Genomic DNA, 121896 nt, shown 5'->3' on the forward strand with positions numbered 1-121896 from the left:
GGGAGGATGAACAGGAGAGCAACAGGATCCTTCCAAGGAGACACTTGTGCAGAGGCAAGAGCTGGAGCCCTACACTGCTGTGGTGGGTGCTCTCTGACTGAGTGAACAGCACTTTGGTTCAGGCATCACAGACAAGCAGGTCTGACTGAAATCAGCCCTGCTGTGCAAACCTTGAGAATCGTGGTAGGCCATTTTCTTCTGAGGAACCAAGGAATCTAGGCCACGTCTTTTCAGGAGCTAACAGTACCAGCCTGAGCTGGGAACACAAAACTAAGACTGCTATGGCTGTACTCCAGCACATACCCCAAAGGGGGGTAGACTACAAGTCAATCACTTTACACTATAGATTGAGGAAAGTGACATTTTATGTTAGACGTAAAAGTATATTGTATGCTAGTGACATATATCTAGCTATAGCTTAGTTATTAGAAGTATAGTAAGTAGTGGAATGTTTGATCACCATCTAATCACACTTTAAATGATCATTTAAATAATAATTTAAATCATTGTCCAATCATCATCAAACCACTGTGTAATTAACATTCAATTAGTGCTTAATCACCATTTGCTTACTATTTAATTATTGTTCAATTCATCAACTAATTATCATTTGATCACCATTTAATCACCAATAAACCCCTTTTAGTTAACCCCACAATGATGACTTCCCTTACTTCTCTTAATAATTCACCTGCAAGAGCTGTGAACAGCTGTGGGAGAGCTAAAGGCTATGCTTGACTTTGTAATAGGTTGGGACTCCTAAAGTGGGAAGGTTGGGAGCACATGTCTCCTGGCAGCAGGAGAATGGCTCTGCTTGTGCAGGTGTGAGCTGAGGGTGCTCAGGTATAACACGTGAGAACAGGAGAGCAGAAACAAGCTCTGTCAGGAGAGGCATCTGAGCCTGAAACATATGACCCCTCATGAAGACAGAGTGAGTGATGGTGGCTGGAGACTCTAGTTTTGCTGACCAGACTTACTGTCTCAGGAGGTTTGCTACTTGCCAGAGTCTTAGATCCGGGGTGCTTTTGTCCAGCCCTTGGACTGTCACCTGCTGTCATCCACGTGGGCACCAGTGACTCTGCCAAAGGAGCATCTCATGCATCACCAGGTCACTCTGGAATCTAGGATGAAGGGCATGGGAGTGCAGGTGGTGTTCCCTTGTATTCTTGCTGGTGAAGGAGTGAATGCATCCTGTGGGCTGACAGGTTCATTCAGACATAAAGAGAAATAAGGCTTTATTAAATGGTGTTTTATATACCAGGTTTCTGATACATGATTGGAGTATGGAAACAGAAACTGCAACATGGTTTTAACGATTTCAGACTTGTGTTTCATGGAAATTTTTTTTCAGTGTGCATAAGTCTTACCAAACCTTAACAGCAACCTGTTATTTCATATGTGGTGTTTCTGCATATTTTGCAGTTCAGAATGCACTGAGTTAGCTACTCCATTCATAAGAATTTCTTACCTAGGTCCAGAGACAAACATGATTAAATAAATTAAACTTACCATCCTTTATGATAAATAAAGTAAACCCTAGTTGGTTTTTGGTTTTGCTTTGTTTTTTTTCCAGAGAGAAGTGATTCCTTAACTCTGAGCAAATCCCTTATGTTCTCTGTCAGGAAATTATTTTTGTTAAAATGTAAGAGCTGGAATTAAGCTATCAAATGTTAAAAATCAGTGCATTTGGAGCACAAACGGCTTGCCTGTCTTGTCATCATATTTACTAGCTGACTAGACGTAAAGCTTCAGCCTCTTGACCTTGCTGTGTTGTTACATGGATTTTTTTCCTTTCAGCTCTGATTTGGTTTATTGTTTACAAGTCTCAAGCTTTGTTAGCAGAACCAGAGAAGCTCCTGAGATAGCAAGACGTATATATGCTAAAATATGGTATGAGTTCTGCAGTTATGTCTGCCTGTGATAAGCGTCTCTAACTTTTTGTTAAACACTTATCAGGGCTGACTATAAAGATTTTGTAAAAATAAAGCTGTATTAATCGATGTTATCTCTGTAGGTTTTTTCCTCACAGGAGATTGATGTATTTAAACTGAAGCACTTTCTTCTGATTTAAGTGTCTGTACCTATGTGTGGAATGAAATATTTTATATATAAAAATTAACGTATAATATATAATTTATTTTCTGGAGTTTGAGAGGATAGACATTTTAATTTCCCTCTTTTTTTAAAAATCTTGTGTAGTCTAATGTGTTCTTTATTAAAACCCTTATCTGAAAAGGTATAATCTCTTAATCTGGCTATATAAAGAACCAAATCAAATATTGAAAGACATGCCAGCTATCTTACTGCATAACTTGAAACTGAGCTAGAACTTTGTGTTGGCTTTCCATATCTGAGCTTTTGCTTCTCTTACTCAGGGGCAGTTGGTGCTTTTAACCAAAAAGACTGCACTTGATTTATTTCTAGTGTGATCAGAACAACTATTTTAAAGACTTTTTTTTCAGAAAGTAAGCTGTAGAGCTACTATGAGGCTAAAAGAAAACTAATTAAATGCTAGCTACTTACTAATCATTTTTTGTAGTGTAGGTATGAGAAGTCGCATTTCTCTTTTGCTTTCCATTGCAGGCCATCAAGCGCAAAAAGGTGATCTAATATTTTCCTTGTCTCTTCAGTTGTGAGATTTTTGCAAAGAAAATGGTATCCCATTTAAATAAACATCAGGATTTGCTTTTAGTTCAGACATCACCAACTTAAACTGTGGAGATGTGTAAAAGCTACAAATCTGAAACTTCTCTTGCCTAGGAAGCTGATACTTCATGAGCCATTTCTACCAGATTATCCCTCAATTTCCAAATACTGATGTGTTTGCTTAAACCAAACTAAACCCCCCCATAGCCCTTACTTCTTACTGGCTGCCAACAGTAGGACCCATTCAAATACCTGCCTGTGGTTTAAATTCTTCATCCTTAGAAGCCACAGTTCATTTTAAATTTTCCTTTCCCACATATACTTCATGTCATGCCTCTCTTTCAATGCAGGAAAAGAAATTCAGAAAATAGAAGTCAACAATGTAGAAGATCCAGCTAAGCTCGGAAAGGCTTTTGCTCACAACTGAGCTGTGAGATGGCATACCACTGGATTTCACACCTCACCTCACCAATATGTAAAGAAAACTTTATATAGAAACAGCAATTTAGCATTTGGGAAGATAATGGCTCTCATCCCTGTTCTGTGAGTAGAGGAAGGTGTTCGGAGCTCTCCAAGAAACCAGGAAACTGGAAGGCCAGGAGTCCATTTTTTCAAGAAGCTCCTACCTATTTTAGGCTGCCATGTTTCATCCCACTGCTTCAGTAGGGGTCGCGGTCAAAAGAAGGACTGCCAGTCTTGACTCTCTTCACTGTCAAACCTGCCTCACAGGACACATATGTGCCAAAGGCTGACAGACCTCTGTGGAGTCATCTATCCCACCCACCACTCAAAGAAGGGTCACCTACAGCAGGTGACTCAGGGCCGTGTCCAGCTGGGTTTTGAGTATCTCCAAGGATGGAGAGTCCAGAACCTATCTGGACAGGTTGTTACAGTGCTTGACCATGCTTACAGTAAAAAAACCTTTTTCTTAGATGAAAATGGAATTTTTGCTATTTCACTTTGTGCCCATTGCCTCTCATCTTTTCACTGGGCACTGAGAACACCGTGGCTCCATCTGCTTTCCACCCTCTAATCCCATGTTTATACACCCCTATTTATATACCCTTCATATACCCCTTATACCCTTATAATCCTCCCTGTGCCTGAATCTGACCTGATTATTTATTTTCAGGGTTTTTTTGCAGCTTGCTTACAAACAAATTGCTTCATGAAAGAGTTGAATAACTGGATTTCATTGCACTGAGTGTTGAGAAAGCACTGGTACAATTTACTCTATTATTTAAAGGATAAAAATATGATGTGATATTGACAGCACATAAAACTCATTTAATCCTGTACATAAATGGGGCGTAATGTACCAGAACTTGCATTTCTTAGTTGTATCAAAGGCTTTCTACCTGTCACAGTATGTTCAAATCTAAATGAATCATTGATTATAATCTCAATGATTAGATATAGGGAGTATAAGAAGGTTACAAAAGGTTCAGAACACCTAAGATGTAAAGCTTGCTCAATTTATACAACACACCTCTACCAAGCCAGGAAACTGTAAAAATGAGGATTTTTCCGTATTGCCTGCCCTAGACTTGTAACTACTTGACTTTAACGAGGTTATAGTATACAAAGTACTGCAAATTGTTCAGCTGGGTATAAAACTAAGTAAATGATCTTTTCGGAGGCATTAAATTTTGACCCTTTTCACTAATCTTGTCGAAACATAGAAAATGGAAGATTTTAGAATTTTGCCTGTTTTCATCTGTGTGGCACTTTATTTAAAAAAAGAAAGTGTATCTAAGAAGTGGTAGTTTGTTCCTGTTTGTTCCCTCTTTCAGTTATCCATCTGTAGAGCAACAATTCCTGCATGAACAAAAATCCTTCATATTTCCTGCAGCTTGGAGATCTCTGCAGATCTTTTGAAATAGACCATTGAGACATGATGGATATCTCACCATTTTATATATACCTATACATTTATATAAAAACATATATATATATAAAGACTGGAAGACCCACCAAGCAATATTCAACAAAGGCAATCCTTTGACCTCTGTCAATTATCACACAGATAGCCTGATCCAGAGAACCTAGCACACCTTTACCATAGTGAGCTGCCAGCCAAGAACATGCTGCTGCTTAAAACGAGTGATAATTCTGTCCCAGCAGAACTGTTGGAGACAAATAGTACTTGCCCAACTTCATATAAATATGTTAAGTTTCAGCTTCACATCACTAGGTCTGTGACCCTGACCAGCAACAGTCCTTTTGCATGCTTTGCTATGTATGATCCAGCCACCTCAAACTGTTTCATCTGGCTGGTTTTCTGGTTTGACACTTCGAAAACAGGTAGCTGCTTTTTTCTTTTTAGTTGCACATGTTCCTGCCATTGTGAGACTGCAGACAGTTATGCTAGTTGCATAACTTTATCCTCTTTGGCTCATGCAAATTGCTGTTTCTTCTTCAAAAGGACTTTAACTATCACTGCTTTATAAAGATCAGCATATGCCCTCCTTATAAATAACACTTGTGATAGCTTAAAAAAAAACCACAAAAACCAGGCAAACCCCCCAACCCCAAAAGCTGGAATCACTTCCAAAAGCTGGATTTGCTTCCAGCTATCTTATCATTCTTCTGTTTTTGGATGAGTATCCTGAGTGCAGGCATAAAGGCAGTAGAAAACTTGGAGTTAAGATGACCAGCTGTGAGTCAGGAACTGATATAAAATCCCTCTATTGAGCTATCACATTTATAAATGTGAGAGCAATAGCTCTGATAATAATTCTTTACCTCACTCTTTTCTACTGTCTGGGACCGCATCCCTGCTACACATGTGAAATGGAAAGGATGGCTTCAACTGCTGCCATGTTCCGTGGCTGCTGGTAGCAGAGGCAGTGGCAGACTCATTTGAAGGCAATCATCAGATGGTTTAGGTTGTTTTGACTGGTTGCTTAGAGATAAAGAAGGGAAGTTAAAGCACAACAAGTATAGGTCACACATACCTTTGTGTTACAGCATACAAATATGTATCTGAGGAGCCAGATATTAAAAAATAGCCAAAATCTCACATGTTCATTTACATCTTAACAATAAAAACTACCATGCCACAGGTAACTTCTAGGAAGGAAACCCTGTGACTAGCCTGCATTGGCAGATGATGCAGTAATGTTTATGAATTATTTGTTAATTGAATGCATTTTCACATTGCTATAAAAGGATGTATTGATTACTTCCTCAGGCTTTTGAAACCGAGACAAATTCTGATGCCCTTATAATGCTTTTCCCCAATCACAGGAAAAATTTGTCCACATGAGCTTCAGCTTTCCAACCCTCGGGCCTCTGTCTCTTGAGAGGGGAAGTACTACTGGATCCATATGAAAGAAAGGCAGTTCAAGAGGACAGTCTATGTAGAAAAGAAAGGCAGGACAGGCCAATGGAACAGGTGAGGCAAGATGCTTTGTAGACAAGTTCTTGAAGAAAAGCAAGACAAGAGGTCTTGAGAATACAACATGGGCTACGCACATAGGGAAGGGGCTTCTTCTCCTAAACAAGGAGGAATGTCCCCAAGAACAAATCTGGCAAACAGCACTGAACTCCATCTAAAAATCCACTGGCACTTCGAATTTAAATACAATTTTTGGCATGATATAGTCAAACTCTGTTTCAAAGCACTGAAATAGACTATGTGGGAGTTGAGGCAAGCAGACAACAGCATGACAGACTGCTTTTGTTAGTTTCAGTCTCCCTTTCTCCATGTTCAACAGGAATGTAAAAGTACCTGTAGTCTCTTTGAATTCAGGTGTCCTCTGCGAACGTCTGCACTCTCAGCTGGTGCACAGAGATAAAACTCAAGGAACTATATCAGCTTGTAGCAACTGACAACATAGCCAGATCTCTAAAAGAGAGAGTATTTGTGTGTATGTTGAGGTCCATTCATATTTGAAATGGCTAGGTGTTGCATTTTGAATCACAGGGTCATGGGATAATTCATGTTTGAAGGGACTCCATGATGTCACATACTCTAATTTTCCTGCTCAAATCTGGGTCACCCATGAGGTCAGACTGGGTTGGTCATGGCTTATCCAGTCATGTCTTGAAAACTTCCAAGGATGGAGATGGCATATGCTTTCCAGGTAACCTGCTCCTCTGCTTGGCTGCCTTTAGGGTGAAATGGTTTCTCCTTATATCTAGCCCAAATGCCTTGTTTGAAGTTCTGCCCTTTGTCTCTTGTCCTCCCAGCATGCACCACTGTAAAAAGCCTTGCTCCATTTTCTTGAAAACATCTGTGTCTGTGCTAAGGGGATGCTATGAGGATCCCCTGAAGCTGTCTCTTCTTCAAGATGAGTAAGTCCTGGTCCCCCAGCCTCTCCTCACAGGATAAGTGTTCCAGCCCCTGACCATCCTGGTGGCTCCACTGATCTTGCTCCAGTTTGTCAATGTGCTTCCTGTATTGGGGCCCACAAATGTATGCAATACTTTAATGAGTGCTGAGGAGACAGGGAAAATCCTTTCAGTCTACTAGCTGTTCTCCTGAACAGCCTAGGATGCTGTTTACCCTGGTGGTTGACAGAGTGCACAGCTGGCGCATATCACCTCATTGACAGCAAAGACACCGGGGACCTTTTCCATAGCACTGCCCCCCTGCCCACCTGTTCAGTTCTCCCACCTGTCCAGGTCCCTCTGGATGGCAGTGTAATGACTGTTCTCCCCAGTTTGGTGTCATGTGCAAACCTGACAACAGTGCTCTCCGTCACCTTCTCCATGTTGTTGATAAAGACGCTAAACATGACAGGTCCCAGGAGAGATCCCTGCAGTACTCCTCTTGTTACCAGCCTCCAGGCAGAGTTCAAGTATTACCCATTAATTGCTACCTGCTGAGCCCAACTATTCAAACAGTTTTTACCCATCTAATTGTCGACCCATGCTGGATCACAATATTCCAGCTTGCATATGAGAATATTGTGGGAGACCATGTCATAAACCTTGCTGAAGTCAAGGTTCCGCCGGCCTCCCTGCCTACACAGATCTACCCATTTTGTCAAGGAAGGCAATCAGGTTGGTCAGGCATCACTGAGCCATGGCAAGTCCATACTGGCTGTCCCTAATCATTGTCTTCTCCTCCATGTGCCCCAGAAATATATCCCAAGAGGCCTTGCTCTATTATCTTCACAAAGACCAAAGTGGCACTGTGTTTGTGGAAGATGAGACCTGTCATTATGTGCTTTGACTCATTCATTGTATTCAGCAGGCACACATCTTCAAGGGAAAGGGTTTCTAACTGCTTCCCTCTTTACCATTCTCCTATATATTTGGGAGTCCATAAAGCCCTATAGTATTTTAGGTATGTTTTCTAAATCATGTTTGTAGAAGCAATTAGAAATATTTCAAATCTTTTGTATCTTAACTGCTCGCTCTCCAACCATAACAAGACATACCATACTTTCTTTAGTCTCTAAGTTATTTTTACTGTTTCTGTTTGAACTGGTCAAATCCTTCTTGCTTCTGGTCATAAATACATTCATATTAACAATTTGGAGTAATGTAAGATTACTAGCAACTGGAAGATGCCAAGAAATTTTAGAAGGATTTCAGTGTTGGTCTACAAGACGATAGGATGGTTTATTAAACCTTTCCCCCAAAATACAAATAATTGTACTACAAAATACAAAAAGTCTGGGATGAAAATCTAAACTATGTTTTCCTTGCTTGTCATGGCTTAATGAAGGTACCTGGACATCATTTCAGGGAGCTCAGTGGAGATTCTCACTTAATACAAAGCTGAGATCTAGGACCCAATCAGACAAGTGGAGATATGGACAGCATGCATCTATATACACAAAATCCAAAGGCATAGCTTTCTTTCTCGTCCCAGCCTACTCCAGCCATGACACTTTGCCTAATGTAACAACAAAGAAACAAAGGCATTTCAGAAGCAGAGGAGGAGACTAGCAACACGGAAACATTCCAGTGTGTAAATATTTTCAAAACTAGCAATAAGAAGGTGAACATGAAGGACAAGAAAAAAAAAAGTGTTACTGTGGAGAGAGACTACTAGGTAGAATCTTTTCTAATAAAGGCAGAGATGTTGAGAGTAGAAAGCAAAATCTACAGCAAACCCTCTTCTCATAACATATCATGAGAAAACTTCTTGGACTGGGGCTTTGCACACTCCAAAATCAGATGAGGCTGGGGTAGCAAAACTATCCAGTTTCATGTCATAGTAACTGAGAGTAAACTGGAGGTCTTTTCAAGCTTCACAGTTTTAAGTTACAAACTGAACCCACTCCCTGTTTGTGATGAGCCCTTCTCACAAGCAGGTCTTTCTTCCCTGCCTCAATGTTTCTTCCTCTGGCTTTGCCACTGATGGCAAGGCACCGGCAGGGAGCGGGGCACTGACATACACCCGTCCCTCTAAGGCGTGTTACCCCCCGCGCAGCCGCGAAGAAGCCCATTTTTTGACACCATCCCACCTTCTTCCCCCATGCTCACGTGCACCTCTGTGCCCCACCCGTAGTTCATAGATTCATAGAATTGTTAAGGTAGGAAAAGACCTCTAGGATCATCAAGTCCAACCGCCAACCCAACACCACCAGGCCTCCTAAACCATGCCCTGAGGTGTCATGCCTATACTTTTTTTAGCACCTCCAGGACGGTGACTTCACCACCTCTCTGGGCAGCCTGTTCCAATGCTTGACAACCCTTTCAGTGAAGAAATTTTTCCTAATATCCAACCTAAACTCCCCTGGTGCAACTTGAAGCCATTTGCTCTCGTCCTATCACTAGTAACTTGGGAGAAGAGACCAACACCCACTTCGCTACAACCTCCTTTCAGGTAGCTCTAGCAATAGGGTCTCCCCTCGGCCTCCTCATTCCAGACTAAACAACTCCAGCTCCCTCAGCCGCTCCTCATAAGACTTGTTCCCAGACCCTTCACCAGCTCCACTGCTCTTCTCTGGACTCACTCCAGCACAATGTCCTTCTTGTCCTGAGGGGCCCAAAACTGAACACAGTATTCAAGGTGTGGCCTCACTAGTGCCAGTTACAGGGGCACAATCGCTGCCCTGCTCCTGCTGGCCACACTATTCTTGATACAAGCCAGGATGCTGTTGGCCTTCTTGGCCGCCTGCTGGCTTGCGTTCATCCAGCTGTCAACCAACACCCCCAGGTCCTTCTCTGCTGGGCAGCTCTCCAGCCACTCTTCCCCAAGCCTGTAGTGTTGCCTGGGGTTGTTGTGACCCAAGTGCAGGACCTGGCATTTGACCTTGTTGAACCTCTTACAGCTGACCTCGGCCCATCAATCCAGCCTGTCCAGGTCCCTCTGCAGAGCCTTCCTACCCTCGAGCAGATCAACGCTCCCGCCCAAGTTGGTGTCGTCTGCAAACTTGCTGAGGGCGCTCTCAGTCCCCTCATTCGCACCTGCCGGGAGCGGGGACCCCTCAGGGGAAGCCGAGCTCGCAGCAAGAACGCCGGGCCAGGGGCGGAACGGCGACGGCCCGCGGGAGGGCGGCCGGCCCTCGCGGCGGCGGCGGCGGGGTGGCTGTGCCGCCCCGCGGCGAGGGCTGCGCGGTGCCGCGGCGCGGCCGGCAGGGGGCAGCGCGGCGCCGCCTGCCGAGGCCCTGCCGGGGCACCGCCCCCGCCCGCCCCGAGCCGCCGCGGGCGGAAGCGAAGGCGAGCGGCGGCCGGTGCCGCGCCGCGAGGAGCGGGCATGGCGGAGGGGATGCGCTCGCTGCGCGGCGGCAGCCCGGCCTCCAGCCCAGTGCTGGGCGGGCGGGGCCGTGCCGCGCTGGTGGCGGCGGCGGCGGCGGCGGCGGCAGGGGGGAGTAGCGCGCCGGGCCACGGCTTTCGCAGGGTGACCCTCACCAAGCCCACCTTCTGCCACTACTGCACCGACTTCATCTGGGGGCTGGCCGGCTACCAGTGCGAGGGTAAGGGCGGCCGGGGGTAGCGGGGAGCCGGAGTGGGCGACGGGCCGGGCCCGGGGGGTGCGGAGAGCCGGGCAGGCCGCGGCGGGTGTCGACGGTGCCGGACCGGCTGGGAACGGCCGCCGCGTCCCGGGGGTGCGGGGGCATTACATCGTTTCTGACGGTGCCGCTACTACTGCTGCTAACAACAAATTCCAACAGCAAAAATAATATATTCTGTTAAAATATAGCAATGGTAGTAATAAAAATTCTAGTCAGAATAATAAACCCTAATAATAAAGCCTAACAACAGTACTACTAAAAATTCTAATAATAATTATAAATTCTTAAAAAAAAAAGTCTAAAACCATCAATAATGCTAAAAATTCTACTCTTGGTAATAATACGTGCCAATAATAAAAAGGTCTAACAACAACAACACTAAAAATTTTGCTATTCATAGCAAATTCTATAATAATACATTCTAACAATAGTAAGAACAATTCTAGCAATAACATTTCTAATAAGGAACGCTAAAACTGAAGGAAGGAACGCTAAAACTGAAGGAAGGAACGCTAAAACTAAGAATAATGATACATTTCTAACAATAATAATGAAAAATCGGAGGGGTGGCACGGCACAGTCCTGTGCGGCAGCGCGGGTGCTTGCCCTGATCCAGTGCTGCCCCTGCCCGCCCCACACGGATCTGCTGTGAACCACCCACCAGCCTGGCAGGCTCTGCCGGGGTGGTCGGTGGCTCCCAGCGGAGCCGTCCCGGGGTGCCCTTATCTGCCAAAAAGTTCGATGGCTTGGAGGAGCCACAACCTGCCTGGAATTTGAACCTTTCAAACCTGGGCTGATGCCAGGGAGAGGAGAAGGAATAGCTGGGTCTCCCCGCCGGCTGCTGTGGCAGCCGAGGTTCCTGGAGGTGACTAAATTATGGCTTGTTCTGATGCAGTGAATCCGAACAGTGTCATAGGGAAAAGAGGGGTTCCCTGTGTCCTGTTTAAAAAAAAAAACAAAACAAAACCAAGCAACACCTTGATGTCTTCTTGAGCGTATGCAGCCCAGCTGGCTTGGGTTGCATCTCCAAGACCACATCTAGAGGAGTAGGGCTGTACAAGAACCTGTTGTTGGGGTGGTATCAGGGCCGGTCAGCTGTGGGTGTAGAGCAAGTACCCTGCAGTGCTTGAAGTAGCTCCAGCATTTTGTCGCTGTTGTTGAGGAGGGTGTGGGATTGAGTGGAAGTCGTGTTCCTCAGTGGTGCAAAAAAAAGTCTTGCAAGAACAGTTTTGTATTTGCTTAAAACTTTGCTGAGAGATGTGTCATTCTGTCTGCGTAGCAGAAAGTTACTGCCTACCCTAACAGCAAAAAAGCCCCAAACTCGAGTGAAAATTTCTTAACTTGTGAAAATTCACAAAGCAAGTCTTCTGTAGCCTTTATCATATCATTGCCTTAAAAAAAGCAAGTTATTGGAGTTTCCACAAAAGTGGGCAGTCAGGTGCCAGTTTTGTTATCTGAAGAGCTGAGTGGCTTTGGTGTGTTAACAGGTAAGAAAATGTGAAAGGCTTTCATGTGGGATGTCTCACTTTTTTTTAATTTTATTCTACGTACTACATACATAAAGGTAGTGCAGAGCTCGACCTTGAATTTAGGGTCTTTTCCTAGTTTGAAAACTGTGTTAACAGTTTGTGGTCTGGGATTGTTTTTCCTCTTTGGCTTCTCAGGCTGAATTTAGGGTAAGGATCGTTAGCACCACTATCTAATGAGAGCTTCCAAGCTGCACTGTTAAGATCTCTCTTTTAAGCCTACATCTGAAACCTCCACCCCAAACAAATCGGGTGTATGAGGGGTAATGAGAGAGAGGAAAATACTCAGTCTTTTAGTCTTCATTAGCTGTAGCATTCCCTGCTCAGAGGGTAAGGGGAAAAAAACCTGTAACATCACCTGGCACGGCAGTGTCTCCTTTGGGTGAAGAACTGATTTTTGTTTGTTTGCCTGTTTTCAACCAGCTATGTTCAGTGTCATGTTTGTCTTTTCCCACAACTTAGCTGCTAAACAACAGATTTCAAAAATACCTGATGGGTCATTTGCTGATGGTTGCCACTTTTGACAGCCATGTATACACCTTTGTACCTTGTTGAATAGCTTGGCAGCTTGTTCTTTTCAAGTTATTTAATAAATGCTAATATTTCTTGACTGATATTTTAAGCAAATTCTGTTTAATAATTACCTGCTTTAACTAATGGAGTTTGATCATTGTTCTTTAGAAAGTAATAAAAGGTTGATCTCCAGGAGTGCCAGGCTGATTAAAAAACCGAAACAGCTCCCCAGCTTTTGGTGAAGGAAATGTTTGCAGTAGACTGGAGAAACCTGGTAGCTAATCACTGTCTCCTTTTTCTTCTCCCCAGAGAGACTAGGATTGGGGGTGTATTTGCAGCTGAGCTGACGTTGTCTTTGTTTGGAGTCCTTTTGACAAACCACCTACAGGTTTTGAAATGAAGCCGTTGAGGGGCCTTTTTCCGGGTGAATTTGCAATGGTTTCTGTTCCAAATCTGTGGATGTTCAGTCTCCTGATGTCTTTGTGTTGACCTTTCCTGAAGCAAGTCTTGGTCAGAACAGAAGGTTTCCAAACTTTGAAGGGAATTGAGAATATTGATAAGACTTCATCAGTTAAAGAAAGGGTGGGGGTGGGGGTGGGGGGCGTGTGTGGAGAAAGCTCCTGCCTGTCACTGTTTTAAGGAGTTGTGTGGCCTAAATGACCTGGATTTGAGTTTTGTGATAGTGCTTTTGACCCTTGGAAGATGGCATTTTCTATATGTGAATGGTCAGGTCTGTGGAGTTCTCCGGTGAACTTACGAACTGCTCAGCAGACTCGCACTTGCCCATGTGGCTTACATGCCTGTGTAGCAAAAGCATAAGAAATTATAATGGAATCTTAACACATTTCTGGCTGGGCAGGCCAAGATAAGTGGGCCTGCTCTTTTCTTCCTGTGGACTCTGAAAATGCATAGAAGAGATACTCTGATGCTCTTTGTACAAGGCACAGAGTGTCCTGGATCTTATCCCTCTGTTTAAAGTAAGATATTGTTTCCCTTTCCAGTGCAGGGCCATGCCACTGCAGCACTTTTTATGGGACAGGAGGTACTCCTGGGGAGAACTGCAGCTCTCCTGCTAGATTGGCAAGGTGTTTTTATAACTGAAATTTTACAGGGAAGGCAGTAGTCTTCCTATGTGGATTAGGTGTCCAGCTGGGTCCGAAGATGTCATTATATTAAGCTTTTGTGCATATATTTATTGTAATCTCAGTCAACCAGGGTTTTGCAACTGTGGTTTACTTTTTCCTTCTTTCCCCACCCTGCCTTCAAGTTTGTTTTCCGTAAACCCTTTGTAAAAAACCCTCTTTTTTTTCCCACTTTACTCTTTATAGCTGTCACTTCCTTTGATATGTGTGTGTGTGTAAGAATAAGTGATATTTGGATTGTAACATGAACGATTACTCTCTTACATTGCTCTTGCTTTCCAAAGCCTGATCATTTCAGTTTTGAGGGGGTTTAAATTTCCTCAGGCTTGGTGAGGAAGAGGCAGCATGATTGGGTTTCTGTCAGTGTGTGTGTGCACCTTAAAAATGAAAAATATTAAATAGATTAGGTCTGTATAGGAATTAGAGAGTTGAGTTGTCAGTAGTGCACAGAGGAACCAACTTCATACACTCTAAAAATAGCTAGCAGATATTTTAATTTGGAGTTTGGGATTTATTTTAGCCACCAATAAATACGCTTCTTCTCACAGTGCTTTTTCTTTTTCCATAAAGGCTTAAAAAAATGCAGGAAGAATTGTGAATCTATACATTTTGGGGGCTACAAATATTTCCAGTGCTATAAATCTTTTTAAGGTGAACTTGGTTTGGTTTATTTTAGCCAAGGCTAAAATGTAAGGGATTTAAGGAATAAGCAAGATGACTCACAAATTTAGCAGAATCGTTTAGCCATTTTCGGGTGCTCCCCCCCTCACCAACACTCCTACCCCTGCCCCAGTCAGGGTCTTTCTGGTATGTTTTGTGTCCCTTTCTACTAGGGAAATGTCTTTTGAGCAGGTAGGGTACTTGTCTTGATATAAAGGCACTAAGTCAAATAAGACTTCGGGAAATAGCATCCTTGTTTTCTGATTTTGTATTGGCTTTGTATTCTAAGGAGAACCTCAAAACTTATTCCAAGATACAGAAAACCCTATTTCTCCTAATCTGGTTCAGATGTTGGCTGACAACACTGCAGCTTTTCCAGAATAAAATGTAAATGGTGAATTGGAGTTATGTTTATGCCATAGATCTCTGACTTAGGAAGACAGCCATAAAGCTGGTGTGATTCATACAGGCATGTCCCAGAGATGGGGAAGCTACGTTGTGCCTCGTTGGTGTAGGGGAACCTGGAGGTGCTCAGACACCATCTCTGCAGCGGTATGGGGATACATGTTCTGGATGTGTTTTGAATGGAGTCTAATCCTTTTAAAGACTGTTCTAAGAAATTGTAGTCAGTCAGGGAAGGTGTGTTTTAGTTTAAAGGTGGGAGTTAGACCAATAGGGAGTTTGTAGGGATATGGAAATAGTAGCAGGGAATAAAGGGACAAGGAACTATCCCCTTGAACTCTCATCCTTTCTATTTAGTTCTGTTGTTGGGACAGGCAGCTGGAACATCCTTGGTCCTGCTGGTTCTGTTCAGCTCAGTTTTGAAGGAAGTGAATGATGTATGAGATTCCCCAGAATGTCTTAATGCTTGCAGTTCAAAAGCAAAACAAGTTCTTCTTCCTTCTGATGAGCTTGGCTTGCTTTTGGTGCATTTTGAACGGAAGATAAAAGCTGCAAGAAGGTAAAACCACAGTAAAATCTTGCTTCTATCCCACAATCAGTTTGAATTTTCAAGACTTGCTCACTTTATCCTTTAGTGGGTTCCTTGTCAGTGGCGGGGCCTTTCCGTGCAACAATAAGGTGTTTGATGTTGAGATGCTTTGTAAATTTGTGGTTGAGATGTTGTTGAGTAGATGTGACTGTGCTGCATTTAAAACTTAGATTGAGCCATGTGACTCTGAATCCATCCTGGGAACAAACACAAAGACTATTTTGACAGAAAAACAGAAAGATAAAAAACCCACCAAAAACACTCCCCAAAAGGAACCCTGTCACAGAAACTTAGTTCAGTTCTGGTCAAGATGAAACATATGTTGGGAGAATGTTTGGAGTATTGACTGACACTGAAAGATGCAACTTGTCTGGATTTGAAGGATAATCCATTTTGTACTGGAGAATTTATGCTCTTCCCTGCATCCCTCTGACAGTGCTTTGGAGGGAAATATCAGTATCACCATCAGTGATGCAGAGGAAAGGACAGGGAGCTTTGCGAGGATGCACACAACTTTTGTAGCTGGAAGCTATATTTTGTGTTGATAGTGTTATCTCAGATTTCAGTCCAGAAACTGAATTATGTAGGATATAACTTACTGCAGAAAGTGCTAAAGCCAGCAACCCAATACCAGGCTTTGCACAGCACTTCTGTATCTCATGTGTGGTACTGCCTCAATCTGACTTGGTGATAAATGACAAAAGCAATAAAAAAGGTGCTTGTCAATCCATCGTGGTCTGGAGTTGTCTGCAGCTTGCTTTCTGCAGGTTTCCTTTCTAGATGATCTTTCATCTAATAGTGCTTAGACTTAATGTGTTCAGGTGTTCCTCAGCCATCTTTTAGGCTAATGACCTCTGGTTCTTTCTATCTCGCAACAAAATTTTTCAGTCTTCCTCGGGTAAGTTTTCTGTGGACCTTAGTTCTTGCAGTGCTGTGCTAAGGGTCTAAAAAGCCTTTTATTCTTTCTTGCAGTTGTGTGGGAGATAAATGCCTGACTATTTATTTCTTTCTGAAACACAAAGGACATTGAACTCTTAAGGCTTTCATCATAAAACATTTTCTAAGTATTGTACTAAGTCATTTCACAGTGTTTTCTTTCAAACTTGGGTAGAGTTTCAGTCATGAGTGACCTCAGTACTTCATGGGTGCAGAAGCAGTTACCTGTTCCTATTTTCTGTGATGTTTGCATGCATTAGCTCCATGTTGCCCCCTTGTTTAGCATTGGTTTCTTTTTGGGAACCAGCACATTTTGTGAACACTCCCCTTTCTCTAAAGGTGGTGTGCCTTCTTGTGTGCATTCTTTCTTTATAGATGCAGAAGCTTGTATTAAAATAGGATATAGCACATCTTAATGCAGCAACGCACATCTGAGTGTGATTATGCTGTCCTCCTTCAGTCTTAGTCATCAGCAATTTTTTTTTAGTAGTGATGCTACTTTTGTTTCAGTAAAATACCAGATACCATTTGACAGCATCTTGGGGTTTTTTATGTGAAAAAACCCCGTTAAGCAATCAATTTGCACTGACAATTGCATTATAACAAGGGGCGTGTTATGTGCAATGGGCATTTATTACCCAAGTGTAGATGCTGATCTTGAGGTGGGGTATCCTAGTCATAGTGCCATGGAAGATGACATGCAAGGTTTTTAATTTTCATTCTCCTCTTGGCAGTTTGTAATGGATGTTTCTGTTGAGTCCACCACCACCACCCTGCCTTGTTCTGAATTCCAGGTCCAGGGATAAGGAATTTTGCTGCATTGTTTCCAGTGGGTTCCCTCTGTTGCTTGTCTGTGTTCTCCTCTTTGATTAGGTGCTCTTTGTAGCTCATCCGTAATGTTGCTTTTCTGCGTACTATCCAATAGAGACCTGATTCTCTTCCTGATTTTGGAGATCTTATCTCGGGTGGCAGCTTTGAATTATCTTTGAATCAGGCTGTCCCCAGGTGACCTTTGCTTTTTGGTTATGTCACTAGTTTCTTCTGGAGTTGTTTCTAACACTGCATTTCATCGGCTCAAACTGTCTTCATTCTGAGCTACTTGTTGCTCATTAGGACCATCCTGACCTGGCTCAGGAAAATCCCTTTGGCAAAACTCCTTTTGCAACATGCAACACCTATTGAAGACAGGTGACTAAGTTACAGTCATGTACTTAATTTGACTCGGCTCCAGTGGGGAAAGAACAGGGTGTATGTATAGCATATAGACATTTCTAAATGATCACCTCCTGTTCTTCCCCCCCTCCCCAGCCAGTCTTTTTGTTTAATAGCACCTTTCAGTTTTGAGAGAAGGCTGTTAGGAAACACTCCCAAGCAGAGAGCAAAAACTAACATTTGTATATCATAATGTGACAAGGAACTAAGTGGAAGTGTACTACTACTTTTTTTTTTTCTAAATGTGCCACCACAGTATTCTTCCTTTTAAACCATATTGTTGCCTTTTGTTGCGTCACTTGTGGAGGTTTGTTTTTCACTGGAGTACAGTCAACCCCTAATTTCACTTCCTGTTTTTATTTAAATATTTTGCTTTGCTCTGGAAGAATGTGGGTTTGTGTATGTGTGTGTATATATAGTCATACACATATATTCACACACATATAGATACATGTGAAAAAACCATGCATTTGTATTTTCATATATGTTGCTTCTTCTCTGTTCAAAATTGAATATGATTGATTTACTTGGAAGTATATTTAGGATTATCAATATAACATGCTGATATTGCTCACCTGCTTGGCTTTTTAAGTACCACATGTATAATAAATGCCAAGCCACTTACTGTGTAAAAATAACATTAAGATATAAAGCAAGTAGAAGTGAGAATAAAAATTACTGTATTTGACTGCAATTTGATCTGTCCCTGGAGGTTTTATATACAGAAGACTGCTAGAGACATTCTGACTACTTTGCTAAACAGATGTGCTTGGGAAAAACTGAATTATTTGAACTTCAGGTGTTAAAACAGAAGCAGTGTGTTGTTCTGCAGGGTAGTATTAGCTTACAGCGGCTAGGAAACAGGACTTCCAGTGTAAGTGCAAGAATATGTAGCAAAAAAAAAATCTCTGTTCCTTACTGCATTTCTTTCTCCTTGGCAGAATGTGTCACATTTTAATGTCTTGGTTTGTTATGTAATTCAGGAAATGAGTCTGTCCTTTTTCTGCAGTACTTTCTCTACAGCATGTGGAGATAAGAACTGGTACACCTTGTTAATCAGCAAGTGTAGGAGTATTGCACTAACCAGTTCCTTAAGCATTTCAAACAAAACTACTTCCTCAGCACTGAAATCATTGCATGGTTAGGAGCTTCAAAAGAAGGCAGAAGAATACAAGGAAATGGCTAAGATTCCTCTAAACATGAAGAGGGCATGAGGGAAGGATCTGAGAAGTGAGAAGGCTAGTCCTGTTTGAGACTGTGGATGCTCTCTTTCAGAAAAAAAATGCCTTATGTGAGGTGAAAAATTTTCTTCAGAATCTAGTTAGGGTACCAGAGTGAGTGTAAGTGATCACGCATACAAATTTGCATGGGAACCTGATTAGGGCTAGCAATCCTGGAATGTATCTGCTGTAGAAAGAAGCCCTTAGACTTGAAACAAAGGTGTGGCCTAAGTAGCATGACCTAGGAAAAACTGCTTTTTCACATTAAACCTCGTCTCAAAACAGTGTTGATAGAGGGGACTGGAAAAGCTGATTTCAAACGTCTTGGATATTCACAAATATTTAGAGAGTTTGAAAATCTTGAGATACTTCTACAAGTTGATGCACACATTTTGCAAATTTATTCTGGAAGGGCTTGATATCTGAGAAAAATGGCACTTGCAGTTGTATTTGATATTCCAGCCCTCTGTCTGGATGCCGGGGAGACTTAGCTCTGCAAACAGAAGAGTGAGAAACCAAGCATGTAACCGAAAACGAGGAGGTGTGGAAGCAGAGACTTAACCTTAAAAACAAACATAAGTGAAAATATTTCTGTTTCGGTTTCTGTGCCATTGACTTACATGCCTGTAGTTTCTTTTGTGAAGAAGAGAAGTTAACTGGTGCCGCATATTCCCAACAGCACCTCACACTATCAGACCTCCCCAGCCTTTTTCAGAAATAGGCTGAAGTAGGAGGGAAAAATACTGTAATGTTAAAAATACCTGTCAAAACAGCTAAGTATTGTTGTGTCCATTCTTGTTTTGGCCTCTCTTATTCTGTTCCTCTTATTTTCTCTTTGCTCCAGAATAGCTCCTGTCTGCACATGCCTTGAGATTTCCTGAAGCCATTGTATTTTTATTTAAGCACGTTTTATTCAGGAGGAGCAAATAGATTATTTAAAAAATAAATCCTCCCCTTCCTTTTCCCAAGTCTGGGAAGATAATGGAGGGGTACATTATACCTGTTTGGTACTTTTGCTCGGTGTCACTTTTTCTAAATACGGTGTCATGTGAAGAAGAACCTTTCAGCATGCGTTGGTAATTCATGTGTATAAATTAATAGCTGATTATGTTAGATAATAAATGAAGAGCAAGTGCTACAAGAATTTGCTCTGCCAGCCTGATTAAAAAAACCCCACATCAAACAACAACAAACCAAAATAAACAAAACCTTGAGATCATTTAGTCCCTCTTTAGGAACAATTTATAGTTTCTTGGGGGTAGATTTTTAATTTTACTGTTTTGTGAACAAAGCTGTTGCACCTCGGAAGTTCTGTTGTACTTATAAGTGGCGTATATAACTTGACACTGCAGTCTTCTGTCCTCCAGGTAGATACAAACACTCAGCTTCTATGAATTATATATGACCTTGCTGAAGTGAAAGAGATTGTTCCTTAAATTCAAGATAAGTATAGTCCTGAGTCTCATCAGTGACTCAAGCCTAAGTGGTGGAATTGAAATCCTCACTCTTTCTTAAGAGGAATCTTTTTTAAATGCTTGAAATTCATAATAAAATTAAGAGCAGTGCTTAAAAGAAAGTGACTCGGAGATTAGCACCTTCAGTTTGCTCACCTTTCTGGAAATAGTGCCCTGTGAGTGTTTTATTTTCCTCTGATTTCACCAGTGTATAAATCATTTGCCTTTAGTTTCCTGACCGTGTCAATACCCTCGTAGCAACCATGTTGAAGAAAATACTGAATGTACTTACCCAGCTGGCACAGGACCCTTTTTCTTTGCTTTATGTTTTTTCTCTTCTCTCTCTCCAGCTGTGTTTTTCACTCAAATCCTATAGTTTTGTACACTTCTGTCTGTGGTGCAGCTTGGAAATGAGTCCCAGTAGGAATGAGGTAGAGGTTGCCATGGCAACTGGGGTGTTTTGGTGTTTTTCCTTCACTTGTTTGTTTTGTGGTGATAGGAAGTGTTGAGATGCCCCAGATAATGCTGAGATTACCCTAAAGCTAAAAGAGGAATACCCTTCTCTTGGGTATTAATAATTTGGCCTATATTTTAATTGTACTCTGCATTTCTTTTAAAAATTATAACTGTGATGTGGACATAGGAGGGTCCTATGGTAGCCAAGATTAGCAGTGTTTTTTATTTTATCTTCAGGATTTTTTAATTATGTTTTTATGTTCTGTGCCCAGTTTTTAAAGGCAAGATGGCAGGAAGTGCATCTTCTAGGGACTTCAACCCTCCTGCTTACTAGTTATCTCACTGAGTGGAGGGGGCTGATTTTATGTAAAATGCTGCCTCTGCCTCCTCCTTTGGTCCATTCAAATGCTTATGTGTGTTTTGGAGGGAATTATTGGGTTTTTCCCCCCACTACAGCACTGAGTAAACTCACTGAGGCTCTGTGTGCACAGGATGCGTATGCAGTGAATATTGTCTGCCCCTGGTGATAGCCCCATAGGTGCACAGGACTGCATTACAGCTACTCGCAGCACTGTACTGTTGAGAATGTCTCCAAATCTTTGGCTATTGTGAGGGATTCCAGGCAACTGTGTCAACATCAGAGCTTTCTGCCAAAATGCCATTATGGCTTGTGAAGTCCTACCACACATTAAATTCTGCTATGATCCACCCTGTTTATTTAAGTGTAACTCAAATTTTTCTATTTCAAAGCTGAAGATGTGCTGCTGTCCTTTCCCTTTCCCACTTAAAAGTGGGGAGGCATTTTGGCTTGAATATGTCTAAAATTGCAGAAGCATTAACAGGACCTGATTTTTGTAAGAGACATCTGTGTTGTTTTCAACACATCTGTGGGTTTTCAGAAACTAGTTTTTGAATTACGACATTGACATTGTGGTGTGTAAAGTTACATGCACTATAATGGGCAACCAGTGGTAGTGGTGCAGGAGGCCACATGTGTGAGGGCTGGAAACCTGCAGGGCATATGTAGGTTCCCTAAGCATGATGAATTTTAGTTATAAGGATGCTTGCAGTAAATGTCATATTGTTTTAGTGGATTTTCCTTAAAATTGAGGGCTGGGTCAGGCTGCCTGGTGTTTTCTGTTGTGCTACTCTATTCTGAATAGTGTAAGCTATAGCTCTTTGTTTTGACCAGTATCTGTGAGTCAGCTGGGAAGTGCTGATAAACAATTGACAGTTTCTCTTTGTAAAGCATCACCCTGAAAGCAGTAAATTGGAGAAGCTGTTGCAGACAACAGCTGCAGGGACGTAAGTACCATGTCTTTAGCATTTGTGGCACTGGTGTGCATGTCCTACACTAGGTGGTTCTGTCATTCAGCTGTGTTTTCCATGTCACTCTCTATACATGTTTCTCCGCCCCAGCTGTCCCACTTGACTTACAGATGCTGTAGAGCTGGCACCTCTCTGCTCTAGCCAATGTTTTTAATTTATGGTTCGGTTGATCACATGGGCAATCTGCAGCAGAAGACAAAAGAGGCTCCAGCTTAAGACAGAACCAGGGAAAAAGACTGATGTTTAAGTGGTCTTCAAGAGGCTTGTCTGTACTGGTATCTGGTACTTTATTTTCTTCTTACCCCTGTGGCATCTTGCTGAAATCTTGAGTTGGGTGTCATTAGAAGACCTCTCTTCTCTCCTCAGGGGTGTTAGGAGCTATATCCTTTCACTGCAGGTGCAGTGAGGGTTATCAGAGGTTTTTCTGTCAGGCTTCAAGCTGACTTGACCATTTCTGGCTGTGTATAGGCTGCAGTCTGGAAGACCTGGCAAAAAGCAATGACTGTGTTACATGGGCTGGCATCTAGTTTGTATGGGCAATCTTCATCCTCTAGTCTGTACAGAAGAGCTACTGGAGTGCTGGTTGTTTGCCCTCAGATAGACAGATTTCTGTGGTTCAGAGACTTTCTTTTCAGGATCCCTGTCTTCAGCATCACTGAGTACCGCTGCTAAGCCCCTAAGATTGGGAGCTTGTAATTCCTTCTTGCTGGAAGGAGAGCCACAGCCATCCTGATGGTCTGTGGCTGCTGCAGGGTGGGTGTGACTTCCCAGTAGTGTGTTACTATGCTAGAAACATGCAGTGGAAAGATGAATTCTGTGGACAGAGGGCAAAAGGTATGTCCTTCCAGGCTCCCTGTGCAGCTCCATGTTGTGAGTGGGATGCCTCTTCTTCTGGAGGACCTTCTTTGGAGAACTGTCAGGAGTTGAGTTGCTGAGCTCTTCCCTGATGCTGTAGGCCTCTTGGAGATTTCTGGCTTCCCATCAGTGAACCAGTGCCTTATCCCCAGGACACTGTCTTGTCTTTGGCCTAATCCTCAAGAGAAGGGAAGGTGTTGGTGCTTTATGGGTCTGAATCCGAGCTTGGCACTAGCCATCTTCCATCTGTCCAAAGAGGAAAAAGCTCTTAATGTCAGGGACCTGTTCTGTGCTAGAATCGCACACCTTTGAAATTCTGTGCTCACCTTCATTTCACAGGTGGGAAGTCTGCTCCAGTTGTCTTTCAAGAGGGAGAAAGTAAAGTCTATGCAGAACTCGCCTTTCTCATAGAATTTCATAGAACAGAATAATAGAATAGTTTGGGTTAGAAGGGACCTTTAAAGGTCATCCATTCCAACGCCCCTGCAGTGAGCAGTGACATCTTCATGTAGATCAGGTCGCTCAGAGCACCGTCCAGCCTGACCTTGAATGTTTCCAAACATGGGGCATCTACCAGCTCTCTGGGCAACCTGTTCTGGTGTTTAAGCACCCACATTGTAAAACTTTTTCTCCTTATCTAGTCTAAATCTACCTTCTTTCAGTTTAAAACCGTTACCGCTTGTCTTATTGCTTCAGGTGCTACTAAAAAGTCTGTCCCTGTCCTTCTTATAAGCCCCCTTTAAGTACTGAAAGGCTGCAATAAGGTCTCCCTGGAGCCTTCTCTTCTCCAAGCTGAACAACCCCAACTCTCTCAGCCTGTCCTCACAGGAGAGGTGCTCCAGCCCTCAGATCATTTTTGTGGCCTCCTCTGGACCCGCTCCAACAGTTCCGTGTGCTTCCTGTGCTCAGGGCTCCAAGGCTCAATGGAGTGCTCCAGGAGGAGTCTCACCAGAGGGGAGCAGGGGGGCAGAATCACCTCCCTCAACCTGCTGGCCACGCTGCTTCTGATGCAGCCCAGGATCTGGTTCGCTTTCTGGGCTGCAAGCGCACATTGTTGGCTCATGTCCAGCTTTTCATCCACCAGTAGCCTCAAGTCCTTCTCTGCAGGGCTGCTCTCAATCCCTTCATCCTCCAGCCTGTGTTGATACTGGGGATTACCCTGACCCAGGTGTAGGACCTTGCACTTGGCTTTGTTGAACCTCATGAGGTTCTCACACGCACACCTCTCCAGTGTGTCCAGGTCCCTCTGGATGGCCTCCCGTTTCTCAGGCAGGTCAACGGCACCACTCAGCTTGGTGTCAACTGCAAACTTGCTTCAGGTGCCCTTGATCCCACTGTCTATGTCATTGATGAAGATATTAAACAGTACTGGTCCCAAGATACAAGTGATGTCCCTCAATCTCGATCGGACATTGTGCCGTTGACCACTACCCTCTGGATGCAACCATCTAGCCAATCCATTTCATTGAACGCTGTATTCAGGCCATATCATTATTGCCCATACTGTACAGCATGGAAGGGGAGTGGACTGAAGCATGTTAACTGGGGAGGTGGACCCCTTTTCTTTGTATAAGCGCAGCTTCTAGAGTGCTTAGGGTTTTTGCTGCCTATGGTTATGACCTACACCTCTTGACCAAATGGAGATGGCTGCTTTTGCTACTGTTGTATAGCTTGCTTGTACAGTTGTTGTTTGTTCTTTGGAGTGCATAGCCCTGGTGGAAGTGAGTGCAGAGCACAGGTACCTTTGTGTCTCCAGTGTAGATGCTCTAGCTTCGCCTGCTTAGCAGGACTTAGGCAACCTGCTCTGGGTTAAGTCAGGAGATGGGAGGATAGGGAGGGTGCTTTTCTGACAGTCATTTGTCAGTACTGGGCTTACTGTACCTGGGGAGATGGAGAAGCAGCCTAGAGTTTGTCGTTAGACTTCAGAATATTTACAGGTGTTAGTGATGACCGTAGCCCAGGGGATTTGTAAGGCTACCACTGTTCAAACAAACCTATTATAACCACATTGGTGCTTTTACAATTGGTGGTTCAAATATATCATTGAACTCATTTGACTGTTTCATTATTCAATAGCTTCTCTTGTTTTCACTTGACTTGTTGCTATGCTGTTTCCTAGCAGCATATCTGAAATGCAAATGACTAGGAATTCAAATATGCTGCCTTGAAATTACAGAGCTTAGATGTTACAAAACCATTTCTTTCAGATATCTATACCTATAAATAGAGCTTGCTTTCATGTAGACAATTTTGGAAATATTAACTACAACGCAAACCACATTGTGTTTGGGGAAACTGCATTTTTATCAGACAGGGTTGTGGTGGTTTTGGCTGGGATAGAGGTAATTTTCTTCATCGTAGTCAGTATGGGGCTATGCTTTGGATTTGTGCTGGAAACAGTGCAGATAGCACAAGGATGTTTTCCTTGCTGAGCAGTGCTTGCACAGAGTCAAGGCCTTTTCTGCTCCTCACCCCACCCCACTAGTGAGTGGGCTGGAGGTGCACAAGGGATTGGGAGGGAACATGTCTGGGACAGCTGACCCCAACTGGCCCAAGGGATATCCCACACCATTTGATGTCATGCACAGCTTATAAACCTGGGGAAAAAAGAAAAGGGGGGACATTTGGAGTGATGGTGTTTGTCTTCCCAAGTCACTGTTACGTGTGATGGAGCCCTGCTTTCCTGGAGATGCTGAACACCTGCCTGCCAATGGGAAGCTGTGAATGAATTCTGCTTTGCTTGTCTGTGCGGCTTTTGCTTTACTTATTACACTGGCTATATCTCAACCCACAGATTTTCTCACTTTTACCCTTCTGATTCTCTCCCCCATCCCACTGGGGGTCAGTGAGCAAGCGGCTGTGTGCGGCTGAGTTGCTGGCTGGGGTTAAACCATGACAAGGGTGTATGCTGGTATCTCCATTTAAAGCAAGAGCAGGTATGGCTGGTTAGTTGGTAAGACCAGAGAGTCCTAGAGAGAGATAGGACCTGGCAAGTACAAGTGATCTATAAGGATGCTCAGTAAACATTTGGAAACCTTAACAGATTTCTCGTATCTTCTAGACTTTCAGGGGAAGAGGATCCACAATGTGGTCTTAAAACTGTGAGACAAGCAAAGACCCAAGGTTTCTCACTGCAGTGAGAGTGGAGGGTGTTTTTAATGCCTGCCTTCTTAAAGCTTTCAGAGATTTTTCTATTCCTGTCTTGCTGTTGTTCGAAATGTTCTGGGAAGACGAAGTTTCTAGTGACAGCTTTCCTGGTGACATTTAGCAAGCATTGCACAACAGACGTCTAACTTAAACTAGGTTGTGTTTTTGTCTGAGAGAGCACACCAATATTGCATACAGGTCTTTGCATTTTTCTGCTGAATTGGGAAATAAGCTGGCAGGGTCCATGTACTGCATCCAGCATTCCTTTCAGTGAATAGTCACAATATTCAGGCTGGCCTGTGGTCATGGTCCTAAACAAAAAAGCTAAATGTGTCTGTGTTGGCAAGCTGCTACAATAGAAAGGAGCTCAAAGCTGTGTAACAGAAGTAAAAGTTAACTCCCACAAAATTCCAGTGAAAAGAGAGCGTTGATTTTAAGTTACTCATGAAAATAGCATCTCCTCCATGAGCCTGAATTGTCCTGTCTGCATAAGCAGTCTGATAAGTCTGTATAAAACACATATAAAATAAATTTAAAACATTGAGATTTTTTTTTTAAAGTATTTTTCTCCAATCTGTCACTACTTAGCCTATGGGCATTTCCTCAAAGCTATTGTTTTCTAACTGTCAATGGATCTCTTCAGCAGGATTGTCTTTGTATTCATTTCTGAACAAAATAGCCTTGCAGGATCAAGGAGAACTTCAGAAGTGAGTGAAAAAGCCCCTAAGAGGCTGAGGCACTGTAAGATTAAGCCTGTATTTTGGCTTCTGTTGTGTTGTGCACATGCTACAGAAGAGCAGGAAGAGAGGAGGAAATAACCTACTTAGCTTTGACCAAAATAAAACTTTGTTTTGATAGAGTTAGACTGACTTGGCCTGAATTGCCTTGGTGGTGATATGCCCTTTAAGTCCCACTGATTCATTGTTTGGAAAGTAGAGACTGTTATTGTTTTCTTGCATAACAGCTTTGAAGCTTTGGTTTACTCCGTGGCTTTGCTAGGTTTCTTGTTTGTTTTGCTCTGTCCATCTACAGGCAGTTGTCCTTCCTCCTTCTGTCTTTTAAGTATGCTGTAGTAGCTATGCCTCCTGCACTGGGCATCCTTGACATTGTGTGCATGGGTGTACTTTAATAAAAGTAATTTGAGCAAACTGATTCTTCCATGTTCAGCTCTTCCATCCCGTCTTCCTTCCCCAAGTGCTTGTAACCAGTCTCTTTATAAACCAGCACTGCTGTTTCATGACTGTGAGCCCTGGCAGAACTGAGGTGGAAGCAAAGACCTCCCTACGAATGCTGGCAAACAAAATGGGAACTTTGGAAGCCTTTCCATATCCTGGAATAAAGCAATTTGGTTTGGTGATCTACCAGAAGGCAGAGGGCCCTGCCGTGTATCAGGGTAGCCCTGGGAAAAGTGGCTGGAGTGAACAAATGTTTGCATCCCCTTCCTTAATAAGAGAACATCTTGTTTCCTCTTAGTCTAGCAGTGATTGCCAGTGCTCCTAAAAAAAAGACCTTTTTTTTCACTTGCTGAGCGCTATCTTTTCTTTTTTTTTTTGTGAGGGGAGGGGTAATAATAACCATTGGAAAGACTAGTTAAGATTTGCCACTTAGTGTGTTTTGCTGTCCTTTCTTGTTCGGCTGTCAGTAAGTACCCAAAATAATTGTCTTTGCCTTGTCAGAATAACCAGCACCTTGCATCGCTAAGGTACGTAGCTGTAGAAATAATTGCAGATAGAAAGAAAATAAACAGTTCTTCATGGCTGTAGTACACAGGGCAATAAATGCTGGACATAAATTGTACTATCGGAGATTTAGTTTGGACATCAAGCATCAGGCTCCTAGCTGTAAGGACTTTGGAGTACATAGAGTTGGCTGTGCAGAAAGGCTGACGATTGTCTTTCCTGGGTGGATTTCTGGAGCAGGTTTTGCTAACACTTGCCTGGAACACAGAAAGATGGACTAACTGCCCAGTTTTCTGTAAAAATTAATGTGTTGCCTACATGCTTTCATTACAGTTGCCTCTGGGACATGCAGAGAATCATGCCCTAAGTAGTAAATATTTTTGTAGAAATTATTTTGACACTGTAGGTAACATGGCACAGAAATAACACGCTGTCTAAACTATGGTGTGCAAATGCTTGACATCAGCCCAGCAGACTTGTTGGTACTCTTCTATCTTTCTGCTTGGAATGAGTTTTGGTTTGCAGACCTGAGAAGAAAAGGATAGAAATCCCAGTGCTTCCCTCATCGTTTGGGCTCAGGAATGTCCTCATCTCTTCCTTCCCAGCAGGTGTCTTCTCAGGAGCAAATCATGCAAGACCTTTGAATTTCCAGTCATTTGTTTTGATAAATGCCAAGACTTTTCTGTTAATTGCCAAATTTGTAGCATTCTCAGGCTTGTCATCTGGAGTAGAACTTTTCCTAATTCTGAGGAACATTTGTACTCTGAAGAAAAGCTCTGACTTCAGAGAGAGGAAGTGTCTAATTGCAGAATAGGTTGCAGTAATGGCTTGATGTAGTATACGCAAATTTAAATGCTCCCTCTTGTTCTGGATTGTTGAGGCCTTATAAAGCTGGTGACATACGGAACAAAGATTTGTAATAATTGTGTCTGTTTATTTATGTTGCTGGAAGTACTGATCTCTCTTCTCATCAATAAACTCTACAGGAAGCCTGGGAATGTTTTTGAGGGTATAATTTATTCCTAATTCATTCTTTCACCTTGATAAAAACTAAATGTATATTACATGGTCTAATTTATAATCTGGTGTATTGGCTTGAAGTAAAAGAATTTCAGCTTCTGTAAACTGTTGTGCTTTAGCAAGCTGAAAAGAATCATGCTGATTTACAGCGTGTGAGTCTGACCTTAACTCTTCAGACTACATAGTCAGATGTACCGCACTCTTAACAGTAATGCTCTCTGCTGGAGTTAATGAAAGTGAAAATTACTGAAAGTATTGAAAAGGAATTGAAAAATAACCCTGCTGGAGTAAATTACCCCTCTGGATTAAATGGCATGAGCCATTATTCTTTCTGTAGTACCTGTTGCATTTAAAACAGTCATGTTTGCTCTGAAGCACAAGGCTTGAAACTGCACTGCTGCCCTTTGTGCTGCCCTGGGACTGCTGTTAAACTTGATGACTCTGATTTCTCGCTGAGGTTGGTGGTCTCTTGCAGCAGGCACGTGGTAGTGTAGAAAGTGCTTGTGCTGTCACCTTCCCAACAAGTCTGCCTAACCCCAGCAGTTTCCTGGAGAAACAGCAACAGTTGTATTCCTGGTGCTTATTACCCTGGAGTTTGGAGCCAGGAGACGGGTGGTTCTTGATCCATCCACTAGCAATGTGGGCTCTGACCAAGGTAGTGCCTGTGATTTTATCCTTTTGCCACCTGTAAGGAGCTGGACTTTTTGTGTACCCCTTCTCTTCAAACAATTGCCCCCCTCTTGGGGCAGTCAGACTTTAGGGTAATTGTGGTCTGTTGCAGTCTACCCATGGCTAAATCTGGAAATCTGTGGTGGGAAGTGTTAAGGGGCATGGTCTTGGTTTTTAAGAGACCTGCCTGCTTTCAGTTGGCAGAAAATGTTGCTTCTTGCAGCTGCTGGGATTTGTTCAGATAGAAAAGGAAACGTTTCCTTACAGATGAGTTTCATTTGATGTATAAAATGCAGTAATGAGTTGAAGGTTGTCGTGTGCAAAAGGAGAGAGCATCTCAGGATGTGGGGGTTTATGATAAAGAGTGGAAGTTGCCTTAAAGCTGGAGATGGGGAGAACATAATTCTATTTGCATCTGGTCCAGGAAGCTATCTATAAATGGGTTTGATTTTTAAAATGAATACTTCTAAATTTTAAGCCTAAAATACGTATCAGTACAGAGACACTTTCCAGTTCAAGGTAGGAGGAGTAAAGTTGCACTTTAGGTACTGAGGAGGACTTTGTCTACGCTTCTCCATCTATTGTGTTTCATCTTTTTAAAGATAGCCTTTTACGGGTGACGTGTTTGGGTAGGGATCATCTATAATGCTTGCAGACACCTGTTGTTGAAAAAAAAGCTGCCCAATATTTAAACTGGTAGAGTGGGTTTGTGTTTGTTTTTTTTTTGTCTTGTACAATTTCCGTGCACTCAAGAAAATGTAGACAACATTCCCCTGGCCACCGAAAGGGTGGTCCAGTGCCGGAGTCAGTTGCTAGCCATAACCACAGCCTTTTCTTTGTCTTGTTTTTCTGGGCATCTTGGCAGAAGACAGATATAACCACAGGTACTGCACATACTGCAAGGTTCCCTCTGGAACTGAAAGTTGGCTTTCACAATGTGTGAAATGCTAAAGTAAAACCACACTAACTGCAGGCCTGGGGTTGTGTGGCAGACAAAAGTGATAGAGGGAAGCAATGAACTCTAAAAAGGTTGCAGGTGGATTTGTGGCAGTGATGCCTTAGTAGGACAGGGCGTATGCTACTCAGCTGTCTTATTAACAGCCCACCATCCTCTCTACAAAGGCCCATAGTGAACTGAGAGTTCACATTGGACACCAGCTGCTAAGGATTGCATAAGAATCTTTTAAGTGAATTAATTTTAATATACTGTTTTATTGGCTGGGGTTGATCAATATAAGGTGATGTGTATGAAGGAGGGAAAAATGCTTTTACAAGTTGATGAGTTTTTACAGATCAGGCAAGAAAGTTAGAGTTGTAATGCTGTGTCTTGGGAAATATGTGTCCAGTCTGTAACTGTCAAAAAAAAGGCAAACTGAATGCTAGAGATTATTAGAAAGGAATGGGGAGGAGTGGCGTAAAAGCCACCTCTGTGCCATGATATGGACTCACAGTGTGCCTGTAGTGCCTGTGCAGTGGCTGAGTTGCTGGTGTGTCCATAGGAGTTTCATGCAGCATTACATCTTCAAGAAGGCATTTTCTTTTCTTCTTTTTTTTTTTAATCTCCCTTGTAATTCTTTCTTGTAATCTATGTAAATTTATAGGGCTTTTTGTAGGGGATTGTAGAGAGTTTTCATTTATGTAATGCTCCTACATATATCAGGCCATCCAGTCCAGTAACCTCTCCAAGACAGGGACTGGTTCAAGTCTTATATTTAACAAGATGCCCCAGAGAATTACTGCTTTTCATTTAGATTTATTTATATTTACATTAATGAGCTGAGTATGTTCTTTAATGCCTTGCACTTAAAATTTTCCAGAAATGAAAAATTTGTTGTGCACTGATAGCTGGAAAAACAATTCTGAGTTACTGGGCTATTCCTGGCTGAGATAATGGTTTGTTTTAAAACCAAGAATAAGCCCTTTAGTCAATTAGGTCATTCAGTAATCTATAACCTTTGCTAAAAGATTAGTGTATTAGTGTAAACTTTGGCAGGCATTTGCTGGGAATTACAGTTTGTGTGCAGGTGAGCAAAATGTGAGTGAGTCACAGATAATGCTGAAGAAAATTATTATTTGCCAAGTCATTCAGACAATATTGAGGAGTTGTGATGTTGTCACTTCATGTCAGAGTATTAAATTTTTCCAGTGCTGTCTCTGTGATAGGCAGTTGGCCAAGACATTGTGTTGTTTCTTGGGAGTTATTGGACTAACTCTTGGGAGTTTGCTGTGGGTCTGCCATGCACCAGTGCGTGCGAGGTGTGCATGGGAGAGCACTTGGCTGCAGGAACTTGCCTCTGTGTTTGGGTGCAGGAGCTCTCTCTTTTTGAGAATTCTCAACGTGACCTGTTGAATGAGAACAATGAGAAGGGTGATGGCTCCTGTGTTAGTACCAGATCAGGTCCTGCGAAACCAAGAAGGAGAGATTGTTACTGTTCTTTATGGTCCTGGTGCAAGTTAATTGAGATATAAGAACCAGAGACAGAGGGGTGGGAGGTGACTGGCAGGCTGATGAATGCAGACAACAGAGGGTTGGAGGAATTGCAATTTACTTTGCAGGTGCTTTTGTTAAGCTCAGAACAAGTGCTTACTGAAATGGGAGAAGTGCTCTTGGGTTAAGAACGCACATGTGAATAGGTCCACGGTGAGTCTTGTGATAAACTGATCACACTTCCAGGAGAGGATGAAATCCATTTTGGACTTCTTATTGACATTCCTTGATCCTCCTTGAAGAGCAATTTGTAGCTCTACTTTTGAAAGTGTTTAGCAAATGCAAAATTAGATTTATAACTACAGTTGATAAAGTTATAATTAAAAGAACAAAGACCAAAAAGTTAAAATAGAAATTTAGAAATAGATTTGTTTGAAAACAGCAAAACTGAATTATGATGAATATCTCCTCAAAGAGGAAACAAAAGTAATTTTCAACACCTAGGATTTTGCTTGGGACTGGGTGGTCTTTTCAAAAGTGGGAGAAGACTATGTACTAGATTTGGTATTTCATAAGTGATTCTCACCATCGTTTGCATGGGACACTGATTCATTTGCTAGAGTCTGTACAGAACGTAATCCACATTTTTCTTTTTCCAACTTTTGGGATCTGCTTTGAAGTCTGTCTTGAGGACAGAGGGTAAAAGGGCTATATAGAAAAGTGTGGTGTATTGGAGGGTGTAAATAGCCCTTGCTTTGCCAGGAAGTGTTACAAAGCTCATGAGGTCTAGTGATGCCCAGCTTTTATCTCCTGCCTTCCTAGGGAGGGCTGGAGAGAGATGTTTCCTGTTTCCTTGCAAGTGTATGTTGGAGGGCTTTCTAGGCTGCCTGCTTCTGAACCAAAAAAACTGAGGGAAAACAGTGCAATTTCACTGAATTTCATTAATCACTGATGCTTTCTCCTTGACAAGCTCTCAACCCTTTATGAAGTTCCTGACAGCTGCCTGTTTACATTTGAAGCTTCATATTGTTGCCTTCTATGGCTTGGAGCTGTGGGAACCATTGTTACCATGCTGATGCCTGCAGAGGTCAGACCCCCTCACTAACCAGGTTCAGTTGAGCTTCGGGCACCACCTGCAAGACAGAGAAGAGGCTGCCTAAACAAATTCCTGGGGCAAATGTCTTCTAGCAGTGGCAGGGCATATATGGTAAATTTCAGACTAGCTGGTAGTAGGCAGGTGGCTTTTCTCCTGCAGCCTCTGCAGACCTGCTCTCACAGCAACCACCAGACCCTCCTAAAAGCATCAGTAGGAATGTTGCAGAGACCTGAGGAGAGGGTAGGTTATGTCTATCTACATCCATGTTGTGATAACATACATAAGAATTCACTGGTTCTGTGTGCAGGGTTGTACCTGTTTTCTGGAGCAGGAGATGCCTGGACAATCACTTTGTTCTCTTTGGTCTCCTTTGTGCTGATGGACTGTGTGCTCCTTCCTCCATAGTGACCACCTCCAGATGTGGTGGGCATCTGCATTTTCAGCTCTGAGAATCTGCTTTATCATCCCTTTGTTGCCTGTTTCCACCCCTTATCTGCCCCATTTAGTCAGGAATGCTGTCAACCTTAAAGATGCACGTAACACTTCATAGCACCCCACAGAAGGTTTGGACCTGCTCTGTTTCCACTTTCTTTCATCAGTGCAGTAATAACTCTTGTGTTCAACCATGGACGATGAATAAGATGTTCATACACAGTAGTGATTTGCAGTGCTGCTTCTCTTTCTGACTTGCAGACTAATGAAAAACAAATGTCTGCCTACTGCTCACATTAAGCTGAGAGCCAATCTGAAAGTGGTCATCCTTTTTGTGCCACCAAAAGGAAAGGTTACTTTGCATGGACAGACAGTAAGCTGCATAGAGGGTTGGACCTGGAGTTTAATGCTTGAATTGGCATGGGAGAAGCTGTGTTGTTGAATCAGAAGTCAGTGAGCTGGAGAAGGAAGAGGAGAGGAAAATTATCTGCTTTAGATGGCACTAGCACATAAAATCAGTAATGGCAATGGGCTGCAAATGGGAAGCTTGAAGCACGTGGCATTCTTTTTCAGTTGCTGGAGAAACTTAGGAAGTGGTACAGTGTGCTCCCGAAAAGCAGGAATGTGTGAAAGCCTGCTGTGTACAGCAAAAGTTGCCGCTGGCAAGTAATCTTCTGCCCAGGGACTGGGAGAGGTCCACTCTTCCATGCGAGAGGTCAGGGCCTGAGCACCTGTGTAAGGCTTCACAGTTGAACCGGTGGAGAGTACTTCTGAAAGGAGGACTCTGAAGCCATAGCTGCATGGCTTATTAGTTCCTACTTAACGTGAGGTGGTGGGAATGAAATGAAGAATCCTTTATTTTCTTTGCACAGCTTACCATCATGTAAATCCATAGTAAGAAGCTGTGGAAAATATCACCCCCATGAGAAATGATTTACTCAAATGCTGTCTTGCTTGAATGCATGCTTTGTGGAGCTTGAGTGGAATTCTAAACCTGTTGATTCCACAGTAAAAGATGTAATTAGTTGCTCTTGACATTTGAAGATGTATGCAACTGGTGACCTTTAATTTTGTCTTTCATCCATTACACTCTGTGTGTAACAATACTGAGTTTTTTCTCATTTATTTCTGCCACATACACTAGGTTGTAAAATAATTCACTTTCAAGCATGTCCATCTGCTTTGCCTACATGAAAGAGCTGTTTTGTACTTTAGACTGTTTAAAATCTCTTTTGAAATTTAAGAACTCATTTTGGAGCTTATGGAGAGAGAGTGTGGGAGGGCATGACTTGCTGTAGGCCTGTGATGCACTGGGATAAACTCTTCTACCTTTTCCATTGCCAACATCTAGGTAACAAAACCAGCTGGAGCTCACACACTGCAAGAAGTGTGACAGTCATGCATGATCCCAAACCAAGGGGAGAGCAAATGTGATTAAAAAGATGTGCTCCTAATTGTATTTTACTCCGTATGATTGATTGTTTCTTGGTTACTTTGTTTTCCATCAAGTCCCTTGTTTGTGAAGACTTGCTAATGGTTCTTATTTTACTTCCACAGTTTGCAACTTCATGTCTCATGAGAAGTGCCTCAAGAATGTCAAGATACCATGCTCCTGTATTGCTCCCAGCCTTGTAAGGGTAAGCACATGCTACCTTATCTCTTTCTTGGGAGAATAACACAGATTTATCACTAATGAACATGATGTAGTACAGTGGTGGCTTGTTAATATCATGATGCTTAAATCAATTGTGTTGTTAATCACTGAGGTTTTTATAGTGCTCAAAGGCAAAGTTACATTTCCTTTAAAAGCCCCTGCTATGGAAGCTGTAGATAGTCTGTCTTAGAAGAGCAGTTACTCACATTCTTTAAATATTACTAGATGTTCGTACTTGTGTGTCATTACCTGGAAGCCTTCCAGTAATGGAATGGGGTGACTGATACCAGTGCTCTCAGAAAACCATACTGTGTGTCATACTAAAGAATAACTCTGTACACCACTGAATTTTTTACAGCAATTATATCTTACCGGGAAAATGCTAAAGCTTCACAGCCCAGAGAAGGGGCTGTGTTTGGTTTCTGTTGATTGCTGCAGCTTAAAAATTTGCTTGTTTATTGTGTCCAGAGAATAAAGTCACTACATTAAGAGCATAGAATTTCAAAAGCAAAAAATCAGAGGACAGGACTTCAATTGATGGTTATAATTCACATTTTTTTATTTTGGTAATAAACTACTTACTTTCAGATGCCCTGTGACTTTTTCTCCCACAAGACTTCATGCTTAAGAGATTGCTTTTAAAAGGTGTGAAAAATGAATCAACGTTAAAGAAGATAATGGGATGCAACTAAGGTATTAATAGGCTAAATTGAGGAGAAAATTGTGTCTTACCCACTTGGGAAAGGGTGACAGAAAAGATAAAATAGGGAAGAAGGAGATGAGTAACTTACTAGAGGAGTAGTAAAACACTACAGATACCTTAAGGAGCCATATGCAAAAGTCAAACAAGGCATGGCTGTAAAATCGGAATCATGTGCATTACAAACCTAGCTGATTAAAACACATTTATGTGAACACACTGTGTAGACCTGGGAACCTGTGAAGGGTAGCTGATTCCTTTCGTTGTATCCTAAAAAGCTTTATAAGTTCCTTAATGTAGTGGAAACCCGTGTAGGGGTGAGATGGGAAAGCTTAAAACAATATGCAACTCAAGTTACAGCAATTGGATAGAGAGAAATTAGCCACTCATTCTTCTTAAATTTGCTTTGTCTAGATGATAATGCTGTTAGACTTTGCTACATGCTTCCTCTTCACCACATACGTTTCATCTTGAGAGATATAACTTAGGTGGCAGAAAGGTGTATGGTACACTGAATGTTGCTAGTGAAATGGCAGGAAATACTGCTCTGAGTCTTAGGACCCACAGTAAGGGGATATGTAGAGAGTGAGAAATGCTATTACTAAGAATTAGCATCTACTACTGAAGGCTGGTGATCAGTCATTGTAGCATGGGAAAAGGAACAATGAGCCAGATGATATAGGTATCTTTGCAAGGGCCTTTGGGGGGATGGTACAAATCCAACTGGGAAACGTTCCTTTAATTCAGTGTGTCAAGAGTTGTAAACATTTGTGACTGCTTCTTTTGTGAATTTGCTCTAACCTTAATTAGTTGTTCAAAACAGTATTTGTTCCTTTGCTTTTGCATCGTAAAAATCCTTCATTTAAACTTCCTAAGTTTCCATTTGCATCAGTCGTGGATGTCAGTGAAGTTCATTTCTGCTTTTGCTAGTCTCCATTCTCTATCTGCCACAACATGTGAGTTTTATTTAATTGTTTATTGTTTACAAATAAAACCTAACTGTCCTTGCTGTGTAGTAGAATTTGTTTTATCTGAGTGTTGTTATCAGCCCACAGAGCTGTTTGCGGTTCAGTGTTGCTGTATTTAGACTCAAAGAGTCTTCTGACTTATCCGTGTTGAGCTATAACAACTGCGTTTTGAAAACACTGGATTGTGCTATTCTTTCCAGACAGTCTTGTCCTCCTTGACGTGGTAATCCAAGTTGCATTAATCCTGGTCTTCTGTGCAAGTGAAGTCTGCCATATGGGAGATGTCATTTTGCATGCAGGCTCAGTCAAAGTAAATATTGAACTTGGCATTTGTTTAAAAAAAAAAAAAGAGCAAAACCCAAATTATAATCGTGTAGAACGTGTAGAAAGTTTATTTTCTTAACCTTCCTGCCCTCCTTTCAGGTTATTTATTATTTATTTATGAAAAGATCCAATGTAGGAGGGAACACTGGGGTAATTTTTTTTTTCTGATAGTCTGTCTAGTATGCCAATATTCAGCGTATTACAGAAATGAGATTTTTTTTTCAATCCCTTGGCTATCTTCTCTAGAGGAAAACCATTCTTAAAGCTCGTGTCTCATTCGATACTAAGTCAAACTGTCAGAGAATAATTCTTCAGAAGATCTTTCATGGAAACTTTTATTCCTGAGAGTAGGGTTTCCTTCCCAGGGTCAAGTAAAGGCCCACAGAGTCACAAGCATGCCATGTCTGCATCCAGCCACAGAACACTGTTGATGAGTTCACTCTTAAGGCTGCCCTAGGAATATATTTTGCACTATTGATAACCATTATCACCTGCATTTAGTATTCCAGACTGGATCTAGGTCATGATGTTTCAAAACAAGACTTCATGGATCAGCTTTCTGAACACTTTTGTGTTTTTATGGTTTGCAGAGGGTATGAGTCGCTTCATTGGTAAGATCTCAGCAATTTTTCCAAATTCAAACCCTCTCTTCCCTACATTCCCATAAGTATTTGCCTACTCTGAGGTAAACCATTACTCTGTAATGGTTTCTAAACATTTCCACTTCAAGAAGGGTTGATAGGCTGCTCGTGAAACTTTCTTGTGTGCTTTTGTTCTTAAAGCCAGGTTGTCTAGGGTGGAAAAATGCTGCTTTAGGTCATCAGCTTCCCCTGAAGTTTCTGTGCTAAAAAGAAAACTTGGCTTTGTAGTTCAGAACATGGGTAGCTGCTGCTTTCACGGGTTGTGATGGTGAATGGGAAGGTTGTGGAGCTCGCAGAGGTCTCTCCTCAGGCAAACAGGTGTTGCCCTTGCGTTCTGACCAGAGTCTCTCCCTCTGGCTTCTGGATTCAGCTGTGTGCAGGTCGTTATTTGGGTCAGTTCCTCACAAACTGGAAGTAGAAGAGAGGGGAAAAAGGATACCCAGGTTAGGGTAAGTCCCCCTAACCCCTGCTTCTGATAATCTATTCTGTATTGGAGGCTTCATACTTTGTATACACAGCAGCAACATCTCATTTTTCTGCAGCTGAAGGACTCTGAAGGACTTCTGTACAGGACACAACCTCTTTTTTGTTTACTTTCTCTCCCTACCTTTGTTCCCTGCCCAAGAAGCGATGGGAAGCTCCAACAAAGTGTGAGACAACAGACCATCAAGGTTTGGTTATTGCTTCACTTGCCTTGGAATAACAACTCCTCCAGCCTCATTCAGCTGTCAGAAATGTCTGATGGATTTTCATGTGAGTGCCTCAGAGAATTAGCTTTTAAGGGATGTTGTTGCAAATGGCTCAGATGTTTTAACAAATGGGAGAGAGTTTGGCAAGCTGTGAAGGAGAATTTGATGTGGTTGGAATGGGTGGGAGTTCTGGAGAGTATATGGGAAAAATCAAAATCCGATTCTGGAAAATCATTCCTTGGTGGTAGTTGCAGGTGTGGAAGTTTTATATCAACACGGCTTAAAAATTGCTGCAGCGATGAATGCTTGCTGAACTTTTACTGCTTTTCCCAGCAGACTGTCGTAGAAGACAGGCTGAAATACAATGTTTGTGAGTAAGCTGGTTGGCATGTTATTGTTACATCTCATCTTCAAATTACTGTATATTTGGCATGCATCAATCAAGGGACTTTTTATGCTGCCCCTGTAGCTGTATGTTTTTGATGGTGGTTGAGTTAGATCTGTAACATGAACTCGAGTTCACAAAATACATGCTTTATATGCTTAATATTTTTCCTTTTTTATATTATGTATTATATAAAGAAATTTGGGAAAGTTCTTTCTTCTCTCCCTTCTTCCCCTTTAATTTTTCTGTTATAAAGAGGCTTTGCTGGTGTGAAGGTTTTTTTTTCAATTGGTGTCCTAACAAGTTGAACCCCAAGCTGATCTTTTTAGCAGGGCCTGCTGCAACAGGACAAGGGGTAATGGATTTAAACTAAAAGAGAGTAGATTCAGACTAGCTATAAGGAAGACATTTTTTACAATGTGGGTGGTGAAACACTGGCACAGGTTGCCCAGAAATGTGGTAGATGCCCTACCCCTGGAAACATTCAAGATCAGGTTGGATGGGGCTCTGAGCAACCTGATCTAGTTGAAGATGTCCCTGCTTATTGCAGGGGGTTGGACTAGGTGACCTTTAAAGGTCCCTTCTAATCTAAACTATTCTGTGATTATATGGTTTTACCTGGGCACTTGCTGGATAACCCTGACCACCTTCACTGAGAAGGTCTGTGTCTGGTTCTTCAACACTTGCCCTGTACCTGCATTGTTTCAGCAAGGCAGAGGCTTGGAGTGTAGCAGGCACATGGCATAATTTAGAAGCCAAATGAGGTGTAAAACTGCTTGCTGGTAGTCACGCCACTGCACCAAGGTTTCCGCCTTTTCCTCCCCAAAGTCATAGTCCCTTTAACCATGAGGATAAAGGGAAGGGCTAGCAACCCCTAGTTCATGAACTCAAGAGAGCTTTTTAAGCTCTCTTGAAACTTGATGCAATCTGCCTGGTAGCCTGCAAACTCCCAGACAAGCCCTGTAGCTGTATCAATGATTCTTCAGGTTCAGAATTGGTATGGGATATAGGGTTTCTTTTAATTATTAACCTTTATCTCGATAAAAGAAAATTGACATTGATTTCCTCTGTAGCAATAAAAGCAAGGAGTGACTGTCTTTTGCATATCCTTTTTCTCTTTCCAGTACAAAAAATGCTAGTCCAAGCAACTCTTAATTGCAATGGGAAGCTCTTATACAAGTCTCATTTTCTAGTAGAAGTATCATATTGATTTGAAATGGATTTGAAATGGTATGGAATTCACTGTATAGTTGCCATCACAAAGAGTCCTTGAGAGATATAGATAAGGCCTTATGTCCTGTTAACGATCTGTATGATGGAGGAAAATATTCCTGGATATGGTGAGGTCACATATGGATGTGTGTGTTAATCCCTTGCATTAGCCCCAATTAAAATGTTCATAATTAAGTATTTTATTTTCTTGTCCCTCCTGTCCTATGATATGTTGAGACACCATTTAACTTTGTATTCTTATCTGAGTTCAGAACTTCTGTATGGAATGTGTACTTAAAATAGCTTTTTAACACCAACTGATAAATCAAGTGCTCATAGGAAGAATGTCAGTTGGGACACAACTGATGACTAACTGACAGGCATTGTCCGTAAAAGGAAGAAGTAGAAATAGAGTGCATTTAAGTTGCAGAAATCGTTTGCTGCTAAAGCAGAGAGGTTTCAAGCAAATAAAAGGGCTCTTTGTGATTACTGAGTAATAAGTAAGGAATTGAAAAGGTGTCAATACTGGGAAAAGATGAATCAAGAAGTTGTTAGCTTCTCTCAGAGGGTGTGGTCTAGGCACTTAACCTGCACGGAATAATCATGGGGTGACTCTGATGTGAGTCCTAGGGCAAGGGTTTTTGTCTCTAGAGCAAAGGTTTTTGGTGTCAGAGTGAATCTTAGGAGCAATAGATAAGGAAGTACTTTTGTACTGGAAACATCAGAATCTGTAGAAGGTGTTCTTGTTTTAGAAACACCATTTTAATTTGCATCAGCAATTTTTTTGCCTTATGTTGAAAGCAGTCTTTGTGAAAGACCCTGTGTGACTACCTTTGTGGGCATTTCATGAAGATGGTTGCTTCCAAGGTGGTTGTGCTTATCCTTAAAATGGCACAGTGTTTTTTAACTGAAAACTAGTGACCTTAAGTTAAATTCATTTTGCTCAACATTTGGAGGCTGTTGTGAGAGTGTTTGTATCCTGATTTCTGTGTACCCTTTCCTACATGGAAGTTGATCAGCCCCACGCTACTGTAGGTCCTGCAGCCGCTCTTTCCCAGTCTCTCAGGTGTGTTTTACAAAGTCCTGCCAAGAGTGTGTCTCTGATATGATAGGGAAAGAGATGGGTGGGCAAAAATATATTTAGATGCAGGCCTAGGAAAAGTTTTTAGTAGGTTCTTCTATTTTAAGACTGCCCAAGACAGCAGCTGTCACTCTGGCATTTGGTGTATCTGTATTTCTCTTGTTCGCCTTTAAGTCTGGAAGTCTTTGGCTCAGGGTTCAGGCTAAAAACTTTATTCTGCCTTAGTTGGTAGTAAAGCAGCTGCAGCTGGGTGAGGAATAGGCCTTCCTGGAGCTGTATGTTTCCTCCTGAGGTATCCGGAAGGTTGCAGACAGGTAAGAGGTAGTGATTCCACCTCAGTGGAAGTGCACTTAAATTCGTGATCTGCTGTTGGCCACCTGCTTGATACCCTGTAGAATTTCAGGATGAGGAAATAATTTAAAAGGCAAGAAATAATTTAAAAGGCAATACCAAAAGAAAGCAATTCTATCCTTTCTTTTTATTCCAAAGCTTGGATATTAAGAGCGGTTTGTTGCTGTTCTTTCTGTATGGTGAGGAACTGCTGCACGCTTGCACAGGTTGCACTGAAGGGGTTAGAATCTGTTCTAGGTTTCTGTAGGGTCCAATTTTATTATAGGCTGATATGAACTTTTACAGAAATGTGTTATATTCTGTAATGCTTTGGATTTCTTAACAGATGGCAAGAAACAAAATAGGAACTAGGAGTATCTTGCAGATGAGTGCAAAGTCATCCTGGAGCTTATGCTGGAGTGTTAACCACTATACTTTCTGGTGATGGGCTTCTGATCAATACTGTAAGGGCACTCAGATGTCATTTAATGGTATTACTAGCAGAAATTTCCTGTATTTTTCTGTAGAAATTGATTTTGCATAAAGTAATTTAAGTAGTTATATTGGAGAAGTGGTTTTCAAGTCTCATCAATTATTAACTTTCTCTCTGTAGGCCACCTTATGTATCTGTACTTTGTTGTACTTATACAGGTGGATATAAATTAAAGAATAATATGCAATATTTCATAAGCTGACATGCTGCCTTGCTGGATTTCCCAGTCTGAGTTTAGCTTTTTTTTTTTTTAAATGTATTGGGTGCTTGGAACTCTTTCACCAACAGAAGAAATGTTGGGAGCTGCCAGGAGAAACATGATGTGATTGATGACTTCATTATGTTGTACTTGCTCTTTTACCTTTTCTCTTTTTCCACCTCACTCCCATCCTGTTTCCCACCAGGCTCTGCAATGGTGCTAAACCTGTTGCTTCTAAAGCAAGTTACAAAGACCGCTCATAATAAAATTTCTTTGGCTTGTTTCAGAAAGGAAGAAATTGAAGTAACAGAGTTTTTTCTTTTTTTCCACCCAACATTTCAATCAGCAAGTTGTTCCTTTCTTTGTGGCAGTGACTTGAGACTTCAGAGGATTGTCACCAGGGTCTGAAAAACTGCAGAATTTAGACTTGGTCTCCTCCTCTTGAGTCTTCTAGATAAGTACAGTCAGACCCTTAATAAGTTTGACTCCTTTCAAAGTGCTTTCTCACAGTCTTTCCCAAAATAATCACTATTTTTCACAAAACTCTGCTTCAATCCTTTGATCTGCCGAGTATCCCTTTTCTTCAGCAGAACCTTTCTGTGACAGTAACGAAAAGCCTGCATTTTTATGCCAGGTATAAGATAAAATAGCTGGATTTGTGGCCAGGGGGAGGAAAGTTCTCTGTTAAAAACATGGGTTGTTGAGGGGATTGGATGCTCATGCCGGGTGTCCAAAGCAGGTTATTCACCACTCCAGACTTAAAGAAGGTCTTGTTTGCATCTGATCTCAAGGGAATACTGCTGCTTTGGGGATGGATGGCTCTGCTGTGCCTGGGGCTGTGGCAGGAGTAGGGCAGGCAAATGACTTGAAGGTGACTGAAGACAGGTTGGGATGAGCAGAAAAGCTTTCCTGAAAAAATCCCACCAGGACTTTTCAGTATTCCTCGCAATTGCTGTGTCTGGCTGAGATTATGCTCTTGTAGCTGTTCTCATTATCTCTTTCTGCACTTGAACTCATTGTGTAGGATGTGTAGGATGAATTTTGGGCAAGTGGCCTTCTCCCACCAAGCTGGGTATTGGATGACTTCTTTTATTTTTGGAGTGGCTAGAGCAAGAAAACAGCTCTAGCACTTTACCTTCAGAATAGCTGAGCCAGGTAACTTATATGTTACTGTACAGGGAAGTTTGGTTTTCCCTTTCCCCTGAAGAAGTAACATGAAAGTGCAAGAAAAGTGTGCAGGGATTATGAGCCTTGAATTTAATCTGAGATAGTTTTATTAAAGTTCTCCAGGATCTCCAGGATTTTTTTTTCCCCAAGGATCTATATTCTTTTTACAAACATGCATTATATGGCTATAGTATTCTGAGTAAAAAAAAAAAAAAAAAAAAAACAAGCAACCAAGACAACCATGAACTTTGTGTCAGTTAGAGCTGGAGGGCTGCAGATAATGAAATTTCTGTTAGGGTTGACGGGAGTAGGAGACAGACCCCAAAACATGATTTGTCTGTATTTTTAAATCCCGAACTCGTACATAAAGTAAAAATTTGAAGCTTTGGGAGGCAAGGATGTTTTGTAATATATCGTGTTGGAGATACTGATGTGAAATCCTTTCAATAGGCTGGCTGGCAGCCAAGTGAGGTGGTGAGACTGGAATCTGGACAGGCAGTTTCGTGGTCAGTTGGGGACCAAGGATTCCTCTAGACAACACAGTCTGCTGGAGCAATGAGCTGGTGACTCTGCTTGACTGGTCAACTGCTGTGCATGGTCTTGTGCATGTCTGATAACAAGCATATTTTGTACCTCTCTTCATCGTCCTTTACTTCCCAAAGATAAATTCTTAAGAGAACTGGAGGAACCACATGCTTTGCATTTGGGGTTGGCGATTTTTCTTAAACTTCCAGCAATGTTCCTTTCTCCTTGTGCTACATGTGTCAGAACTTTATCTTGCTTACTTCATTGTGCATGTTTGAAGTACGGGATTGTTTAGTGTAGCTGTCCCCACACTCTCAAGAGGCAGAAACACTGGTGGGAACTAAATCTTTATGACTGGATGCGACTTTCTGGGTCATAAAATTCTGTGTTCCCAGTATGTGTCAGATTTGCTGCTAGTGGTTCCTAGGAAATCCCTAATAAGCAAGGAGAAAAATTCAAATCCTTCTCATTAACTCTGAAGGATTGTTCACTAATATATCTGGAAGGAAAAGAAGCTGTCTTTGACTACATGTATCTTAAGCCATTATTTCCAACTTTTTACTGGGAATGATTAATTTCATTTCACATGTAAATAACCACTTGTCAGCCTGTACTAGAATTTTATTTGGTTTTGGTGACGCAAGAACCAGAAGATAAATCTGATACATTTATCATATCAGGAAGGGCATGTGAGATGCATAATGCTAAATACCTACATCACAGCAAATTTTTATGGAAGTAATTTGGGTTCTAGAATTTTAAAGATGCAATTTTGTTTCTTCCTTCTAACATGAATGTCAGTTTAACAAAGGTGTGCATCTTGTGTAAAGAGTGATCTCTAGAACAAATAGAAAGCTGAAATATGTTTCTTATTCTTCATTTTTCATCTTTTTTCTGTTGTTCTTTTGATACCATCACTTCTAGTCTTCATTATTAATCACTAAACAAGAAAAATACCGCTACCTTTTTAGGATAAGTGAGGAGTATACTAGAAATATATTTGTTAAAACTGTTGGTACAGCTCTTGACTGTACTGAGGATATTAAAATGTATCATCTTCCACCTACAGTCAACAGGAACCTCAGTATGGATGTACTTTAGGGGTTGGATCTCTGTGCCATCCAGGCTTCGAAGCTTTGGTGGGCCAGGGGGAAAACCAATACCTTTGTCCTCATCAGCCAGTTGGGTGGGCTCGCTTTGGAAAAGAGGAGAAAGGCATGTGGGGAGTACTGGACTGTGGCAGCACAGAGCTTTTAAAAATTGCCTTGAAGTGTGTCTTTAAGGTATTTTGTGTACATGTGCAACTACTACTCTTTAATCGTCCTTGATTCAATTAAGAATACTTTAGGAGAGGAACTGTGATTCCAGGTAAGTTGCATGGTACTGGACCCAAAGGAAACCTTTGGATTCGTGGGACTGTGAATCATCAAGAAGCTGACCAGCACTTAAAAATATATACATTACATATTAAAACTCAAGAACTGAAAAAAGATTTTTTTAGAGAGAGTAGTATTTCAAATATATAATTAAGTATTATTTTTTTAAAGGATTATTTGCCTGTATATTTGTTCCAGGCTTAGTTAAGTTTATTTTGTATATACTGTCCTGTCTTGCATGATGAAGCAGTTCCTGTGAATTGTAACTGGCACTTTGAAAGTTGTGGCTTATGATGTCTTACGCATTCTTCATTGGCAGGTTCCAGTTGCACACTGTTTTGGGCCTCCAGGACATTACAAAAGAAAGTTTTGCACTGTGTGCAGAAAGTCACTAGAGTCACCTGCCTTTCGATGTGAAGGTAACTTAAAAAACCCTACCTGTGTGTTATCCAGTAACATACACATTGCTTACATTGCATACCTCTCTTAGTGTTTGAGAGATTTGAGGTGTTTATCATCCACTCATTGATTGTGGAAATGTGTACTTCAGGCTAAGGAATAATAAATCAATAACCTTCAATAAGCCACAGACTCTGTCAACTGTGTATGCTCTTTCATCATCCCTCCAATTTACTTTGAGCAACTCTGTGGTGTTGATGTTGTGCAATGAATCCATTCCCGAGAAGTGCAAAGATTGAGAAGCTATTATAGCAAAAAAAAGACTACTTCTGTTGAAGTAATTTATTTCTGTTTCCAATGGGAGCTTTTGATACAGGGGATCATCAAGTGTTCATGTTTCTAAAACCTCCCCCTTTCTGAAAAAGAATGGAATATAACTTTTCTGTGTTACTGGTCTTGGATATCTGTTGCTTGTGATGGGGATGAGATGCCTTCAATGGAAAGATATTTGAAGATATTTATCAAAATAGTACTGCTCTGAGTGTTCTGACATGGATTCTCTGAAAAAACAGTAATTAAAGAAATTACCCAAACACCAGAATTCTTATTTGAAATACATGTTAGCATGTACTTGGCTGCTTTTGACATGGGGCACTTCCTTAATATTCTCCCTTGTCTACCCTGTCTTGAATGTCTGGTAGTTGTTCAGTTGATGTGAGATTGAACAGAATTTGGTGTTTAAAGGAATATTATCTGTGAACTATTTCAAAAAAGAGTCTACTGAGAGAAGAACCAATTTTGTAGGGATTTGAGATGCTTTCAGAATTGCTGTTATGCTAAAGATAATGTCTTATTTAATATGCTTGCCTATGTGTATATGTAGGGGAAAATTTCCCTTTGATCAGGGCTTTTAGACTTATGATGCAGTGATTTTGTTTCTGCTTTTGACTGGTAAGTTACATAACAAATCTGAACTAGTGGGAATCTGTCCCACGCTGACTAGTGGGAATCTGCCATTCAATATAGTTACCATGTCAGTTGGATGATTTGGTGGGATGGTCAAAGAGCTACAGATACCCCAGTCTTTTCTGACTATTTGTTTTAATAAGCCTCAGAACTGGTTTGGCATGAGATAAATATAGAGAATTTGAAAATAAAATTTTTACTAGCTATGTCCTTTTAACTCTTGAAAATAGCCTTAGTTTAGTGATCTATTTTAGTTATAGAATCATAGAATCATTAAGTTTGGAAAAGACCTCTAGGATCATCAAGTCCAACCGCCAACCCAACACCACCAGGCCTCCTAAACCATGCCCTGAGGTGTCATGCCTATACTTTTATACTTAGCACCTCCAGGGACGGTGACTTCACCGCCTCTCTGGGCAGCCTGTTCCAATGCTTGACAACCCTTTCAGTGAAGAAATTTTTCCTAATATCCAACCTAAACTCCCCTGGTGCAACTTGAAGCCATTTGCTCTCGTCCTATCACTAGTAACTTGGGAGAAGAGACCAACACCCACTTCGCTACAACCTCCTTTCAGGTAGCTCTAGCAATAGGGTCTCCCCTCGGCCTCCTCATTCCAGACTAAACAACTCCAGCTCCCTCAGCCGCTCCTCATAAGACTTGTTCCCAGACCCTTCACCAGCTCCACTGCTCTTCTCTGGACTCACTCCAGCACAATGTCCTTCTTGTCCTGAGGGGCCCAAAACTGAACACAGTATTCAAGGTGTGGCCTCACTAGTGCCAGTTACAGGGGCACAATCGCTGCCCTGCTCCTGCTGGCCACACTATTCTTGATACAAGCCAGGATGCTGTTGGCCTTCTTGGCCGCCTGCTGGCTTGCGTTCATCCAGCTGTCAACCAACACCCCCAGGTCCTTCTCTGCTGGGCAGCTCTCCAGCCACTCTTCCCCAAGCCTGTAGTGTTGCCTGGGGTTGTTGTGACCCAAGTGCAGGACCTGGCATTTGACCTTGTTGAACCTCTTACAGCTGACCTTGGCCCATCAATCCAGCTTGTCCTGTAGTTAAAGGTTTCTAAATATTGCTTTCATATTCTTACTCTTTTAATTCTACTGTATTAGCATTGTACCTATTGCAAGGTAATATTTCTTTATTTAGACACTTCCATTTGAGTGTTCTTAAACAAGAAACACATGAAATCATATGTCATATTTAGGTGTTACAAATGCCTGGACGAGTGTTTTTCTGGTTCAGTGAAGGTTCTGAATTGTTCCTCTCACAGATTAAACCATTTTCTTTTGTGTGGTGTTACTTGTTTGCTATTCCTTTTTCTGAATACCAGTAAGTCTACAACTTGTTTCCCTGATACTTTTCCAAAATGTAGCTTAAAAAGGGCAGCTGAGGTTCATAAAATGCACAAGATTCTTCCTTTACTCTTCCAAAATGCTTTCAGAATTTATTTTAGAACTTAGCTGTTTTAAGCTGTAGCGCTCTTAATTCCAGATGGAGATGTTGAGCTTTCTTCCGTTTTTTTGCTTACCTCTAATGAGTTAGCTTAACAATACAAATCCATTGTTGGTTATGATGTTCCCTTCTGATATTGAAGTTTAAAGAACTTTTCCTGGAATCTTTGCCCTAATTAAGATAGAAAAGAGGGTTAAGATGAAGTTACCTTTTCTAAGGAAATGATTGACATCTTGAGATGTACTTTTAAAATAATCTAAATAAATTCTTTTGGACTCTTTGTATTTTACAAGAAAATTTATTTTCCTGTCTGAAAATTTGCAGTTTCCTTTCAAGTACTAAATGCTGTGGGTGCATGGTTGGACATCATTTTTTAGAAATGAACATGCATATATATTAACCCTGGTGAGATAAGTACATATTGGCAAAAAATTACAATATTTAGGCTCCAAATTCTGCTGACAGTTACTAATTGCTTTGAATAGCTATTTTTGCTGTAGAACTCACTGGTAACAGTTGAAACTGACTCTTGACGGTGAGAGTTGCTCTCCCTTTTCTTTCCAAGAAGGACTGGAAAGAAGAAAAGAGCAAAGAAAGTAACCCAAACATTTTTTTAGTGTTGGATCCTTAAAAAAAGTTTCTTATTAGGCATCAACCAAGAGCAGCAAATTTACTGGATAGGGAGGCAGTTAATATTTTAAAAGTAATTTTGCTGAGTTTATGTATCTGAAATTAACCAACTTGGGGTTTTGTCAGTTATAAAGGAATTCACAGCACTTTCATGACTGGCTGGTCATTCTGGTATGAGTTGAAGAATTGTGTCCATTATGGAAGGGCTGATAAGGATGAAACTTATTTTCGTAGGCTCTGTGATTTTGATTTGATCTTTACGTACTAAAAACTTCATCTTTCCTATCAGTGGGATAGCTATCTTACGGGTTTACCCACTGTGACACTCCCACCCTTCACATGCACACATTTTCTTATTAATTCTGAGTTGGGCTGGTGTTAGAAGCAGCAGATGTGAATTAAACCAAGGGAGAAAACCCCCTCTGTATTTGCTTTGGTGTGGTGGTAGATCATGGTCTTCTGCGGGGTTAGAATTAAGGCAGTGTTGGTGCTGATCACCTTTTCTAGAGGCCAGAGAGTGATTTCCAAACAAGGTATTATTCTCTGTGTAATCTAATACAGTTTTCAAGATACTTTCAGGTAGTGTGGCTAACGTGTAATTACTCTCTTCCAATCTTCAGGTTACAGTCTTCAGATTTTTGTGATGTGCTTAGAGCAATAACCAGTTTGAGCAGAATAGAAAAAAATATTTCCAGGATTTGATGCCTGCCTCTTAATTTCAATTACTTGATGAAAAATCGGATGCCTTCCCAGAGTACTTGTATACACAAGTCTTTAAAAAGCAGCTAGAGGAGGATCTTCTTCATCTATCTCTGTCTGTGAGGTCCATAGAGAGCTTTCTGAACTCTTGCAGTAATGAAGCTAGGTACTGGGATATTCTAGTTGTATTTTTCTTTTCATGATTGATCCTTTGCAGTGTAGCATTTCAGCTGTGGGTGGTGCTTTCTGTAGATTCTCTTTTCTTTTACGTCTGATACTTCAGGTCAGCTTTTTTAAGTAATAAAAACAAATTTGCCTAAAACTTCATAGGTTTCACTAAAACTTTTTCCAGCTGTAGTATCTAACAGGTATTTTGGAATACAATGTTAAGCTTACTGAGGAGAGTGCGCTGAAATAATGATTGTTTTCCTTTTCCTGACAATGAAATAGTGATTTACTGTATGCAGACATACATGCAGATATTCTCTGAGATTAACATACTAGTTTATTCTGGTCAGGTTTAAAATCTAATCCATTGGCTGTCATCTGGCAATAAAAAAAAAGTATTTATTTCCTGAGTATAACATGCTTTCTGGCTGTTGCAATCTTCCCAAGAATGATGTCTTCCAGTCATTTGGTATGTTCTGACATCAGCATGTGTCACATCACCTTGCAGACACAAGCGAGTCCATGCCCATGCAGGCGTGCCGTGTTGGATAGGTGGCTGATCTGACCTCTGCCGCATCTCCCGCAGGACTGTGGGCGAGACAGGGCTCCTGGCTGCAAGCCAGGGGGGTGCACTACTGTCTTATTGCTGTTTCGGCATCAGTCCCCCCTGCTTTGCTGTGTCTGGGGACTCTAACATGCCTCATCTCTTGTTTCCTTGTGCTTCTGACAGCTGCAGAAATGGAGAGAGGGGCTGTCCAGCAGAAAAGCATCTGCTGTTTTGAACCCCCTCATGAAGTGCCAGCTTGCTCTGCAGTAGGGTTTGGAAAAGGGTTTGTAAAGGGAACAAAGTATTGCTTCAGGAAGACATTTCTTTTACATTCAAGCCTTGGTGGTATTTGGATGCAGGAGGAGAACTTTCTGTTAATGCTTCTAACATTCAGCTTTTCTTGGATTTGATTAAATCATAGACTTCAGGCACGATTACACTGGAGTAGGCAGTGGTTCCTGTGAAACTGTGAGACTGAAGCTGTAGTAAGCCAAACAGTTGTTACAAATTTAACTTACTGTATTGGAGGAAATATCAGAAGTGCTTAAGTGCAAAATTAGCTCAGCCTTTCATTGTTCTTGCTGCATCAGTTTAACACAAAGGAAATGGAGCAAAACACAATGACGATAAACTTCTTTTATTGCCTGTCTTTGAAGGAAAAAGCATGGAGGAAAGAAAGTATGGTGCAGAAAGGTACTGGAGTAGTATTGGAGGGGATGGAGGGAGGGAGGGAGGGAGAAGCTGCAAAAACCCCAGGGTTTCCAGCCTAAAGAAGTTTTCTTGTTTTCATGCTTTTAGTTTGTGAGCTACATGTGCACACAGACTGTATCCTGTTTGCTTGCAGTGACTGCCGGCAGTGTCACCAGGATGGGCACCAGGACCACGTAAGTGCGGATGCCTCCGCAGCAGAAAGCGGTCACACATTTTTGGTGTGAAAACGTGGGCTAGGGGAGGGGGAGGAGTCTTGGCCTTTTCTTTTGCATCCTGTCAATTATCAAAGCACTTTCGTTGCTTATTGGCAAGCAAAGGAAACTTGTGGCTTCAGAATATATTGCAGGTAGCAATATAAATTTAAATTCTTACATGTTTGTGATGCTTATTGAGGCTGTGCTGAAAAGTCTGTACAATGTATACAATGTCCTAATTAAAAAGAAAAAAAAATATAAAGTCAAGCTCTCCTCTAAAAATTTGCATAGGAGAAGCTGGCACAGAATTCTTTTTTCTATGTTGAGCTGTTGGCTGCATTGCATCCCTGGCAAACATTATCCTGTTCCTCAGGCTTCCTGTAGTGTGCAAGACTGCCCAGCTTCTCACTGTAAAATACCTGCATAATAGTGACCTTTCAGGATATTTTTTGTCTTTTTTTTTTTTAAGAATATTGGTCTTGGTGGACTATGAAGAAAAAGCACTGTGATATTTTTTTAATAGTTTGATAAACTTCTTTTGGTGAAGTGTATGATTGTTCAGGTTGATATGTATATGGAGAAAATACTTAATGTCCTAGTCTGTGTTGCTGTTTCTTCAGAGCTGTTTGAATTGCTGATTTTTAAAGCTAGGTTGAAGGTGCTTCTGTGTCTGTTTTGTGTAACACTAAGGCATGATGTGTTCCCCCAGGATACTTATCACCACCACTGGAGGGAGGGAAACCTTTCTTCAAGTGCTCGTTGTGAAGTCTGCAAAAAAACCTGTGGGTCTTCTGAGGTGCTCTCTGGCATGAGATGTGAATGGTGTGGCATTCTGGTATGTTGTGCTGTTGCGTATATTTGTGGGAACCATATATATATATGTACACGCTTATTTAAACATTTCATATAAATATACTTTATATGCACTTTATAAATATACTTCCTTTGTACACTTTATATAAATATATATATAAGTTAGGTAGAAAATCTGATTTTTTAAATCCCCCCCCACTCATTAAAATAAGCAATTCTCATAATCATAGTTAAACTTTATGTAAAGCCAATGAAGTTTAAATTTAACAGGGACTAATCATTATAGTTTTCTGCTTAGAAGCCTGCAGTTACTTTTCCTGTGTGAAATGGGAATTCCTTTCAAATGACATGAATTTTGCAAGGAGAAAGACCATTTGTCATCGTTTAGCGGCAGCTCAGCCCCACGGAGTCGCTTGCTCACTCCCCACCGGTAGATGGGGGAGAGAATCAGAAGGGTAACGCTCGTGGGTTGGGATAAGAACAGTTTAATAATTAAAATTAAAAGAAACAACAGTAGAAATGCAATGTAAAGGAGAACAACGAGAGGCGCAAAGCCCCGGGGGGGGGGGGGAAGGGAGGGGAGAGGGGGAATGAACTGCCGAAACAAACCGCAGGCACCGCAGCCGCTCACCGCCCGCCGACCCGACGCCGCGCCGCCTCTGCGCTGCCACTGCCTCCCCTCCATATACCGGTCACGGTGTCACGTGGCATGGAATGAACCTGCCATTGGCCAGTCGGGGTCAGCCGCCCCCCACCATGGCCCTGCCCCTCCCAGCCCCCCCCGCCACGCGGCAGAGCGAGGGAAGCTGGAAAGGTAGTCGATGCCCACAGTGAGGAGAATTAACCCCTTCTCAGCCAAAACCAGCACATTCTCCACCCCTTATTCCATACCATTTACACCATGCCCAGGTCCCATATGATGCAATACAACCGTACCAACCACCACCCCTCCCCTTCCCATCCTTTAACATAATACACAGACATCATTCCCTTAGTTCATGGACCTTCCCTGCAAAATGTCCATTGAGTTCACCCAGTCCCATGACTCTGGGCTCCATCTGTTGTATCAGTCTTTCCGGGTGGGAGAGATGGTGTGTGGCGTTGGGTTGCTGCATACCGAGTCAGTCATCGTTCCATCACTGCTGCACGGCTTGTTTCATAGTTGATCTTCCATGGGTTGGGAGGCTTGTACTCTGATATCATTGGTACAACACAGAGGTGACACACAGTGTTATATAGCAGTTCACATTGTGCCATTCAGTTCATTGACTGTTTTCGCCCAAAATCAAATCCCCTTGAGGCACACATTGGACTTCTCCATCCTCCCGCATCACCCACCAAGTGCACCCAGGTCCTCGAGCAAAAGCAATCCCACAAATGGGTTTGCCTTTGCCGGAGGCAGGAAGAACCCAGACCGTTTTGCCCAGCATACTTTTTGTGTGCACTACAGGGACTCTATCCCCTTCCACAGTATGTAGGATTTCTGACTGGGCAGGGCCAGCTCGCCTGGCAGATCCCCTTGTGTTGACTACCCACGTGGCTTTTGCTAAATGTGTATCCCAGTGCTTGAATGTCCCACCCCCCATTGCTCTCAGTGTAGTTTTTAACAGTCCATTGTACCGTTCAATTTTCCCAGAGGCTGGTGCGTGATAGGGGATGTGATACACCCACACAATGCCGTGCTCTTTGGCCCAGGTGTCTATGAGGCTATTTCGGAAATGGGCCCCACTGTCTGACTCAGTTCTCTCTGGGGTGCCATGTCGCCACAGGACCTGGTTTTCGAGACCGAGGATAGTGTTCCGGGCAGTGGCGTGGGGGACAGGATATGTTTCCAGCCAGCCAGTCATTGTTTCTACCATTGTAAGCACATGGCGCTTGCCTTGGCGGGTCTGTGGGAGTGTGATATAGTCAATTTGCCAGGCCTCCCCATATTTATATTTCAGCCATCATTGCCCATACCACAGAGGCTTTACCCGCTTCGCTTGCTTGATTGCAGCGCATGTGTCACATTCGTGGATAATAACGTCCATGGTCAAGTCCACCCCTCGATCACGAGCCCACCTGTATGTTGCATCTCTCCCTTGATGGCCTGAGGTGTCATGGGCCCACCGAGCTAGAAATAGTTCACCCTTATGCTGCCAGTCCAGATCCACCTCAGCCACTTCAATCTTGGCAGCCTGATCCACCTGCTGGTTGTTTCGATGTTCTTCAGTGGCCCGACTCTTGGGGACGTGAGCATCCACATGATGTACCTTTACAGCCAGGTTCTCTACCCGGGCAGCAATATCTTGCCACAATGTGGCAGCCCAGATGGGTTTGCCTCTGCGCTGCCAGTTGCTTTGCTTCCACTGCTGTAACCAGCCCCACAGGGCATTTGCCACCATCCATTAGTATAGAGATAGAGCACTGGCCACTTTTCCCGTTCAGCAATGTCTAAGGCCAGCTGGGTGGCCTTTACCTCTGCAAACTGGCTCGATTCACCTTCTCCTTCAGCAGTTTCTGCTACTTGTCGTGTAGGACTCCATACAGCAGCTTTCCATCTCCGGTGCTCTCCCACAAGAAGGCAGGACCCATCAGTGAACAGGGCATATTGCTTCTCATCTTCTGGCAGTTTGTTATACAGTGGGGCTTCTTCAGCACGTGTCACCTCCTCCTCTGGTGATAATCCAAAATCTTTGCCTTCTGGCCAGCCCATAATCACTTTCAAGATTCCTGGGCGACTGGGGTTTCCTACTCGAGCCCGCTGGGTCATCAGTGCAACCCATTTACTCCACGTAGCATCAGTTGCATGGTGTGTAGAGGGGATGCTTCCTTTGAACATCCTGCCCAGCACTGGCAGTCGGGGTGCCAGGAGCAGCTGTGCCTCAGTACCAACCACTTCTGAAGCAGCTCGTACCCTTCATATGCTGCCAATATCTCTTTTTTCAGTTGGAGTATAGCGGGCTTCGGACCCTCTGTATCCCTGACTCCAAAACCCTTGGGGTCGACCCCGGGTCTCCCCATGTGCTTTCTGCCAGAGGCTCGAGGTAGGGCCATTCTCCCCGGCTGCGATGTAGAGCACATTCTTTACATCTTGTCCTGCCAGGGCTGGCCTAAGGGCTACTGCATGAACTATCTCCTGTTTAATCTGTCCAAAGGCTTGTCATTGCTCAGGCCCCCATTTGAAATCATTCTTCTTCCGGGTCACTTGATACAGAGGGCTTACGATCAGACACTAATTTGGAATATGCATTCTCCAAAAACCCACAACGCCCAAGAAAGCTTGTGTGTCCTTTTCGCTAGTTGGTGGAGACATGGCTGCTATTTTGTTGATCACATCCATTGGAATCTGACGACAACCATCTTGCCATTTGAATCCCAAGAACTGGATTTCTCGTGTGGGTCCCTTCACCTTACTTTGTTTTATGGCAAAACCAGCTTTCAGAAGGATTTGGACTATTTTCTCTCCTTTCTCAAAAACTTCTTCCGCTGTGTTCCCCCACACAATGATGTCATCAATGTATCAAAGGTGTTCTGGAGCTTCTCCCTGTTCCAGTACAGTCTGAATCACTCCATGGCAAATGGTAGGGCTGTGTTTCCACCCCTGGGGCAGTCGATTCCAGGTGTACTGGACGCCCCTCCATGTGAAAGCAAACTGTGGCCTGCACTCTGCTGCCAGAGGGATTGAGAATACATTAGCCATATCAGTTGTGGCATACCACCTGGCTGCCTTTGACTCCAGTTCGTATTGAAGTTCTAGCACGTCTGGCACAGCAGCACTCAATGGTGGAGTGACTTCATTCAGGCCACGATAGTCTACTGTTAGTCTCCACTCTCCATTAGACTTCCGCACTGGCCATATGGGACTGTTAAAGGGCGAGTGGGTCTTTCTGATGACTCCTTGGCTCTTCAGTTGGTGAATGAGTTTATGGATGGGGATCAGAGAGTCTCTGTTGGTGCGATATTGCCGCCGGTGCACTGTTGTGGTGGCGATTGGCACCTGTTGTTCTTCGACCTTCAGCAACCCCACAACAGAAGGGTCCTTCAAGAGACCGGGCAAGGTAGACAGCTGTTCAGCTTTCTTCGTCTCCAAGGCAGCTACACCAAAAGCCCACTTGTAACCTTTTGGGTCCTTGAAATACCCTCTCCTGAGGTAGTCTATGCCAAGGATGCACGGAGCCTCTGGGACAGTCACAATGGGGTGCTTCTGCCACTCATTCCCAGTTAGGCTCACTTCGGCCTCCAATACAGTTAGCTCTTGGGATCCCCCAGTTGCTCCAGCAATGCTAATGGGTTCTGCCCCTATATAGTTGATGGCATTAAGGTGCACTGTGCGCTGGTGTCCACTAAGGCTTTATACTCCTGTGGGTCGGACGTGCCAGGCCATCGGATCCACACAGTCCAGTAAGCCCGGTTATCCCTTTCCTTCACCTGGCTGGAGGCAGGGCCCCTCTAGTCCTGATCATGGCATTCGCAACTCACTTCCTGTAAATGTGAATCAGGAGTCTCTCTATTACACTTAGAAATAAAATCTGCGCTTCTACTCCTCTGTCTGGGGATTTGCTCGCTGGAAACTGGAGCAGCAGCTTTCCTGGAAGAGCCTCCCTGAGTGACTGTTCTTCCTTGCAGTTCATGTACTCGTGCCTGTAGAGTCAAAGTAGGCTTGCCATCTCACTTCATCATGTCCTCTCTGTGGTCACGCAGGTAGAACCATAGGGTGGCCCGTGGTGTGTATCCCCTTCTTTGAGCCAAAGGACGCTTATTCCTAACAGCTGAGACACTACTGTGTCAAGGTGGGGAGTAGGACAGATCTTCTTTGAGTTGCTGGACCTCTTGGGATAGTTTCTCCACAGCAGAGACAAGCGAGGAAGAGATATTTGTGTCATAATCCCGAAGTCTATCAATCACCTCTGCCACCGTTGGTGTCTCGTCATCTCTCCAGGACATTACTGCCGATGAGTTTCCATGCGAAGATGGTGCGCTCCGTACAAACTTCTGCCACATGGGTCGTGTGCAGTCAGCTTCATCTGGATCTTTGGATGACCATTGATCGTCCAGGTCACCATAAATCACCTCAAACACAGCTAATTCCCTTAGATACTGGATGCCTTTCTCCATGGTTGTCCATTTTCCTGGGCGATATGTAACATCTTTAAAGGGATACCTTTCCTTCACTCCGGACAGGAGTCGCCTCCAGAGGCTGAGGGCTTGTGGTTTTTTTTCCAATTGCTTTGTCAACACCCCCTTCCCCAGAAAGGGATCCCAGTTGTTTGGCTTCTTTTCCCTCTAGTTCCAGGCTACTGGCCCCATTATCCCAGCATCGGAGCAGCCAGTTGGCAATGTGCTCACCTGAACGAGGGCTATAATCTTTTCGCATATCTCGCAACTTGCTTAAGGACAGGGATCGGGTGGTCTCTATTTCATTTATTACTTCTCCCTCCTTTCCCCGCGATGGCCCTGGTTCTTCATCATCCCGTTCTAAACGAGTTGATGTTCACTTCCAATATTTTGTCTTGTGTATGGGGGCAACTGATACTGGTACGGGTTTATTTTCTGAGCTAGCTCCGGTACTTGTCGTGCGGGTTTGAGTGGCTGCAGTGCCTGTCCTCAGGGCTGGAGTGACCACAGTGCCAGTCACTTTGCATTTCAATCCAGAGACATTCTCTTCCCCCTGGGGGCATTGAATGCTGTTGAGCAGGGCTCGGTACGCATGGGCCAGACCCCAGCATGTTGCAGTTATCTGTGTCTCTCTGGAGTGCCCAGCGTAATAACATACTTTCTCCAAATATTCTACTAGTTTTTTAGGATTCTGCACTTGTTCGGGGGTGAAACTCCAAAACACTGGGGGTGCCCACTGCCCTAGGTATTTGCCCATGCTATCCCACATGCCCTGCCACTCGTAACTATCAAGCCTCGGGGCAGATTTCTGGGTGATATTCTTAAGTTGCTTAGTCAAAACCAAAACAACCTGCCCAAAAACTAACAATAAGTGCACCTTAACCACCCAAGGATGTTCAAGATACAAAAAGGTTGTTGTAACAAAGGCACAGACATCATAGAACAAAGTTGCAACGGTACTATTCTGTATTTCCTCCATATAAAATCTCTCAGAGGCGGAGGTATCATTGCTAATTGCCTCAACAAGGTGGTATCCGAAGTACAGTTAGGGTTTCAGCAAAAACCCCAAATACCAGATAAAGCTGAAAACGAGTGTTTGTGTAACAAATCTTGTAGGCAGAACGTTACTAATCACAGCAGAACACAGCAGACTCAACAAACCAACACCAATCTTTAACACCAACTACAAAAAGGACAACATGGTGCTGTGACCAGCAGCTGTTGTTATCTCCTACCCTTGAGCCCCACGTTGGGCGCCAAAAAGACTGTCGTGGTTTAGCGGCAGCTCAGCCCCACACAGCCGCTCACTCCCCCACCGGTAGATGGGAGAGAGAATCAGAAGGGTAACGCTCGTGGGTTGGGATAAGAACAGTTTAATAATTAAAATTAAAAGAAACAACAGTAGAAATGCAATGTAAAGGAGAACAACGAGAGGCGCAAAGCCCCGGGGGAGGGGAAGGGAGGGGAAGGGAGGGGAGAGGGGGAGGGGGAAATGAACCGCAGGCACCGCAGCCGCCCGCCAACCCGACGCCGCTCCGCTCCCGCGCTGCCACTGCCCCCCCTCCATATACTGGTCACGGTGTCACATGGTATGGAATGAACCTGCCATTGGCCAGTCGGGGTCAGCCGCCCCCGCCATGGCCCCGCCCCTCCCAGCCCCCCCCACCACGCGGCAGAGCGTGGCAAGCTGGAAAGGCAGCCGACCCCCCATAGTGAGGAGAATTAACCCCTTCTCAGCCAAAACCAGCACACCATTCTAATATGCTTATTCCTCTTTCAGAGTAGAATAGTTCTTAACCTGTGTGGCAGGGGTCTTTTTTTAAGTTGTCAACATTGGTTTCTCTGTTCTTCTGTTCACATGATGCACGTTTAATTCCTGTGCAACATGATGGTACTCTTCACTAATCCTTCTGAAAGCCACAGCTTTTCACACACTGATACACAGTCTGCTATGTAGATAACGATTGGTCCAACCACTTAATGGTACCTCTTACTGAAATATGATGAAAGTGCAAAGTAGCACCAGATGGGGTGGGAACTGAAAAGTATGTGTAATAAATCATTAATTTGTTACTTAATGCAAGATGAGGTACTCTAATAATAATTTAAAATCCAACTCTGATGTTATTCAGTATTTCGGGTGTATTTGAATAATTTAAATTTGTTGTAAATATTTGGGTTTTGCATTTTTAATACAAATTTGTATTTTCAATCTGATTTGTGATTTCTGAAGTGGAAGGGGCTGTCTTTGAGAACAGTCTAACATGCTATACAGCCACACTTGCAAAGGTACATGTATTCAGAAGTGGCAGAAGATCTCGCAGAAGTACAAAGGCAGAAACTAGCTAGTCATGTTTTGGAATAAAAGTCCAAACAGTGTTATCTGCAAGCAGGTAGCTGTGTAAGGGGATATTACTTTTTTCAAGCTATTCAGCATAACCTGCCTACCTTTCCCAGCTTCTCCAGTAAATATCATATAGAATGGAAGATGCAGGGTTTGAGACCAAAAATTTAAATTTCTATACATAGTTGTATAAAAACCCTTAGTTTTTAATAAAGCAGGTTTGTAGTTCTCGGTTTCTTCACATTTTAAGCCTTCCTGTTATTGGCTATATAAAAACTGAACGGACAAATTAAAATCTAGGGTGAAAAATGGGTCACTTATTTCATGAAAATGATTTACAAAAGGTTTATTTATGTCCTAGCTGAGTTTTGCAATTCCAGTACATATTTTGTTATAAACAAATGTGCTTTCTTTGTGTCTCACTAAGTTCTTAATTGATGCTTCTATTTATAGGCTCATGCCGCTTGCTACATAATTGTCACACCAGAATGTACTTTCGGAAGATTAAGGAATATGATTCTTCCTCCAAACTGTGTGCAGTTATTTTCTCGCAACTTCAGCAAATTGCATTGTTTTCGAATATCAGAAAATTTGCAAACAGAATCAGGTAAAAACTTTCAAAGTTGAATACAACTAATTGATGAGTATGGTTAACCTAGTGTAAATCACTGAAGCATACAATTGCTAATTTTCGCTGGCTTTTGTGGCAATACTATTAACTTCTTGCTATTTCTGGGACAGGATAGAGATTTTTACAGGCAAACTGTAAAATGCTGAAACTTCTCTTACTGGTGCAGGGCAATCTGAAAACTGTTCTTTAAATAGTATGCAGAAAGTAAAAACCTAAAATCCAAAAAGTTGCTTAGCAGATTAGTGTTGTCATTGCTACAAAAACTTGCTGATATACATGTTGGTTTTTATTTGGCATATCATGTATATAGAAATTTTTATTTGCCTCTTTGATGAAGCATATGCTCTTTTAAGATTTCTGTGCAGAAGGGAAATCATGCATTTAGCAGGGTAATGTTCTGCTGCCATCTAGAGTGTATGTTTGTTTAACAGCTTTTTAGGAATAAGAATTTTTTTAAGCCACTGAAGTATTTTCTAATTTATATTTTGATTATTATGTTCTTGTAAAGCCTTTCTTTTGGTACTTGACTACAATAGAAAAGTAAGTCAAAGGTAGGCAAAATATACACGTAACTTAAATATTTGCAGTTGCACTTTTCTCAACCTGAAGGGTTGTTCTTGGACTTTCTGTTCTGAACGTGTAGGTTTGGTTTGGGTGAAGGCAGTTGGTCACTAGCAGGGGACACACATTCTCATGTGCAGAAGCTATAGCTGGAGTCCTGCTACTGTACAAACTGCATGACTCCAAGTCTACATAACCTAGATATGCTGAAGTGACCTGTAAAAGTGTGGAGGGGGAGAGGAGGAGTTATGTTGCTTTTGTTGGTTGGCACATTTTTTTAGTGAGCTACTTTTCTTTTTAATGATTTTGCTTGTTGGTGGGGGAGGGTGAAGCACAGACATACTTGAAAGTCATGGAGTTTTTCATGCTTCCAACATAAGAAATAACAGAAATAAACAATCTGGATGAGCTTGATTTTGCTGGATGACTCATTTTGAATCTTGATTCAGTCTGTTATTAGGTATTCTACAAGTGTCCCAAAGGCTTAATTGAGGATAAAGTTGTGTTGTTATTATTGACAGAGGTTAATCACAAACCTTTTAAATAGCCTCTTCAGTGTGACTTTTCTGATGTTAACTAGGTTTGTCTTTTAAACTGTGGTGTGTTCTTTTAATATGTCAGGCTTAAACTTTTTCCTTTTTTAATTTTTAAATCAACTCTAAGTAAAAATCGAACACCGGGCACCTTCAGTGAAAGAGTCCCAGGTTATAGCTGCACCTTCTAGTCTCTTCCTTCATTATTTTACAAGGTAGAAGAGAATGTTCTCCATTTCAGGAGTTAAGCTATGTGCTAAGTGTATGAGTTCGTGTTACTCATATTCAAGTTTTTTTGAAGTAATGTTTTTTGCTTTCCTTTAATTAAAATGCATGTCTTGTACTTCGATAGAATGCAGCACAGATCAGTCATTAGCTGGTGGTCAGAAACAGGCACATGGGGAAGGGGAAATACTCAGTAACTTAATTTGGACTATTTCCAGTGCTTTATTGTGATATGAAAAAACCTAAAAGAAAACCCACCACATTTGGAAAGCCAGAATGTGTTTTTCTAGTCCTCAACCTGCATATACCTAGAAAAAATATAGCAACACCCTGAAAAATCTCTTTCTAACACCAGATCACTTTTCTGTCAGTCTGTGAGAATTTCTGCTCCTCGGGCTCAGCTCCCTGTCGCGCGGTGAGCAGTGGCCTCCCAGGTTGGAGGGGCTGCTGACACCCAGGGGGGCAGGGGTCGAGCTGTGGGGACACTCTCCTTTTGGCCAGCTGCGGGTCCCAGGTGTACCTCTGAACTTGATGGCTGTCCCAGCACTTGACATCTTCCTTTTTTCATGGTCAGTGAACCATAGTTGTGGCTCCGCACAAGGCATGGAGAATAATATTTGTGGTCCAGTACCTGCCTTGCAGTCTGCTGTGCATAAGGCATTCTGTTCTGTTTTTCCTTAGCTGATGACGGTATGTGACACTTGTTTTAGCGGCTAGGTCCCTGATGATCAGGTACAAGTGTGATGCCTTCACATGTGGCTCCTTGTTCACATCCTGTTGAGGCTTGCTTTAAGAGTTGTGGTGGAGTTTCATTGCTCTCAGTCATCTGCTGGAGATCAGCTGTCTGCAGGTCCCTGCCAAAGGCACTGAATACCATTGCTATGCAAGTCTTCCCCTCTGTCCAGATTCTTCCTTAAAGGCAGAGCTGGGAATTGCCTTAAACTAATTCTCACATAATCCTGCATTGAGGGAGGGCAGTGCACTGGTCTGGTAGTCCTTATTACCCACATCTGCAGAAGAGACCTTTCTTTCAAAGACCTTTTCTTTCAAAAACCCTTTAGCTCCTGACATGTGTGGAAAGTTACCAAGATGTGTCACGAGTCCAGCAGCTCCTTGATGCTCCACAGGACATGTTTGAAGCTCCTCGGACCACAGAGCCTAGGACAGCTGCCCTGGGAGTTGCTGCCACTTTTCCAGGGGAGGTGTAGGCTCCAGGTGGCTGTGTCTTTAAAGATTGCATGCATGTTAGGGAAGCTTTTGGGAAGCAAGGAGCATTTCAGCTTTGTTGGAGGATAATTAGAACTCCTGTTTGCACTTCTGTGGGACGCTTGTTCAGAAGTCCTCACACTGCAGCATGCACAGAGGGTGCTCTTCTGTTGCCACAGCTAACAAAGAGCATTGCTCAGAAGATTGTGAAAAGACCGGTCTGCGGTACCAAAGAAGTGTTGGCAGTCACCTGAATGAGTTAACTGCTGCAGGCACAGCTCTTCCCAGGCTGATGGTTGGGCAGTGCCAGATGACTTGGCCAGGCAGAGAATGAGCCTGTCATTGGTGACCTACTGGGGAGCGTTTGTCCGGACTAGCTTTTGCCACTGAGTTAATGCTAAGCTTCATGGCCAACATTCAGTGAGCACCTCTGTGCTGAAAGTGGCTTTTCAAAACTCTTGGGCTACCAGGGGAAGCAATGGTAGAGCAGTTATCTCCCTTCCTCCAACTGACTCCTGTTTTAGCGTATTTCAAAAGTAGTAATTGAACTTCATTGGAATAGTTTCAAGATGCTGCCACTGTAGATTTCCCTACTATCCAGACTGAGGGAGAAAGAGTAAAAAAAGAAAGATGTCAGCTTCTTCCCATCTAAACTTAGAAAAAGGGAAGGTTTGGGAGCAATAAGGAATTCTTTCATATTGTTGTATTTGCTTATTCTTTTTTTAATTTTATTTTGGCTGAAGTGAAATTAGAGGTGGCATTCAGCTTCCATTCATTTCAGGGTGTTTCAAGAACATACTGTCTAAATTTCTCTCCAGTTTGAAACTTAATCTGTTTGTCTGTCAACTCTAACAGGGAAAGTATTTCAACACTCTCTTATATTTTAAAAACCCCAACCCAGAAACATTACTGTTGGTCTTTCTTGTATTCAGTTGAAGCATTACCCAAATATTCCGTAAGTTACCTGGTCTCCCGGTTAGGACTCCTGCTCAGTACCCTTCTTGACGTGCTGTGATTCTGCTGCTTGGAAGATTTTCCTGTGTTAAGATTCTGACTTCTCTAGTACCTCTTTTGCTCTGCAGATCTATCTTTACTGATTTTATTTTTCTCTCTCTTCTTTTGTGGTTTGATTTCCTGCTTTCTCCCTCAACTGCAAGGAATAGTTTTTATATAAGTGTTGCCTGGCTTATAGCTTTTGGGGGCTTTGTCTGCATCCTGATCAAAACTGACTGGGAATTTCAGTGGGTGGGAGTATGAATACCATTACACGATTAGTTGCACACTACTACTACTACCCCTAGAGAAGAAAAATTTATTCTGTTCTGATTTGCAACAGTCTTGTATGGACCTGAGTGTCAGGAATGAGAATGCAGTCAGGGCGTTATCGTCACAGAAACAAATGTGAATGTTAGTAGCTTTTATTTTAATCTTTTCTAAGTACTTTATGCATGATTTTAGAGGCTGTGTTATTATCCAATATGTTAGCTACTAGCTTTCAGTGATAGCGATGAACTGCTGTGAAAGAGCTCTTCTGGAGTGCAGTAATTTCATTCTCTTTGGGTGTCAGCAAACCTGTTCTTCTGTTATGGAAGTTATTTACATAATGCCCATAATTCTGACTGGAAAGCTGTTACTGCTATTTCTGGACTGATTTGGTGATTTAAAACTTAATGGAAACCATATATACTTTGGTCATAGGCAAACATGGCACCTTGAGAGAGGGATGAAATGCAGTAGTTGCAATATTAAAGCTAACAGCAGAAGGACTTCAGGTATGCTTTCACTGTAATCACATGTCAATTCAGGTCTTTTTTTTAAATGCTGTTTTTGTAGCATGGGTAATTATCATAAAATAGGCAGAAGAAGAAAGTGTGCTTTTCTGACTGGATTCTTTTGTGTTAGCTTCTTTGATGGACACCATCCTTAAATGACAAACAATTCCTCTCCCCTCCCCCCACCCAGTTCAAATTAACAAAAACGCTTTCTTAAAATGTCTGTTTTCACAGATGAAGATGATGACGTTGATGGGTCAACCCAGGGATCAGCAAAAGATGTCCAAATTTCAACAGATTCAAGTAAGCAGAATTTTAGTAAGTGGTGAATAGTTACCCATTCCAGTCTTTATTCATATAATCTTGACTTGCATTGCCTTATGAAAAAATATTAAATGGCTATTTTTCTAATGCTAGGTATCAATTTGAGGCCCAAAGTTTTGGTCCAACACATTTATCCAGGGTATTACAGATATCTCATCACTACTTTCCACTAGTAGATTGGCATAAGTGACAATCTGTTTATTACCCTGACAAACAGATCATTTCTCTCAACTCGGAAGAAAGCGTGGTGTTAACAATCCATAGATAAGCAACCAGTCTAAAGGGCAGACAGCATGTCTCTTCAAAGCCTTCTAGTTTTAAAGTAGCTGGATCCAAATCTTACTGAAGACACCAGGTGAATTTTTTTTCTTGGGCACATTGCAGTAAAAGTGTATGTATTCCTGTGCATCAGGATTGAGCCAGGCTGGTTGCTTCTTAAGCAGTTAAATTCTTACACATGTGGAGTTTTCTGTGGTTGGTATTAGCCAAACTCTTACCACTTCAGAAGATGAAGCCACCCACAATTTAAGGGCATCCCACCCCTTATATCCATATTAGTCACATGGTACTTGCTACCTAATGTAGCTGCATGGATTGCTGTAAAACTGAAATTTCAATGAACAAATATGATTTTTTTCCTTTTTTTTTTTTAGCCTGAAGGCCTTACAAAATTAATAGGATAATTGTGCAAACGCTGCTTGAATTTTTTTTTTTAAATCCAGCTCAGTATATAATTAACTCAGTAATGGAAGTGATCTCAGGCATGCTCTTACTTCACTTCTTGAAGTTTGAAGTTGCTGTCTCTTAATGACAGTAATTTATGATCCACCACCATGTTCCCTTTTATTATGGGACCAGACTCTGACTAATTGCAATTTATCTAAGGAACTTTCACATTTTCCAGTGCTTTAAGTCATGTAAGTCGTTGATTATCAGGACTTTCATACTTCACTGACTAAGGCTATTTCCCTTACTCATGACTGTTCAAGAGTGCAAACTACGTATGCAGATATTTCAACTGGATTGGTTAAAAGTACTAGTATAGGATGGTTCAGCTCTAGACAACCTTTTCAAAAGCAGGAAAAAGATGTGAAAATTGGGGGCAGGATACAAACTTCAGTATGTCTTTTGTTCATATACAGTGTCCATCTGTGGACTGGAGAAGCAACAGTAGATGGTACATTTTCAAGGCTCATGTAAAGAATTGTTACTTGTGTTTTAAATAGAAGAGTAGCATTAAAACAAATTGCTTCCTCTTAATACATTTTCACAAAACAGAAGTCAGTGTAGACCCCAGTATCTTTGCTATGATTTAGAAAGCTTCATAGGTAGAGAGTGATTCTAATGTCTCTTGAAAAACAAAGCATTCACCAAAACAAAACAAAAAAGAAAACAAGAAAAATATTTGAAAGTTTTAGTTTAATGATATTAGGTGTCTCCAAATCTGGAACCCCTGAAGAGGTGAAGCTGCTTACAGCATCCTGTCCCTCTGTGGCTGAGCAGGGTGAAGCTCTGTTAGTGGGAACGTGTGTGTGTATACGTACACATATTCTGATACATATGTATGTATATACATGCATGCATGTGTGGCTGTGGGCAGATATGTGTGCATACATATATGCACACGCATGCCCTCCCTGCCTAGGTCTCTTGGTGGACCCCCAGCCCCCATGGTCAGCTGTCACTGGTTGTTGGCACCATGGACACACTGGTCACAGTAACCTTCAGTCCTTCACTTGCTGCACTCAGGAACCCATATGCATACATGGAAACCACATCAACAAAAAGAGTTAGAAATAGTATATAATGAGAAGACGGGACAGACTGTTATGATCAGGTGCAGGGCATGGCCAGGCAGGGGCACCACCAGCAACCTCTCAACATGTGACCAGCTTCTTTTATCTCCTTATCCCTCGATTTTCCCATGCTTGTTCCTCCCCAAACCATCTTGATCCCTCCCTTTTTCTGCCCTTGGTTCCGCCCTTAACAGCTCTTTACAGTCCCAGAACGCTCTTCCTGTGTGTGTCATAGAGCCCTGTATCCTGAGTGTCCTCCTCAGTTAGTGAAGTGACCCACAGAGCTTCTCCTTGCGGACTTACCTGGTGGGTGCTACCCCCAGCCCATGGGGCTGATGCCCTTGCATCAGGGCAGGGCATGGCTTCGCTGGTAACTTCTCTGGCAAAGTTGCTGGGTTCACCGGCCAGCCATTGTGCTTTTGTGCCTCTCTGTGTGGGGAGTCATAACCTATCAAATTAAACATGACAGAGGCACAGTTATAGCATGCTGGACCTCTTCCTCCCATCTTTAGATAATGTAATTTGTGTAATATGGGTCAAGAGTGACCTGCTCATTAGCTTCTGTGTGTTGACTCAGTACATCTGCCACATCTTTTGGGATGTTACCATGCTCTCCCTCAGGAGTGTCTGAAATAAATGCTGTTCCAAAATACTGTAGCTTTTTGTAATTCCAGAACTCCACGTTTTACAGATGCATATTTTTAAAACCGGTGAAAACAAGTCAGAACAAATTTAATAGTATTGACTTGTAAAGATCCTTTTCCATAGGAAAGAAACCAATAGGAAAGGATTCGAAGTCTGTAGATTAATACTGGAAGAAAATTTGAATTAGTGGTCAGCATTCCGTTTTGTTTCTTAGCTATTGTAGTAGGCTTGTTGAGTGAAGCGTAATGTTAGAAGATTTAAGTCTTAATTTTGGGAGCTTAAATATGTCAACAATGAAACTTAGCATACCAAGATACTGAAGCCAAAAGCATAAAATTACCATAAAAACAATCCAACACTTTCTGAGATGATAGATTTAACAGACCTACAAAGCAGGTTTGGAAAAGGACTATAAACCGTTGTGCCTGAGAACATGAGCCAGCTTCTAAAGACTTGTCTGCACAGTGAACAATTAACTTGGGGAGAACTGAATGTTACAGGGATAGTAGGATAAACATCATGTGGATGCTCTCATTAGTGGTTGTAGTGTCTGGGGAGCAAGTTGAGCCCCAAAGTCCATTTTCGTACTAAAATAATTCTCAGTAATTCTGGGAATATATAACCTGTAAAACTGCTCTGCATTGACAGACCTCAGATAGTTGGGGGTGTGTAGCTGTACGCTTCTACGGGAGAACTTATCTTGGGCCGCATATCTCCGGGACACAGGGCTCTACCCACCCTGGGGACAGTGATGCACAGACATCAATATGATGGATACAAAATGTCCGTTTATTTAGCTGCGTCACACGCTTATATAGCTCTTGCGCTTCCTGTTCCTGCCATTCCTATGGGGAGGAGTCTATCTTTCCGTCACATCCCGTAATCTTCCGGTCGCCGATCCCTGTCTATTCCCCTACAGGGGTGGAGGTAAAGAAGGGGATTGAAAGTGCTCCTTAGGGGCGCCTCTGAGGGGTGTGCATTGTCTGTCCTTTCTGAGATGCAATGTTGAACTAGGTTTTGACCAGCACAGATTATTCCTGTTTTCCTGGACACAGAATTCATTGGTCTCAGCTGGGCTGCAACCACAGATGTACTCTGTCAAGCTTGAGAAGTCAAAGGCAAACTTCTGAAAATCATTCCTATTATTTCATGGTAATATGAAGACTTAACAGAGGGGAAAAAAGTTGGTTCGTTGTATATATGCAGCAAATGAATCATAGAGAAGCCATCTTAGTAATTCTGAAATTAAAAATGAGCTCTTAAGAGCTTTTACTTGTGTGTCAATCTGCAGGCATCTGGGAACATGAAGAGACATTAGATTCTGCCCTAATTGCTTGCCAGGAATCAATAAAAGCTCAGTACTTGACTACTCTATAGTGAGCCCTAGGCAGCTTTTATTTATTTTAAAGCTTATCCGTCATAGATAGTGACTGAGGGATGTTGCTCCTCCATTTGCTCAGTTTCTTTCCTCACAAAAGCTTCTGCTCAATGGTACTTCAGAAGACACTCATTTACAAGTTGGATTACTGTACCTGGTGTCGTGCTGAAAAAGTTTCTTCCCCCAAGACAGTTTGCTTCGCCTCCATTTGAAGATACTTAAAAAAAGAGGATTATGCTCAACTGTATTGAATTAACTAGCGGCATAATGCTGGAAGATGTGTATTTCCTTTTCATGGCTGAATTGCCTGTAACTACTGGGAAAAGAAAAATGAGCATTCTGAAAAATTACATGTTGCTTTTCTTTTGCTTCAGTTCCCCCATTGTGAACATCTTCCCTTCCTCTCCTTCCCTCGACTCTCTTTATCTGTGTTTTATGACACTTGATATTGCCCACTATTGTTCCTACTTCTCACCAAGTTGTATTTTGTGTTCTTCCCCTACTTATCTCTCCCAGTTACTCTCCTTTCCCAAGCACATAATTTACTTCCCAGTGTTGCTGCCCTTTTGTCTTGATTACCTTTCAGTCTGCCTGTCCCTTTCTTGTTTCCTGAATCCCTTCCACCCTCCCTCATCCTTGATGCTTCAACCAGTTGGTAGTCAAAACATTGGTTGCTCTAGATGTCTCTTTCAGGGAAAGCAAGCACTTCTTCTTAACTACTTCCTGAAAATGCAAAGAGGTTTCATGGAAAAATCTCATTAAAAGAAACTTTGAAAAAATCTTCTTCTAGTTCTGTAGCATCATTGCCAGAAGGCTATGAAGAAATATTTGCAAATGTTATTAGCTATTCCTATTAAGAGCGAAGGGCATGACCTGGGAGTCTCTCTGCCCCCTGAACGTCTCTCAGTACCCACTGTTGGCATATAATGTTCTTGTATTAGATAGACCCAAGTCATTGGCTTAGTGCTTGCTTATGATTGTGAATGGTAATACTGAAATAAAACAAAACTTGCCAGTTCACACTGTTGTAGTTTGGAGTAGCAGTGGCTAGAGAAGGAGAGCAGAAAGCATGTGGATAGCATAGGGTTTTTTGAGAAGAATGGTACTTGGTAAGCAGTGTTGCTAGCATCTGGCATCTTAAGAGTAAAGCCCACCAGTATGTTTGGTGTAGGCTTCTAGCTTTCTTCAGTGGCAAAAACATTCAGGACTACATTATTTTCCTATCTCTGCCACAAGCTGAACATAAGTCTTTTCAGAATCTATGTCCTGTCTATGGGGATTTAGAAGTCAAAGGGCATGAACTTTGGACTCACCAAATGCTGTTTATCCCTTTCCCAGGAAAACTTGGTATCTTAGCTCACAAAGTCAAATACCGTAGTTTGGTAAATTATGCCTGGAGCTGATGTTTTTGTAGTTGTTTTCCTCTTGAAAAGCATAAGCATAAAGAGCAGGGTTTTTTCAGCTCAGTATCCCATGATAAGAAGAAAAGTAATGTGTTTTTCAGGAGAAAGTCCTGATACTGTGTACCCTGATCCAATAGAAAAAGATAAAAGACATTTGGCAGTGAAGCATCAATATTGTAAAACAGGCAGTAGCTCCTTTAAATACTAAAATTTGTTATGTGCATCTGTTGCATATTAGCAAGACTTCTTTATACTTAGTGGTATGTAGACTTCATCTATAATTGGATCATTTTCTAATATTTAAAAACTGGAACAGGAGGGATAAAGAGCTTTATCTAACTTAAAAAGTGTTTATAGTTGAGCTTCTTTCCAAGGCTGGTTAGACAAGGAGACTGGTGTAAGACACCCCTTCACTTTCATGTTGCAGATGTATGCTTGAATTAGTTGGGAAATGTTTTTCTGGATGACTAGTTGTGGGCAAATAAGTAGCTGTTTCTTCTTTTGTTAATGTGTCCCCAGAAGCTCATGTGCAAGAAAGCCATCTTTCATCAGGTTGCAGTAAAACTGACCTCTGTGAGTAGGGCAGTGACAAAGTTAAACATGATTTTTTCATTGATAAATTAAGCTTGTTTTGTATGATGGATAACCAGATTACCTTAAGGAAAGCAGGACTGACCGTGCTGTTTATTTAGCTTAGGACATTACTACTGGTCTGTAGATCTAAACTCCTCCTTGCAAACCAGTTTATTTTAAGACTCAGGCCAATTTTTTGCAACATTTGTCTAAGGAAGTGGAGACCTCAAAAAAAATTTCCAGTTGAAATTGCTGGGGATTCTCTTGGGCCAGCTAGTATCTAAGAAGAGCAGACAACAAAGGCAGTTTGAATGAAAACAAGTACTGAAACTTGGATGAATGTTTTTATTCTCAGATGGTTGTCTGCCCTCTGGATTGCTAGAGAAAACAGTAGAGATTTTGATAATGTTATGAAAGTTCATACTCAGAACATTGGCTGTGCTGTCAGTAACCAGTGTTTGATGTGTTTTCTCAAAGTGTGTTAGCCCTAAAGAAGGTCACCCAGGACACTGTGTCTTTCTGTTAAAATTTGTCTGTGCTAAAGTCACCATGGAGATCACTCTGACAGAAATCTGTTTCTAAAAGAACTTCACTTTTTCTGACACTAATCCGGCGGTGTTTAAAGGATTGGATCGCTTTCATGTGTGCTATAGTCTCAATGCAGTGACAATAGAGTTTCAAGAATATTTTAGAAGTGAGAGTTGATGATATTTAAATGTTCCTTATATTGTGACTAAAAAACCAACTGACAACAGGCACAACCACTAAGTTGATAATTGGAAAACTGAAAAGCCAAATCCATCTGGTAATACTACTCTTAGTATTAAAAAAAAATACTTGAAAGGTCCTGACGTATCATATATCCCACACTCGCTTCTCCAGTAGAATAATTTACTCTCCATTGCTGTAAAGAGTGTACATTGTGTGATTGTTTTTCTTAAAAGGATGTTGTAAAAGGTTGCAGCTAACTCCTCTCAAAAGAGTACTTAAGGAATAATCACATAGAGAAGAAGTCAGAGCTGTGCTTCCAAAGCCTATTCTTCTTGACAGGCTCCAGAAGTAAACCTGCAAACCAGAAGCACAGAGACTTGTCATATGGTAGATACCATTTAGAAAGGCAATCATTTTGCTTCTTCAATTTGACTTTGATTTAGGATTTCAGTTCTTTTGTTTCCTGCTTAAGCCCTTTCTGCTTTCACATCAATGCGCAACTGGAAACCAGTAACAAGTGGTGTCCCTCAAGGGTCCCCGCTGGGACCAGTGCTAATTTTTTATCTTCATCAGTGACAGATAGTGGAATTGAGTAAACCCTCAGTAAGTTTGCAGATGATGCCAAGCTGAGTGGGGCAGCTGATTTGCTATAGAGAAGGGATCCATCCAGAGGGACCTGGACACACTGGAGAGGTGTGCGTGTGAGAACCTCATGAGGTTTAACAAAGCCAAGTGCAAGGTCCTACACCTGGGTCAGGGTAATCCCCAGTATCAACACAGGCTGGAGGATGAAGGGATTGAGAGCAGCCCTGCAGAGAAGGACTTGAGGCTACTGGTGGATGAAAAGCTGGACATGAGCCAACAATGTGCGCTTGCAGCCCAGAAAGCGAACCAGATCCTGGGCTGCATCAGAAGCAGCGTGGCCAGCAGGTTGAGGGAGGTGATTCTGCCGCCCTGCTCCCCTCTGGTGAGACTCCTCCTGGAGCACTCCATCGAGCCCTGGAGCCCTGAGCACAGGAAGGACACGGAACTGTTGGAGCGGGTCCAGAGGAGGCCACAAAAATGATCTGAGGGCTGGAGCACCTCTCCTGTGAGGACAGGCTGAGAGAGTTGGGGTTGTTCAGCTTGGAGAAGAGAAGGCTCCAGGGAGACCTTATTGCATTCAGTACTTAAAGACAGTGTATAAGAAAGAAGGGGGAAGGCTTCTTAGTAGGCCCTGTAGTGAAAGGACAGGGTTTTAAACTGAAAGATGGTAGATTTAGATTGGACATAAGGAAGAAATATTTTATGATGAGGGTAGTGAGACTCTGGAACAGGTTGCCCAGAGAAGTTGTGGATGCCCGTCACTGGAAGTGTTCAGTTTCAGGCTGGAGGAGGCTTTGAGCAATCTGATCTAGTGAAACATGTCCCCATGTCCATGGCAGAGTGTTTGGTCTAGATGATCTTTTAAGGTCCCTTCCAATGCAAACTATTCTATGATTCTATAATCTTGTTTGTTCTGTTTGTGTCTGTCTTTGTACAAGCATCGCTTGTACAGGCTTCTCTTCACAGAGTCACAGCATGACTGATGTTGGATATGATGTTGGAGTTTATCTAGGCCAACCCCCTGCTCAAGCAGGCTCAGTCAGAACCATTTGTTCAGGGTCATGTCAAGTCAGGTTTTGAGTATCTCTGAATATGGAGACTTCACAGTCCTCCCTGAACAACCTGTTCCAGTGTCACAGCTACCAAAATTAAAAAAAAAAAAGGTTTTTTTTCTTAGGTTTAAATGTAATTTCTTGTGTTTCAATTTGTGCCTGTTGTCTCCATCTGTTCACCTTTACAGCCTCCCATTAGTTACTTATATACACATGGATAAGACATGCCCCCCTCCCCGATCCTTCATTCTGCAGAATGAACACTCCCAGTTCTCTCAGCCTCTCCTCGTATGAGATGCTCCAGTCTCATCATCATCTTCATTGGCCCTCCCTGCATTCACTCCAGTACATCCATGTCTTTCTTTTACTGAGAGTCCAGGACTGGGCAGAGCTCTCCCAATGAGGTCTCAGCAAGGCTAAGTAGAGGGAAATAATGATCTCTGTCAACCTGCTGGCAATGCTGTTGCTAATGCAGCTCAGGGTGCTGCTGGCCATCTTTGCTGTAAGAGAATGTTGCTGGCTTATGGTTAACTTGGTGTCTTCCATGACCCCTAGGCTATCTCTGCCAAGCTGCTTTCCAGCCAGTCAGACACCGGCTTGGGTTATTTTTGTAGAGGTGTGGGACTTGGCATTTCACTGTGTTGAACTTCATGAGGTCCCTGGTGGCACATTTCTCCAGCCTGTCAAGGTCCTTCTGAATGGCAGCATACCCATCTGGTCTAACAAGCACTCACTCCCAGTCTTGTGTCCTCTGTAAGCAGGCAGAGGATGTACTCTGTCTTTTCCAACCTTGATGATTCTATTTTCATCTTAAGCCATCAGTGAAGAGGGTAAATGATATTGGCCCCAGTATTGACTTGCAAGGCTACTTGACTAGTGACTGGCCTACAGCTGGACTTCATACTTCTTTGGACTAGCCTTTTGAGCGCAGCAGTACAGCCAGTTTTCAGTCCACTTCTCTCTCCACTCACCTAGTCTGTACTTCAGCCGTTTGTCTATGAGGCTGTTAAGGGAGACAATGTCAAAAGCCTTACTAAAGTAAATAAAAACAGCATGCAGTTTTCTCTCCCCCTATCCACCCAGCCAGCTGTCCTGTCACAGAAAGTTACCACTTTGGTTAAGTATCATTTCCCTTGATAGGTCTGTGCTGACTACTCTCATTCCTTGATATGTCTGAAAATGGGTTACAGGTTTAATTGCTCGATCACCTTCCTAGTGATCAAGGTCAGGCTGTCAGGCTGCTGTCATGCAACTTGTGGCCATTAGTGACATACCCTCATGGCCAAGACTTTTGCTCCAGCAGCCGCACAGCTCTTTCACAAAGGCAGGCCCTCCACAGTGGCCTGGGGCTTACCTGCTAACATGACTGGAGATGTGTTCTTCAGCCTCATCTGGCAGTTCACTTGTCATCCAGTTTTCCTCTTGGAACTCCTCTGCCGGGCCACCAGTTGAGCAATTGGCACAGTCTCGCTGCAGGCAACAGCATGGCAAATGACCTTGTTGGAGTAGGATTTGTCCATGAAGAGCAGTCATATCTGTTGTAAAGCATGGGCTCCCTGGGGAGTGCATGAAAGAACCTGCGAAACTGGCTCATCAGGTCTTTTCATAAAGATCCGATCAGGAGAGGACAGAATGTCTGTCTTGTTGGAATCTTCTTTTTGGTTTGGATTGATTAACTTCATTTCTTTCCATAGGTGGTAAGGACACACTTATCAGGCTGATAATGTTAATTTGTTTCTAAAACCTCTAAAACTGCCTGTTCTATGAGAATTTGGTTGCACTTTGCTATTGCTCTTCAAATAGTTGCTTAAATAAGAGAGAAGCTTTGTCATGCTGTGATCTATACCTGACTGAGTCTTAACTCATCTTTGTGAAAGGTGAACCTGGAATCCTTAACTCTTCACCCATTCCAAGATGTCTGTACAGCAGCCTGGTTTGAGCATGGATTTGATAAGGCTTTAGTGAAATGAAACACAGCAAAGGGTTAGTTCTTCCTTTGCCGTACCTTCTTTCTTCTAGTTTTAATGTTATTCCTGTATTTTCTCCTGTTGTCAGTACAGTTAACCAGGTTCTTTAAGGACTTTCTTTGGAAGGATGCTCTCAGAACCAGCAGTGCTTTGGGAACTGTTCTGAAGGTGATGCACTCTGTCACGATCTTCAGGTTGTTGAACTCACCAGTAATAAATGCAGTCTTGAATGGTGAGGATGAAGAAGTGATGACATAAACAGTATAGTTATATATAAACAGTTATATCAAAAGTCAGGATAAAACTATGATTACTTGAAGTACTCCTCCTGCTTTCCTCTGTAAATGTACCCCTGTTTTAAATGAAGAGTAACAAAACAAAACTAAAAAGATTCAGCCTGAAAGCTTGTGATGAAGAAACGGTTCAGTTGGTTAAAAGCAGGTTTTTAATAGTTCCATTATATGCGTCCTATTCAGGTAGCTTTATGATTTGAGGGGTGTGTTATTGAAATACAATAATTGTTTTCATTCAGGTAAACAAACATTAAAGATATTTGATGGGAATGATGCAGTGAAACGCAATCAATTTCGACTGATTTCAGTACCAAGGATTGCAAAAAATGAAGAAGTTGTGGTAAGATACCCGGTGAAGGTCAATATTCCAGTGTGATAAAGGGGCATATGCTTGTGTATTACAATAGTCAAAAGCTTTACAAATGCAATTCAACAACAATAAAATCTGTAAATGGGCTATAATGTTACAATGTAATTTGACTTCTTCACGTAGTACTCTTACTTTAGTGCTGGCCTACCTATCTATAGCATAATGGGGACCACAGCGTATCACATGCTAAGCACATGTTAAGCATTCTCCTTCCCTGTGTGACACTGAAGACTGATTTTACTGTGTGAGCAGTACTGGATAATTAGCTGCTTAGATCTTGCTCCTCTTCTATAATATTTAGTGGTTTGACGTTTACCCTGGACAGCCACTGCTATTGTGTTCAGTTAATCGGCTTTCAGGATTGAAGCATGTCATAGTTGCCCCCACTCTGTGGCTGTGAAAGTAATGAATTATCAATCACATAGTGGCCAATCCCTAGCTTTTCCAATGCTCCATCGGGCTCAGTAATAAATCAAATGATCTGTAAAGATCTTAATTTAACAGGCTAGCAGAGACCCCATGCTGTACAGAAATGAAGCCCAGAAGGTGTTGTACAGCAGAATTGAGCATGGTGAGGACTCAGAGTCCTCAGAGGACTTGGCACAGAAGCCTGGAGAATTTATTGCATCAGAATTTTGACAATTTAAACCTACAGCTTATTTAGATTTTTATCGTGTTATTGTGCTCAAAATCAACAGGAGTTTTGAAATGGTTTGTAGTGTTCTGCATGTCAAAGATCTTCAAGGAAAATTCCGTACAGTGCTGAAAACACTTTTATTTAGACGTGCTACTTTCCTTTCAAGCACATTTTGTCAGGCTGCTGCTTATTATACCAGGGCAGATTAATACCAGTTCTCATAAGAGACTTACTGGGCTGTATTTGCTGCAGTGTCTGTATTAGCAGAGGTGCTGTAGGCATGGGCCAATAATGGTTGTAAAACTCCTGTGACTGCTTGCATCTTCCAAGGACAGCCCTTACCTTTCCTCTTCACAGGTGTGTGGGTTCAGGGCAGCCGTATGCTGAGAAGCTCACTAATTTTCAGCAGCCCCTTAGTGCGAGAAGATTGAATATGCAGAGTTGGGCACAATCAAGTGTAAATTACCATTTTTCTTGTGGAGTAAATTTTGCATGCAGTGAATGTAGCTTTACTGTTGGTGAATTTTTACATTTGATCTGTGGAGTTAAAATGACTATCACTTGACAAAAATACCGTGGTCTGTGTTCAAATTCATTGATATTTCAAAGTCTTTTTTTGTATCTTCCACTAGAATTTGTGTTCAAAACTTGCTCTTTTTTTGTTTTTTTTGCCATTGTTATTTATCTACTGTTCTGCGTTTAAAACATGCGTTAAAGGTTGGTTCCATAAGTAAGGTATTTATAAACGTCTATGGGTATGCAGGTATTAATGGTGCCTTTTCAAGAAAATGTTAATTTATCTTACTGCGTTGTAGGAGGCTGCTCTGAGGGCATACTACATAAATGACGACCAGCAGGAGTATGAGCTTCAGACCTTTACGCAGCAGGCACTGCTGTCTGATGATGTTATCAACAGGAACGATGCTGCAGAGGACAGCAACTTGGGCTCAGTATTCCGCGAATCCATTCCTGAAGCTTGGATCATCAGAGCCAAACCAAAGGATGAGGAAGTGATCAGAATTTATCCTGCCTGGCTGAAGTGAGTATTTTCCTCCTTTATCATAAAGTTATTCTGCTTGGCTACATTTGCCCTCTGTAGCCTAGCCCAGTGTGTTTCAGTTAGTGAAGTTGCCCAAGTATAACTGAGAATGTAGTTTCTTTTTCTGTATTTCTGGCAGCATCTTTGTAATTTTCTGAATGAATAATATACATATTACTCATTTCCATGCATGGAAACGTGCTTCTGGGTTTCTTTACATGCATGAAACATACTGTGCAACTTGTGCAGTTCTATTATAGTGCATTTGGCCAACAAGATGCATCTTTACATTAACTGCATCTGTAAACAAATAATGACATACACGTGTCACTTGAAAGCTTTATAGTTTTTTTGAAGAAATATTAAGTAGGAATAATTCAGTGTAACTTCTGATGTAAGAATAGGAGGAAAAAATAAAGAAAAAAAACCTGTTCCATTTACCACTGAGAAAATACACATTTTAAGCATATTTAGCAGTGGGAACAAGAACTATTCATTTCTTAAGAGCAGTGGGATGAACTTTAAACACTTGTTTATTTCACTCGTGAAACTATCTTGCCAAATTTTATGAAAGACTTGTAGGTAGTTCTGTGTGTAGGAAGAAACTAATTTGCAGTGCTACAATTGTAGTGACCTGTTCCTTGAGGTGAGAGTCTTTGCATGTTTATGGGGCTAATATTGCATCTGCCACAAGCCTCAGTGAACAACTTCCTTCAACTGATACAAATTTCAGCCTACCCCCATAGAAAATTTGCGACTTAAGTGAAAAAGGTACGCAGAGTATAGGTCAAATGATTGTCCTAAATTAAGTATTTATTTTCTCTTTAGGGTGGGAATGGCATATGTTTCTCTACGAGTAAATAAGCATAGCACTACGCAGACTGTGATCAAAGAAGTGCTTCCATTACTTGGAAGGCAGGTAAACGGAAGATCATAAGCATGTCCATATACCACCTGAGTGCCTCTGAAGTGGGATGTGTATGTTTTTCTCTTTAGAGACATTATAAACAGTCCATCTGCGGTTAATGTGAACATTGTTAATGTTTGGTAGATGATCTCTTGTGACTGGTATGATGCTCAAGACTTTCTGTAGTCTTGATGGTACACCTGCTTCCTCTGTACTGGAAGTTACCATTAGCTTTCCTGGGTCAAGCAGATTTACTTGTATGAACACAATGATTCCTGGCTTGTGGTATATTTTGGGGTTTTTTTATGTCCTGAGATATTTAAAATGGACTTGTATGTAACTACATTGCTAATCTTACCTTGTTGGGAAACTGGTAATTACTGTTAGGATGATCATGCTTGTCTCCTACTTCTTTGAGCTGCTCTGCAATGGAAATCATAGAATCATAGAACATCTCAAGTTGGAAGAGACCCATAAGCTCCTTGCAGGACTGCTTAAAACTAAACCATATGACTAAGAGCGTCATTCTGACAGGCTTGGTGCTATGACCCCTTCCCTGGGGAGCCTGTTCCACTGACTGACCACCCTCTCAGTGAAGAACTTTTTCCTAATGTCCAGTCTAAACTTGCCCTGACACAGCTTCATTCCATTTCCTCGTGTCCTATCACTGGTCACCAGAGAGATCAGCACTTCCCCCTCCACTGCCCCCCTTGAGGAAGTTATAGGCTGCAATGAGGGCATCCATCAGGCTTCTCTTCTCCAAGTTGAATAAACCAAATGACCTCAGCTGCTCCTTGCAAGTCTTGACCTCGAGGCCTTTCACCACCTTGGCTGCCCTCCTATGGACACACTCTTATAGTTTGATGGCCTTCTTGTATTGAGGCACCCAAAACTGCACACAGGACTTGAGGTGGGGCTGCCTCAGTGCAGTGTAAAGTGGGGCAATCACCTCCCTGGACCAGCTAGCTTGCTGTGCGTGATGCATCCCAGGACATGGTTGGCTCTTTTGGCTGCCAGGTCACACTGTTGACTCATATTCAACTTGCCATCAACCCAAAACCTCCAGATCTCTTTCCACAGGGCTGCTCTCCAGCCTCTCATCCACCAATTTGTGTTTTTAACCAGGATTATCCTGTCCCAGCACTTCCTCTTGTTATAATTTCATACAGTTGGTGATTGCCCAACTCTCTAGCCTATCCAGATCATTCTGTAGGGCCTCTCTACCCTCAAGGGAGTCCACAGCTCCTCCTAGTTTATTATCGTCGGCAAACTTACTTAATGTGCATTCAGTTCTTGCATCCAGATCATTTATAAAAACATTAAATAACACTGCCCTAAAATCAGGCTCTGGGAACTCCACTGGTGACTGGCCGCCAGCCTGATGTAACCCCATTTACTATAACCGTTTTAGTCCGACCTGTCAGCCAATTGCTCAGAGTATTATGGATTGTCTAGCTGTGTGCTGGGTATTTTACCCAGAAGGATACTGTGAGAGACAATACCAAAAGCTTTGCTAAAATTCAAAACCACCACATCCACTGGCTTTCCTTGATCAACTAGATGGGTGTTGTCATAAAAGGAAATTAAGTTGATTAAGCAGGACTTTACCCTTGTGAAACTGTGCTGGCTGTGCCCAATGACTGCATTGTCTCTCAAGTGTTTTTCAATAACTCCCAGAATAACCTTGTCCGTAATTTTACCAGGCACTGAAGTGCAACTGACAGGCCTGTAATTACTAGGGTCTTCCTTCTTACCCTTCTTGAAAACTGGGACCTCTCCAGACTCCCAAGACCACTGAAAAATAATGGAGAGAGGTCCCGCAATGACGTCGGCCAGCTGGGATGATGTACCCTGGGATGAATCCCATGGGGCCCCATGGATTTATGCACATCCAGCTGGAGCAGCAAGTCTCAAACAATTTCAGGATCAGCTGGGAGTTTATAATCCTTCCAGTCAAGGTCCTCTAACAAGAGGCTCCGGCAGGTCCCAGGGTCCATTTGCAGTGGTGAAGACAGAGGTGAAAAAGGCATTAAATGTCTCCACTTTGTCTGTGTCCCTGTTAATAAGGTCACCAACCTCATCAGGTAACGGACGAATGTTATCTCTGATCCTTCTTTTGATGTTAATGGATTTAAAAAAGCTCTTTTTGTTCCCTTCACAGTGCTGGCCAAGTTAAACTCTAATCGAACTTTGGCCACATGAATTTTCTCCCTACAGTGGTGAACAGCATCTCTGTAGTCCTCAAAGACTACAAGGAAAGACTCAAGACTGAATGCCACCCGCATTTTTTACCATCTGCATTCCTTCTCACCTCAGTGGAAATTAAAGATACATCTTGTAATCTTGTAGATGCACCTGTTTTCTGTGGAAGATGACGCTTTCTTAGCCTGCCTGTCTTTTTTACCATTGGTGCCAAGATAGCATGACTTTTAGGAAACATGTTAGTAGAATTTAAAAGTGTGCCAAGGCACTGGCAATCTGTCAGACACACAGGTGTGGAGGCATGAAGCTATAGCGTGCACATTTCATTCAGCAGTTGGGGATTGTGAGCACACTAGCAGATTAAGATGCTTCTGCTGTTCCAGGCAACAGCCACGCTCACAGAGGGCAACCACCGCCTTCTGTGGTTATTTACAGGGTACACAGGAACATGCATGTGGCTAGCTATCTGCAGTAGGTGACAACTGTAGATATTTGTCTATGTCAACAATAGCTATCTTATGCATGTAGCTTATTTTGCTACATAGGATGGTTCCAGGATTTTATTTCAGTCTGCTTCCTGAAGTGCTGTGGACCTTTTGACAAAATTTGGAAAACCTTGTCTGAAGTCCTGTCTCATAGGGAAAAAGCAACTGTCAAACAGGGTAGTCGGGTACTCTGTTTGGGAAAGATCTTCATCTCTCTCTATTTGGGAAGCTAGTTTTCTATTCTAAGAGACTTAATTCCTTGGCTTAATTGCAATTTCTCTGACATTTATAGTTTTTTAAAGGGTTTTCTCCTTTTTCTGTACAAAGATGCACATACAGGAACTCTGTTTTTAATATCCAGAATTTGCCTGTGCTGAAGACCTTCTCCAAGTTGCTGTCATCAAATTTCAGGCAAAGCAAAAGTAGGCAGCTGAGGCTTTTAACACCCCTGTTCATGACATGCTAAGCAAGATAATTTGTCCTCTGAGTCTCAAGGCCAAAAATTAAGATACTTCCTCAGTCTTCAGTGTTACATGTTTCCAGGGTTGCAGTAATCCTAGTAGATGGTTCAGCTCTTGGCTGTGCCAGCTTCTCTTGTCTAGCTGCAAGTGACTTGTGTAGTCCCTGGCGGTATAGTTTGGAGAAGTGACTGTGGCGCATATGAAGAGGGTTTTGTTCCATCAGTGCTGGTGGAGCGCCCCAGGAGATGGGGACTGGTCAGCCTGCTTTTGCCAAGCCTGGTTCCTGGGCCATCTTCTCAAAGAGCAGGTTCATTCCCAGTCTTGCACAGCTTTTCTGGAAGTCTACTCTGGAAATACCGTAGTTGAGCTGCTGGTCACTGAAGGGGTGTAGAGTTAACTGTGCTTTACAGGTGTCCCTTCACCATGGGGCTGCGAGGATGCAGACATAGTTAAGGGCACAGGAGCCGATGCCATGTGTGGGAGGCTGAGTGTGTAAAATGAAGATTATTCCGGGCTCGAGAGGAGTGGGTTAGGGGAAGAACATTGTGATTGAAAAACTCAGTGTTTCTAAATCATACTCTGTGTGAGCAGTGTATAACATAACTTTAATGTAAACATCTGGCAAAATGATATTTTATTCAGAAACTACATTTATATGTTACATCTTTTGGCAGATGGAGTGCCTCCAGAATTTCAAATTGGTGGAAGTGCTTATGGGCAGTAAGCAAGGTAAGTGAAGGAGCATTGGCCAAAGGTACATCTGTAACTGATCTTCTAGCTTTTATTTTGCCTTTTAACACAGTCACAGTTAATTTTTTAGAATAAATGCCTTCACAAATGAAACTTCCACATCATGTTGAAATACTTATCAGAAGTGATGTTGATTCTTTAGTTTTGTGTGTCCTGTGGGAATAAGATTCCCTTATCTTTCTTCATCATCACAGAAAGGTTTATTAGTGGTTTCTGGTGGGCATTGACACTTTGGCAAAGAGCCCTGTTTTGGGGAGCTGCCTTTAACTGACACAGTTTTCTTAATTGCAGTTATTTAGTAAAGGTTAATTGTAAAGTTCAGTTGGCTCCCTTCCTTCTCTCCTTTCCCCCTGACACTGCCCCCAAGAAGAGCAAATTCGAGTCCTGAGATAGTCCAAGGGGTATGTGTGCGCATTCTGAAGTACAGAAATAGGGAGTCCTAGCATTGCTCAAGAACTTAGTGATCGTGCAGGAGCTGAGCTGTTCTCCAAGTTCACACCCCTTTGTGCTTCATTATTTGTAAGGCTGCATGGAGACGTAAAGCCACTGAAGTAGTCTGATGGTGCCCTGGCCATACCCAAGGAAATAGCTCAAATACTGGCCTCATACTTTGCTTTCTTTGTGAGCATTATCAGTAAGTTGTTTTATAAGGTTATTGTAGCCTTGTGAATGTTGGTTGGTTTCTGATGCTTTGTTTTAAAGCATCATTTACAACCTCACTTTACCTGGAAGTTGTTACAATTGTTTTAATATTTTAATAAAATGCAGAAGTTGATTATTACTGTAGTTGTCAGGGAATGTAGTTTTAAAGTCTTCTGTCAAACAGTTAGCTTGTTACCAAAGTACTGCTTGTCTTTTGAGTAGCTTCAGGCTGTTTCTGTCTTTCTTCGAAGGAGAGCGGTGTTTAAGAACTGTTCAAAGCACCTACATGTTTTTTCTGTTGAATGATGAGTAGTTCAGGTCAGCATCATCCTTTATGTTAATGTTAGTTGTACGCAGAGTTATGAATTTTCCCTACATTTTTTGTATTGTTTTTGTTTCATTGAGCCTGATAATAGCTTACAATGCTTTCAAACATGATTAATGTTCTTGCTGTCTCTAGTTCAGCGCATGGTCTTGGACAACCAAGAACTGATTCTTAACAGACTCAAGGACATAAGAAAGGTAAATCTGAAAAAGAAATGTGATCCTTTTTTATAGCAAGTAGGGAGTCCTCTTTCTTACAGAAAAAGTAAGTAATCAGTTACACACACACACACCCCCCCCAACTGGCTCATCTGTAGAGAAGCTAAGTGCTTGGACTGAAGTTTGTTTCTGTTTGTGATATTCTCTAAGCATAGAGGACTTGATTGCTAAGTTCAGAACTATTTGGAATTTTGTTTCACTATATCTTTTTGCCAAATGTATCAATTTATTTTTCTTTATTTTGGTAGACTTCAATACGTCAGATGAATCAAACAAGATTTTACATTGTGGAAAACAGTAAATCCATTGTACGAGTAAATTTATTTGTTGGTGGCCTTCCACCTCAGCTTACCCCTGAAGAATATACAAATATTCTCAAGGATGAATTAGCTATCAAAAGTAAGTGAACGGGCATTTTGAGATACAGTCACTTGTGGAGAATAACATGTAGTAGCATCTATTCCTCCTTTTAATTATTTTTTTCTTAACATTTTCTGACCTTATTTGAAAAATCAGTCTGCCTTGTACTCTCATAGGGGGGGTTTTAATTCATTTTAACATGTTCATGGCTGCATGAGAGATGTGACAGCTCATTATTCACAGAATTATTGTTACATTATTTGAGCTATATGTGACCACACCATTTTTTTTTTTTTAGTGAAGAAGCGTCACTTTTTGGAAGTGAACCATACATACCTTACACCATTCAAACTATGGCAGTGCAGTTTAATAAAGGCAAGGAACATTAATGCACAGGGAATTAACCTCTGCCATTTTTTGCGTGGGCTGTCATCCATGTTGCTCATGAGCTCTGTGCGGGTCACAGAGAAGTATGAGCAGTGTGTGCACGCATATGGACAAGCACTCAGTGAAAAGGATTTATTTTTCTTTTTCAAAGAAGTGTAATTGGTTTTTCATAATATTCTTTCAACAGACATGTTCTATAAACAGTGTCAGGAATGCGTCATGCTTTTTGTTTCAGGAAACGAAGCATTTTTCCCTGTCTTTTATGTAACTTCAAAAGGAATTAAACCTTAAATGCCAGAGAGAATTCATAGTCACCTTTATGAAAATCAGTTTAGCTTTTCTAACTTGCAAAGTAAACTTTGGAGAGGGAAAATGTTAGCTGGAGGTTCTCCCTATATTTGTATAACTTTTAATATTTATTTATATTATATTTATGTAACTTTAAAAAATACTTTAAATATTTACTCTAACTGTACCCAACGTTTTATGTGTTTATATTTTTACCCTTTGCAGCAAATGTAGTATCTGTGAGTCATGTTTATCAAGCACAAGGTAAGCATTAAGATTTTTAGTCTTGCAGACAATGTCTATTTTCAAAACTTCAGTCTAATACTAGAGGCTCTAAGCTCAGAGTATGTTAGTCTTATCACATAAGCAAAAAGCCCTTCAAATAAAATGTAACATCTTGTATTTATGAAGAGCAGTGGATTAGTGTTACCTTATTAAAAAAAATTAAAAGGTTGGCTTCATGGTTAATGTACCAGAAAGTGGTAATATTTCATCATAATAATGAGTTTTGAAGTTGCACTTTAACTGAATAGTTCTAACACGACTGAACTGTTAAAAACCCTTCAAGTGCTCTCTCTTCATTTTGATTTCTAAAATACTAAAATTTGGTCCTGCTTTTGAACCTGATGGGATTGTTTCACGGTCACTGTTTCCTAGCTCAGTGTTAAGTGGGGGTTCAGTGGCTGGAAGTCTGAAGAAAATCAGTATGCTCATCTCTGTGTACAACCTTTGATCTGTTGCTTTGCTTTTGCTGTACAAATTTTATTTCAACAAGGTCAGAGAAGCAATGAGGCTTCTGAGAGCTGGAGCAGCAGTGGCTCTGGGTAGCTTTAGTGCAGTGGTCAGGTGGAGATCTGCCTCTGGTTAAACTTATAAGTACAAAAGATAAATTCCAGACTTTTAGGTGTCCATATCCAAGATATTTCATGTCCTTTGGCAGGCTTAACTTTCACATGACCACTAAATGAATCTTTCTGTAACATGATTTTGAAGAGTTCCTTTGTGTGTTTGCTCTCTCTGCGTGGCTAGTTAATACTGATTTTTCATAAGGAAATCCGTAAAGCGTTCAGATGTGCCTTCTCCTTTCATATTTGTCAATAGAGAATATAGGTGGGTTTGTGATACTCTTCTCGTGTCACAGCTTCATTTAACCAAGTTTACCTGCATGTGTTTTTTGAATGTTTTTGCTTGTATGTGATTTTTATTGTTCTTTGTGTTTTTTTCACTTTCTGAGTATTTTTGTGTTTCTGATAACTTCCTGACTCACACTTTTGTTTGCAGCCAGGTTATGTTACCAGCTTACATCTCATATGCTATCCATTATGCACTTTGCTCTTGTCCTGCCCTGTTTTCCTCCTCACTAAGGATCTTACTTTAAACTTGTCAGTATTTTTTTTTTCCTTTTGTGTTCCCTTCTTCCCCAACTTTTCCATACAGACCCTAAGCCAATATAAAAATCTTAAATTGATTCTCAAACCAGATCTTTGCTTGTAATAATTCTTACTGAGATATTGTCAATGAATGGAGCTACTGGATTTTTAATGAGATACAAAATGAAACCAGACACATTTGCCTCTTTTACATGAGGGCAACAGCCTCTTAGTTGTGATAAAGAGTATGGAAACAAGCCATACTTCTGAAGCCCAAAGGAATTCTTGAAATATGCATCAGTTCTGTGCTGCAGTTCTTGTCGTCAAACTGCTTTAACAAAAATCTGGGCTGTGTTTGGGGATATGAAGGAAGGCTTAAAAAACCAAAACAGTCCAATTCACCGATAACCAGCAACCAAAAGCATTGCAGAGTAACTTTTACTGAATAATGTCCTGAGTAAACTTTTGCTGTGATCTGATAACACTGGTTTCCTAATAATAATAGAAAATATAAAAAATAGTTCTGATGCCTCTTTACAGGAGCTGTTGTACTTGAAATTTCATGCTTTTCTGAAGCTGAAAGAATATATATGCTAGTTAAAGATACAACTGTCAATGACAAGCCTCTGAACGCCATGGTGATTCCTGAAGTTATGGTAAGAGATGGGTTTGAATTTAAAATATGTCATTAGAAGAGAAACAACGACCTTAAGACTTTTTCTGCTGGAAGTAAATGAAACTACGTTTTATTCAAAGGAGCCATACAGGGAGTTTCTGTCAGTAGTGTGATGAAAAAAACACTTGACAGGCTGTACTTCATGTATATGATACACTTCTGTGAGTTAAGTCACTTGTCCAGTTACTGCTGAGTTGTCAGGAATAACTATACAACTGTACAACTGCATAACTGAACAACTATAAAGGGGAGAAAACCAATTTTTTGTTCCTCTTTATTTCTTTCAATGATGAAAAAGTTCGGTGGAGTTTTAGTTTTACCTGGTGTGTCTTAAAATGCTTACAACATTGTTTTGGGGACTAAATGAGTTTCATTGCTAACCATAAGGTAAAGTAGTACTGCTTATCTTCACATTTACCGTATCTTCATTTCCCCCATTCTGTAGCAGAGGGAATTTGACATTGTTTAAATGCTGCATTGTGAATTTTAGAGGAAAATAGTCTTTTGAAAAACTTGGTGCAAGAGCCCTTTCACAAATTCAGGCCCAGTTCTGATTTCTTAATTTTTATGGTTACAAATCACTTCCCTATGAATCAGTTGGTTTAATAATAGGTTTCATGTTAACAACTCAGAATCACGGTGAAAAGAGGGAAATGGTTCACTGAGCAAAGTGATTTTTAGGCAGAATGCTGTTAAGTCCTGTCCAAAGGAGAATATAGGCATAGTTACTTTCTGCTGAGCCATTGTGTATCTTGCAGTTTCTGGAGTTTCATTATGGCAAATGAAGTGAGGGTCTTAGTCTGACTTCTTAGAACTTCACAAAAGGTTAAAAACTTAAAAATACATAATTAGTCAGAACTATGAAACAGCTTCAAATGGGAGGATCTCAAGTTCAATAGCCGTAGCTGCATATTTACACGCCTGCTTTTACCATTTAAAGAGTCCTGTACTTGTCAAAGTTATCCGAAGGCAAACTTTTCTTTTTCATATGAGCAGATACTAGTGGCAATGCTTACATGAAACTGGCAAGATTAGACAGTATCCTCCCTCCAAAAACATGAGTCTTGTTCTTATGAATTATGTTTTGTGAGATCCTTAGAAACTCTGCTCCCCTCTCATGCAAACTAGGTTTCAGAGTTTCTGTTATCAGAAAAGGAAGGCAGCATGAAGACGGGACTGCTTTTCATTGCTTGTTTTTGGTGGTTTTTAGGCAGATGTGTTAGGAGCCTAGATTCGGTGTGTGGTATGTGAAGTTGCACATACTCCACTCTATTGATGACATGTGTCTGGTTGTCTGACACTAGATATGTTTGAAGTGAACTTGTTGTTGCCAGGAAAATACAGCTAATGCTGTTACCTGATGCAAGATATTTTTTAGAAACTCCAGTTCAGGGGTCTGCTGGGGATGAACTTCTAATATGTAAGAAGAAGAGAGGAGCTGTACATGTGCACATACATTTTGTTTCCATTTCAGCACATAATGTTTGTATTTGGTCATCTCACTGAAATGAACCAAAAGTTAATCTAAATAATATTTCAAGTGTTGTTCATACATGCTTTGGACACCCAGCTTATGCCATTCACTAATTACCCAGGGTAAACTAATGAGTGATGGTTCACCCTACTTTGGGTAGCAATTGGACTAGGTGACCTCCTGAGGTACTTTCCAACCTAGATTATCTTTTTATCCTATGATACTGTTAGCCTTTGTTTATACTTTATATATGTGACCATTTAAATACAGCATCAGGAATTAAAAGGGATACAGGAACTGAGCACAATATTATATTTATGCTGTGTTCAGTATTTGTCTTGTGGGTGAAATAGAAAGAAATTGGAAATGAAGGGCTAATGTGTAGTCTTGGAAGAAGAATGGGTGATAAAACAAAGGCCACAGTGTTTTGGTTAATGAACAATTTTTCCGAATTGCAACTTAAATAAAAACCAAACCAACAAACCAAAGCAATGCTTCTTAAAAGTTGATAAAACACAGAAGTAAATTGGTGGTTAAAGGTTGCTAGTCCTTTGGTTTCTCCAGGTGAGAGTCACTTACTCAGTGTCTGAAATACCTTCTAAGGAGAAGGCCTAGTTCTAGTCTGGCATGGTCACATCTGCCAGAAGCAACTCATCCTTTTACTATCATTACTGAAAGGTTTGAATGCAGGTTTAGTTTGCACTAACTGCTTATTAGAAAGTCAAGCAATTAGTGTGATCAGATGTGTTGATCTGTTCTGCTGTTTCATGATCTCAGGCCTTTAAGAATTTAATCAAACACTTTTTCATTTCACAATATTCAAATAAAAATATTCTCTTTGCTGGATTGTGAAAAAAAAATACGGTCTCTTACAAAACTGTTTAGCTGCTGTGTGTAAGGACCTGCAGGGGCAGTTTGGTATCACTGTTTGGTAGCAAGTCAAGGTGAAAGATACTGCAGGGCTGAATCTTTTAACTGAAAGCTAATTTACCAGAACCCCTTTTGTAGTACTGGCAAACAAGGAAATCAGCAGAGAGTTTTATGAGGCCAATATCAGTCCTACTGACATGTTTTTGTGGCTTTATCACTAATGCCACATACCAGTGGAGTGCCCTCTGACGGTACTGTATTTAGGTTCCTTAAGAGTAGTAGAAGACAATGTGGGAGTTTCCCAAATGGGTGAAACTTTCAGTTTGATTCATTCTACTAATTCCTTACACAAATGTGTCCAACTTAAAAGCATGATAGTTTAATGACCCTCTTAGAAAGGTTACTTTCTACCCTCTTCCATTGCCACCATTCCCCAAAAAGTAAAGAAAAGGCTTAAGCTCCTGCTGCATTGACCCAGCTGCTGCTCTGGTTGTGTTGAGACACATTGCACATCATTCCTTTTCAGATGCAATGACTCCTTTCTGGCCAGGGTGGAGGAATTTTGTGCTAGGGTGTCATGAGTCCCTGCACATGGGGAGGTGCTGCAGACAGCCCACTTGCAAATGTTGAATTTTACTTGTCACTTAGTGATATCTGCAGTATCTGGAGACAGCCTACCACCCTGGAAGATGTGCCACGGCTATTGTGCTGGCAGGCCTGTGGCACAGAACACCTTGTTCTGTTTCATCATGAGATGTGATTACAGAGTACACTCAGGAGAAAGGGGATTAGCGTGGATTATAAACATCTTTCCCCAACCTGAAGCTGCATTGTGCTAATCCTGACAAATTAAGCAATTCACAGTGACTGTTGGAGTGTCTAAATCACAGGGCCTTCTTCAGCTGTCTCTAAGAAACAAGCAATAAACTCCTTCCTAAGAGCCAGCCAACATAAAACCCCTCTGCAGATTTCACTCCTCAAGCAGAGCACAGAAGCCAGGGCTGAAGGGGGAAGGGAGTCCTCATGCTGTGAGTCACACATCCCCTTCTGCCCAGTATAAACTCATTCATATGTCCCCACTGGGGCTTTATTAAGGGATTAAAAAAAATTCTGCAGCATAAGAGTGCTATTCTTGTGGCCAGAATTGTAATGGAGCATGTACTTTTCAGAAAGCAATGCAGCAGCTCTGCTGTACAAACTGTCAGAGTTTTTAACCCCTAATGAAAAATAACTGTTTTCTTAGAAGCTGGCCTATATCTAGGGATTTATCAGTGTTTCCTACTCCTTGAAGTTTGACGAAGAGTGATGATGGGAAGCAAGTTAACTGTAAGAATGAGCCCTTTCTAAAATACTTGTGTTTGTTCTAGATAGGTGTATTTAGTCCTAAATAGGTGTAGTTAGGGATTTACATTAGAAGATATTTCGACAAAGATGGTTTTGAGTGGTAGGACTGCTCAGTTTATACTACATACGGATATTTTGTTAGCTCCAGAAATTCTCTGCAGCTGCTTGTGAGTCTTGACAATTAGGAAATTTAGATAGCAGTTTTGTAGAAACTGTAAATACATATTTCCGACAATATATATTTACTTGGGTAAGATCTCATATGACTTTCCAAAACACAGCTGTACTTTTGAATGCCTTGGAGCGTACCATGCCTCAGAAATCATTGTGATTCCCTGAAGTTCCTTGCGAATTATTTTAGTTATTTGGTTTTAAACCCACTGTGTTAGAACTTGCCTGTAAAAGCAAGTAATATAAAACATGTGTTCAACATGTCACTTCTAAATGTCCAAAGCCAGTATTTTGAGAACCTGATTTCCTGAAGAAAAGAAGGTAATAAAATGTTCTTGTCCACATTCAAGTAAGGTATTTGTTTGACTTGAATGTTGGGCTGGTTTCTTTTCTCTCATTCTTTTTTTAAAAAGTTTTTGTTTACTTTGAGCTGCAGAACTAAATATTTTTTCTATTATCCCATATTCCCCCTTTTTTTAAACCCCAGAAGTTTCCGGGCATTGGACCAAGGCTGAGATTTCAGATAGCCTGTACTGTTCAGAAAGCTGAAATGACTGGTGATGAAATTCAGGTAGTAAAAAAGCTTTGAGAAGGCAGAAATAGGAAGTAGTCAGGTGGGAAGGTAGAGCAGGGTAGAAGCTGGAACATGGAGTGCAGGAAGGAAACAGTTTGCCCTGTTACCCCATGGGATGTGGTGGTTCCTTTCAGAGCTGCTCTGCATTTCATTGCTTGTGGGATTTTCGAAGGACCATCCATAATGGGATATGGCAGATGACGGTGCAGGAACTGATGGAGTAACGAGAAGGGCTTTACTCCTGGAAGAGCCAGAGCTCTGCGTACTATTTTTATTAATGCCTGTGATGGCTTGAAGGGAGGAAATTCACTTCTGTCGTTGGGATGTGTGGATCCTTGAGCTGTTGACCTTACAACTCAAGAAGGCCTTCATTTTTGTGACAGTGGCATGCATTGTTTTCCTTAGCCTTCCTTTGCCGGCTATCCTTTCCATGTGCTTAAACAGAAATAAGTATATTACCCTTGTTGTCTGTTGGCATGCTTTGAATAATTGCTTCCTCTTTTCCAATTAGCCCTGAATATGGAGGCAAGAGGTGTTTTGACCTAGCAGTCATCAGGATGTAGCCTGAAGGTGGCTGTTCTGGAGAAACCTACGTGGACAGCTCTGCAGCCTCTGTCTCACCAACCTAGTTGTTTTGCCAGCAGTGAAACCTTTCCAGTAAAACAAAACTTTGAGGCTCTTCTGGCTGTTTGTCAGCCAAAAGAGCCCTTGTTTGGCTCATTTTTTTTTCGAGAAAACATATGTATCTTCAAATTGAATGTCTCTAGTGGAATCTAAGGGACAAGGAAGTGTGTTCCTGCTCCACCAACCTTCTTACCTGCTTAGGGTTCCTCTTCCTGTTGTGTTTTCTGTTTGTGCGTGCAAGTCACACTGGATAGAAGAGGGCATTTCTTATGCAGGCAGTGCCACAGAGGAGAAAGATTTTTATGTGTTTCTTGGTATCTTGACACATCGGGCAGGGTGTGACTTGCAGAGGATTGGCACTCAGTCCTTTTAGGAAAGCAAAATTTGAGGAGATATCTCAAAGACTGGGAAGCCCCAAATGATAATTTGCTTTTAAGCATCCAGATCAGCCCACAGGTAGACAATGGTCTGGGGTATCTCGTCATCAGACTCCAGTTTGCTTCCTCACAAAGCTAATCATTAATTTCTCCTTTCTTCACCTTAGTTCATGTGCTCTGGTAGTTGCGTAGAGGGTGGCTGGCGGCCTCTCTCAGTGCTCTCTCCTCCCCTCTGTAGCTGTTGGTATCTCTCCGCACGTTTGCATGCTGCGGTCATGCTGCTGCCTCACCCTGACTCATTCCTGTCTAAACTGACTTATATTTAGCACTGCTGTTCTGTTCCCTGGATCCATCCTGTCAGCTGCCTGACAAATTGCTGTTCCCTGAATGCTGTCCAGTTTGTAAACACAAATTACCACGATTTAGGGACTGTGGCAAACGTTTCTGCTTTGAAGCGCGCTCTTTGAAAGGCCAAAAAGGGCTTTTCTGGCATGTACCTGCCCCGCAGCCCTGTGGCAGGATAGATGAAAGGTATCCTGGTGTTTTCTGATCTTTCTAGAACTGTTTACAGATTGTTTCATGGATTTACAGGCTGGCTGGCTGAAAAGCAGTCCCAGGGCGTGCTTCTGGTGGCTGGAAGTTTTGACCTCCCCTGAAGCTGCAGATACCTTTCCCTGCAGTCCCTGTAGTACCTGGTAAATCCCTCCTCTGCCATGTGCAGTGGTTCCTTTGGAGTGGTTTCTGGATGGTTACCAGGCTCCCCTGCAGCACAGTCATGCTTTGAGAGCCCTTTCAACAGCAGCTTCAGAAGAACCGTGAGGATCAAAAGATACTGGCACCAAATCCTCCTGATGAAAAATTTTAAATACATATTTTTGGAAGAAGCTTTCAGCCTCTTATTTCTTGGGGAGAGGCATGCCATTGTTTGCCCAGACACCCTCACTTTGCCCTTGTAAATGAACATATAGTCTAAGACAACCACAAAACTTAAATATTCGGCGGTTTTGGGAGGTGTTCTCTGATTGCAAGCAAAGTGTTTGAATAGTGCATGAGTCTAGAAGGTACCTTATCTCTCACACTATTCTTTGGCACGGACTGTTTACTGAAAATATATAGGAAGGACTGCTTACAGTGCCTTTGTTTTTAACATTAGGCTCAACTCCGTAGTTGGAGTGGGTTAAGGAAACTGTTCCAGGAGAAACAGCTAACCTGACCATTGGCTGAACACTGAATCTTTTTGTTTATTGAATCTAGATTTTTTTTTTTACTAAGCATCAAGGAAGCATCAGGAAATACATCAGAGATGCAGTAGTAATTTTCCTGCCTTGTCATGGTTTTGTCTAATCCTTTCTTTCAGGCTTCCAAGTTACCACAGAACTGCTGCCCACTTCTTGTATTTGTGAATCCAAAAAGTGGTGGTCTAAAAGGTCGAGATCTGCTGTACAGTTTTAGAAAACTGCTAAACCCACATCAGGTCTTTGAACTTACCAATGGTGGCCCACTGCCTGGGTAAGTTGTCATATTCTTTAAATTTTTTAATTTGTGTTGTTAAATTATTTTTGGAAAGGATGGCTCATATTCACTTGTTCTGAAGATATAAATTGCTTCTGTTCTGTGCCTGAAGACCAGAGCAGTGGATCACTTCTGACTGTGAAACAGATTTAAACTTTGAGGTTCTCTAAAGAAAAGAGAACAGAGTAGTTCCTGATGTATATGCTTGTATCAAGTCTAATAGAGTCCAGTCCTGGGAAAGTCATATGCACTTTATGATAGCACAAATATAATAACTATTAAAAATAAGATTTTATAATCAAATGGGGATGGAAAGAGAAATGTCAGATTGTCCAACAAGGGCTCAGTTTTGCTTTTATTTCCTCTGACGTTTCATAGGAACTAATAGGAAAGTATAATAAAATTTTCTATCTTGACTCTTCAAACTTGGCCATAATTGTAAAATTAACAGGGCCTGCCTGATCACAGCTGCAACATTTCTAAATACAAGGAACAGAACATAACGTGCTCATAGGGAGGCAGGAACCAATTACTTGATTTAATCAACACCATTTTGTTACTAGCTTCATAAAACTGAAGGTGATGGTTGTAGCCTACTCAGAGTAGCCTCGTTCCTTCGACACTGCTTAAGCAAAGAACCATCATGGCAAGCTCTTCAAAACAAAGCTTTTGTGGGGAAAACGCAGCTTATGCAGGAGGCAAGAAAATTAAGCTGCACAAATGAAGTTTTTAGTCAAACTGTATAATTCTGTTGTCCTTCTAATGCAGTTCAAGCTGCAACTTCAGTAACTCGTTCATTTTGTTTTGCCTGTGGAATACTTCTGTAGCTTTATGGCAAAATGCTTCTACTTGTTCATTGCTTCTTGTACAATGGGAAATAAAAATTTCTTTGCAGAATGTCTCTATATGTAGAATGAAAAGCAACGAAAGGTAAGAGCAACCAGGAAAATAGTACTGTGAAGAAGAAAATGTACTATGAGCCCTGTGACAAGTAAAAAAAAAACCGAAAACCACTAATCAACACCTCCACTAGGCTTTAGAGAGTTATAGATGTTCATACTGAAATTATGAACAGTTAGATCCTGGTGTCTTTGCTGAAAAAGGAAGTGATAAACAGTTTAACTCTAGCTGTGAAGAATCTTAGAAGAATGTCGTTTTCACTCTTTTTAAACAGCTTTATCTAGAAGTTCCTATTTTTCCATTCACTTTGAAGTTGATCCTGAAACTGATGGAAAGGGGGGCAAATCCAATAATAATGTGTTATCTTAAATAGAACATTAAGAGGCTTGACTTTTCCTATACTGTGTTGTAACATTTCTTTTCCCCTTTGTTTTGTTTCTTAACGGAGGTTTCACACATTCTCTAAAGTCCCCTCCTTCCGCGTGCTGGTGTGTGGAGGGGACGGCACGGTGGGCTGGGTCCTTGGTGCACTGGAGGAGACCAGGCACAAGCTGGTGTGCTCAGAGCCCTCGGTTGCCATCTTACCGTTAGGAACAGGTGAGAATCACAGCAAGCACTGTTCTTCTGAGGGCAGAAGTCCTCCAGAAGGTTTATCTTTATTTATCCATCTGACAAACAACTCAGCTTTGCAGCAGAAATGCCATCACTCAGTTCTGGCCAGTGCTGGAGAGCAAATGCAATATCAGCTTTTCAAGGAAATGTCAGTCATGCTTTCTGAAGCAAAAAGGAGCAGCAGGGGTGTTGGTATGGGTGTGTCCGAGTGGGCAGGAATTGGAGAGGGCAAAATATTCTCCCCCTGACAACCATAGGTGCATCAGCCCTTACTGTACACCAGTGAACTCAGCTGCCTCCTAACTTCTCAACTTCCTAACAGGTTTTCTATCACTTTCTTGAAAACTTTTCATATAAGACAGCATATCTGTGTGTGATGCTAAGCACACATGGAACCACAACAGCACTTAGATATTTTTTTCTGCTTGTTAACTTTTCAGTCCAATCTAACTACTTCCCTGACTTGTTTGGAGCACCTTGGTGCAATGTGGCTTGTAAAACAGGGCTGGTACACTTATTCATGCTTTTAGCAAACTTATGAAAATGCAGTCATATTCTGGGGTTCTTCATTGTTGCTCAGGTAATGACTTAGGGAGGGTCTTGCGCTGGGGAGCTGGCTACAGTGGAGAGGACCCCTACTCAGTTTTGATTTCCGTGGATGAGGCGGATGATGTTCTTATGGATCGTTGGACTATCCTTTTGGATGCAGAAGAGCCAGCTGAAGGTGCAGAGAATGGCGTTGCGGAACCTGAGCCTCCAAAGGTATGCTGAGCACTGTAGGAACTGTTGTTCTAGTGACAACCACAAAGAAGATAGATAGTAATGTAGTTTTATCTTTCATTGCTCACCTGTCTTGAGCTTGGGCCTTACTGAGCTATTCCTTAGCATACATCTGGATCCAGTGCTTCAGTTGTGGACTGGTTGGCTGCAGAACAGACTTCATAACTGTGTGGCAAAAACTATCTGATAGAGAATTTATGAAAAGATTGAAGTGACAATGGCATACCTGTTTCTTCCTGTTGGAAAGAAATTTAATTCTTGAATAAGAAAAGCTTTTTGAAGGGGTGCCAAACACTTTCCAGAGCACTTGTGAAACTAGACTGTCAACCAAAAAAAAATCCCGCCCCAAAACAGTACTTTCATCTTTCCTTTGACGGTTTAAAAAATGACTGTTGAGTTGCTAGCATTTGCAGGAAATAAATCCTTCTGTCATCTTACTGCCATTGCATGTCCATATATGTGGCATCTGCTTTATTTTTTTGGAGTGAAACTCCTTGTCCCTTGGTTCATATTACTTGTTTCTGTTAGGAAGATAAAAACGTTTGTTTTAGATGGTGACTTCAGAGCTTTGTGTGAATCCTGGTTCTGTTTATCTTCAGACAAAACAAAGAAATCGGGCAAGGGGATGGCAAAAAGAAAGTAGGAAATTGTAATAATGGTATCAGTTGTCTAAGATTTTAGTCCAGTCGCTGGAAAATCCTAGCCATTATATGTCAGTTGGAGGATTTAAGTTGCTTAGATTCCATCTGGTTTTGACTTGTGGAGACAGGGGTTGATTTTTCACTGACTGCCTAATCTGTTTTTAAAGGTGAAGGGTGGGAGAGTGAAGGACTAGAATAGAAAAGCTACGGAATGAATTGGCATGCCAAGAAAGAATTAACCTCAGAAATGGTTGAAATCTGTAGAAACTTGAGGCTGACATATAGGGAGCTATTTAAAATGCAGCTGAGTAGGTGAAGTCAAGTTCTTCACTCATCTAGCATAAGCTGGTCACCTTCCGAAGTAAGGAGGAGCATCTTCACAATGATGTCATGATAAATCCATGGCTGATGCCAAAAATAATAGTGGCATTAGTGTTGAGCAACCTGTGTACTTGTTGCATAGAACTGCTTTGAGAAGTTTTGTTGTTTTTATTTCTGCCTTATTGTGCTTGTTACTTGCAATTAAGATTAAATTTTGAACTTTCTGATACTTTGGAAATAATGACAACACATGTCAACAATTGTCTGTACAGCTCTATTTTTAGGGCAGTGTTTCTGGAAAATGTTTTCCAGAATCTGTCAAGATGCAAGTGACTTGGAAAGATAATCTGCAAGGTTTGCTTTTATTGAAAATCTTTGGAACTTCTTCATTTATAAATGTAAGGAGGAAATTTTTTTTTTTTTTTTGCCAGATTGTACAGATGAACAATTACTGTGGTCTTGGCATTGACGCAGAGTTGAGCTTGGACTTTCATCATGCTAGAGAAGAAGAACCAGGGAAATTTAATAGCAGGTAATCCTGGGGAAACCAAGGGTGAAGGGCAAACTCTGTGGTATTGCATAACTTCCAACATACACTACGGCTGATAATCTTGAAATGCTACAGTTATCCACAAACAATATTGCTTGAGGCAGAGCTGGCACAGAAAGGAATTAAGTTAGCCAGGAACTCACAGACACAGAATTTGGGGGTTTTGTTTGGTTTTTGTCTTTGGGGTTTTTCTGTGGGTTTCTTGTTGATTTGGTGGGGTTTTTAAAATTTTTTTTTGTTTGGGGTTCTGATTGGTTGGTTTGGTTTTTTGGTGGTTTGGATTTCCGCCCCCTTCCCCCTCTTTACCAAGAAAGAGCACCAAAGCAGTGTTTTGAGGCCCTGTCAATATTATGCAGTATACTTATTTGCTAATAACTGCAATGTTGAGTTCAGTGAAATTTTGATGTAGTGGAAATATCTTGTTTCAAGCCTTTAGCAGGAGGGAGGCCAGTCCTGCTACATAAGCAATAAACACACTTCAGAACTTCTTTGTACCTTTCCCACTCTTGCTTAGTGCTGTGGTAGCACCTGTGTGCTGGTAATAAGAATTTTAAAAGATCTCTGCATCTCAAGTGACACTGTGATTAAAAAGGTGTGGAGAGAGACCTTCCTCCTTTCTGGCATGCAGAGCAATCAATAACAGTACTTTTTCTGCTTCACATAATCACCGAAATTGATGAGAAAAAGAAATCACATTTGTGTAATTAATCAGTAATTCCTTGTAGAAACTGGTTCTGTCTACTTTCCCCTGTGTTTGTGAGTAAATGTCCTCTAAATGGTGCTCATTTGCCAGAAAGAGTTACAGCCATTTACAATTCTGCAGTATTCAAATCCTGACTATTAAAAACACTCTCTGGCTCGTTATAGGCGTAATGATGTGTAATCCCACCTATCTTGCAGCGTTCTGTCTATAATTACAGACATTGCTCACATTTTTTTCTTAAAAATGGAATAATAAAGGATATGGTTTGTGGTACACAAGTTACTCTTAGGCACTGGTTTGCATTTTCATTCCGCTGGATTAAAAACATCATAGGTAGTAAAATTGAGCAAGAAGTTTGCATATAGCAGTGCCTGTTCCAGTGTATAAAGCTGTTCTAGATTTGCTTGTGCAATTAATATAATGGAAGAGTTATGTTCACTCTTCTTCTAAAATAGAGTATTCTGACTTTGCAAAGCTGCAGCCCTTCAAAAGATGTGTCCTTTTCTTATTGCCACTGTGTTCAAGGATTATATTTTGATTTTTATTGCCACTGTGTGCTTTTCATCCCTTGAAACTTTATCTCAGTTCACAGCGTGCAGCACCTGCAGTGCAGGGGATGATGACTTGGTACCATTGCAGACCTTTCACATGCATATTTGGACACTGTGCAAACAGGGTGTCTTGAGGGGCATGTGGGAAAGAAGATTTTTTTTTTTAATCTGAAGGGCTATATATTTCTGTGATTCAAGATCTGGAAAAGAAACATGAAATAATGAACTGATACTGAGGTACAGTTTTGCAGGAGACCGCTTGTGCATGTTAACAGTGCTGACAACAACTGTTGCCTTTCACTGCCTGTAATGAAGATTGTTAAAATTGCTGGCTTCACCCTTTCCCAGCTTATGCAAGTGCACGCTCTTGCTGGAAAAATCAGCATTTCTTAACTTTTTAAAATTATTTTCAGAAAATTAACTAAGAAGAATGGCTACTTAATACCAGATGCAACAGCTGCTGGCATGTGAACCAGCTGCTCTGGAGTGCAGAACCCTTAAGCTGATAAATGTCCTGAAAGCTGTGTGCTCGCTGGTCTCTTCACGTGCTCAGGACCCCTTACTTTTGGCTAGCAGTTCACAGTGCAGTGATAACATTCCTGCAGGGAATTTATGGGTGAACTTGCATCGCAGGGCAGATAGAAATTGTGTATGTTGTGGCAGTGATGGTTTTGAAGTTGTTGAGTGCAAAGCTATGTGAGGTTTTTTTGTAGTGTAAAACTTAAGGATCAGGGCATCTGCCTTCATTCCCCTATTCCCATGGGACCCTGGAGCAGTCTTTAGGGCTGCCTGTTACAGAAGAGACCACATCTTGTTTGTGCCATCCAAAACTGGCAGGAGACTGCTGTGGCAGGCAGCCCCCTGGATGTAAGGTTAGGCAGAGAGAATATTCTGCACAGTTTAGTGCAAGTTTAGAATTGTTTTACAAAAATAGAGAACTGCTCTCTCTCTTGGAGGGGGGAAGGTTTGAAAGTATTGTTATTTTATTTGTCAGTTGTGAGTTTTAAATTGCTACAACGGCTACTGCTTACTCCTTTTTTTCCGTCTTAGTCCTCCGTATGTGAACCTAGTAAAGTTCTTTCCCAGTCAGTAAGATCACTCTAATAAGAGCACCCAAACAGATGTTAATTATTGGTCAGAGCTCTTAGCTTTTGCAGTGGTGGCTTCCCACCCAGTGGTGGGCTTTTTGAATTGCAGGACTAGATAAAAGGCAGTCATTTTGTTCTGCTTGGTAGCTTTCTGTGCTGTGTGCTGCAGTTCTGAGAGATGTTACCTAGCTGTTTATTAGGGCTCATGGGAAACTGCAGTTCATTTAAAAAGGGCTGGCATACAGATTTCTTATCGATCACCTTTAAAAAAGAGCTCCCCAAACCTACCCTTCCAGGTGTGCAGCAGTTGGCAAGAGCTGTGAGAAGACTAGCTTTCTGTATCAGCTCACTTTGTTTCTTCATGACTCTTGAGGTCTGGCTTCTTTATTTTGTTTTTATGAAAGCTTGGAAAGCAGTTACTGATGGCCTTGCTTCCTCTGGCTGCCAGAGGTGCTTTCTGCTTGGGCAACAACCACAGAGATGAGTAACAGCACAAGTTGATGCTCTGGTGTCTCCCTCAGTCCATGGAGACTTGTTCACCTGACTTTTTAGGAGTAAAGGGTGTTTTTCAGTTTGGTCTATCAAGGATACAGGATTGCAATACGTAAAACCCACTTGTTTACTTTGATAATCCATGAAACTGCTCCTGTTTAGGATCAGCTTTTAACTTTATCTATTCTGAGATATTCAATTAGCTAAACTGAAGAATTGGTGTATGCATCTTTATGGGCGTTGCCAGTGGGGCATCAGGCAGTATGTGAATGTTGGCTATACCTGTATTGCGTCTTCTGTAGAAAAACAAACCAAAGGGTGACTCCTGAGCTGTGTAGGTCAAATCCCCAAGCTCATCCAAGCAGCAGGATGTTAATTCTATATCTGTACTCCAAAAAGCCTTCCAAATAGTTCTGGGATGACATAATGATGCAAGTGTTGCAGCTGAGCTGATGCAGGGACTTATTGGCTCTGTGGGGACAGATGAGCTGCATGTTAAATGGTGTTACACCAGGTACCTTTAATTCAGTGCACGTAGGGCTAATCATTCCCAATGTAATAATTTAAAAGAACTGAACAGTCTCTGTCTGAAGAGTTGACTATAACCCACATGCTAAAGTGGCTGTCTTCCCCACTTGAATGTCCGCAGCAGTTAGACATAACACTGGAGAGATTTTGCAGAGTTGGATTCCAGTGACATTCATGTGTTAGTAAGGTCAAATAATGAAAATTCATGCTTTTTATTTTAAGGTTGCCCTGAAGGCCATGTATCCAAAGGATTCCATTATAGAAGAAAATACTGTGTGCATTTAACATTTGTTTAAGTTGTTATTAAAATATTTTGACATTTCTAGGGATGCCATAAAACATCCCTCATCGTTTTTACTCTAAAATTAGAGGTGTTAGAGCTCTGTCACAGGTTGACATTACTAAGCACGTTTTTAAGTTTCTACAGCTGAGTATATCTTCAATGAATTAATGATATGTAAAGCAAAGACCTGCAAAGGTTTTTATGCCTTAATTATTCTAGCATTTGCATGAGAAAACATTTTAAAGTGTTTCATGAAGACCTCTAGGTCTTAATTAAAAATAAAATTTTCCAGCCAAGATGTTTACATTTCAAAGAGTCATTGCATTCAGGCAACACTTTAAGAAGGGGTGATTTTTCTGTAATAAAATGTCACAGATCTCCACATGCCTCGACAGCACAAATCATCCCTTAAGTAAAAGGTGTATAAAGTACCAGTTTGTAGCTTATGTGTTGTTTCTGCAGTAAAGCTAGAAGAATTTGTAGAGGGTTTTAACTGAAAAACCCTTTAAACGTACCTGCTAGAGGACAGTACTGGTATACATAGGAGGAAGAGTGCTACGCTGGGCCTTACCCTTTAGTTACAGGTTGCTTGTCTTCTCCTAGGTTTCACAACAAAGGAGTTTACGTGAAAGTTGGGCTGCAGAAGATAAGTCATACCAGAAATCTTCACAAAGACATAAAGCTTCAAGTGGACCAGCACGAGGTGGAGTTACCAAGTATAGAAGGACTCATTTTTATTAATATACCCAGGTAAAAAGGAGAGGAAGGATCCTGTGTGGATGCAAGCATGAGTGGAAATGGTGCTTGGTATTTAAGCATCACATGTCAAGTGGCTAGATAAAATGTTAAATGGTCTAGATTAATAGGTGGTTGTTATTGGTTTTTTTATTACTGCCTGACTCGCTGGCTTTGCAGCTGGGTGTGAGGAGCTAGCTCTTCATACTGTATTGACATAATTTTTCTGATCCTTTGAAACTCACAGTCTGACTCCACATAAAGGTGGTAGTATCTTATTTTCCCAGTGCAAACCCCTGTACATTTGCTATTTCTTCCATGTCTTAACAGTAATTTGGAGAATTTCCTCACCAAAGGTCTCCAGACCTAAAACATGACTTTTTAGGCATGATTGTAGGCCTGTGGCTTCTGTCCAACACCATTAACCCCCTCCCCCACACTACCTGAATGGTCCACCGGATTTCACTGTGACGTGTAGAAGGGTCAAAGATGATCAACTTGCACACCCTGTCTGGCATGCTAGAGACAGGTGGTGCCTAGGCGGTTCCTGCAGGGAAGACCAGCCAGGATTCAGCTGTCAAACACTGTCCAGGTCCTACAGCCAGCTGTTCAGTATGAGCTGGTGATGCTGCCTGGGGTAGCTGTGGAACCTACAGTTCACATACATTTCTGGGAGTTGTGTGGGCTGCGCTAACACCTTTTGGTAGCTAGAGTTACCGCTGTGGAAGAAAGGAAGGTAAATCTGCAGGAAATCTGGCTTCCTTAGATGTGCTGTTGGTAGAGGCAGGTTTTCTGTTTGCACAAAACTAGCAGGTAGTTAGTGCTGCCATACTATCTTTTTTTTTTCAAGTACAGTTATCTCAAACTACGTGTATTGCTTTACATTTTATTTTGAAAAGTGTTTCAACTTTTTAGTCAAATATATATGTTTACATGTGCACAAACATATGTGCACATGCACATACATACAAGTATATGTTGCACCTGAGAACTGTGGAGCAGAAAACACCACGATTAGTACTGAGCAGTCAGTGCACTAAAACAACGAGTGATTTCAGTAAGGAGGGTCAGTACTGCACAAAAAGCAACACGGTGTTAAATCATCAGAATCATTCCAGACGACTGAAGTGCAGGCATACTTCTTAACTACAAGTGAGTTTGACCAGGTACAAGAACAAAAACTTGATACTTCTTGTAGCTCTAGTTTCTTTTCAGTAGCTTACCTGGATATTGTCAAGACCAGTAGGATCTATGTTAAGTTCTTAAGTCTTGGAAGTTCAGGATTAGTGTAGCTGTAACCTGCATTTCCCAGCAAACTAATGGGAACTACTTACTTCACTCCTTCTTTCACTCCTAAAAGGTATGGTCAGAAGTTGTCCAAGTCTTAGGAAAACACTTCCTGTCTTCATAGTGCAGGAAGGCTGTGTTGTCTCCTCCAGCTGGTGGGGAGCAGAGTATCTAGCTTTTGAAGTCTGGCAAACCAGCCGCCTCTAGCAAGGTGCCAGGCAGGGTGCTCTGTGGCAGACGGCACGTCCACAGGAGGTCACTGTGGTCTGCTCTCTACACAGCTGGGGGTCCGGAGCTGATCTCTGGGGGTCTGAGAGTGATAACCGCTTTGAGAAACCACGCATCGATGACGGCCTTTTGGAGGTGGTTGGTGTGACTGGCGTTGTTCACATGGTAAGTTGGTGTCCCAGTAAGAACACAGGAGAAATACATTTTCTCAGACTGATCTATTCTTGTAACAAACAAGCAGTGCATTGGAAGTGCACGGTCCTAGAAAGCATGCATCTGTGTCAAGGTTATACCATTGGTTATTCAGGTACTTGTTCCATCACACAGAAATGGTTATAGACCACAAACAAAATGAATGGGCAGTGTTGGCTGTCTGTGAACAAAGCATTCAGATGTTGGGAGTTCAGCTGCAGCTGGTATGTCTGCTCATGGACTGCAGTGCCCTCTTGTTGTCTGTTTATTGGCCAGCCCTGAAGGTCCTTATTTAGGTGCCAGGCTACAACAGATTGAATGGAAACTGAAGAAGCCTGTGACAAATAAGAATAGGCCAGTGTGAAGGAGTGTGAAGAACTTGTTAAAAGTGCATGGGGAAATGCTTCATGACTTAAGTAGGCTTTGAACCAAGGCTAGAAACATACATGTGTACATATATATGAAATGCAGATATATATATGTGCGTGTGTATTACGGGATGCATCAGCTTTCTCGTAATAGGTATCATGGTGTCAAAACCAAACAGTTTATGGGAACCAAGTTTTAATTTTAATATTACAAAAATAATATTACAAAAACACCCACTCTTCACTTCAGTAGTGTATTTGCGATAAATTTTGTCATACCTTATCACAATCAGGGCAGAGATTCCTTCTAGACAGGTGGCTTTATAATTATCTGACACAGGCTTTCCAACACCTGTCTCTGAGAATCTGATGCTAGCTGCTTTTGATCCAAATGCTATGTGAAGCAGACGTATGCCAGTTCTGCAAAGAATATTATGACTCAGTTTGTGCAACTTCTAATTCTTCCATGTATTACATCTTTTTACAATGGCCTGCCATTAGCAACGCAGTCCTGTAGGTGATGGGTTAGTTTGGTCTTTTCTTCATATTTCTTTCACTATCTTAAGAAATCTGCTGCTGAAAAAGTATATATGGTCTGGTAACTAGAGACAGCTAATCCAAAACCACCAAAAACTGAAAGGTGGGTGCTTAAAATTGTGCAGCTCAATCTTTGGTGTTGGCCAACTTTACCATTTTGTAATTTAAATCTTTTAAGGAAGATAAATATAAAACACCCTGTTAGAAGAAGTGGTTTTGTAGAGATCCTTAAGATTTTTGTGAAGTTAGAAGCAACAAGGAGTGTACCCATTGCTTTGGAATATAAATGTTAACAAACCCATGCTCTGGTTTTGTGATGTTCTGTTAAGGTTTTTACCCCCATGTTTGGTGTCTGTACACATTCCCCAAGACAATCGGTAGCCGCAAAGTTCACTTTGCTTTACTTTTTACAGTTAACACTCAGCCATTCATTGAGTGTATGTGTAAGTATATGGCACTGAGTTTGGCAAAACTCTCTCTCCGTGTTTGATAAAGTGCTTTTAGACTTTTGAGTTTCAAGTGTGCTGGAGATGTTATGTATAGTTAGGTGTTTTGAAAATGTGTTTACTACATTATGGAGGGGGGAAGAAAAAGTAAACAAGACCTTTGTGAGTTCATGCTCCTTGGCCAACCTGAGTGAAGAAACTATTTCACTGTTATTCAAGTTACTTTGCCTCTGGAGCCTGCAGGAGTATCTGAGTTCTTCATGCGCTAACATAAAAAATTATTGCTGCATCAGTAAAGGCATCCTGTGCAGATTTTGCCTATGCAGTTCTTTCACTTGAAACTTAAAATGCCAGGTGAGAATACAATTCTATCCACCCAGCTTAAGTGCAGATATTATTTGCGCTTCTTATTTATTGGGGTGATTGATATCCTGGCTTTTACTTCCTAACAGGGTCAAGTCCAAGGTGGCTTTCGATCAGGAATCCGCATAGCCCAAGGCTCATATTTTCGTGTCACACTCTTAAAGCCGATTCCAGTTCAAGTTGATGGAGAGCCCTGGATTCAGGCCCCTGGACAGATTATTATTTCTGCTGCAGGACCAAAGGTACTGGCTGTAGGTTTGTCTTAGTAAGGTGACTTTGTTTCTTCAGTCAATATTATCGTATTATCTTGCTTGTCTGTTGTGTTCTAATGCTTAACTTTAAAGGAGCTAGTCGGCACAGTGTGGTAACTGTTGGTTAAATACATAGCAGTTTCTACAGAGGGTGGTTTGAGGGCCCTCTCCACTGGCTCAGATGAGGCTTGTGTTTAAAAAAATAGGCCCTGAGCTTCAGCCTAGTGACTTAATTTTTCCCCCTGTATTGCGACCTCCAGGCAGTCCTGCTTGCCCTGAGGCAGATCAGTTTTGACAGCCATGGTAATACTCTGGTGTGCGAGGTAGGAAGCAGCCTGCTGGCGGTGCTTTCTGTCAGAGAGCAGCAGCGAAGGAGAAAACCTGAATAATGGAGGAGGAGAGTCTGAGAAAAAGAGACTTTGGAGTAATCAGTGTCTGTTTTTCTTTGATATCTCAATGTATATGTAGAAGGAAAAGAGCATCAGCTACTCAGGAATTTAATTTCCCTGTGGACATTGAAACTGTGAAATAAACATTTTGCAGTAGTTGACCCTGGTGCACACCAGTCTACACATTTGCCTGCTACCTTAGGGATGCCCTTTTAACTCACAGAAATTTGTTGCTACAGGCAATCTTGGAGAATATGTAGCCCTACCGCGAGGGCTACCAGAACAATAGTCCTTGCAGAGGAAAAATGGGTGAAAAAGTGTGTCATAACTCAAATGTTTGGAACTTTGTTGTTTTCCTGAGAGGAGTGGGGGGAGAGAAAGAGAGAGAGAACAAACCTAACTTGTCCTTCCAGTGAGAAATAATTCTGTCTTTCTATCAGTTTAATGACTAACAGTATTATCTGTATAAATGTGTATGTGTGTACATGAATATATATGCACAAACATATGTATCCTTATACATCTATATACATGCACATATGTGTGTATAAATGTTTATGTAAAAACAAAGCAGTTAATCCTATAGCTTTAAAAGGATAGGTGCTTTGGGTAGTTATGTATTTAAATGTTTTTCTGTTGCAGTTCTAACATTTTACTTTTTTATATGTTAATTGCCTTAGATCTGCTTATAGGTGACTACAGATATTTTAATACTCGCCTTATTGTAAAAATTTCCATTTTTAGGTCCATATGTTGAAAAAATCCAAGCAGAAACAGAAAAAAACTGGAAGCCTGAGAGAGATGAAAGTGGATACCACATCAGTCTCTGAAGGAGGACGCTAAGTGCTCAGAAGTGATGCAGCACACCTACATGTAGATACCAAGATGGCTCAGTAAAACCAAGTGCAGACAGCTAATGAAGAGGGTTGCTCATGAGTGTGCCTTTCATTACATTTTGATAGTAGTGGATTCTACTTCGTCTTTCAAAGATAGTGCCTCGTTGTTACAAATAACTATTACGTACCACTTGTCTCATCTGAAATGTTTACTTTGGGTTGCTTTTCCATAAGCCATTTCCCAGTTTTTCGTATGTATAGAAACTGAGGCCAAACATAGATTCCAAGATGCTGAGATTTCTGCATCTACCTTCACAAAGACTCTTCCCTTTCTCCCAGCTTTTTCTTAAAATCATTCAATAGATAAATTTTGGTGCATTGTTCCATAAATGAAAATGTGTTCCTTTAAATTAATGCTCACAGTAGCCTCCCAACCAAAAAAAGGCATGAGCTGCTGAGAACTCCTTGGATCAGTCCAAGTGGCACAGCTGAAACAGTACTGCCGTAAAGAGAAAAACAGAAAACACAGGAGACATGATTTCTATAAAAGGAGTCCTGTGCACTGGGAAGAGAGAAAGTACCAGAACAGTTGAGTCAAAATATTTCAGAGAGTTTACCTCAACAGTATTAGGACAGTACGAATGAAGGAGAAACAGCTTGTAGAGCAAGTTTTGAACTGCAACTTAGTTTCTCCTGTATTATTCAGCCAAAGCCTGTTTTAAAAGGCATTTGAATTTCAGCAGCTACTACTCTAATATAAAAAAGGAACAAGAATACCGGAGGCAGTATTACATTATACTGATCATTGAAACCATTATCGTTGACACCAGACTTTTATTCTTGTCTTTACTTGTGCTATTTCATTTTCATTAATATGTCACAGTTGGACTGTTATTTAACAGCAAGCTCCAAGACTAAAAGAACGATCACTAATTAGGGTAAAAGAAGTACCATTTAGTGTTCACTTAAGTAAATCGGCACAGTCATATGTTAGGGCTGAACTGAAGTACAGCATAGCTTCACTGAGGAGCCTGAGGAGGTATTGAAGCCTGTAGTGTGCATGTAACATGCAGTAGGCTTCAGATAACTGGGAATGTGATAGCATCAGGAAAACTCACTTACCTGGTCAGCCTTATCAAGTCCTTGGTGTGTGTTGTTATCAGCTGTGGGCCCAGGGACACAGTGACTGTCTTTTTTCTCACTTGGATATATGTGTGCTCTTCAGAGGCTGTTCCTCTGTCAGCTCCTGTGAGACAGATCACCTCTCTGCCCTTACCCATTTGCTGAAGATGTGGGGATCCAGTACTTCTTTTACAGCTTCCTGCTAGAGACTGGTGCTAGAGCGGACATGCCGGTCCTGTCATACACTACATATATCTGCTGTCCATGGCTGTAGTTTTGCAGGTTTTCACCCACATCCCTGCTGGTCTCATCTCACCGTGGTTCTCCAGTGACTGAACCTTTCACTTCAGGTCATCATCATAAACAAGGGGCCCACTGAGCCAGTCGTGGTGCAGGGGGCCTGCATGGCTTTGCTACTTGTATGCATCTGCTGCCTTGAGCTGCGTAAGCCACGCTGGCCAGAGCCCACTTAACTAGCCAGTGGGCTTACTTGTCCTCTGTTGCACAGTAGTAACAAATTCAGCTATGTATGGCATGAATTAATCACTCAAGTGGCAGCTTTGGGAGCATTCCTCTTGTTACTGTGTCTAGAAAAAACATCTCCACCTGCTTCAGGGGACTTCAGTGTAACTCTGAAATATACAAAAGCTGTTTGTGTAGGAGCCAGTTGTGTGCTGAGGCAGTTCATGCTGGGTCTTGTTGATCAGTCTGTACTCTAAACACTGTGCCAGCTTCAGCAACATCTGATCATTACGTGTTTTACGCTTTGCAGTCATGGTGCAGACGAGGGTGCGAATGTGGGTGCTGTAAGACAGTCATTGACAGCAACAGAATGATATAGCTAAAGCTGTAAACAGAGACAAAACATGCAAAAATGGCAGCTGCCTGCAGCTTCTCCTTCCTGTCCAGTGATTCCTCTTATTCGTAGTGTTCTGGTAGATGCACATTTGGAGGGCTGACTTCTGTTTAATGAAGCGTGTTATTAATTGTTTCGATTGTTAATTTAATTTTAGAGATGTTCTTCAGGTACTACTGTGTAGACTACAGCTTATCTTTTTATTCAACATGCAAACTGGACTCATGCTATGAAGGAGGTAGTGTGGATAGTACAGAGCTAAAATCCTCGTCTCCTTATCATTAGACACAGAGTTCTCTCCTTCATAATCTGGGCATGAAGGATCAGCTGGAGCCCTTCTGGCATCCTGGTACCAGCATTACAAGTAGGAAGGTTAAAGTGTTGCATTTCAGGGTATGCCCTCTCAGGATGTGGCTCACAAATGAGAGAGGAAATTTGAAACAGACTGCTGCTTGTAAGTACTCAGAAAGCCAGAGAAACTGCTTTGTGTCCTAAGGGCAGCAGAAAGAATGCATGGTGGTCTTTCCAGTTGCTGACTCAGTAGTGGGGAGGAAAACTGGACTTTTTGTTAGAGAAAACACATGTAAGTTTTAAGCTTGCTGGTACTCACCACCTTCTCCAGCCCAAGTACGTCTTCTTATTTTTCTAGACACGCATTATCCTGCAGCATGCAACTGACAGTGTTTCGTGTTCCTGGCTCATTAAGGGCCTGGCTGTCTCTCCTTGTTGCTCAGTATCTGTTACCTGAAATAACATGAAACTCTCAGGCCACAGTGTTTTAATCAGAGGGCCCCTTACTGTGGCATATCCTTCCATAGGGATTTTCCATCCCTGGAACACTGTATAAGCCTGTCTCGGGGTAGCACTGTGGTAGCAAGGCGACACAGAAGTATGCATGTGTTCTCTTAACTGCCAGAGGGGATCCTGGCAGAGGGCAGGAAGGCTTTTGAGTTTTCTTTTCCTTCCCTTTTCTCTTTTTCCAGAAACTGACTCCCCCATGTTGTTTGAGCAGATGAGTGCCACACTGAAATGAAAATGTATCTTAAGAAAAACACATTTGGCATTTAAGGTCTCTCTGCATCATAAAATGATTCTTAGTATGTCTGGAAGACAGAACAGATTCCTGGGCAGTTGAGAGAGGAACACTTCTTTTGAAGCCTTTAAAAGCAGTAACTTGCTATTTAACCCCTTTATTAAGATGTTCCAGTTTCAGGTACTGTAAAGGCCAGTATATCAAGAATATATATTCTTTTTTTTTTTTTTTTACATTTCTGTCACACTTAGTATCTGAGAGAGCCTAGTTTTTTCTTCCATAGTATGTAAGGCTTTCTCGAAAAGAGGAGATAACTCTTTGCAATTAATACAAAATGTTTTGACTTAGCCTTTACATTAAACAAAACAATGGAGTATGATTTACATAATAGTGGGCAGATAAATTATTTCAGCACTGAGTCTCTGAGTAACATTGTTTGAGAACCTAGTGGTCACAGGCCAAGTGCTTTAAATAATGCAGTAACAAAAGTGTTGGGGAAGAGGCTTGGTTCTGTCAGGACAGGTGTTAAATCAACATGAGGGACACAGGACCAAGAACCATAATCTATAGACAGGGAGAAGATGCAAGCTTATTGCTATGTGAGCACAGTCCTTCATCCGCCCTCCACTGCCCTGCCTTTTTGCCTTGCCTATAAACCACAGCAGGCACAGATAGCACAGATAGCGTGTCTGCTGCTGAGACATGCACTCCTGACCTTTTGCTCGTGTCCTACTAGGCTTTGCCAGCACAGGGGAGAAGGAGGGTCCTGAAAATCAAGGTGCGTTTCAAATACTATTTGAAATTGCACCACTAGATACCAACCCACTACTGCAGATGAGAAGGTGGTCAGCTGGTTAAAATCTGTTTTGATGGGTAAACACATTACCTCTGTCTCAAATCAGGAGAACCAAAATTCAAAAGCTCATCCCTGTGATACAGGTGCTATTTCAGAAAATGCACTGCTTTTCCCCCATGGCTTTTACGCTTGATTTGTATAGTTTAAGTAGATGATGTTTTCATTGCACTGGTTTTTAAATGAAACAGTGTTATTTTGCCAAAAACTCTTTGTTTATTTATATATGTGTATATATGTGTGCACATATATGTGTATACATACATATGCACGCACCTTTAAAAAACAGGCCTCATTGTATTTCCTTTCACAGTGCCTATTTGTACAGCTTTTGCTGTGGTACAACATTCTGATAGCACTCACTTCTGGATCTTTCTCTCACCGGTTCTGGACAGGAGGCATAGCTTACTTTCTTGCTGGTCCCACTGAGGTTCTCAGCACAGGTTTCTAGGTGACACGTGCTTTCCAACAGCCACGATGGCAATATAGTGAAAGCACACCTGTGTTTAGAGTACAGTCTCTGCATGTGTACCGTTTGAGCTCCTCTTGCTCTTTCTAGATTTAGTCAAGTCTCTGTGTGTCTAAAATCAACTGCAATGGCTAATGTAGCATTTTAAAAACTATAAGAAGCTGTAGCATAGTCCACTGCAAGACTTAAATACGGAATGAAACTAAATGAACTGTTATAGACAGTTGTTCATTAATCTTCAGAGTTACCTTCTTAAAGTATTGCACAGATTGCATTTCTTTAAAGAGCAAATAATGTACTTGTTCTGAATATGAGCTGTTTGGAACTGCTAAGCATTTACACGTGCACATTATTCTGCAGCAGTCTGTTGGCATATAAATGCATCATTGTCAAATGAAGCCTCATTTTGTGGGAAGAGAAGCTAAGAGGAGCTGTTGCGACACTTAAAAAGGACTTACTCTGAAGACACAACAGCAGTAGCTGCATAAGTGTTTTATAACATAAAATATGTTATATATAAAAAATGTGTGAGCAGGTATGCCCTGTGTTGCTTAGCCACCAGTCCATACTCCAGCACTGAAACTGGGAATGTGTTGGAGTTGTGCACTTAGGAGGCCTGGCAGTAGATATTCTGTCAGCCCGTGCCTCATACCTCTTCCTCATAACCTTCATAGTAACAGTGCATTTTCCTCTTCTTCAAGGCTGCCTTTCTGCCCTTTGAGCCCAGGCTTTATACTGAAACTAGTAACAAAGGCACAAGTATGTGGTGGTACATGTGTGTGGAGAGCAGGGGAATGGAGATCCTGCTCTGAAACACCACTCTGGCTATTGTGCTTAGACCGATCATTAACTTCTACTTCAGCTTCTACTTAACCCATTTAACAGCTGTGCAGCAAAGACTCCGCAACTACCAAACTACCTTGGATTCATGGTGGCAGCGTTTCCTCATTTTCAGGCTTCGATCTTACATGCACCAGTGTACGTATTCACTTCACATACTTTTTGCACTTAACAGAAAATGCAGGTTAGATAGGCTTAGGGTATGGCAAAATTGCAATGTTTGTACTTTTTTTGTAAATATGGGGATGATTCTACAGATACAAAGATGCACTTTCAGGTAACAATGAAAACAAGTTTTAGAATGCAACTGTTTAGGAGTTTCTCTGACTGCAGGGTTCCTTGATCCCCATCCATCTCTAACAATGTGTTCTCCTTGAAAGTCTGCTTGGACATGAGAGATGGTGTCTTCCTCCCATCACAGTATGTATTTATAGCTGACTGACTGAAAGTCTATATATATTTTTAAACAATTACAAATTGGCTGCTATTCTAAGATTTAAGTATATTAGACTGATTTTATAATGCATAAAAGTAATGTTAAAGTTTTATTTATAATGTCATTGACACTTTGCTTGTAGGAGAGATCCAGCTCAAAGGCTTCATTCGTTTTGCTATTTAATGTAGTAACAGTGTAGCCATTGTTTATGTGGAATGCAGTGAAATGAATGCAAATTACTAACCTTAACCTGCAGTTGTACCAGCAGTTTCAGTGTTTACAGGACAGTGACTATTGATTGTAAGCCCATACGCATCAGCTGAAACAGCGCACTCTTTCCATGTTTTGGAAGCATTGTTTCGCTTTCCATGACAATAAAATAGTTGCCTTCTGATTTAGATTGCTGGTTATGTCTCTTTGGAGAGATTGAAATACAGATTATGACTTTTCTGCCATGGACTCAGAGGACAGAATTTCTACTGATACAAGTGTTGTATTAAACATGTTTTCTGAAAGATTGACTTTATTTTTTGTGGAGATAATTTATGAGAATGTTTTATAAGCAGATCAGTGCTGTTGAAAAAGCTGGTCTGAAGTCTTGAAATATATGTGTGTAGATAATTAAAGATGTATCCCAAAGCAAAGTATTTTTAATAGAGCACTGTTACTGGTGCAGTTATACCTCTGAGCTCTCCTAGCAACACACCCATTTCACATGTCACTGTGCACAGCTCAGGCATCTTATTTAGGAGACAACTTGATTTCAGAAGATGTGGCTTTATTTATACTGTGCATATCCTGTTATTACACCTGGCAGCAACTCCTAATACCAACATCAGCTGTAGAAGGCAGAACTTTTCCCCCGTACAGATCTCTGCAGGTTAAAGAGCAGGGAGCCTATCCTTGTGTTTGACTGCAGGAATGTTACAAGGCTGGTAACTGTTTGGCTCTTACAGTCCTCTCTCTGACTGGCCACAGGGTGTGCCACTCATTAGTCCTTTTGCTTTCTGAAGGAAGGAAGTTGCAAATCAACATGTGCCTATGTCAAAAGAGTTAACAGCTTGCCTGGCCTTGGCATTCCTTTCTTTGTGCTGCTGATCTTGCCAAACCTGGGTAGCAAGAGGTGCTTGAAGAATTACTGAGTATTTATTGTCTAATTTTAGGTGCTTATAAAGCCTTCACTGCTATTTTAAAGCAAAATTATGGGGATCTGTAGCATAGCAATAGCTGTATAACTCCAGCTTTCTTAACATGCCAAAAGCAAGTTATCCTTGGGATAGTTTAATTACGAATGGTGTAGATAGTAGCAATCAATACCTTGGAGCTGCAAGTTCTGATGATTGGAAGGGAGCATCTCTGCTTTGAATGCAAAGTGTCAGTTTGTAATTCGCTATAGATTTCAGCATCCCTCCTCCTTACAAACCACCCATGACATCTTAACTCTTCTCAAACTATGGCTTAATTATTGCTTTAATAACTGTGGGTTTCACTTCTGTTATGTAAATCATGCAACTTCAAGCAGTTCTATGAATACTATTTTAATGTCAAGATGCTTTTAAGATGTCTTATAGTATTTTTTTGTGAATGTTCTAATACATTGGTAATAATTCATCTTGGCCCAATAAGCTAAGGTAAGCTGACCATTAGAACAGTATAGTTATTGTCAAGTGCTTATTCTTTGTGCATCTGCCTAATAATTCTCAGAAAAAAAAAAAAGCCTAAGTATAAGCATTAAAGTGTTTGAAAACTGTTTCCACATTGTGTGCCTCAATCAAAACAGTAATGTATTCTTACACATGTTTACTTGTGGATTGGTTTCAGAAACAGGCTTTTAATGATGTAACTTGTTTCTCAATGTTTGCCTTGCAAATGAGACATGTCACTATGCTGTGTTAACTTGTCTGCAGATAACATACCTGCTGTACTAATTGGTTTTTAAAAAGTAATTTATGAAAGATGGACTTTGCTCTTGTATTTAAACATCTGTCTTTGCGTTGTATTCTTGGAACAATTCTGTATATATTTTGCAATATGTGTTTTCTGTTTGATTGTACATTTTGCACTGATTCAAAATTCTGTATTCTAAGTATTATTTACAAGTTCCAGAGATCTGTAACTAGAATTTGTCTGTGAAGAATACATCTCTTTTACCCTGGATGTTTGTGGAATAGTCATGCTTTTAAAACAGTGAAATACACCTCTGCAGAGACAAACACATCTTGTTTCAGCTGGGCACTATTATACGTATTCTGTAGCTTTGCTGTTTGAGATTGGGTCATGCTCCCTTAGAGGGTGGCTCTGTTGTAGCAGTGTTATTTCGTAGGTTTTCGTTTCTAAGATGACACCTGCACACTAAGTTTGACCCCTGCAACATTCAAGCGCTTCTAGAACCCTTACTTCAGTGGCTAGTGCTTACTGTAACTGGTAAAATCTCTGTGAGAGCACCATAGTGTTAAGCATTTTTGTTTTATGGGTTACTTCAATAATCATCCAGATTCTCCAAGGAAGTTTTGTACAGTTTCTTGCCCTACTTGCCCTATTTCCTCTAGAAACACATGGCTGGTCTTTTCAGGCTGTGCGGAACAGGCCCACACATAGCCCCTTCATGCTTGGCTCAGGTGAGCAGTGGTGGATCTAGCCTAGCCAGGGGAAGGGCTATACCCCATGGACCTTGGCTTGGAGGGAGTCAGCTGGGGCAAGAGGTAAGGCTGTCCCAGGAGCAGAGCCCAGGTGGAAACTGCCCCACTGTGGGTGGATAGCCCACCCTCCCCCCAGAGGTCAAGAGCTGTCAGCTCCTGGCCTGCCTCTGGTGGCTGATGGGGTCCATCAGCTTTACACCTCCACATAGGATGTCCCTGCTGTAGTAACCCTTGCTCTGGCATGGAGCAATTGTTTCTCCCCACTCTCTTCAAAAACTGATTGCAGAACAGGGGAGGGCTTGTTTTTGTCCCAGCATCTCAGGGTAAACATTACTGTTCCTTGCTGGGCTGCAAATCAACAAGCTCTGAAGCAGCTACAATTGCACTTAAAAAACAAATATAGAAAAACTAAGTTCAGGACTACTGTTCTGGGATAAGAAGGGAGCAAGCAAAATAATGACCTTCAGGTAGAGGGGAAAAAAAAAACAAGCCCGCAAACCACCCAAACCTGAAGTGTTCATGATTTAACCAAGCTTATGCCTGCTACCCTGCCTGGAAAATGGAAGAAGAATTGCCCTTTCTCTGTTAACTGGGGAAAGCAAAGTAGCATTTTCCACTTACTCTTTCTTCAGATCCTGGTGGTGGTGTGGCACACTAAAAGACACTGCTGTTCACAGAGCACTTCAACTTTTACACTTTGTAACCTGGCACTTCTTTCAAATATGCAATTACACAAGCCAGTCAGGCTGTCCGGTGGGTAAAACACATGTACCTGGAGGACCTGAGCAATTTCTGTGGGTGCTGATATTAGTGAGTCCTTCCAGATGCTGCAGGTGGGCTTGTGGTACACCTTCGTGAGACAACAGCATGCAGTGAACTAGGTAAACTTTGTTTTTCAGGAGACGTGACCAAAAAATTCATCCTTCTACATAGTTCTGAAAAAGAAAGGGAGTATGATCTAATTTTCCAGTAACTGGGAAGAAGCAGGCAGTGATGAAACTACAGTCATGCTTCTCAGGAGAGCACTGCTAGAGGCTCTGGCATCACACCTGACAGACATCTCGAAGCTGTGGGCATGACACCCCGACCTGCCCACGGGCGGGAGGCAGCCAGCAGACGTATGCTGTGGAGCAGGTGCCCTGTGAGGTTTCTTGTAAAGCTGCTTAGTGAGCGTAAGGGCACATCCTCAGTCCTGCCTGTGTGCAGGGAGGCCTCAAAACCTTTACCCAAGCCTAAATAAGAGTGCTCTGACTGCCAAAGGGAAAGAGGAAAAGAAGGAAAGCAATGTGAGTGGATAAGCTTTGCTGGGGCTCTGGGTGACCCAGGAACTCACTGTTGGAGGGATTCGGGGATGAGGGGGTGTTTGGGTATCCAGAGGGTTGCACCCCATGTTTAAGTGCATAGAGTACATTTGAAATGGCCTGTGGGCAGATCAAGCTATCTGCCATTTCAGGGTGGGGCACCATAGGCTTCAGCAGAGGATTAATATTTACACAGTTCAATACACCTCCAGGAACTCAGGTGCTTCCAAGACGCCATGATGTTCTGCCCATATTGATGATGATCTGCCAGTGAATTTTACCCCTGCCCTCCTGTGAGCTGGGAGAGCAGCAAGGATCTGGTCTGCAGGCAGAGTGGATGACTTCCAGCAGTCCCTCCCCTCCTGCTCATGTAGGGTTGTGCCTTGCAATCTGGCCATGCCACATTCCCATCAAGGGGAGCTGGTGTCTGAGAATGGGAAGGATGGTTTGGCCATGACAAATCCCATGGTTTGACTTCTAAGTGGATTTAGTCACCAGTTGGACAAATACACTTTGAAGTACAGCTAAGCAAAAAACCTCTAGACAAATAATTAAGTCACAATGAAATTAAATTAATGGCAGATGGAGCCATTTTGGACATCAAATTCATCATCTGATGACAGCTTTGGCCCCCTAAAACAGTAACTTTCTTGTTGCAGGCAACTGTTAGACTGTAGCACACGGGATTCCTGCTGCTGGCACTGAATGGCCCAAAGCTGGAACACGGTGGCAGCAGCTGAGTTTCCTCACCCCCAGGACCAGCCTGTTGCAAACAGATCATTGCCGATATCGAGCAATGCCTTTGCAGGCGCTCACATACAGGCAAGCAGCATTGACAAGAATAACACAAACAAGCCAGCCCTGTGCATTCTCAGCAACTAACTGGGCTCAAAGTTCAATACTGAATGAACCTCTTTTCTGACTCTCTCAGTTTTCACAGGCCTGTCTTGTAGCTGGCACCATACTCTTGGTCTATTCAGAGGCTCACTCTCACACCTCTTAACCAAGAAATCCAGCTTAAAAGTCTCCTAGGGGATCACAGGGAGAGGAAAAACAACAGTTATAGACAGAGTTTAATAAGGTAGAACAGCCTGTGAGTATCAGGCAGAGAGTCTGGCCAGGCAAGTGCTCTGACCAGAAGCCTGCTGACTGAACATGAGGCCCTTGTAATAAGAGTGCGTCAGGATGGGCATCAGAAAGCAAACCCAGAGAAACTGCACAAAGACAGCACCTCAACCCAGACTGGGAAATGGGGCAGAGACTAGCTCTGTTGCCTTCATGACATCTCTCAGCCACTCTGTGCTGAGAATGCTCAGCCACTCTCACAGGCAAGTGCTGGCACCGCTGCTGTAACAGTGCTCCCGAGTCTGTGCCGGACACCTACGGGGCTGGTGTGAGCCCAGGGTTTCTGGGGATGCTGCTCACACCTCCACTCATTCACACACTGGTTGGAGGTCAGGACATCCTGGCTCAAAGCAGCCTTCACTCCCGCATTCCCAAAGCACAAGCAACCACAGCAGCTCTGGGGCACAAAACATCCCCAGCAGCAAGGACATCAGACGTGGATCTTGCCAGTCCTGCTTCAAACCGGCCAAGCTGAAACAAACTAATCCAGTCACGTGAGCCATTACACAACCTTGCATTGAGGGTCTTGCTTCCACATCTCTCTGACACAAAAGGATGGCTTGGTGTCCTCTCCTCTGCTGCAGCAGCCTCCTCAACAAAACATGGAGCAGACCTGGTAGCAGCAGTCTCCTACAACTGTCAGTCTTATACACCACAAGTCCCCTCAGCTGCACCCTGACATCTCCTGTCCAGACAAAACTCCTGGATGCTGAGGGGGCTGCGTCACAGAGTCTCAGCACATCTGCAGCAAAGGTGTGGAAACAGACCTCACCTAGGAGCCTGAACTGAAGAGCCTCCATCAGCCCTGTTACAGGAGAGGAGACTGCTTCAGTCAACTGGGAGACACTTTTTTCTTCTGCACTCTCCCACCTCAGCTTCCCAACCCTTGAACTCCTGCCTGTTCCTCCTAATGCCTCATCAGCCATCCCCTTCCCATAGCTGGTCATCACTCCTGTCACTGCTCTGGACAATGGCTTGACATATTTGCTCTCCTCTAGAAATATTTAACATTTTTTTCAGGCTGCTCTGGGTTATAAGTGAATATTGTGGGGAATATTGTTTTTCAATCTCTTTAAATTTGTACCTCTAGTGTGACAGCAGCTCTGGTCATAAACTTTAAACCACAGCTGGTAAAACCTGACCAAAGTCTCAGTTATATCTACCTGCTAGAGGGAGCTGCTTTAGTTTCTATTGAAGTATCCTCCCATGTGTCCACCAAGTTTTATGCTGAGTGTTGGCACAAAGCAAAGCAGTGTCATTAAAGTACCACACAATTAAAACAGAGGCCTTAGTTCTGGCAATTCTTTTTTTATATACAAACCAGGCCATTTGCTGCTGGGCACAGCTTTATGATTTTGCTGTCTAGTTAACTGTACTCACTGTTAAACTGGAGGTTGCTGCCCTCTTGCTTTCTGACTGAGGATAGCAAAACCCTCCACTGAACTAGGAAAGGCTTTTGGGAACCTCTGCCCAGCCACCGGCTGTGCTATTGCTGCAGGTTAAAAATTATTGTAAGAGAAATAGAGCACTGCAGTTATGCACAGATGCTTATGCTATAACTGTTTGGTTCACGGATTAAAAAAAAAACAACCTTGATCTGTTTTCTTTAAAGTCATCCTCCTCCAAAACAATCATCAGTTTGGGGAGGGAAAAAAAGGCCTAAGGTGGAGTGCCAAGGGCACAGGTTTCTGAGGCTGCTCTCACAGTGTCTCCAGAGCTTTCTTTGATAGTCCCTCATGCTTTCTTCTCCATTGCGCCTGTCTCCATCTCTGCCATGTGGTGCTTCCCTACACCAGGACATGTGATTGAACCCAGACACCCCCGTCCTGTGCTGGGAGCAGTGGTGGTGCCGTGCCATGCCATGCTGCTGCGTGGAGAGCATGGGCTGGCCAGCTTCTTCTGATCCCGTGCCAAGAAGAAAGCAGGTGCTAGGGCTGCACCTTGGTGGAGACAGAAAGCAGAGCCTTTTCCCCCAGTAGTGTCCCCAGAAGCTTTGTCCTGCCCCTGCCAAGGACTGTAAATTGCTGAGGAGGAGCGCATCACCGGCGGGTCTTGCTGGGTCCCGTTGGCAGCAAGGTGGTCCAACCCCAGAGCAGAATGCAGCACTGCTGGAGGAGTGGCAGCATGGTGTGGGGCGCTGCTCTGCAGGTGCCATTCCCCTCTGGATGAGGGGCATGCATGCTGGGGAAGCATTGGCAAGCTGTGCCCTAGGGGTAGCCCACCTGTCCCCAGCGGCCCCACAGAGGAAGGATACAAGGGACCTAGTCCCCTCTGGGGAAAATGTGGCATGGGGATTTGGCTCTCAGAAACCTGCCTGCAAAGAGACGCAGGGCAGACAAGGCATGGTTCAGCAGCCAGGCCCATGGTGCTGGCCTTGGGGTGAGCTGTGGGAACGAAGTCTCGCACAGCCAGTGGGGGCCAGGCCCTGCAGCACTCAGCACAGGGAGGTCATGGTGGTTGACGGGATGAGGGCAAAGCCCCAGCATTCAGTGGTGAGGAACAAAGCCCAGCACTGCTCCAAGGCCGGGTCCCAGGGTGCTGAAAGTAGGGGCAGTCTTGGTGGAGAAGGGCTGCCTGCCTTCAAGAGTAGGACTCATAGTTCTCCTATAAAGGTAGGAGCCTGAAATTCACAGGCCATCGTGGCTAAAGACCAGGTCCCATGGCACTCTGTACAGGGGCACGGTGGCAGACAGTGATGGCACAACCCCAAGCCAGACACCATGCGCCTTGGCTGGAGGGAGGCAGCAAGCAAAGTCCTCGACACCCCGAGGGCCAACTCCCTCGCAAACAGGAATGGGAAAGTGTCCAGGGAAAGGTCTGCATGGTCTGTGGGCTTGGTCCGACAGTGCTTGGCTCAAGAGGGACCTGAGGTGGAAGAACCTGCAGAACAAAGAGAGCAGAGAACTGATGATACCCTTATGTTGCATGTGAAAGCAAATGGGATTTGGGATTTCTCAGTATTAAGAGACTTCATGTGGTATCTTCCTGTGCTTTCTGCTGTGGTTCAACAGCTTCCCAGGGAACAAAGCGGTGCTAACATCATCTCTGAGCCCTGTTATCATCAGTTGCAAGCCCTGCAATCAGACAAGGATCCTGTGATGCGCTGCTTGCTCACGCAGACCACGGTGGTTTTATATCACCAAAGACAGGATGGAATGCCGCCAGGCAGCGGCAAGGCCCATACACTTCTCCCCAGCATGTAGGTATGAACAGCTCAGGTGCCTACAAGGCCTCATGCTCCACAGCTGCTAGAAACAGCTCCCTGCAAGAGGCCTCTAGCCACACCGGCAGTAAGAGGACACATCAGCTGCCCAGCTCTCCATAAATGCCTGACCAGCCATGCAGACATGCCAAGCCCTCATGCGTAGCTCTAACCGAGCAGCCAGTTACGTTTCATTCCCACAGTCAACTGTCTCAGAGTGAACGGAAGGCATGCCCTTCCCTGCCTATCGCAAGGTAAGGCCCATGCCATCCAGCTCGGCTGTTTGGCCCTTGGACAGTGCTATCTCAGCAGCAGGGCCAGGTGGCAGCCAGCAGCAAATGCTGCCAGCTGGTCCAAGCAAGGGATGACGAAGCGTCTCAGCCAGTTCTCACCCGTGCCACTGCCTTCCAGACAGCCTCGGGACTCTGCAGTTAGTCTTACAAGCAAGTCTCTCCCACCTTCTGTGGTTGTGCAGGTCCACAGCAACATGCTCATGACATGAACTTACCGAGTGATTGCTGCAACAAAGACAGCCTGTCAGACCCTGCAGCAGTGTCTGCAAGAAGGCCTGGGAGGGCAGCAGAAAACAGCCTGGCACAACTGCAGCTATCTTCAGCATCTCCCCCTTGTCATCTGGGTGTGACAGAAGGGGGAGGAGAAACAGCCTGTTCTCTTTCCACCCAACACTACACAGTGGCAAGCCCCAGAAGCTGTGGACACGGAAGTCTCTCAGCAAAACACCATAGGGAACTAGAGAGGCAGGACACAGACTCTGGCAGCAACAGGGGAACTGCCATGTGCAACCTCACTGTGGGGCTTCACTACACGACGCTGGGTGCAGCACCAAGACCAGCCAGCACCCAGACAAAGCCTGGGAGCACATCCTGCCCGGGCAAGTAGCACAGGTCCGCCACAGCAGGACAGATGCTCAACAGAGAAGGAGAAACTGAAGACACGTAAGTGTAACTGTGAGAGAACAGATATGCTTTGCTATGACTTTGGGAAATGGAGAGGCAGGGCAGGTGTCAGAAAACAAACCCAGAGAAACTGCACAAAGGCAGCACCTCAACCCAGACTGGGAAATGGGGCAGAGACTAGCTCTGTTGCCTTCATGACATCTCTCAGCCACTCTGTGCTGAGAATGCTCAGCCACTCTCACAGGCAAGTGCTGGCACCGCTGCTGTAACAGTGCTCCCGAGTCTGTGCCGGACACCTACGGGGCTGGTGTGAGCCCAGGGTTTCTGGGGATGCTGCTCACACCTCCACTCATTCACACACTGGTTGGAGGTCAGGACATCCTGGCTCAAAGCAGCCTTCACTCCCGCATTCCCAAAGCACAAGCAACCACAGCAGCTCTGGGGCACAAAACATCCCCAGCAGCAAGGACATCAGACGTGGATCTTGCCAGTCCTGCTTCAAACCGGCCAAGCTGAAACAAACTAATCCAGTCACGTGAGCCATTACACAACCTTGCATTGAGGGTCTTGCTTCCACATCTCTCTGACACAAAAGGATGGCTTGGTGTCCTCTCCTCTGCTGCAGCAGCCTCCTCAACAAAACATGGAGCAGACCTGGTAGCAGCAGTCTCCTACAACTGTCAGTCTTATACACCACAAGTCCCCTCAGCTGCACCCTGACATCTCCTGTCCAGACAAAACTCCTGGATGCTGAGGGGGCTGCGTCACAGAGTCTCAGCACATCTGCAGCAAAGGTGTGGAAACAGACCTCACCTAGGAGCCTGAACTGAAGAGCCTCCATCAGCCCTGTTACAGGAGAGGAGACTGCTTCAGTCAACTGGGAGACACTTTTTTCTTCTGCACTCTCCCACCTCAGCTTCCCAACCCTTGAACTCCTGCCTGTTCCTCCTAATGCCTCATCAGCCATCCCCTTCCCATAGCTGGTCATCACTCCTGTCACTGCTCTGGACAATGGCTTGACATATTTGCTCTCCTCTAGAAATATTTAACATTTTTTTCAGGCTGCTCTGGGTTATAAGTGAATATTGTGGGGAATATTGTTTTTCAATCTCTTTAAATTTGTACCTCTAGTGTGACAGCAGCTCTGGTCATAAACTTTAAACCACAGCTGGTAAAACCTGACCAAAGTCTCAGTTATATCTAC

General features: G+C 42.2%; 1 protein-coding gene across 1 annotated transcript; it reads left to right on the forward strand.

The window, feature by feature from the left end:
• Nucleotides 1-10262: 10262 nt before the first annotated feature.
• Nucleotides 10263-109981, forward strand: DGKQ (diacylglycerol kinase theta). Its single transcript, XM_064438008.1, has 23 exons — nucleotides 10263-10526; nucleotides 34888-34967; nucleotides 45394-45493; nucleotides 50740-50825; nucleotides 51556-51681; nucleotides 59554-59707; nucleotides 64263-64331; nucleotides 74995-75095; nucleotides 76578-76801; nucleotides 77630-77720; nucleotides 81531-81585; nucleotides 82709-82770; nucleotides 83040-83190; nucleotides 84052-84090; nucleotides 85737-85852; nucleotides 92664-92815; nucleotides 94167-94315; nucleotides 94911-95092; nucleotides 96504-96604; nucleotides 100871-101017; nucleotides 102571-102682; nucleotides 104513-104665; nucleotides 105808-109981. The coding sequence occupies exons 1-23, from the start codon at nucleotides 10307-10309 to the stop codon at nucleotides 105904-105906; spliced, it is 2769 nt and encodes a 922-aa protein (XP_064294078.1). The 5' UTR covers nucleotides 10263-10306; the 3' UTR covers nucleotides 105907-109981.
• The last annotated feature ends 11915 nt before the right edge of the window (nucleotides 109982-121896 follow it).

Source organism: Phalacrocorax carbo, chromosome Z (assembly GCF_963921805.1).
Source record: "Phalacrocorax carbo chromosome Z, bPhaCar2.1, whole genome shotgun sequence".
NCBI lineage: Eukaryota > Metazoa > Chordata > Aves > Suliformes > Phalacrocoracidae > Phalacrocorax > Phalacrocorax carbo.

Excerpts from the sequence above, each read along its gene's own strand:
- DGKQ (XM_064438008.1), top strand. The coding sequence starts at position 10,307 with ATGGCGGAGGGGATGCGCTCGCTGCGCGGCGGCAGCCCGGCCTCCAGC. Across the intron at positions 50,826-51,555 it reads AGGATGGGCACCAGGACCAC|GATACTTATCACCACCACTG; the intron begins GTAAGTGCGGAT and ends GTGTTCCCCCAG. Across the intron at positions 102,683-104,512 it reads TGACTGGCGTTGTTCACATG|GGTCAAGTCCAAGGTGGCTT; the intron begins GTAAGTTGGTGT and ends ACTTCCTAACAG.